The sequence below is a fragment of the Salvelinus namaycush genome, chromosome 2 (genome assembly GCF_016432855.1).
Source record: "Salvelinus namaycush isolate Seneca chromosome 2, SaNama_1.0, whole genome shotgun sequence".
Taxonomy (NCBI): domain Eukaryota; kingdom Metazoa; phylum Chordata; class Actinopteri; order Salmoniformes; family Salmonidae; genus Salvelinus; species Salvelinus namaycush.
In genome coordinates, this window is record NC_052308.1 from 57,680,643 (window position 1) to 57,794,628 (window position 113,986).

At 41.6% G+C, this 113,986-nt stretch overlaps 3 protein-coding genes across 3 annotated transcripts; 1 reads left to right on the plus strand and 2 right to left on the minus strand.

The window, feature by feature from the left end:
- Window positions 1-3,202: 3,202 nt before the first annotated feature.
- On the minus strand, window positions 3,203-36,933 carry cfap58 (cilia and flagella associated protein 58). Its single transcript, XM_038966272.1, has 18 exons — window positions 36,914-36,933; window positions 19,705-20,005; window positions 19,302-19,450; window positions 17,757-17,913; window positions 17,077-17,271; window positions 16,718-16,855; window positions 15,038-15,197; window positions 14,729-14,811; window positions 14,155-14,346; window positions 11,876-12,037; window positions 11,609-11,755; window positions 11,081-11,221; window positions 10,379-10,602; window positions 8,107-8,218; window positions 7,824-7,928; window positions 6,671-6,790; window positions 6,257-6,390; window positions 3,203-3,333 (listed from the first exon to the last, which is right to left on the minus strand). The coding sequence occupies exons 1-18, from the start codon at window positions 36,931-36,933 to the stop codon at window positions 3,213-3,215; spliced, it is 2,661 nt and encodes an 886-aa protein (XP_038822200.1). The 3' UTR covers window positions 3,203-3,212.
- A 334-nt stretch (window positions 36,934-37,267) lies between these two features.
- bdh2 (3-hydroxybutyrate dehydrogenase, type 2) lies at window positions 37,268-63,316 on the minus strand. Its single transcript, XM_039015480.1, has 10 exons — window positions 63,218-63,316; window positions 56,127-56,229; window positions 55,088-55,166; window positions 44,759-44,855; window positions 44,073-44,181; window positions 41,148-41,208; window positions 38,744-38,857; window positions 38,272-38,330; window positions 37,932-38,024; window positions 37,268-37,675 (listed from the first exon to the last, which is right to left on the minus strand). The coding sequence occupies exons 2-10, from the start codon at window positions 56,196-56,198 to the stop codon at window positions 37,622-37,624; spliced, it is 738 nt and encodes a 245-aa protein (XP_038871408.1). The 5' UTR covers window positions 56,199-56,229; window positions 63,218-63,316; the 3' UTR covers window positions 37,268-37,621.
- Window positions 63,317-67,843: 4,527 nt separating this feature from the next.
- LOC120064898 (acylphosphatase-2-like) lies at window positions 67,844-78,619 on the plus strand. Its single transcript, XM_039015490.1, has 4 exons — window positions 67,844-68,100; window positions 68,873-68,889; window positions 69,271-69,380; window positions 78,152-78,619. The coding sequence occupies exons 1-4, from the start codon at window positions 67,968-67,970 to the stop codon at window positions 78,264-78,266; spliced, it is 375 nt and encodes a 124-aa protein (XP_038871418.1). The 5' UTR covers window positions 67,844-67,967; the 3' UTR covers window positions 78,267-78,619.
- Window positions 78,620-113,986: the final 35,367 nt, after the last annotated feature.

The following is a 113,986-nucleotide window of genomic DNA, read 5'->3' on the forward strand; positions in this document are numbered from 1 at the left end:
TTTGTGTCCTTTAGTAGTGGTTTCTTTGCAGCAATTCGACCATGAAGGCCTGATTCACGCAGTCTCCTCTGAACAGTTGATGTTGAGATGTGTCTGTTACTTTAACTCTGTGAAACATTTATTTGGGCTGCAATCTGAGGCTGGTACTGTAACTCTAATGAATTTATCCTCTTAAGCAGATGTCTCTGGGTCTTCCTTTCCTGTGGTGGTCCTCATGAGAGCTAGTTTCATCATAGCGCTTGATGGTTTTTGCAACTGCACTTGAAGAAATGTTCAAAGCTCTTGAAATTCCTTCGGATTGACTGACCTTCATGTCTTAATGATGGACTGTCATTTCTCTTTGCTTATTTGAGCTGTTCTTGCTATAATTTGGAATTGGTCTTTTACCAAATAGGGATATCTTCTGTATACAACCCCTACCTTGTCACAACACAACTGATTGGCTTAAACGCATTAAGAAGGAAAGAAATTCCACAAATGAACTTTTAACAAGGCACACCTTAATTGAAATGCATTCCAGGTGACTACCTCATGAAGCTGGTTGAGAGGATGCCAAGAGTGTGCAAACCTGTCATCAAGGCAAAGGGTGGCTACTTTGAAGAATCTCAAATATAACATATATTTTGATTTGTTTAACACTTTTTGGGTTACTACATGATTCCATGGGTTATTTCATAGTTTTGATGTCTTTCACTATTATTCAACAATGTAGAAAATCATAAAAATAAAGAAAAACCCTTAAATAAGTAGGTGTGTCCAAACTTTTAACTGGTACTGTAGTTCTGTTCAGAACGAAACGATTAGAAAATCATTTTGGTTCCAACCCCTGATGAAGAAGCGTGCTCCAGATGGAATGGATGAATGGATGAAGGATGAAGCAGTATGCAGTGCAGCTTGCACGTGCCTATCAAGTCGAATGGGTGTTATTAACTCAATCACCGTCGCTTGGATCTCAGAATAAACCAAATCAGCCTCCACACGGATTTTGACAAAAATAAAAACTTGGAACACTGTGCTGCTGATAAACACTTGCTGTCGTAAAACAAAACAAACTTAAAACTTGTACAAATAACATTGCTCAAAAGACTGTATAATTCACTTTTCGATCAGGGGTTATCTGGGTTGTGGGATTTTGACTAGATAGTATACAGTTTGTCAGAATTGACCAGAATTGACTCCACATCGCTCTCCATGAGGAGTCTGGATTTGCCTCCCTCCCCTACGATTTCTAGAATGTGAATACATTCTGACCGTTCTAATTGGTCCCAGAAACCGATGGGTTGGGCCAGAGCCAGTTTGTTAGAGACAATCCAAACGCTTATGAATTTGTGTTTGTCAGTTTGAAGTCACACAAAATACTTCTAGGATGGCAGATTCTGAACGAATGTACTGTACGGTATGTAGCGATCGATAGAGCAGCGGAATTAAATTCAGGGCGAGTCGTCAGGCAAGATTAGGAGAATTTACGCAGCAGGTTAGGATAATTAATGTAAAAGGTTAGGAGATTTAGGTTACGATTAGGGAAAAGGGTTCGGGTTAGCTAAAATACAAACATTTCCACAGGCATGACAGTGTTGAGGTAATCTCTACTAGCTTGTAATGGTATCTGGCACTGTTTGTCACGAACCGCTAGAACAGGGGTTCCCAAACTTTTTTGGCACACAACCCCACATTGATATAAGAATTTTATCATGACCCCACCATGTGAAAAAAATAATGTAATCAACAGCCAATATTTCCTTTTTTGTTTGAGGCTATGGCAGTCTATTACAAATCAATCTGACATTATTTTTGACAATATTTCAGTCGGAAGTATGGTTAGAAGTAACTGAAATGCTTCAGAAAGTTATTGGGAAGTTCAGGAAAACATCAAGGAAAATCATCAGACAATAATTGTGTATGATCTTCTGTGTAGAAAATAACATCATCATTGGTTTGAATTATGATATTCTTATAAATTCTATTCTTCAAAAATCAATAGGTACATATCATTAATTTATAAATCCAAAAATGTAGCAACTGCTGATTGCCCCTTGAATCAATCAAATTGGTTTTATATAGCCCTTTTTACATCAGCAATACCCAGCCTAAAACACCAAGGAGCAAGCAATGCAGAAGCAGATACTAAGTGACCACCCTAGAAAGAAGGAACCAAAGAGGAAGCAGGCTCTAAGTGGTGGCTAGTCCTCTTCTGGTTGTACCGGGTAGAGATAAAGAGTACATGTTTCCATTAAGGCCAGATTGTTAATCAGTTTATGGTGTGCATGCTTGGCAGACTGATAACCACAACAGGATGGAGCACACAAAAATACATTCAAACTTTAATAGATGACCAGCAGGATCAGAACCATAATGGCTACAGAGGGTGCAAACACATCCAAATTGCTTTTCATAATTCAGGAAAGCTATGAATTTGAATTTGTGATAAATAAGTTTAGCTACTCACCTTTCTGTACACTTCACATACAGTATCAGCCTAAGAGCCCATGCTTGTAATGAGGGGCATTATTAAAAACTAATTTGTCAGCGATTAGATCACCTTTAACCAATATTTAAAAGTGCAGTATTTGGCTATGTGGGTTGTTGTCCTAAACCTAATCTCTCGTGGACAGACTACGTAACATAAATGGTAATGTCTGTCAAAAGACTGATGCGACGACTAAAGTGCAGTATTTCCTGTGCTTTGGTTTTACATCACTGGTTATTTGGATATATTAAGATTGTGTGATGGTGGTGCTTAAAGTGGGGATGGGGATTTCAAGCAATGATTTCAAACAGAAAGTTTTCAGAAGTGGTTGATGGCTTTGGCTGAGAGTTTCCGTTTAGCAGGGTGGAGACTTTACTAGTCTCGTTAGTATAATTTTCCCATTCACCTTTCTCCAGAACCTAAATGGAGCATCTGACGCAATTACACAAGATTTTAGTTCTGGGTTTCCGAGGTTATCCTAAACACACACATTTCTTTCTGAGAGAACGCTGATTGGACTGGCCATTTTCTAACTTCAAACATACATTTTGAAGAAAGGCCAGACTGATACGTGAAGTAAGCTCTATTTATTGAATAAAATCACAGCCCAACTCTGGTAATATTTATTTTTCCTTTATAAGAGCTCTTAAAAACAGTATCGAAAACGATGAGTGTCCTATGAGGGGTTATAAGAGGCAGTGTGTCAAGACGTTGTAAGGCTGGAGGGAGCTTCTTGTCTCTCCCGCTAGGTGGTGATTTTGCCAGGCTGTTTAAGACTGAAGCCTCCACCGGTGAAGCATGGACCGTCGCTGCACTGGGGCAGGATCACCGACTGTCCCACCTGGGCCAGGCTCCTCTCTTTCTCCCTGCGGACACACAAGAGAGTTCCAGGAAATTTGTCACACAGACACTTGCAGACGCATTCCAAAGTTGCTCCGTCCACACACACGTGGTAAGGTCGCCCCAAGCTCTGGCTAATTGATTCTCTGGTCGTCTTCCCAGCTTTTTTGATTTGAGCAGTTGAGTCTCCTCAGAGGAGGAAGGGGAGGACCATCCTCCTCAGTGAATTTCAGAAAAACAGAAATTGTAAAACATTTAAAAAGTTATATTTTTTCAGATAAAACTATAGTAAATACAGTAGAAGTCGGAAGTTTACATACACTTATGTTGGAGTCATTAAAACTTGTTTTTCAACCCCACAACCCAGAATCGCCCATAAGTTAAAAAAAATGTAGATATGATTTTTAGGCCGTATCACCCAGCCCTATGTACAAGGGTTGCGAAAACGCAGTGAGTGTGTGTGAATGCGTGATCCTAATTGATGATGGCCTTCAATGTGAGGTGGGTGATCAGTGATAGCTTCAGTTTACATACACCTTAGCCAAATACATTTAAACTCAGTTTTTCACAATTCCTGACATTTAATCCCAGTACAAATTCCCTGTCTTAGGTCAGTTAGGATCACCACTTTATTTTAAGAATGTGAAATGTCAGAAAAATAGCAGAGAGAATAATTTATTTCAGCTTTAATTTCTTTCATCACATTCCCAGTGGGTCAGAAGTTTACATACACTCAATTAGTATTTGGTAGCATTGCCTTTAAATTGTTTAACTTGGGTCAAACGTTTCAGGTAGCCTTCCACAAGCTTCCCACAATAAGTTGGGTGGATTTTGGCCCATTCCTCCTGACAGAGCTGGTGTAACTGAGTCAGGTTTGTAGGCCTCCTTGCTCGCACACACTTTTTCAGTTCTGGATGCAAATTTTTCTATGGGATTGAGGTCAGGGCTTTGTGATGGCCTCTCCAATACCTTGACTTTGTTGTCCTTAAGCCATTTTGCCACAACTTTGGAAGTATGCTTGGGATCATTGTCCATTTGGAAGACCCATTTGCGACCAAGCTTTAACTTCCTGACTGATGCCTTGAGATGTTGCTTCAATATATCCACATAATTTTCCTACCTCATGATGCCATCTATTTTGTGAAGTTCACTAGTCCCTCCTGCAGCAAAGCACCCCCACAACATGATACTGCCACCCCCGTGCTTCACGGTTGGGATGGTGTTCATCGGCTTGCAAGCGCCCCCCTTTTTCCTCCAAACATACTGATGGTCATCATGGCCAAACAGTTCTATTGTATTTCATCAGACCAGAGGACATTTCTCTAAAAAGTACGATCTTTGTCCCCATGTGCAGTTGCAAAGCGTAGTCTGGCTTTTTTATTGGACTCATTTTACTGTGGATATAGATACTTTTGTACCTGTTTCCTCTAGCATCTTCACAAGATCCTTTGCTGTTGTTTTGGGATTGATTTGCATTTTTCGCACCAAAGTAAGTTCATCTCTCGGAGACAGAATGCGTCTCCTTCCTGAGTGGTATGATGGCTGCGTGGTCCCATGGTGTTTATACTTGCGTACTATTGTTTGTACAGATGAACGTGGTACCTTCAGGCGTTTGGAAATTGCTCCCAAGGATGAACCAGACTTGTGGAGGTCTACAATTTTTTTTTTCTGAGGTCTTGGCTGATTTCTTCTGATTTTCCCATGATGTCAAGCAAAGAGGCACTGAGTTTGAAGGTAGGTCTTGAAATACATCCACAGGTACACCTCCAATTGACTCAAATGATGTCAATTAGCCTATCAGAAGCTTCTAAAGCCATGACATTATTTTCTGGAATTTTCCAAGCTGTTTTAAAGGCACAGTCAACTTAGTGTATGTAAACTTCTGACCCACTGGAAATGTGACACAGTGAATTATAAGTGAAATAATCTGTCTGTAAACAATTGTTGGAAAAATTACTTGTGTCATGCACAAAGTAGATGTCCTAACCGACTTTCCAAAACTATAGTTTGTTAACAAGAAATTTGTGGAGTGGTTGAAAAACAAGTTTTAATGACTCCAACCTAAGTGTATGTAAATTTCCGACTTCAACTGTATAATTGTGTTTTATGCTTATTGCACATTTATAAAACACAGACTAGCCAGCTAGTATAACAGTATTTGGCTAAAATGCTGCAAGCGGTACCCTAATGCCCTGCGACAAACTGAGCACTCATTTTCGCAAATCAATGTTTATTGATACTCTCATTTTAGTAGTGTCTGCTCTGTGCGCAATTTGAGTAGTTGAAACATAAAAAGGATATTGTTCAAAAAGTTTCTTTTACTATAATAGAGAAGTTATGTCTAAATGTGTTTTGGTGTCCAGATGACCGATTCTGTTGGACCAAACCTCAAATGCAAATAGCGAGTTGAAACCACTTGTCAGAGAAGATGTGATCTCTGAACTTTGTTAGCGTGAGAGGCAGGGGGAGAGGGGCTTGGTGTGTGTGTAAACCATAGAGGAAGAGGCGAAGCGAGAGGTTCCACTCTCGCTAAAATCTGTCCAAAATAAGGCCAATGTGTTTCTATGAGCTTATTTTGCACCTAAGCTAGTCACCTGCCTTCCCGCCTTTGGGACAACGACTCCCATTGTTAGGGCGGAGATGTGCAACTCGTCATTATATACAGATCTCTGGTGTAAATGGGAAGGTGCACACAGCACAGAGGAGTGAAGGAGATGAGACCAAAAATACAACATGAGAACAAGCGGACATCATAAAAACGAAAAATTACAAAACGTTGGTTCTTGCGATACAGGCATTTGGAATATCGCGCAAAAACATACATTCAAATTCATTTGATATATCACCCAGCCCTACTTGAACAGTTCAATCAGTTTAGATCAGAAACCCCAGAATGAGCTCAGGGGTGATTCTCGTGGTTGGTAAGTACTATACCAGGGTAATCTTTACCTGCACTGCTGTTCTTTGCGTTTCTGAGTGAGGTACTTCTTCTTGATGTTCTGCAGCTCATGGGCCAGTCTCTCAATCTCATACTTGTACTCCTGTGTCTGGGACTCATACATGTTCAGCTCTGATGACAAAGCCTGGATGTGGGGGATTAAAAGGACATCTAATATAAATCAACTTCAAGCAGCAGCATAGGACTAAACTGAAAATGACATAGCCAGGTAAAAAGCTACTCTGGGCCTGTGAGCTTGGCTCGCAAGCCTGTGCATGGTCCTGCTGTATCTGAAGTGGCCATTTCTCTGCCAGTGGTCAGAGCTGCTTGGAAGTGGAGAATGAGAGAGAGAGAGAGAGAGAGAGACAGGCAGACAGACATCCAGACGAGGGATGTAGAAAAAGAAGATGAAAGGCACAGAGGACCTTGAGCTGTTTTGTCTTCTGCCTCAGTGTCTGCTGGTAGATTTGAAGCTGCTCGGCTGCCTCCGGTCCAGGCTGCCGGGACAGAATGTGCTTCAGCTCCACGTACAGCTTCTCCTTCTCCTGAGCATTTAAGTGGAAGAGATGGGACATTAGGCAGCCAAACATTCAGTCAGGGATGGGCTCTTTAAAAACGTGCACACATCCCACTGGGCACTTCCTTGCCAGCTCTCGACCGACCCATTATCTACATATTTGGATACTGTATCTACAACGAGTATATAAAAATTAAGAACACCTGCTCTTTCCATGACATAGGTGACATAGGACCAGGTGAATCCAGCTGAAAACTATGATCCCTTATTGATGTCACTTAAATCCACTTCCAAATCCACTTCAATCAGTGTAGATGAAGGAGAGGAGACAGGTTAACATTTTACTGCAGTGGGCTAAATCAGTGTCTCTTGGCAGTCTTAAAGAAATCTACTTTGAAACAAAAAATAAGACACCTGTGTACCATGTCACATATAGAGTTGAAATGTACTTCATTTTTAGTTTGCTTTCCAATATTCCACTTTATATATCAGAGAACTGAAATATATCAAAACTGTTTGACATAGAAACACCAGATTTTCAGCGTAAAAAAATAAATCATGTTATTTATTTAGAAATGATAAAAAATAAAGCCACTAGGTCATTTGACTGCAGGAAAGGGTTTTACAGAAGGATTTTAAAGCCTCGAAACAATTGAGATATGGATTGTGCATGTGTGCCATTCAGAAGGTGAATGGGCAAGACAAAAGGTTTAAGTTCCTTTGAACGGGGTATGGTAGTAGGTGCCAGGCGCACTGGTTTTTGTCAAGAACTGTAACACTGCTGGGTTTCACACTCAACAGTCCATGTCCCGACAAATTGAGGCTGTTCTGAGGGCAAAAAAGGGGGGGGGGTTTGCAACTTGCAACTCATTATTAGGAAGGTGTTCCTAATGTTTGCTATACTCAGTGTATGCAGTCCATGCTAATTTCTGAAAGTTATGAAGTAGTGAAACAATTCTCCCAGGCTTCCATTGATTTCTGCAGTGACCCAACCTACTCCTTGTGGGAGAACCTGGTGTTTGGGTAGCCAACAGGATGAGACAGATTTATCTGGAGTTTACCTGTAATAAAAGCTCTTTCTCCACCACCTCCTCACTCTTGGTTATCAGACGCCTCTGTAAAGAGTGAATCTTCTGGATCAACTCATAGGTGCTTGGGTCGCTGGCCTGAGGAAAGTCAAATAAGAGGCATTAATGTATAACCCTAAATAGGTTCTCTGGCTATGTCTCACAGAAGCTAGGCCGAAGCATTAAGAAGTTAATGTACTGAAACAGGTCTAAAATGTTTTTGAGCCCAAGCACTCATAAAATATACACACACAATCACACACAGTAACACACACACCTCCAGCCTTCTCCAACGATGTACATTCATAGGATTCTCCAGCTCCTCCTCCAAGGCTCTGCACCTTGTCCTCTCTTTGAGAAGCTCCCTCTGCATGTGGAAAACCTCACGTCTGTCACAAAACCCACAAAAGGGCATCAAATGTCATGGCATTTCCTCGTCACATATTTCATGACAACAAATTCAAGTGGGGCATAGATTGAAAACAGACTTCAATTTCACTATTTTCATTAATCATTAAAGATGTAAAAACATTGGCAAGCCTGTATCAATTCAATGTTTTGTTAATGGCAGATGTCCAGCAAATGCCACTATGGTAACCTTTTGTGGGCTGCAGATACTGTATCAACAGGTTCACAATAAAGCAAATTAATGCCGATGAATAAGACAGCAATGTAAACTGAGCAATGCAGAAATAGTCCTGCTGCACAGATCTGTGCACTTTTGTACCACAAAAACAATTTAAATAATGAAATAATGTGAAAAGAAAAGTTTTAAAGAATTTTGCATAATTTACAGACATTGATGCGGAGTTTAGTGTGCTGCGCTCTTCGAACGGTGTTGGGTTCTAATTTGAAATATACTTATTCCTGTCACTATATAATAACTTATTGATTACATAACATGTATGATAACTGTTTATCTTTTTTAGGATAGGGGGCAGCATTTGGAATTTTGGATGAAAAGCTTGCCCAAAGTACACTGCTTGCTACTCAGGCCCAGAAGCTAGGATATGCATATAATTGGTCGATTTGGATAGTAAACACTCTAAAGTTTCTAAAACTGTTAAAATAATGTCTGTGAGTATAACAGAACTTATTTGGCAGGCGAAATCCCGAGGACAAACCATCCAGGTGACAGTGTTTTCAATGGGTTTTCTATGTGGATGTAGATTTCTAAGGCACTTGCTTGCAGTTCCTATCGCTTCCACTGGATGTCAACAGTCTTTAGAAATTGGTTGATGTTTTTCTTTTGAGTAATGAAGAAGTATGGCTGTTCAGAACGAGGGTCGAGTCTAGTGTACTGTTGTGGTTGGGGCGCACGACCTGAAAGCTCGCTCCACTTTGTTTTTGTCCGGTATTGAACACAGTTTATCCCGTCTTAAATTTGATCGATTATTTACGTTAAAAAATATCTAAAGTTGTATTAGGAAAGTTGTTTGAAATGTTTGGATCAAGATTACAGATAACTTATTAGATATTTTGTAGTCATGTTGCACGAGTTGGAACCAGTGTTTTTTTAATCAAACACGCCAAATAAATTGACATTTTGGAGATATAACGATGGAATTTATCGAACAAAAGGACCATTTATGATGTTTATGGGACATATTGGAGTGCCAACAGAAGAAGATCTTCTTCCATGTAAGGCATGAATTATATCGTTATTTCTGAGTTTTGTGTCACGCCTGGCGGGTTGAATTATGATTGTCATGTGTTTGTTTGATGGGGTGCTGTCCTCAGATAATAGCATAGTTAGCTTTCGCCGTAAAGCCTTTTTGAAATCTGACACGGTGGCTAGATTAACAAGAAGTTAAGCTTTAATTTGGTGTATTGCACTTGTGAATGTATAAATATTTCTAATAATTTTTTTTACATTTCGCGCTCTGCCATTTCACCGGATATTGTCGAAACGTTCCGCTAGCGGAACCCCTAGCCGTAAAAGGTTATGTTCTGTGTCAATGAAAGGTGAAGAAGGAACGTGTATGGAAAGTTAATGAGGGAGGCGAAGGGCAACAGTTAGTCTTTGATAAAGCAGGCCAGCTGCGGAACCAGGGAGGAGCGAGGAATTCGGCTCGAGGTCCAAGTCAACAGAAGAAGTGAGAAGAAACCTCTTGGAGGGGGGCCAGAGGGGCCCACCCCAATGCCCCTCCTACTACAGTCCTATCTCACACACATACACTTCCATGCCTACAAAGGTTCTAGCATCAGGCAGGGCCATGACTACACCAGTTGAGAGGAACCAATTAATTTCCTGCCTAGCAACGTAGATGTATTGGCTATGTAGATGTGTAAGGGGTTGACCCCGTCTAGTAGGTTAGAAATATTTGTGCTTGTATCATCATATGGTTGAATAAATCTAGCTTGAGCTTTCTTTGGAGTCCAACTGGAATTTGTCTCGATCTTTCTCTGTTTCCCTATGTCCCCCCTGCTCTCCGTCTATATCAGCGTCTCCCACCCTCTGTCTCGCCCCACCACTTTCTTGCTGTCTTGCACTCTCTCACTATCTACCTCTGTCTTTCTCTTACTCCCTCTTCCTCTTTCAATCTCACCTTAAGTCTTCCACATTAGCCACAGTCTTGGCCAGGATGCCCTTCTCCCGTCTGAGTTTCTTGATCTCCATCTTGAGGAGGCGGATATCCTCCACCCTCTGGTTGTACTGGATCTCTCCCTTGTTCAGCATGGACTGTTGGATCTTGATCTTCTCGTATAGTAGGGCCAGCTCATCGTTTCGCCGCACCAGCTGAGTGCCCAGGATATCTCGCTCGCTGATCACCTACAAGACGGTGATGGCAAAAGAGCAAACAACAAAAACCCCAGGTTACTTTGATCAAAGACTGTAAAAATACATTTAGAAATAAAAAATATTTGTGATATTGGCCCTTTGTGATAACGTGTTTGATTATTTTCCATCTAAATGGATACTGGTAGATGACCTGCTAAATTACCTGCTATTTCCTAAAAAGTCACATTTCTAGAATGTTTTACTTGGTCTCATCCATTCAAAGACAAACCTCATTAGGAAGAAATGAAAAGCTGCACCTCTGTCACATTCTGCAGCCACATCAACACAATGTTTTTTGATCCATGTAATGCGAGACCACAAAGGCATGACAGATCTGCTGGCTGATGACAACATCTCTCTCCATCCCCTTTATTCAAATCAGCACTATTTTATCGCTATGACAGTACTATTTGTCTCTTTGAATGGGCAGTGAGTTCTCAGTGAAAGCAGGCAGCCACCTTTCCCTTACCTGATCCAATTCTTTCTTCTGTCTGAGCCGCTCAGCATCAGCATCGGATATGATCTTAAGCAGCTTTCTCTCCTCGGCCTCCTGGTTGTCGATAAACTGCTTCGTCTCCTGAGCCTGCTGCTTCATCTTCTGGAGCTCGGCCTATGGGAGAAATGGAAAGACGGCCTATACTTAAAATTTGAATTTGAAAATGAGGGGTAAAGAAAAAGAAAACACTTTGGGCCTTGGTCAAAAGTAGTGCACTATAAAGGGAATTAAGTGCCATGTGGAATGCAGCATTTGCTTCAAGAAGGAAGGATGGGTGTCAACCTGGTGGTGAGGGTGTCACCCTAGTGGTGAGGGTGTCACCCTGGTGTGATTGAAAGAGCTAAAGCAGGTTGGTGTTAATATTTTACTAAAACAAAATGCTCAATTACAACCCGCCTTTCTCTCATGACTAGTTACACCAATGGGTTCCCAGACTAAAAAGTAGATTTGCACAGTAGTTACTTTAGCCCCTCACAAAGTGAGCACGGCATAGTAAATTACCTTCAGAGCCTCCTTCTCTTTCTCCACTCGCTGGAACTCCAGGTGCTCCTTGACCAGGGCAGACTCTTTGCTGTTGATCTCCTCCCTTAGCTGGTCAATCTGATGGTTCATGATCTTCAGTTTCCTCTTCATCTCTGTGATCTCATCCTGAAAGAGAGGGCGGAGAGTGAATGGGTGATCGAGTGAGTAAAGGATTGACCGATCGACAGACCGGACAATCACCAGCCTGCCTGTCCACACAACTGACTACTCCTATGTAAATCCAACCTGGGCTTCGATGAGGTTCTTGCTGTAGAGGTTCCGATCAGATCGGACCGCCTCGTAGAGGTTCTGCTGCTGTTTGAGCTTGGTCTCTGCCTCTGCAATCTTCTTCTTGTACTCAAAGATCTGCATCTCCCTCATTTTAATGTCCTCCATGTGTTGGAGCACCTGTGGAAGAAAAGAACAGAGAGAACAGAGAATCATCCCAAGAGGGGGTTTAGTTTGGGACTTAATATAAGACTTGGGCTTACGTAACCAGAAGCTGATAGCTAGGTGTTTATAAAAGACAACCTAGACACAATACCGGCATGTTGTAGTCCTAAATGATAAACTGTAATGTTGAAATTTTCCCCACATGTAAAGATGTTTTGTCTGTTGCAACACATGTCCCATATCACATTATCTCATCTTCTCTGTGTTGAAATCCTAATCGATAAACTGCAAAGTTCAAATGGAGTTCCCTCCCATTTTCTCTGCTTCATCAACATTAATGTTAGTGCTACATTACTGGTACAGTATGTAACTGAGCCTAAATCCCTGGGGCTGTATGTATCCAACGTGGATTTAGGATCAGCTATGCCCTTTAGATCACAATGAATAAGACCTGCCAGCACTCTGGGCGCATCATTGATAAGCGTTGTGTAAATTTCACACTAAATATCTGCGTAACCCATTTCTGAAAACCCATTACTTATAAAAAAACATTTCAGATTCATAAACTAGGCGTACACCATACATACGCATGTTTCTCAGTATAAAATCAGCCCCGTCCTGAAACTGTGTGCATGTGAATGAGCATTATTTATTCGCCTGGAAAAATATCACCTTTTATGGTGATAAATAACACCCTATTTGCTGTATAATTTGGAGGTATATTGAAATTAAGCCATAACAGTTTAACCAAAAACAAGCAATGGCACATTTTGTCAAATGTTTTGGAGGTGTTACCACAATGTTTTAATCTTCTGCAGTGACAGCTGCTGTATTGGGCAAAGGACAGAGACAGTTTCTGGAAGAAATAAACCATGACAAATTGTTGTGGACCTGTGAGCAGAACATTTTAATTCAACAATGTTTTGTATGGACTTTTTCCCGCAACCTAAATATGCTGCACTGCCCTGTAAATTCTGAAACAGCGTCTACTCAAGAAATGTGAAATTACAGTATTCAGACAACAGAACTCGAATGAGATTATATTTATATGAGTCAGACGTACAGTAGTAGCCTACACACTTCAATGGAAAATATGAACTGTCTGTTCTACTGTGTGCTTTTGAAACCCGAGGCGCAACATCGTGAGACTTCCGGGGAACGCTTGTGAAACAGACCAAACAGACCAGGCCGGGGTTTAGGAAGTCAATGAGAGAAGTGAAAGAAAATCTTCCTTAGTTGTTAATTTTCTCGAAATCTAAACACACAACCTAGATTCGAGCTAATGTCTTTAGTTGAACATGTTAGTACTACAACCTCATGAACGTGTCAAACTGACACATTTTCATTTTCGTCAAAAACATCTTTATATTGAAGGAGTACCTTTGATTTGACGGCCTGCACATGCGCAGTTCGGCGCGAGACGACCAGCTAAACCCGATAACATGTCTCTATGCATGAGCTTAACTAGCCAACGTCGTCTTAACTTCGCCTACAAGAGTGATCGGGGATTTCTATTGGAAAAGCAGTTTCTGCCTATCTTCATACTGTACTGTCTTTGTCGTTACTAACCCATAGATGTACGAGATACTATATCCGGTCACAGGGATGGCTAAATCTTGAAACTCCTTTTGTCACCAAAGATTTAAGTAAAACGGCTTTTAATTGCTTGGTCTTGTCATGCAGGGCATCCTTGTAAAAGAGACCTTGGTCTCAATGGAACTCCCCTGCCTAAATAAAAGGTAAAATAATTCCTATTTAGATTGCAAAGATAAACTAAATAGATGTTCGCTCTTCTTAGTAACGGCAAAAAGCTGCATTTGTTTTGTCATTATGTTTTTCTGTTGTTGTTTTATGAAAGGCGTGTCAACCTAACCATTCCTCATTTGCACAAAGTACTTACTTGCCTGCTTGCAATGCAATAATTACTATAAGTAACAAGAAGTTGTGCGTTTGCATGGTCTGAACTTTGCGTGGAGGTAAGCACATTCTCCAGGCAAGTTCAGTTTTTATAAATGCAGTGAAAACTGGTGCACGTTATGTTTTGCACGCAAAATATAATACTTTGTACGTACGCAGCATTTATAAATGAGTCCCCTGGTCTCTCCACCCATCCCTGAGTTATCTTAGTGCACCTTGTGTGTGAGGTCGCTGGCCTCGTTGATATAGCGGTCACGCTCCTTCTCTAGCTGGTAGATGATCTTGCGCTGCTTCTGGGCCTCGTCGCGGTAGTTCATGATCTCCTGGTCCAGGTTCTTCTTGGACTGCTCATGGAGCTTCCCTATATTCAGCTGCTTCTCCGTGGCATTAGCTGCCTTGATCATGTTCTACAATGTACACACACACACACACGTGCATGCAAACACGCACAAAACAAACACACACACACAAACACACAAATGTACATGCACAAACGAACACAGACACACTTTCACAATGGGTTATGAGCAGATGAGAGTGTGCTTGGTGCACATTTGTCACATTAAGATGTGTCTAATGAAACAAATCATGCAAAACAAGACCTGCAAATAACCAAACAACATAGGCTATACACATAATGTCATGTAGTCGTAGGTGCTGGCAATGCCGAGGTTGTCGGTTTGATTTCTGCATTGGGTACATACTGGATGTTTGTCACTGTCAATGTTGACAGTTCTGCAAGTTGCTTCAAATAAAAGTGTCCGCTAAATTATATTATTCTCTACATACCTTGTTCAGGATGTCTCTTTCCCGCACCAGTTCGTCAATGCCTTTCTTGTCAATCTCCATCTGCTTTTTGGAGGACTCCATTTCTGTTCACAGCACATGGTTCATGTTCATGTTTTTGAGTGAGAGAGAATGACAGACATTCTGTATACATAATTGATGTACTTTGCACACAAACCACACCACAATGTAACCACTACATTTAATATTTTCAGAGTTACTAAAAGGTAAGAAAAAATGGCATCTTCCTGTCATCTTCCTCAGGGTGGCGCAGCGGTCTAAGGTGTGTGTATCATGTGTGTGCATCCTTGCCTCTCTCCAGGCCAGCGATCTGGTTTTTCAGCATGTCCCTCTGCTGCTCCACTTCCAACTTCTGATCCTCCGTCTGTCGGAACTTCCGTTGAGTGGCCTCTCTCATCTTTGTTTGTTTGGCAATCTCCTGACGCATCTGATTCACCTCCTCCTCCTTCATCTGAGGTGGGAACAAAAGGAGGAAGAGAAAGAGGAGAAGAGCGAGAGAAAGAGAGAGGGGGGTGGGGGGTCAGAGAGAGAGAGAATAGGTATTTATTGTGTTGCTGACATTAGGGCTCCTGTCCAATTTTCGTTGTCTCTGATAAGGGTTCAGGAAGAGGCCACTCCATTCTCAACAGAATTTGTTTGAGGAAAGACAAGTTTACAGTGGTTTGGGCTAAGATTGTCCCTTCTTTTTTCCCTCCCTTCGCTCTCTCCCTGCCCGAGAAATCACTAGCCTATATCCCAGAAAATGAAAACGATCCTGCAAGCATGAAGGGTGCTATTAGGATGCTTCTCGTGTGTTAACATGACATGCTGTGTTTGGCTGCTATGCTGGTTTATCTAAATCTGTCTGCTCCTCAGTTTGTTCTCTGTGTCAGCATTGATGTCATTATTTTCTCCCTGCCCAGACGCTGTTCCTGTTCTGTTTCATGTCCGTGTTTTATTAAAATGTTCACTCCTTGTACCTGCTTCTCTTCTCCAGCGTCGATCCTTACAGAATGCTGACACCACTATACGAAGCATCGGGGAGGTTTTTTGTTTTGTTGGCGACGTCGGGTCCAGGTGCCGTCACCGATGGAACCAGGCATGCCTCAGCTGGCTCGCCGGGCTTTCACGCCTTAGCTAGCTCGAGAGGTTTCCTTGCCCTGGTTGGGTCGGTAGGCTCCCATTCCACGTTATGCCTCAGCCAGCACGTTGGGCTCCTACGCCTCAGCCGGCTCATCGGACTCTCATCCCACGCCACGCCTCAGCCGGCTCGCCGGGCTCCCATGCTCCAGCCGGCTCGCCGGGCTTCTACGCCCCAGCCAGCTTGTCCAGCGCCCATGCCTCGGCCGGCCCATCAAGCTCGCCCAGGTGGGAAGCCGGGTGACGCCCCTAGAGGGGGGGTACTGTAACGCCTGCTCCCCCTCTCCCCCTCTTTGGCGCTCGAGGCTGCCTTTCATTACGCACACCTGTCACCATCATTATGCAATATTGAACTCACCTGGACTCCATTACTTTGTAGATTGCCCCCTCGATATCTGTCTGCTCCTCAGTTTGTTCCCTGTGTCAGCATTGATGTCATTATTTTTGCCCCTGTCCAGACGCTGTTCCTGTTCTGTTCCATGTCCGTGTTTCATTAAAATGTTCACTCCCTGTACCTGCTTCTCGTCTCCAGCGTCGATCCTTACACTCCACTTTGTGAATATGTGCCCATATGTGCTGCCTTGCAATGGTTTGCGAAAAATAGCCAAAAAACAACCATGGGGTCCCATGATTAATATAAGGTTTTACTGGCATGATGTTTCGATCAACATTAGGCATAACTTTGTGAGGGCTCTCTATTGGTGTCTGTCATCTGTGGAGCTTCTCACACACACACACACACACACACACACACACACACACACACACACACACACACGCACACACACGCACACGCACACACGCACACACGCACACGAGCACACACACACGTTGGGTGTTTGTGAGCTTTACCTTAAGGTCAGATGCCCTTTGTTGTGTGTCGAGAGAGAGCTGCTCCAAACTCAGGGCATTCTGTTCATTCTCCTGCTGGAGTTTGGTGTTTCTCACTTGCAGTTGCTCCAGCTCCTTTGTGGCCCGCTCATTGAGAATCTGCGAGGGGACAAACGGCACAAATCAAATCACACATTAAATCTAAACCCCCTACAGCATACATGTAAAAGTTGTATTCCATGTGTGTACGACTGGCACCATCTCTCAAGTTGGTGTTCCCTCGCCAGCCCATCTGTGAAAAGATTGGAGGATGGAGGGGAAGGGAGAGGACCGCTGGACAGGGAGGGCGGGTGGGACATCACCCCTGCTCACGGCCTCACCTTCTGCTCCCGCAGCTGCTGCTCCAGCCTCTGCTGCTCCTCTTTGCTACGCTGGCTCTGCAGGTTCAGCACTTTGATGTCCGACTGCTTGGTATCCAGGTCTGTGTGCAGCTGCTTCACTTCCTTCTCCAGCTTCTCCTTCCGCCGTGTCTCCCGCGAGCACTCGTTCTGACGGACCTGGATGTCTTGCTGGAGCTATGTTGGACAGAATATAGGATAAAAACAATGTTGTTACTAGCAAGTATTTTGACAGGAAGCAGGCACTGGAGTGGACTTACTATATAATAAGGCCCCAGTTAATTTAGGACTGGATGTGCCAAGACTTGTGGACACTCTGTACAGCAAATAAAGCCTACTGGTTCATTTGCAACCGAATGGGAATGAGGACTGAAATTATAAACAATTACAGAGTCAGGTTCCAGACAACTACCAAGTGTATGGCCATAATACCTACCTAATAACTAATGCCTTACCTGCCAGTTAAGTGAAGGTAAAGCAAATGCACCACATACATTTTTTTTAAATGGTGATGTTTAAGATGTTTAAAAATCTATTGAGTTGTTCTCCGTTCAACCAAGAACACATTTTTGTGGTTTTGTACTTCTTCAATTTGCTGTCATTAAGTTGATTAACAATAAACACCTGTAAATGTAAAAGGTGATGTTGGATTTCTGCATTACCTGGGATATGGTTTCCATTGCATTTTCCTTTTGAACCTCTATCTCTTGTTGACTGGCGGTGGCCTTTGTTAGACTCTTTCGCAGAGTCACCACTTCCGTAAGCAGTTCATCTCTTTCCTTGGTTAGTTCCTCTTTGATTTTCAGCAGATCATTTACACTGAAAAACAAATTAGCTTTCAGTTGAAACTCCTCTAATGTTATCGTTATCTAGAGATGTAGGCAGTGCTTCATTTGTAGGCTGAGGATCCGTATGTTCTGCGCATGGTTTTCTTTACCTCCACTTTACGCACACATTTTTGTGCTCACCCTCCCTTCACGTTTCTCACTGTCAATCGTGAATGATAATTCTTCAAGTTTTACCGGTGAAACGTCCATGCAGCATCTTCAAGCCAACCATTTGATCTCGATCAGATTCATAGGAATATAAATTTAGATCTTCTTAGTTATGCACATTGTTGTTTCAAATGTTGTACAGTGAGCGAACCTGTGTTTTGTTTCAATCAAAGCACATAATATTTTGCCTAGCGCGCTGTTGAGTTGTGGCCGCATAAGAGAAAAATCTCATCAGAAATTAGGTGGTGTTTTATGTCTTACAGTAACTTTATACTATGCTATTATATTTGGCATTATGTGATCTTGCAGATATTAATTCAGCTTTGATTGACCTTTATCAAACGAGCACTATATTCGCCAGAGTAGTCTGTTCTCTACGAGTAGACCAGAGACTATGTGTAAGTAGAGAATCCTGCACATCCATAGAAGCTTCGGGATCTTTAGTCATTGGGAAGAAAGGTCCAGTAAAAGTTGAATCCATTCACCCAATGATGAAGATAGGCTAGTGGATGTGCACTCACCAGTAATGGCCGATGCGCTCGTGCCATTATCTCTCAAGATACTTTGTAAAATAGTGTTGTTCCCCTACAGAGTCATTATAGTGAACTTGAATTTAAATTAGAATACTTATAATAGGGCCTATTTATATTTTTATGATGAAGTGCAATGTTGGAGAGATGGAGAGTTGCAGACACATGTCTATCAGAGCAGAGAGATCACAAAAATAGAATCTCAATGTAGTTCTGTGAGAGATACAGGTGCATGCTTCTCTCTCTCACCACAGCAATGGACAAGGGTTGGTCCCAAAACATAGGCTACAATGTTGTACAAACTTAAACCCGGACCCAGCCCAACCCGAATCAATTCTCAGAATATCAAGTGCAGGCTGAAAATCGAAGTTTTTACATAACGTTTTTTAGGGGGCAGGAGAATTAACGAGGAGGCAACTTGATATAGCCTAACTAGGATATTTTTATTTTTACATTGCAAACAGAGGAAATGATTTGTCATGCCATGAGGTACCGAATCCAGGCAAATAGGTGCCAAAACGAAGCAGTCCAAAACTGCGAGGTGCGGGATATTGTTCCGGCAGGATTCGGCTCAAATTAAGCATTGTATATAGGCCTTCAGGTATGACAATAATCTCTAGTGAATTGGTTAATTCAAAAGAAGTGGACAATTTACAGTGTGAGTGTGCACAACTCAACTCACCCATGTTCTTGACCCACGGACAAGCCAGCACCTTGTTCAACAAGTTTTGTTAGATTTGAAATTTCATGTTTCAATGTTTGAATTGTCTCTTTTGCTCTGAGCTCTTTATCGTGGGCTGCATCAACCATTTTCCAAGCCTTTTCTATTTCCTAAAAGGAAAAAAAAAGTGTTCAATTGTACAGTATGGCCATACTACTATGACAAATCTGGGACATGTTGAAATAAAGCACGACTCTAAAACACTGCTTTATTCTGCTCAAAATGAAGTGTGAATATTTTACTCCATAATAGCCTACAACAGCTTATTGGCAACAACAGTAATAACAACCTTCGTCCTAACCTTAGGCTGTAGGCCTATTACACATCTCTGCAGCTACTCATGTTTTCACCATAAAATGCCTACCTTCTTCAGAGAAGTTATAGTCGTTTGATCTTCCTGGGACAACTTCAGTGCAGTAGCAACTTTTACTGAATTGGACACTATCTCTGCATTCAGCTCCCTGCATTTTGTCATCAGCCTCTTCTCGCTCTCGTGGGACTTCTTCAGGGCATTGGTCAGTTTCTCATATTCAACCCGGAATTTGTCCAGGCTCTTGTCTCCCACCAGCTCATCGAGAACCTCCTGGAACTCCTTCTCCAGTGATTCAAAACTGTTCTCATCTGCTTCTGGCTTTTGACCTTTATCCTGGGAAAGGACACACAAACTGTAATCAAGCACTTGTCAAATCTGAGAGAGTAAGCTAATTGCAAGGCACTGAAATTGACACATTATGTTCTCTGTAGGTTTTACTCCTGCAATAACTACTGTAACTGATCTGTTTTCTATTCATCTTATGTGTATCAGTTGCAGTTGATCTTGTTTTTTGCCCTGACTGTACTACACATTACCTGATTGTGACAATAAAGATATATTGATTCTTACCTGTCACAAGTTACTATAGGCCTACTATAGAAATGCAGTGACATGAATAAAAATTATTATTGGACGAAAAATAAAGTTAGCGAAGAAATCTTGACAGTTCTGTAACGTTAACATACTGCAATCCAGAACCAGTATCTATCTATCTGTGCGTTAGAGACCTATCGCCCAGAAAGCTGATTCAAACTCCCATTCACCAGCTCTGTATGCGTTTTAATGTCAAAATACGTTCGTCGTTGATCACCAAATATGGAGTTTCGCTGAGCAACTATCTTAATTTACTCGTTATGGCCGGTATGTACTGTCATTGGAGGTGCTGAATATGCATTGCTTGTCCATTTTTATGTAGACCTTTTTTTGGATGTGCATACCGGCCTTTAATTAATATAGTTGCTCCACGAAACTTCATATTTGGCGATCAACGAAAGTATTTTGATTTAGGCCGAACGCTTGCAGAGCTGCCGCTGGTGAATGTAGTTTGAATCGGATTGGGAGCTTTCTGCACACACAGTGTAGAGACAGTCACGATACAGTAGGTGATTATTCACTAGTCACCAACTTGACGCAAGAAAACGGACTGAAGTTTTCCAACAAGAAAGGCTTGTGTTTGTTATCCTTTGCTAAACATTTTGCTGCGGTGTTCACTAATGAATACTACCTAGCGGAAGACAAAGTTAGCTAACGTACAGTAATTTAGCACCTGTTGCACTGTTGCTTTTGTTTTGGCAAAACAAAACGTAGCGTTAGCTATCTAGCTAGGTATACAAACCAGCACAACTTACCTCCATGTTTCCTGTGCCGTTAGTCAAAAGCGCTTAGTTGTAATAGACAAGATTGTAATTTCCAAATGTCTGCGACTCATTTGTTAGGAAACTGACAGCTGGCTAGCTCCAGTAGCTAAGCTATCGCTCTGCATGTTGTTCATTCATACACTCCAAGGAAACGCGTCCCGTTACCAGGCAACGACTGCCCGTTCTCTGGGTTCGCGCGGGTGGGGCATGAGGATGATGATTTGAGCCTGCCCTGGGACAAAATTACTTTAATACGTTTCAACTAACTTCACTTTGTATTATCCACATGTTTTGTTATGAACATCAATAAGCACTCATTGTAACTTAGAAATATATACTGTAGCGACCCGCACAGACAGCTGTGTGTTATGTGTTAGGCTAGTAGGTGGTTGTGTTGTACTGACCAGTACCCAGTGTTCGCGGGGTCCGACATGCCAATCAACCTGCTATCTGCCAATCACGGGAATGCCTGGAATGTTCTGATGCCGGGCATCCTGGCGGTTGGCGGAGTGGCGTGGAGGGGGGTTGGGCAGGGGGATGTAGCATTGGAAGTTAAGAACAGGTTTAGCCTTTGTTCTCCCTCTTTACGTCTGGGCTTCACAAGAGAAGGTCACGATTGGCTTGTGGGTTATCTGTCATTTATTTGGCGTGTGCTACGGCCCAAACAGTAGCATGTGTAAAGTTGGTTTAATAAACCGTCAACTCGCAAACTCAAGCCTCTGTCTGCACAATTGTTCATTTATGATCTTGTCAGGTCATTACAATACGTTGTTTTACCGTGGTAAAACGTTTATTTGATATTCAATATTCGCCGGACATTCGAGCCTTCAAAGTCACAGACCTCAGATTAGGCTCTTCATGAAGGAAAAAAAGGTGTACATCATTGCTCAGGTCTTTTCCCAATTCTGAACCGAGTTTAGTAATCACATGGCTACGGTGTACGCATCCTACAGCACAGTCGATGCAACTATACTGAACAAAAATATAAACACAATATGCAACAATTTCAAAGATTTCACTGAGTTACAGTTCATATAAGGAAATCAGTCAGTTGAAATAAATTCATTAGGCCCTAAACTATGGATTTCACGTGACTGGGAATACAGATATCCATCTGTTGGTCACATATACATTAAAAGAAAAAGGAAGCCATGTGGATCAGAAGTAAAAATGGCAGTATCTGGTGTGACCACCATTTGCCTCATGCAGTGCAACACATCTTCTTTGCATAGAGTTGATCAGGATGTGGATTGTGGCGGGAACTGGAACACGTTGTCATACATGTCACCCAGAGCATCCCAGACATGCTCAATGGGTGACATGTCTGGTGAGTATGCAGGCCGTGGAAGAACTGAGACATTTTCAGCTTCCAGGAATTGTGTACAGATCCTTGCGACATTGTGCCGTGCATTATCATACTGAAATATGAGGTGATGGCAGCAGATGAATGGCACGACAATGGGCCTCAGGATCTCGTCACGGTATCTCTGTGCATTTAAATTGCCATCGATAAAATGCAATTGTGTTCGTTGTCCATAGTTTATGCCTGCCCATACCATAACCCCACCGCCACCATGGGGCACTCTGTTCACAATGTTGATATCAGCAAACCGCTCACTCACACAACGCCATACACGTGGTCTTTGATTGTGAGGCCGGTTGGGCATACTGCCAAATTCTCTAAAACAACGTTGGAAGCGGATTATGGTAGAGAAATTAGCATTCAATTCTCTGGCAACAGCTCTTGTGGACATTCCTGCAGTCACGATGTCAAATGGGGCGGCAGGTAGCCTAGTGGTTCGATCTTGAAAGGTTGCAAGATCGAATCCCTGAGCTGACAAGGTAAAAATCTGTCGTTTTGCCCCTGAACAAGGCAGTTAACCCACTGTTCCTAGGCCGTCATTGAAAATAAGAATTTGTTCTTAACTGACTTGCCTAGTTAAATAAAGGTAAAATAAAATTGAATGCTCCCTCAAATTTTGAGACATCTGTGGCATTGTGTTGTGTGACAAATCTGCACATTTTAGAATGGCCTTTTATTGTCCCCAGCACAAGGTGCACCTGTGTAATGATCATGCTGTTTAACCAGCTTCTTGATATTACACACCGCTTTTTGTGCAAATGAAACATTTCTGGGATATTTTATTTCATGAAACATGGGACAGACACTTCACATGTTACGTTTATATCTTTTTTTTCAGTGTAGTTAGGGACCGTCAACAAAGTGCAAGATCACAATATTACATTTCAATAACCCTTTGACCACATCACCCTAGCCATTGACAGGGAAGAGAACATTTAAGCCAAGTGCAGTCAAAAATGTGATTTTCCTGTGTTTTATATATATTTCCACACTATGAGGTTGGAATAATACTGTGAAATTGTGAAAGTGATGATAATCCTATTTTAGTGTAAGAGATGTTTGAAAAGGCTGTGACAACACCAGGCAGTAAATTAGTCAATAGACCAATAAGAAAGAAAATTCCAAACCTCTCTGCCAATGACAGCTAGTTTTCAGTTTTCCGCTTCCCACTCAGACCACTCCCAGACAGTCTTGGCAAAGTTCTTGCTTGAGAAATTGCTCTTTGCTTAGATGCTATTTTAGTTTATTTTTGACCATTTTAATGGAAAACAATCACAGTAAGGTACTTCCTTGTTACCTAGAAATTATTTGATATTGATATAAAAATGGCTGCATTGGACCTTTAAGGTTTAAAGTAAATGTCCTGCTATTCTACACATTTGCCATGTTGCGTAGAGAAAATGTTGTAGTTTTAAAGCAAGTTTTCTGCAAATCTACACATTTTGCCATGGGGATTTTTGCCGTTTTAAAGCTAATTTCCTGAAATTCTACACATTTTGCCATGACTATTGCCATGTTAATATGATATTGCACCTGTACATAGCCCATCTATAATTTATCCCAAACAACTACCTCTCCCCCTACTGTATTTATTTATTTATTTATTTATTTTGCTCCTTTGCACCACATTATTTCTACCTCTACTTTGCACATTCTTCCACTGCAAATCTACCATTCCAGTGTTTTACTTGCTATATTGTATTTACTTCGCCACCATGGCCTTTTTTTTTGTTTTGTTTTTTGCCTTTACCTCCCTTATCTCACCTCATTTGCTCACATTGTATATAGACTTATTTTTCTACTGTATTATTGACTGTATGCTTGTTTTACTCCATGTGTAACTCTGTGTTGTTGTATGTGTCGAACTGCTTTGCTTTATCTTGGCCAGGTCGCAATTGTAAATGAGAACTTGTTCTCAACTTGCCTACCTGGTTAAATAAAGGTGAAATAAATAAATAAATAAAAATATCTGAGTAAGAGTGAGTAGCAAAATCAATGGGGGCCCGCTGGAAGTCAGGGCCGCTGGAAACATACCCTTCATGTCCGGTCGGTAATTCGGCCGTGATTAGATAGCTGGCTAGACTAACTTAACAATTCATCTTTTTTTTAGCAGACATGGGCTAATTAAGTGACTGATGCACAACCACATTTTTAAATTGCACCTTGTGTATTCTATTATTCTAACTCTCAACAGTAAGTTGAGACCTCGACTGAGTTTCGCTTACATCACTTATGTCTATGGCCAGCCCTGACATCGCCTAGAAACTTCAAACCAACTTTAAACTGTTCAGAAGGGAGAGACACATGCTGAACATCCTTTGTTCTTATTTCATAAGAATTTTTATATTCAAAGTTTGGTTTTACATTTTAATTGCCCCACCATGTGACCTAGACACCTCAAACCAAATTTGGACTGTTTACAGGATAGGGACACACATTGCACACAATTTGGTTTTCCCATAAAGCCCTTACACAATTTTATACAAAGATTTGGTTTTCCCATAAAGCCCTTACACAATTATATACAAATTTCAATAGCTCTTTCACCACGTGATTTAGAAACCTCTATTCACCTTTATATTATTTCTTATATAGAGGCATGCTGCACACCATTTAGTTTTGACAATAATATATATTTTTTAATCACTTTTTAATATGCAATAGCTCCTTCACCACATGACCTAGACACATCGAACAACAACCCTAAGCACACAGCTAAGACAACGCAGGAGTGGTTTTGGGACAAGTCTCTGAATGTCCTTGAGTGGCCCAGCCAGAGCCCGGACTTGAACCCGATCGAACATCTCTAGAGAGACCTGAAAATTGCTGTGCACCGACGCTCACCATCCAACATGACAGAGCTTCAGAGGATCTGCAGAAAAGAATGGGAGAAACTGCCCAAATACAGGTGTGCCAAGCTTGTAGCGTCATACAGAAGAAGACTCGAGGTTGTAATCGCTGCCAAATGTGCTTCAACAAAGTACTGAGTAAAGGGTCTGAATGCTTTTGTAAATGTGATATTTTTCTATTTTTTTTTTTATAAATTTGGGGTATTGTGTGTAGATTGATGAGGGGGGAAAACAATTTAATCAATTTTAGAATAAGGCTGTAACGTAACAAAATGTGGAAAAACTCAAGGGGTCTGAATACTTTCCGAATGCACTGTATAAGACAGATATTTAGAATTCAATCTTGTCTTTGTTATTCACATTTGAAGATTTCAAATGGCTGTCCAGGTATAAAATAAACTGGACAAAATCAGCGTTAATGTTGCTTAATGAAGTGGCCAAGAAAGTACAGCAGTAAAAAAAAAATAGGTTTGGAAATTGGTTTGATATTCGGAGTTAGCTCATCAATACCTCTTCGACGGGTGGTTTTAGGATGATTGATCAAATTTTCAATAGCTTCCAGTCCAAATGACATATACAGTCTGAAGTTTACATACACTTAGGTTGGAGTCAATAAAACTAGTTTACTAGTTTACTAACCACTCCACAAATTTATTGTTAACAAACTATAGTTTTGGCAAGTCGGTTGGACATCTACTTTGTGCATGACACAAGTAATTTTTCCAACAATTGTTTACAGACTGATTATTTAACTTATTATTCACTGTATCACAATTCCAGTGGGTCAGAAGTTTACATACACTAGGTTGACTGTGCCGTTAAACAGCTTGGACAATTCCAGAAAATGATGTCATGGCTTTAGAAGCTTCTGATAGGCTAATTGACATAATTTGAGTCAATTGGAGGTGTACCTGTGGATGTATTTCAAGGCCTACCTCCAAACTCAGTGCCTCTTTGCTTGACATCATGTGAAAATCAAAATAAATCAGCCATGACCTCAGAAAAAAATTGTTGACCTCCACAAGTCTGGTTCATCCTTGAGAGCAATTTCCAAACGCCTGAAGGTACCACGTTCATCTGTACAAACAATAGTACACAAGTATAAACACCATGGGACCATGCAGCCGTCATACCGCTCAGAAAGGAGACACGTTCTGTCTCCTAGAGATGAATGTACTTTGGTGCAAAAAATGCAAATCAATCCCAGAACAACAGCAAAGGACCTTGTGAAGATGCTGTAGGAAACAGGTCTCAATTACCATCTCAAATTACTTACAATCATCCAATGTTGAACAAGCTGATGCTGGGCCTAAGTAATGCAATAAACTCTTCTTTTGGTTGGTGATGTGAAAGGTGATAAGTCTCAATTTCCACAGTAAAACAAGTCCTGTATTGACATAACCTGAAAGGCCGCTCAGCAAGGAAGAAGCCACTGCTCCAAAACCGCCATAAAAAAGCCAGACTACGGTTTGCAACTGCACATAGGGACAAAGATCGTACTTTTTGGAGAAATGTCCTCTGGTCTGATGAAACAAAAATATCTGTTTGGCCATAATGACCATCCTTATGTTTGTTTGGAGGAAAAAGGGGGAAGCTTGCAAACTGATGAACATCATCCCAACCGTGAAGCACAGGGGGTGGCAGCATCATGTTGTGGGGGTGCTTTGCTGCAGGAGGGACTCGTGCACTTCACAAAATAGATGGCATCATGAGGGAGGAAAATTATGTGGATATATCATTCAGTCAGGAAGTTAAAGCTTGGTCTCAAATGGGTCTTCCAAATGGACAATGACCCCAAGCATACTTCAAAAGTTGTGGCAAAATTGCTTAAGGACAACAAAGTCAAGGTATTGGAGTGGCCATCACAAAGCCCTGACCTCAATCCCATAGAAAAATGGTGGGCAGAACTGAAAAAGCCTGTGCGAGCAAGGAGGCCTACAAACCTGACTCAGTTACACCATCTCTGTCAGGAGGAATGGGCCAAAATTCACCCAACTTATTGTGGGAAGCTTTTGGAAGGCTACCCGAAACGTTTGACCAAAGTTAAACAATTTAAAGGCAATGCTACCAAATACTGATTGAGTGTATGTAAACTTCTGACCCACTGCGAACGTGATGAAATAAATAAAAGCTGAAATAAATAATTCTCTCTACTATTATTCTGACATTTCACTTTCTTAAAATAAAGTGGTGATCCTAACTGACCTAAGACAGGGAATTTGTACTAGGATTACATGTCAGGAATTGTGAAAAACTGAGTTTAAATGTATTTGGCTAAGGTGTATGTAAACTTCCGACTTCAACTGTACATGTAAAACCACTTGATGTTTGGTCACTGACCTCCCTCCTCCATAGTGCACCCATTAGAAATGCTATTTTTCATTTATCTGATTTCCCATTAATATTTCCTGTGATAGATATAATTTTCAATAGATCACTGTCCATATGAGCTATAGATCTACAATGCGGTGGGTTCTTCGACCTCACTTATAAAGGGTACACCTTTTTTATTTTATTTTATTCCTGACCTGTGGTTATTAATTAATGTACAGATTTAGTTTTCAATAGCTTCCTGTCCAAATGACATGAGTGTGGTCTATGGCATTTCAGATTTAGATATGATAATTTATCAGAAAGTATTTTGGATGTACTGATCTACTTTTTTAAAGTAACTTTAAGAAGTCAACTATTTTTTTCAAGGGTAGCTTAAGTGTATACCTTTTTCCAGTGTGAAGTAATTGGTAGCTTGGTGAACTATGTTTTCACAGTAGCTTCCCCGACATTGTCCTATCTTTTTTCGGAACCACCAACAAAAAAGCCAGAATTTGTACGTTTATTAAGAGCTAGAAAATGAAATAGTGCCATCAACATGTTTTTCCAATTACACAGTGAGGAAGTTTCAAAGGTATAGCACACATTGAATTTACACATTGCATTTAAGCAATAAGGCACGAGAGGGTGTGGTATATGGCCAATATACCATGGCTAAGGCCTGTTCTTAAGCACTCCGTGTTGTGTCGTGCTTGAACACAGCCCTTAGCCGTGGTATATTGGCCATATACCACAAACCCCCGAGATTCCTTGTTGCTATTATAAACTGGTTACCTACGTAATTAGAGGAGTTAAAATAAATGTTTTTTCATACCCGTGGTATACGGTCTGATGTACCACGGCTGTCAGCCAATCAGCATTCAGGGCTCGAACCTCCCAATTTATAATGTCTATTAGGTACTTTAAAGTTTAATAAACATATGCACACTTTGTACTACCTTGTCTCTATTCCTTTTGAATCATTATCCATTGAGTCATCGTTTACTGAATTGTGGGGTGCAACCCCTTGGGGCGGGGAGAGGTAACTTAACTAAATTGTTGCACCTACTCGAGCAAATACAGTAGTTGGAACTATTGCAGTATTTCTTGTCAAAACCACTCAGATCTATAGGGTATAGGGTCTAGGGGTAGATTTGGGGTTAGACCATACACCACTTCCAGGACCATTTGGTGTGTAATACCAAATTTCTAACCATATAGGCTGCCCAGTTCACTTCATGCAGAGGCAAGTCAGCAATTGGGGTGAAGGAATGTAATGTTGCAGAGTGGTCATAGTGACCTTAAACTATGAAATGTTAGTTTTAAAATGTGGAAAGAAGTGGAAGGCGAAAAAACCAAAGCGAGTAATTTAAATGCTTGTTACTTTTCTCTTATTCTTATCCGTACTTTTTGAAACTTCACTGTCGGTTAGGGGCTCGTAAGTAAGCATTTCACTGTAAGGTCTACACCTATTGTATTCGGTGCATGTGACTAATAAAATTTGATTTGATTTGAGTAAAGGTGCAACTATTTTTTGTGTCATAATGGAAAAGGAAAGGCGCAGCGCTCGCTCACCATTAAAAACATTTTTTTATGAAACAAACTTAAGCAAAACGTTTCAGGATTCATCAATGTCCTTCGTCAAAACAATGACACAGACGGAATGGAAATGTACATAGGTCATAGGGATAAGGGAAGACTTTTAGCAAGGAAACAGTTTGGCTGTCAGTACAAGTAGGTCGACAGGGTAAGCGGTACTGTAGTCAATGGCTCCACCTAGTGGCAAAAAAATGTATAGAACACAAATCACAAGAGGGTAAAGATATAAAACCTATGGTAGATTTGGTAGGAAAAAAACCTAGGTAGGAAATATATGATTGAATGATTTTATTATAGTGTCATGCATCTTCATGATGGCCAGCCCACATGGGCTAATAAGACACTGTTGTATTGTTGTATCCAAATAAAAGTATCATACTTTTATTTGCACACATACCTACATACCCAATTGCATTCCTACTGAAATTACAACAATTGAAAAGCAAAACAAAAACATTTCAGTTATACAACTTATCTTGTCACACCTTCCAAGCTTTAGAAATAAATGAGTTCTGTTTTTTGTTGTTGCATTTTTTCAAACAAGGTTTCTCTTAAATCATCATATAAAGTACAGTAAAATACTTGTCGTACGCTTATGGCATAGTTTGTACATCTCAACATACTGTATGTTTATATGCCCCCTTTATGTATCCTATAGTTCTGACTTGTTGTACTGGGAGTACACTGTAAGAACGGCCCATGTTCTGAATTCTGTTGCTGGCCGATGAGCACTGATACGTTTTATTTATAATTTCTCTTCATATGACAAGGATAAAAATAATTTGCCAGTAGATTGTCGACTTGATTCATGATGATGACTGCTAGCTAAGACTTTGAATGTAAGATGTTGACATGATCAGTCCAATCAAATCTACTGTACATATAACGTCATTTGATGTCATTTTATCTGTGGCCAATGACCTTGAGCCTTCTTCAGGGGCGAAAATCTGATATCAACCTTGGAGGGGACAATTACATGGACATTTTCTCAAGAGCAATTCCTGAGGGGGACACCAAAAGTAGTGCTGTAACACATAGCCTACGTTGTAATATGGTAAATGTATATTGAGGAACCATAATTCCTACAACTGAATAATTGATAGGTACAGTAGTTAACTGAAGGGTTTTCCCAACTTGTTCAAATGTTTAAATCATTATAATACTACTACTAATAAAAGTTATAGCAGTGCTCCTTACCAGTCCACTATGTATGCAGGTATTCGTACTTACATCCAGCAATATCAAGAAAGGCCAGTAGGTAGCAATGGTACTGTACACTGTATGGGTGTAGTTTTCATAAATACAATGAACATGGTGTGATCACATCTAAAATAATTTCCATTGAGAACCATCACAAAGTTGGTCTCCGTATTGAATTGACCTTTTAATTTTACTTTTTCTGATACATTTATATAGTCATTAAATGTGCCACTGGCCTGAGTCTACTACAATATCTTTACAAGAACAAAAAGCTTAAAATAAGTACAGTTCTAAAAGCAAAATAACTATTTCAATGAAAAACCCAAATAAATCAAACAAAATATCCTTCAGTCAGTGTCTCAACTCTTCAAACAGCAGCTATGGACAAGTATGTCGCACAAAGTATGCAATTTTAAATAAAATAACATGAAATAAATAATTTGTAAGTGTACTGTCATGTACTAAAAACTACTAAACAAAAGAACAAATATCAATTACACCAGGGGTTCTCAAACAGGGGTCCATGGACTAATTGCAAGGGGTCCGTGAAATAAAAAAGTGTAATGAATGTAGTCAGTACCACAAGGTTTCCAGTAAGTTTACATATAATATAGAGTGGAGGTCCCTGAGGACCTCTCAAAACCTTGCCTGCCTTGCCTCAAAATATGCAGGGGTTCCAGTACCCAAAAAAGTTGAGAACCACTGCTATACACACTACTGAACAAAATAACCAAACATATGTTTGCGGGTTTCAATGGATCCAACAAATTGCTGGCTGATATTTTCCTTCTTGAGACTGTCCAGCCTGTCTTTATGTACATTACAGACAACTACGCCGTTCAGTCTCTCTTGGCCCATGCTAGCCCGTAGCCAAGTCTTTAACCTGCGGAGTGCACTGAAACTCCTCTCAGCCTCACATGAAGACACTGGCACCACAAACAAAATTCTGATCAGCACCTCAACTTGGTCAAACAACCCCCGCACCTCCACTGGAAGCCTCCTGAGGACCTCTGCTGCTGCAGGGGTATTTGTTGTGAAAGAGAGGGATCTGCACTGAAAGAGAATCTATGTTCAGTTCTGGGTACTGATCTAGAGACTCATCCAACTCCCCCGTGAGAAGCGCTCTTTCCAACTTTTGCAGGACGTTTAGACCGTCCTGGTCAAAACGGTCGCCAAACTGAAACTCCACACCATCCAACACTGAAAAGAATTCTGCCCTATAGTGATCCACTGCTTTGCCAGCAAATCGCCTTGAGTGCGTCTCAATGGATTCAATAGAGTCAATCAATGTTGTTGCTTTCTCATACAGTGAGAGCGTAGCTTTCGTCATTTCTCTTGCCCCTAAGAGATGACCGCACACACTCGACTGCAGCCTGCATACCAGAGACAGTCTGAGTTTTCTTCTGCAGTGAAATGTTTAGACATTCAAGCTCTCCAAGAACAGCAGAGGCAAGTGTGAGGCCCAACACAGTCTTGCCTTTTCTGAAGTGCTCGAATAAGCCACTGGCAGTTGAAGCTGTCTTGGATGCAGATTTTGCCATCTCCTCTAGGCTGCTTAGTACCCGCTCATACTGCCCTAGCACAGCTCTTATAGCAGTATTCCGCACAGTCCACCTTGTTGGACATAGGGGTTTCCGGGTGGGCAGATTTGTTTCTTTGGACGTGGCAATTGATTCAAACATGCTCTTAAACTTTCCTGACTGGCCATAGAGGACACCTAACTGATGGACCCAAGAAAGGGAATCCGGGATCAGTGGGGAGGCTGAGCAGCCAGCCTGTGTAATCAGATTTACACAGTGTGCTCCACAATGGACATAGAGGGCTAATGACTGCTGCCTTCTCACAATTGCCTGTGCACCTGTGTATTTTCATGCCATGTTTGAGGCACCATCGTAACTCTGCCCACGTAAGCCAGACATGGGGAAATTGAGCCTCAACAACACTTCAGTTGCCACTTTCGCAATGCCCTCGCCTGTTGTCTCCGACACACTGTATAGCCCAATAAACTCCTCGTGAGGGACAAGGTCATGGTCAACATAACGCAGAAAGACACTCTCCTGTTCAGCCCCAGAGACATCTTGAGTACCATCAACAATTAATGAAAATTGTACAATCGGAAGAGACCTAATCTCAGCTGCAATGCCTCGAATGATTGTATTGGCCATGATGTTCAGAATTTCATTCTGTGCTTTGGGGCCTCTTGAAACGTCAACACTCTGTTGGCAAGAGTTTGCGGTTAAAAAATTGTGGGTGTGGCTGATATGGTTTTGTGCCATCACTGAGGTAACTGGACAATGCTGTGCCACTGTCCCCTATACTGGTGCTGCTGGCAACAAGGGTGACACCTGGTCCTGCCGTGGCTGTGACATTGTTCTCTGAAGTCTCTCTCCCTGGCTCTTTCCCTTTCACCACCCTCACTGACTCAGTATGTCTCCTAGAAAATAAATAAGGTGTTTGCCGTACTCCTAACTACCGGTACCCAAAACTACACAATTAATCACAACAGCAATACCATTGCCATAAACAAATCTTAGTTTAGTCATCAGTTTAAGTTGAGAGCGGGGGTATTGTTAAAGGAATTTAATTCCTATCTGTTTATCAACCGATTCAATTAAAACACTCTGCCCATACATAAGAATTTGTAAGATAATTATCAGCATTAAATGGACAGAAACCAGTCTTAAAATCAATCAATCAATAGCGTTTATTCTCGAGAGTACTGAATCATAGTACAATTTACATCAGGTTATATAATAAAGATGATGTCATAGGTTGTAATGTCCATCCTCCTCTAGAATACAATGGCAGTATAGTTAGAGTTCTCATTACTGTCTGCCACCTGTTAAACTATCTGCAACCAACCCAAGGTTTTTCCCCTCCCTGGGTAGAGACAAAATGTCCTGTAAGGAACACAGCATTCCAGCCTGTCTGAAGATAACTCCATTCTTTCTAATAAGGAACACATAATATTCAGCATTATGATTATAATAAGTTTCATTCATACAGTAACATCTAAGTCAAATGTATACATATTTTAGTCATTAAACACAAAAATCCCATAACAGGTATCCATGGCATTTTCCAATTATGTCCCTATTTTACAAGTCAAAAAAATTGAGAACCTTTCATAATGTTGCCAAACAAAGACTCAACAAACTTACGTGAGACTCCCTGTCTCTGCCAGTCTGTCCCTGCATATCTGTCCCCAGCTCTGCTGTCTGTGTGCCATCTGTTGCCTGCTCTGCCTAATGACATCATTGTGAAACATTTCCATTAGCATTTCACTTCTTTCTTATGAACATTTTATCAACTAGTCTTTGAGATATTAGGCTACTAGAGTTCTTACTTTGCGTTTTGGTGTACTGAAAAATACTCCGATGTCCGTCTTTTTTACCTGACTGGCTGGCTGGCCGGTCTAGCTGCACACACACACATTTACACAACATATGCTGCAACCTTTTCTAATTTTAATATAGTTTGTTTCATATTGGCTGGCTTCCAACAATAGCTGAATTTGTAAAGTTAGCGAGCACCAATTTCGTTTCTGTGGTGTTTGCTATAATCTTTGCTACCTGGTTAAATAAAGGTGAAATAAAATAAATTTAAAAAAGTTTACTAGCGACAATTTAGCTTTTGCAACGAGACCATTAAATATATTTAAGACAATGGTATAAGAGAGTGTAGTTCTGTTCAGTTTGGACTTCAGTTTATCGCTAACCTTATCACAGGGACTTTGAAGCACTACAGCTGCATGCTGATCTTGGAATAAACTGACAATAGCAAAGATTCCATCTTTGACGACGCCACATTAATGGAATAGGTACTAGCTAGCTTGCTAGTTAATGTTTGCTTTAGTTTGAGCGCTAGCTCTGCAAATTCAGCTAGTGTGTGAACCCTGCCAACATAAAAAAATAAAAATAAAAAATAAACATTGCTATGGCGCGATTGACTGGATTAACCTCACGTCAGTTACGTACATTGAGTGCCTTTCGGACAGTAGATACGAACCCTCTATTACCTTGCCAGCTAAAGAACTGGCAGTGGATCAAACCATTGTGAGGCAAAGGGCGGGGTGGTCGCAATCTTTTGAAACTTAAAAACGCGCTATTAAGTGTCTATAATCAGCACAAGTGCTTTCATTGCGTATTATTAATATTATTGAAATTACATAGTTATGTTTACAGTGATAGATTGGGGGGGACAAATCATATTTTTCCCAGGATGGGGGGGTCGTGTCCCCCCCGTCCCCCTGGGATTTTTGCCTATGGCCTTCTTGGAAGGGCACTTGTAATATAACTCTATGGCAGGACACAAAGGGCTGAAATGTTGGATGTCTACCCTTACAAAGGATTTAAACTTGGTGATGAAGTACTGTCCCAATGAGTGACAGAACACCAGACATGCCACCAGGGGACTTTTCTCAGTCCCCAAATTCAGAACAGATTCAAGAAAGCGTACAGTATTATATAGAGCCCGTATTGCATGGAACCTTCTTCCATCTCATATTGCTCAAATAAACAGCAAACCTGGTTTCAAAAAACAGATAAACAGCTCGCGGCACAACGCCTCTCCCCTATTTGACCTAAATAGTTTGTGTGGATGCATTGATATGTAGGATACGTGTGCCTTTTATTTATTTTTTATATAGTTCTGTCCTTGAGCTGTTCTTGTCTATTGATGTTCTGTATTATGCCATTCTGTATTATGTTTCATGTTTTGTGTGGACCCCAGGAAGAGTGCAAAAGCAAATGGGGACCCTAATAAAATACCAAATACTGAGCCAATCACGGTGCAATGCTTCTATTTTCTGCTGGCTCGCCCCACCACCACAAAAGCACTAAGCTATGTTGAAACACCTGCATTTTGGTGCTGCCTTACTGGAGAAAACAAAAAAGAGACCATGTGTGTATGCAGCTTTATTAACTGAATGATTGTTTTTTACATTGTTTGAAAACTGATATGTGATATGTATTAATGCCAAAATAACATGCAAAACAGACAAGCCTCCCCCCAAACAGTTGAGATATTTTAATTTTATTATTATTTTGCTAAAAATGTGGGGCTCAAAACAGGTGGGGCTCTGCCCTAAATAACAGGTCACCACTGTGTACAGTGCATTCAGAAAGTATTCAGACCCCTTCCCTTTTTCAACATTTTATTACACAATACCCCATAATGACAAAGATTTTTTTTTTTTGCAAATGTATAAAATAAAATATTACATTGATATAAGTATTCAGACCCTTTACTCAGTACTTTGTTGAAGCACCTTTGGCAGCCTCAAGTCTTCTGTATAATGCTACTAGCTTGGCACACCTGTATTTAGGGAGTTTCTCCCATTCCTCTCTGCAGATCCTCTCAAGCTCTGTCAGGTTGGATGGGGAGCGTTGCTGCACAGCTATTTTCGGGTCTCTCCAGAGATGTTCGATCGGGTTCAAGTCCGGGCTCTGGCTGGGCCACTCAAGAAGATTTAGAGACTTGTCCCGAAACCACTCCTGCGTTGTCTTATCTGTGTGCTTAGGGTCGTTGTCCTGTTGGAAGGTGAACCTTTGCCACAGTCTGTGGTCATGAGAGATCTGGAGCAGGTTGTCATCAAAGATCTCTCTGTCCTTTGCTCAGTTCATCTTTGCCTCGATCCTGACTAGTCTCCCAGTCCCTGCCGCTGAAAAACATCCCCAAATTTCCAGAAATAAAAAAAACAACCTGTTTTTGCTTTGTCATTATGGGGTATTGTGTGTAGATTGATGAAGGGAAAAAAAACTATTTCATAAATTTTAGAATAAGGCTGTAACCTAACAAAATGTGGATAGAGTCGAGGGGTCTGAATACTTTCCGAAGGCACTGTAGACCTATCACAAGAAATATGCTTATAAAATCAGGGAAGTGGTGAAATGGAATTCTAAGGAATGTAGCATGGATGATGTGTGTGTGTGTGTGGGGGGGGGGGGGGGGGGGGGGGTCAGTGACTTCATATTGTGGTTTTTACATCTCCAATTGATAAGAAGCTTTTGAATAGTATCCTTGTATATGGGTCAAATATAGCACAGTAGTTACAGGTAACCAATAAAAATGTTGGTCCTTTGCAGTGTGTGTAATATTCATATAGGGCTAATCCTCCTGGATGGGAAAGAAATAACATATTTCTTTGCTTACACGCAATCACCGGTAATGCACTTTTACGACGGTCCCTAAAACACCTTTGCCAGAAAAGTTTGTCCAATTGATTTAAGCCTGAAATCTTAAAATTACCCCAGCAATCAGGTCTTTCAAGTTATTGAGTAACAAAAAATAAACAAGACAGACGAGGAAATTTATTTTCCCGTTCACTTTTCCTATATAAACAAGTGAGATAGATCAAGTACATTATGCTGAAGTATTTTGGTCTGTATTGTCTTTCGTTATTTGTCAGACCCCAGTAAGACTAGATGTCGCCATCCTAATAAATCAAATCAACGGTGCATGTGGAGGATGCATAACAAGGTAATGTGGATGGAGAAGTAAATGCGTTGCTTTACAATGACAATCAGGGTGTACCCTTTCCATGCATACTAAATGTTTGCTCTTTTGGTGACTTGACCTACATTGCATACTCGATGACCATTGCGCATGATTTATGACCTTTATGGGGGGGGGGGGGGATTCTTACGACGTCGCCAGCAGTATGAAGTGAGTTTGACTAAAGGACTCCTGGAACAACTGGAGCAGGAGGCCGCTAAGCTGGAGTAACTTTCACACACACAGATCACAGAAAAAAAACGTTAAAGCTATACACAGTGTGACCGCACAGATGGATAGCGGTTGTCACATGATTGGTTTCACTCAGCCAATCAACTGCTTGCAAATACCCAAACACTATTAACTATAGTGATTATGCTTCACAAACTAGCAGTTACAACACATTACAAAATGTTTTAAATGAGTTACAAAAATAACAGTCAAGTATTGCATTTTGTTTATTAGCTATATGTAATCATTGTGTCAATGAGCACAAAATCACATGTACAGGTGTTTGAAACTAGTTGATTACAGTATATTATTGTACACAAGGAAACCAGAAGTCTTTATTCTTAACAATTATTTTTGAAGAGACTATATTAAATGTACACCACATAATCAAACACTTCATGAAAAATCAGTAAAAAATGTCAGCAGCTTCTGTATGATTTCAAAATAAGTCAAGCTTTTGGCATACCATATAAGGCATAGGCCACTGAAATTTATATTACTGTAATTAACAGTAAGACATGATAGTTTTCCAGAGCTTCCTTGTGCTCTGTACTGTAGGTTCTTCAGAGCCTCCATCCTCCATCAATGATATGCTCAGTTCCAGTGACATAGGCAGACTAGAGGGAGGTGGAATAAACAGTTACACTTTACTTGGATGCTACGTCATAAGGGCGACAACGTCATAACTTAGCTTAACAGATGTTTCAAATAAATTGTTGAAGAACGTAACTAAACTAAACCCCGGCTACATCAGCTGTCATTTAGCACCCAGTGGCATGCTAACGCACGGTAACAGAAACAAAACATTAACCCAACATTCAGATACTTTTTGTTGTTGTTGCTGTGAGCTCTGCAGACCATGAATGCGCTCACCTCGTCTGAGGCCAGGTAGACACAGAGGTGTGCCACCTCCTCGGCAGTGCACATTCGTCCCGTCTTCTGTCTCGCCATGAAGTCTTTTAGGGCCTGCAGAGATGAAGCAGGACATATATCATATAAATATATTTACTATTGCCATCTTTCCAATGGAGCGTTTCCCACTGTGGGTTAAAAGGGCCACGTAAAATAGCCATCGAATCTAGTCAGCGTTGGTACTTCGTACATGCAACACTGACAGAAATTTGTTAATGATTATTTATTTATCAATTAATGCACAGGCTGTCCTGTTATACACTAAAACAATATGACAGTAGTTGTGGAAGGTAGAGAGTACCTGTTCTGGATTAGGCTGAGCCTGGATTCTCCCCCTCAGAGACGGGGTGTCCACGGTCCCTGTTTAGCAGAGAAAACACTTACATTTTGTACATAATCACTATTCTTTATACAGTGTATGGTACATCACAATGATTAGTGCGAAATCTCTGTACTGTGAACTTGTCTCGGGCGTGAGCGGCATGTCAAATTCTTGAAAAAAGAACCAGAGCGTAATTTTAAGATGAGCAGCGCGAGCCACTCGCAGAGCCACATGGCTTTATGCCCAGGTTTCATTGAAATAAATGGGAGCGTATCATGATTGACAAAAGTTCCCTGTCCAGTGTAGCATTCCTGTAAGCAGGGCCTGTAAGCAGTGTTTGTGTTATAATCTAACACAGATCATGCCATTCCTGAGTCATGCTAGGGTATGATTAAAAAGGAAAGGCACATTAATCAGATTTTATATAAGGAATATAGGGTGCAGTGCTTACCAGGACATACGCAGTTACAGCGAATGCCTTGCTCGAGAAAATCGGCTGCTATAGATTTGGTGAGCCCAATGACAGCAGCCTTGGAGGTGCTGTACACACATCGATTCACCACACCTATGGAGGGAACACACGCAGCCACAAAGGTTTTGCTTGACTAAATACATAGTCAGAGGATTGGATAGAGTGGACATGGACTGTGACCAAATTTCATTGGATGTTCATGATGAATTACCATACTATACACACACATATATACACAGTATACATATATACTGTGTGTGTGTGTATATACATATATACTTTATATATATACTGTGTGTATGTATGTATGTATATACACATACATACATACACACACACATATAGTATATATACAGTATATATCTATCACACACACACACTCAGGGTTGGGGAGTAACAGATTACATGTAAGGGATTACAAAAAACAGTAACTAACCCGTTACCAGCTAAAATATTGTAATCAGATTACAGATAATTTTGAAAAACTAGACGATTACTTTGAGGATTACTTCTAAATCCAGAAAGGATGTTCGCGGGAAAAAAATCTTTGGCACTTCTGTTTTCTAAATGACATTCAAATCAGCATTGAAAAAAGCCACAAGTTTAAGTTTGTTCCACCTGAGTGAGTCTGACCACAAGTCAGAGACCACTATGATGACACCAAATGAGTTTGATGGATCGCGGGAAAAGAGGCTTTTGTAGGCTACAGTCCAAGCTATGGCTTCCAATGGTGCGACTGCTGTCGGCATCCAATGACTATCCAATTTGAATAAACGCTTGGAATTAAGGATGACAGCAGTGGTGTAGTCTGCGGCGATACGGATATCCCTTATTATTGAGATCTACATAGCGCATTGATATGAATCACACTGCTGCTCTCTCATTTAGCTATTTGCACCTCATGAATTGTGGTTGTTGTGGATAGCTGCTCACAAATCTAAATGTGTATTTGATCCCAATAATGGTTGAATTCAAGAAGTTCAAGCTGCCCATCAATCATTGTTTTTTAAACCAGTGGACAGCCAGTGAAAAATGCGCTCTTGCAACAGCTGCATAGTGCGGATCCCAACCTATGAAATAAAAGTGGGTCTGCAAAAAAAATAAAATCCATAGGCCTAATGGACACATGCTCAAACTCGCACACTTTTGATAGACTTAAAAAGGGGCAATCTGTAGTTGCTACATCCATTTTTGGACTAATATTACTCCAAAAATTGATGTATCATATACACACACACACACATTGATTCTTGAGGAATATAACTTATAAATGCCTCATGAGCTTAGTTCAACTGTCACACTCCATGAAAACCCAAAATATAAGCTAGTTTTTCTCCAATGTTTGTAAACCTTGTAAATGTAAACACACACTGTGTAGCCTCATAACATGGTGAAAACAATCATTTTGATATCATGGATGGTCAGTCCTTGCATCCATAGCGGTCTATTAATCTGAGAGTGGTTACATTTCTCCAGGCCCATCCCTCAGCTTTTTACCAAAACAGAGGCGGGGCGACCGTTTTGTTACTGTTTCATTTGTGGATTTGCCCTTTAAACAACATCATATTATGAAGATATTTTATTGTCACCAAAAAAAAAGTAAACATATGGCATTTCTTTTCCCAGTGTAAATAGCACTTTCAGTAGTGCTCAAAGCATGCCATTCCATGAGCGCAGCATTTATTTTTCAACTTGAATCAATGAGCCCATTCAGTCCTCCATGACAACCAAATCATAAACAGAGTAGTTATGCTCAGGTAAAACAATTTGACTAATCTATACTTCCATATTTCCAAGTCCTATTCTTGAAGATCAAGGGGTATAACATTTATTGGAATTTTGATAGACTTTGGTTATTAATGTAAAGATATAATTTAATCGTATTGTAATATGTAGTAGAAAGCGATGGGTTAGAAGAAGCCTACATAACCAACCCATAAAGTAACATTTTACATCCATATATGGCCAGCTATGTAAACTTTAACATTGGTTTATCCTGCAATAGATACCATTCAATTGGTAACATACATTTTTGTCTTCTTCTAATGCCTCTTAAGGGGAAAGAACTCTAAAAGTAACAGAATGTAATCAGAATACGTTACTGAGTTTGGGTAATCCAAAAGTTACGTTACTGATTACAATTTTGGACAAGTAACAAGCAACTGTAACATATTACATTTAGAAAGTAACCTACCCAACCCTGTACACATTGAACAAAAATATAAACACAACATGTGTTGGTCCCATGTTTCATGAGCTGAAATAAAAGGTCCCAGAAACATTCCATATGCACAAAAATCTTCTCTCAAATGTTGTGCACAAATGTGTTGCATGTTGCATTTATATTTTGGTTCAGTATTACAAAAAAAAATCGCATCCTTACCTTTTATACTGGAGGCCACAGACGCCATGTTAATGATATTCCCAGACTTCTTGGCCAACATCTGAGATGAGAAAAACATTGTTGATCAACAGGACAGTGTTATCCAAGTAAGTGATCTAATATAAAAGACAATGTATCTGTATATATCAAAATGTTTAATTATTAAGTCTACATAGTAGATAACTTACTAAAAAGACACTACGCTATACACATCTTGGGCAGGTTTCCACTACAATATCTGCTGCAGTAACTACAAAGGAACGCCCCTACACGGTCATGCCCAATGCATTCGCTAAGTAGTCAAAACAATTGATAAAGGGTTTGGCTCGTGAGACCGCTTTGAAATAAATCTTACTCACAAAAGCTTTATTAAAAGGTTATGTTTGGCAGCAGAAAAACAGTGAGCAGACATCTCCTTTTTATCTACAGTATGTAGGCTATGACATAATTGTATCCAGAACCTGGCAGGTAGCATAGAGTCGACTAGGTGAAAAATCTGTCTGTGCCCTTGAGCAAGGCACTTAACCCTTAATCGCTCCTGTAAATTGGTCTGGATAAGAGAGTCTGCTAAATTACTAAAATGTTACATTACAAAAATCCCTGGCTATATACCCATCATGGAACGAGAGATAATCCGATTGACTCGTATTTAGAAACATTTAAGTTATTTTCCTGTAACAAACATATTTTCCGTTTCGTTTAATTAAAAAACCCTTGCCCGACTATAACAAAAAAGCTGGTTCAGCAGCAATGTGTGTTTCTTATCCTGGCTATGCACAAATAGCCTATCCATAAATGGTTTTCAATGGTCTCCTTGTGGCGCTTTTGCCGGCATGCTTTTATATTAGTCAAAATTCACAGACAAGGGTAGAACATCGAGAAACATTTATGGATAGGCTGCGTGTGTGTTTAATTTGGCTTGTATCCATCCCCATATCCAAAGAGTGTCTCTTGTTCGATTACCAAAGACACGCTCCTCCAAACATAGGCTATTCATCAATTTCTCTCCCATAACCCCATATCAACGGTAGGCCTAGGCTATATCTTGTTTTTTCAGAACGTGCCTCACACATACATAACAAATACTAAAGCTCCAGTAAATTGCATTTGACTACAAGTACAATGCGTAAAGGCATCGCTGAAGCCCATTACAAAAATGTTGACTGTCAACACTTCAAAAATATTGAGCAAACACTGGATGTAATTGTTTTTTACTCATTACTAGTCTGTGCTATTTAATAAACTGTTGGATTAATTCACAATGGACTAGGATGAGAATAATCCAGAGAATTAACGTAGTAGGTTAGGAGAATGATAATCTCAGTGCTGGCGGTAGGCTATAGGTTGGTATAGGTTCAGGGTGTCAGAAATATTTATTTTCACAACCAGAATTATGGGCGCAGTAGCTGGTGGATGCGTGAAAGGGCTGGGTTTTGATTAATTAATTATTTGGAGGTGTGACGTTACGTTTAATGCTGCGTGCCGTTGTCTCAAGTTCTGTAGGTTATTGGCGGTCTTTGCGTCGTCATCAACTCTAATTCAGCTGGGTGCACAGAATATTCTCATCCTAGTCCATTGTGGATTGATACTAGTTTAAATAGCATAAGCTCCTATAACGAGTATATGTTTGGAGTGTTGACAGTTAACGTCGCAAATGAGCTCATATAAGGCGGTCAAAATTGCGCTGTCTTAAAGCCAGTTGTGCCCATAATGTCAACTTTTTTGTATTATTATTTTTTAAATTTCGTGGTATCCAAATTGGTAGTTAAAGTCTTGTCCCATCGCTGCAACTCCCATACAGACTCGGGAGAGGTGAAGGTCGAAAGCCATGGGGCGACACTTGACCAGGAAGCCAGCCGCACCAATGTGTCGGAGGAAACACCATACACCTGGTGAACATGTCAGCGTGCGTTTTACCCGGCACGCCACAGGAGTTGCTAGAGAACAATGACACAAGAACATCCCTGCCAGCCAAACCCTCCCCTAACCCGTACAACGCTGGGCCAATTGTGCACCGCCCCATGGGTCTGCCGGTCGCGGCTGTTTGCGACAGAGCCTGGACTCGAACCAGGATCTCTAGTGGCACAGCGATGCAGTGCCTTAGACCACTGCACCACTCGGGAGGCCCTAGAGTCACAAACTTGATGCTGTCATTGCGTGCAAGGGATCCACACATCCACCATAAGGACCAACTACAATACTTTAGATTACTTGACATACTATAAGTAAAGTTGCCCAAATACTTGTGATTTCTTCGGGGGGGGAACACACTCTTCATACATCGTGCCTTTATTTCTAAATGGTAAAACGGATAGAAATTACAATACCTTAAAAAAAGTTACATTCTGTACTGTCACCCCATATTCATAAAATCTCAAATTCAAAATGCTGGCATAAAATAAAATAAATGTACAGTGCTTTCAGAAAGTATTCACACCCCTTTACTTTTTCCACATTTTGTTGTGTTATAACCTGAATTTAAAATGTATTAGACTGGGTAACTGATCTACACACAATACCCCATAATGTCAAAGTGGAATTGTTTGTAGATAAAAAAAAAGAAAAGATATTGATAAAGAAAATGAATAGCTGAGACACAGAGACACGTACAAAGCTCTCCCTCGCCCTCCATTTGGTAAATCCGACCACAACTCTATCCTGCTGATTCCTGCTTACAAGCAAAAATTAAAGCAGGAAGCACAAGTGACTCGGTATACAAAAAAGTGGTCAGATGAAGCAGATGCTAAGATACAGGACTGTTTCTGAATTCAGGCTGTAACAACAAAATGTAGAATCAGTCAAGGGGTATGAATACTTTCTGAAGGCACTGTAGCTTCACAGTTGAAATTCATATGGTGAGGACTGTGTGTTCCTTAATTCTGGGGTCAGAGGTCGGTGGAGTAAAGCGGCGGGGTGGTTGCTCACCTTGGGCAGGAAAGCCCTGCTCATGAGGTACATGCTGCGGACGTTGACGTTCATGGTGAAGTCCCAGTCCGCCTCCTTGCAGTCCAGGATGGAGCCGTGATGGACAAACCTGGGAGGGGTGATGGGTAGTGGTCAATCATGGATGAACCAAAATGGCGGTGTTCCCAGTCAGCTTGATAACTAGCATTAGCACAATGCCTGTAAGTCTATGATAACTGCTAGCATGCTAGTAGATACTGTAGACTTCCAGTCATTGGCTCACAAAACTTCCTCCAACTTCCTTCATACTGAATGCAGAGACATTAAAATGGTATCCATGAGTTAATCTGACTATGTAAGCAGAATGGGCTTCATTTCCAAAATCCCAAAGTAACCCTTTAAATTGTATTTGCAGTGGTCTTAAAAAGTGTGAAATGTGACCTGTTGAAATTGTGCAGGTTCCCTACGTGGAGAGGGAAAATGTGAAGACAAATAATTTACCTGGTTTACACAAAATAAAATGTAGACAGTGCCCTAGCTACTTCGGTACAGGGGGCACCTTTTGGAAAATGGTGTGTGATGGTGCAACACATCTGATCTGACTTTTATTAATTCAGTGTGTCATCGATATAATTGAATCAATCCCTCAAAAAAATATATAAATAAGATACAAGTGAAAAAGGAACAGGAGAAAGCATAAAAAATACCCGGCAACATTGAACAGCACATCTATGTGGTCAAACTTCTTGGCCAGCGCTTCCACCTGGTCCTTCTTGGTCACATCCACCACCTTAGTCTTGATACCTAGGAGATATACGTAAGATTAGCCACAAAAAACATAGCTGGATGCGGGCTGGGTCATGTGAAGTGAAGTGTCTAGATTTTAAAAGTTCTACATAGATTTGGAAATGTTAACCGTGTTGGAGCGTTCTCAACAAACACTTTTCAGACCAGGTAGCTATTACTCTTTCCAAAGTCAAGACAGAACTTAATTTATTGATATGATAAAGAGCAGAATTTACCATCCATCGAGTAAGACTCAACCATTACATCCACGGTAATCGTCCCAGCCGTTTACTGGCCAACAAGCTATGCAGTAATGATCAATTAGCTGATATAGCAACTACTGAAACAGGGGAATTACTATCACAACCCAAATGAATCAAAGATTCTCCTTCTATAAATAACTGTAAACCTCTGATTGTATATCCATACCAAGCAATACTAAATATTTTTCTAAAATAATTAAACTCTTCTCTCAACAGAGGAAGCCACCTCTCGAACTCAAAAGAGCATTGGATAGCATGAATGAAGGCAAATCACCTGGATGGGACAGTATTCCTCCTAAGGTCTATTTAAAATGTTGGAATCAATTAGGTCCACTGTTGCTCAAAATTATTAAGACAGCCATTCACAAAGGTTCATTTGGGAGAGATGTGAATACAGAAGTAATTTTACTATAATTTTTTTTTTTTTTTTTTAAAGGATGGCACCCACTGTTCTCACTATCGCCCGTTATCTTTGATAAACACAGATATTAAACTGTTGTCGTCCCGTCTCGAGATTTACTTCCCCAAATTGGTCCACACGGATCAAAGCGGGTTCGATAGAAAGCGTTTATCCTTGGATAACCTCCGACTACTACATATCTTAGATGCTTCATCAGAAACAACAGCTCCTTGGGCGCTATTATCACTTAATGCAGAAAAAGCTTTTGATAGACTAGAATGTTCATATCTCTGGTCTTTCTTGGAACATATGGGAATTGGCTCCAATTAATTAATATGATTAAAATACTACAGTGCCTTCAGAAAGAAGTCATACCCCTTGACTTATTCCACATTTTGTTGTGTTACAGCCCAAATTCAAAATGGATAGATTAGATTTATTTTCCACACACACACACAACCCTATAAATGGATAAAGTAAACATATTTAGACATATTTGCAAATGTATTGAAGATGAAATACAGAAATTTCATTTACATAAGTATTCACACCGCTTTTATATGACACAAAATTGAGCTCAGGTGCTTCCAATTTCCTTTGATCATCCTTGAGATGTCACTACAACTTGATTGGAGTCTACCTGTGGCCAATTCAAATTGTTTGGACAAGAAACACCTGTCTATGTAAGGTCCCACAGTTGACAGTGCATGTCAGAGCAGAAACTATACCATGAAGTACAAGGAACTGTCCGTAGATCTCAGAGATAGAATTGTGATGAGGAATATATCTGTGGAAGGGTATAAAACAATTGAGAGTTTTGAAAGTTTCCAAGAGCACAGTGGTCTCCACCATTGAGAAATATGGAACTACGCAGACTTTGCCTACAGCTGTCCCTCCGACCAAAGTATGCAACCAGGCAAGAAGGACCTTGGTCAGGGTGGTGACAAGGAACCCAATGACCATTCTGACAGAATTACCGAGTTCCTTGGTAGAGATGGGAGAACCTGCCAGAAGGACAACAGTCTACAGCACTTCACCAATCTGGACTTTATGGGAGAGCGGCCAGACGGAAGCTACTCCTGAGAAAAAGGCACAATGGGCCGCCTGGAGTTTGCAAACAGGCACGTGAAAGACAGAGATCATTAAGGCAAAAGATGCTGTGGTCCGATGAGATTTTTTTTTTACTCTTTCGCCTGAATGAAAAGCACCATGTTCGGAAAAAAAACAGGCACAGCTCATCACCCGTCGAACACCATCCCTACCTTGAAGCATGGTGTTGGGCAGCATCATGCTATGGGGATGCTTTTCAGCGGCAGTGACTGGGAGACTGGTAATGGGAACAATGAATGGAGCCAAATACAGGCAAATCCTTGATGAGAACCAGCTTCAGAGTGCAAACGACCTTGGACTGGGGCAAAGACTTACGTTCCAACAGGATAATGAACCCAAGCATACAGCCTCCACTCTTCTAGGAAGGCTTTTGACTAGATGTTGGAACATTGCTGCAGGACTTGCTTCTATTCAACCACAAGAGCATTAGTGAGGTGATGTTGAGCAATTAGGCCTTGCTCGCAGTCGGCGTTCCAATGAATCCCAAAGGTATTCGACGGGGTTGAGGTCAGGGTTCTGTGCAGGCCAGTCAAGTTCTTCCACACCGATCTTGTCAAACCATTTCTGTTTGGACTTCGCTTTCTGCAAGGGGGCATTGTCACGCTGAAAAAGGCAAGGGCCTTCCCCAAACTGTTGCCACAAAGTTGGAAGCACAGGATCGTCTAGAATGTCATTGTATGCTGTAGCGTTAAGATTTCCCTTCAGTGGAACTAAGGGCCTAGCCCAAACCATGAAACACAGCCCCAGACCATTATTCCTACTCCAAACTTTACAGTTGGCACTATGCATTCGGGCAGGTAGCTTTCTCCTAGCATCCGTCAGAACCAGTCCGTTGGACTGCCAGATGGATGCATTTCCTCTGCTCCAGAGTCCAATGGCGGCAAGCTTTACGCCACACCAGCCAACGCATGGCATTGCGCATGGTGATCTTAGGCTAGAGTGCAGCTGCTCGACCATGCAAACCACATTTCATGAAGCTCCCGACGAACAGTTCTTGTCCTGACGTTGCTTCCAGAGGCAGTTTGAAACTCGGTAGTGAGTGTTACAACCAAGGACAGACGATTTTTATGCGCTACATGCTTAAGGACTCATTCTTTTAGCTCGTGTGGCCTACCACTTCTCAGCTGAGCCGTTGTTGATCCTATATCAAATCAATTTGATTTATATAGCCCTTCTTACATCAGCTGATATCTCAAAGTGCTGTACAGAAACCCAGCCTAAAACCCCAAACAGCAAGCAATGCAGGTGTAGAAGCACGGTGGCTAGGAAAACTCCCTAGAAAGGCCAGAAGCTAGGAAGAAACCTAGAGAGAAACCAGGCTATGAGGGGTGGCTAGTCCTCTTCTGGCTGTGCCGGGTGGAGATTATAACAGAACATGGCCAAGATGTTCAAATGTTCATAAATGACCAGCATGGTCAAATAATAATAATCACAGTAGTTGTCGAGGGTGCAGCAAGTCAGCACCTCAGGAGTAAATGTTAGTTGGCTTTTCATAGCCGATCATTACATATACCTACTATACCTTTCCCCTTCACAATAACAGCACTTACAGTTGACTAGGGCAGCTCTAGCAGGGTAGAAATTTGCTGAACTGACTTGTTGGGAAAGGTGGCATCCTATGACGGTGCAACGTTGAAAGTCACTGAGCTCTTTCATAAGGCCCCTTTACTGAACATGTTTGTCTATGGAGATTGCATGGCTGTGTGCTTGATTTTATACACTTTTCAGCAACAGGTGTGGCTGAAATAGCCAAATCCACTAATTTTAAGGGGTGTACTCGTACGCGTGTGATAGATATATACACAGTTGAAGTCGGAAGTTTACATACACCTTAGCCAAATACATTTAAACTCAGTTTCCCAATTCCTGACATTTAATCCTAGTAAAAATTCCCTGTTTTAGGATCACCACTTTATTTTAAGAATGTGAAATGTCAGAATAATAGTAGAGAATGATTTATTTCAGCTTTTATTTCTTTCATCACATTCCCAGTGGGTCAGAAGTTTACATACACTCAATTAGTATTTGGTAGCATTGCCTTTAAATTGTTCAACTTGGGTCAAACGTGTCAGGTAGCCTTCCACAAGCTTCCCACAATAAGTTGGGTGGATTTTGGCCCATTCCTCCTGACAGAGCTGGTGTAACCGAGTCAGGTTTGTAGGCATCCTTGCTCGCACACGCATTTTCAGTTTTCAGTGCCCACAAATTTTCTATAGGTCAAGGCTTTGTGATGGCCACTTCAATACCTTGACTTTGTTGTCCTTAAGCCATTTTACCACAACTTTGGAAGTATGCTTGGGGTCATTGTGCTTGGGGTCATTGTCCATTTGGAAGACCCATTTGCAACCAAGCTTTAACTTCGAGACTGATGTCTTGAGATGTTGCTTCAATATATCCACAATTTTCCTACCTCATGATGCCATCTATTTTGTGAAGTGCACCAGTCCCTCCTGCAGGAAATCACCCCCATAACATGATGCTGCCACCCCCGTGCTTCACGGTTGGGATGGTGTTCTTCGGCCTCCACCTTTTTCCTCCAAATATAAATGGTCATTATGGCCAAACAGTTCTATTTTTGTTTCATCAGACCAGAGGACATTTTTCCAAAAAGTACGATCTTTGTCCCCATGTGCAGTTGTAAACCGTAGTCTGGCTTTTTTATGGCGGTTTTGGAGCAGTGTCTTCTTCCTTGCTGAGCGGCCTTTCAGGTTATGTCGATATAGGACTCGTTTTACTGTGGAAATGGGAGACTTTTGTACCCGTTTCCTCCAGCATCTTCACAAGGTCCTTTGCTGTTGTTCTGGGATTGATTTGCACTTTTCGCACCAAAGTACGTTCACCTCTAGGAGACAGAACGCGTCTCCTTCCTGAGCGGTGTGACGGCTGCGTGGTCTCATGGTGTTTATACTTGCGTACTATTGTTTGTACAGATGAACGTGGTACCTTCAGGCGTTTGGAAATTGCTCCCAAGGATGAAACAGACTTGTGGAGGTCTAAAATTTGTTTCCTGAGGTCTTGGTTGATTTCTTCTTATTTTCCCATGATGTCAAGGAAAGAGGCACTGAGTTTGAAGGTAGGCCTTGAAATACATCCACAGGTACACCTCCAATTGACGCAAAGTATGTCAATTAGCCTATCAGAAGCTTCTAAAGCCATAACATCATTTTCTGGAATTTTTCAAGCTGTTTAAAGGCACAGTCAACTTAGTGTATGTAAACTTCTGACCCACTAGAATTGTGATTAAGTGAAATAATCTGTCTGTAAACAATTATTGGAAAATTACTTGTCGTGCACAAAGTAGATGTCCTAACAGACTTGCCAAAACTATAGTTTGTTAACAAGAAATTTGTGTGGTGGTTGAAAAACGAGTTTTAATGACTCCAACCTAAGTGTATGTAAACGTCCGACTTCAACTGTATATAGTGTATGAAAGTTTTTTTGTAAATAAATCAACTTTAACAGAACATTCTAAATCAACCTCAGTAGAAAGAATAATATCCCAGTTTCTTTAACCGGCATATTATCTATTGTCAAAATGAATATATTGCCACGGCTGAATTTCTGTAGTTTACAGAAGGAAAGAAGTAGGAGGACTAGCCGTACCAAACTTGTATTTCCAGGCACGAGCATTTCACCCCATCCTAAATTGGTTTAGACATGATTTTTCTTAGTATAGAGAAATATGGTGTCTCCTATATAACTTAAACAATGTAAACTACACTTTGGTCCCACTATTGCTTACACAATTTCTATTTGCCGCAAAATTGAAAAACAATTTAACTCGGAAACAAAATGGCATGGCCATGCTCCCAATATTTCACAATAATGCCTTGCGATTTGGAGGGTGGCCTTTTGCATCCCCTCAATGGTCCAAATGTGGAATCCGTACACTTACAGATATCATGGACAGTAATGGTTTGAGAACATTCCAAGATATGAAAGATACATGCACATTACCAGGCAACTCCTTTTTTCTATATTTACAACTTAGGTCAGCTATGCTGGCTTATGGAGTCCCTTGGGAAACCAAACTACCGAACCATCCAATTATGGGTTTTATAAATAAACTTTGGGCTCCCGAAAGAACTGATCTCAAAAATATATAAACTTTTGGAAAGCTCATTATGAGCTAGCCATTAAAAAAAGTATGTCCACAGATCTAATTGAATCGGAACAACCCTTTAACTGGAACAGAATATGGAAAATTATTACCTTGGTATCCCGTAATCCGAACTATTAATTTATAAATGTTACATTTGTTCGCAGACTGTATTTAACACCAAGGAAAATCTTTTACGATGAAATTGGCCCCAACTGTTCAGTGTCCCCTAAATCAGGTAGGCACATTCCTTAATATGATGTGGGAGTGCCCTTTAGTTCAATTCTTCTGGGGCAAAGTTAAAAGTCATTTAGAAGTGCATGAATTTAAATATTCAATGCTTTGCATATATTACATTTCTTGCATTAGCATCGAACAGCCCCCGTGATATGCAACTTTTCAGGGAAGCTAGAAACCAATATACACAGGCAGTTAGAAAAGCCAAGGCTAGCTTTTTCAAGCAGAAATTTGCTTCCTACAACACAAACGCAAAAAAGGTCTGGGACACTGTAAAGTCCATGGAGAATAAGAACATCTCCTCCCAGCTGCCCACTGCACTGAGGATAGGAAACACTGTCACCACTGATAAATCCACTATAATTGAGAATTTCAATAAGCATTTTTCTATGACTGGCCATGCTTTCCACCTAGCTACCTCTACCCCGGTCAACAGCACTGCACCCCCCACAGCAACTCGCCCAACCCTTCCCCATTTCTCCTTCTCCCAAATCCAGTCAGCTGATGTTCTGAAAGAGCTGCAAAATCTGGACCCCTACAAATCCGCCAGGCTAGACAATCTGGACCCTTTCTTTCTAAAATTATCTGACGAAATTGTTGCAACCCCTATTACTAGCATGTTCAACCTCTCTTCCGTGTCGTCTGAGATTCCCAAAGATTGGAAAGCAGCTGCGGTCATCCCGCTCTTCAAAGGGGGGGGACACTCTTGACCCAAACTGCTACAGACCTATATCTATCCTACCCTGCCTTTCTAAGGTCTTCGAAAGCCAAGTCAACAAACAGATTACCGACCATTTCGAATCCCACCATACCTTCTCCGCTATGCAATCTGGTTTCAGAGCTGGTCATGGGTGCACCTCGGCCACGCTCAAGGTCCTAAACGATATCTTAACCGCCATCGATAAGAAACAATACTGTGCAGCCGTATTCATTGACCTGGCCAAGGCTTTCGACTCTGTCAATCACCACATCCTCATCGGCAGACTCGATAGCCTTGGTTCACCAACTACTTCTCTGATAGAGTTCAGTGTGTCAAATCGGAGGGCCTGCTGTCCGGGCCTCTGGCAGTCTATGGGGGTGCCACAGGGTTCAATTCTTGGACTGACTCTCTTCTCTGTATACATCAATGATGTCGCTCTTGCTGCTGGTGAGTCTCTGATCCACCTCTACGCAGACGACACCATTCTGTATACTTCTGGCCCTTCTTTGGACACTTAACAACCCTCCAGACGAGCTTCAATGCCATACAACTCTCCTTCCGTGGCTTCCAATTGCTCTTAAATACAAGTAAAACTAAATGCATGCTCTTCAACCGATCGCTGCCTGCACCTGCCCGCCCGTCCAACATCACTACTCTGGACGGCTCTGACTTAGAATATGTGGACAACTACAAATACCTAGGTGTCTGGTTAGACTGTAAACTCTCCTTCCAGACTCACATCAAACATCTCCAATCCAAAGTTAAATCTAGAATTGGCTTCCTATTTCGCAACAAAGCATCCTTCACTCATGCTGCCAAACATACCCTTGTAAAACTGACCATCCTACCGATCCTCGACTTAGGCGATGTCATTTACAAAATAGCCTCCAATACCCTACTCAATAAATTGGATGCAGTCTATCACAGTGCCATCCATTTTGTCACCAAAGCCCCATATACTACCCACCACTGCGACCTGTACGCTCTCGTTGGCTGGCCCTCGCTTCATACTCGTCGCCAAACCCACTGGCTCCAGGTCATCTACAAGACCCTGCTAGGTAAAGTCCCCCCTTATCTCAGCTCGCTGGTCACCATAGCAGCAGCCACCTGTAGCACGCGCTCCAGCAGGTATATCTCTCTGGTCACCCCCAAAACCAATTCTTCCTTTGGCCGCCTCTCCTTCCAGTTCTCTGCTGCCAATGACTTTAACGAACTACAAAAATCTCTGAAACTGGAAACACTTATCTCCCTCACTAGCTTTAAGCACCAGCTGTCAGAGCAGCTCACAGATTACTGCACCTGTACCCAGCCCATCTATAATTTAGCCCAAACAACTACCTACCCCTCCCCCTACTGTATTTATTTTGCTCCTTTGCACCCCATTATTTCTATCTCTACTTTGCACATTCTTCCACTGCAAATCTACCATTCCAGTGTTTTACTTGCTATATTGGATTTACTTCGCCACCATGGCCTTTTTTTCCCTTTACCTCCCTTAACTCACCTCATTTGCTCACATTGTATATAGACTTATTTTTCTACTGTATTATTGACTGTATGTTTGTTTTACTCCATGTGTAACGCTGTGTTGTTGTATGTGTCGAACTGCTTTGCTTTATCTTGGCCAGGTCGCAATTGTAAATGAGAACTTGTTCTCAACTTGCCTACCTGGTTAAATAAAAGGTGAAATAATTAAAAAAAATAAAATAAATAGAAAGTGAATACAGTTACAATTAGAAATTATAACAGAATTATCGACAGTGAGAATGAATGGTGCTAATCAAGGAACAATTGAGGCCTTGACATATATATACACTTGACTCTAAAGAACAATCTCAACTAAAGCCCCACACATAAATTATATAACTTATTTACTTTTTGCCTTCAGGCCCACGGGGTGGTACGTTTTGGATAAGTATTTAATTATCCAAAATCTGTATCCTATAGGTGTACTATAACTTTAATAGCGGATGCATTCTAACTTACGTTGCATTCCTTTGATCAATTTATTCTCGCTGTTGTCAAAAATATCTAAGCACGTGGGAAACCCAGTGTACCTTCAGAGCGCGGCCACAAAATGGAAGGAAGAAACGTGTAGGGCACAGGCATGAAATGTTGAGATGTAAGTATTGAGTTGCTTTATCCACTAGGACAGGACACCAGATGGTATATAATGCATGTATGAACCATACATAGGCACTTCGTGTCCAAATCGTGAGATTTGAAAAAGATCCCGCTGCATCTCTTTAATACATTAGTAGGTGTGGGAAGTGTGGGGAAGATGAACATGCATGGAAGGAAGCGTTACACTGTCCCTTTTAAGTAACTCACTTTGAGAGGAATATCTACCATAACCAAACAACCATGCCTCAAATATAGGCATGGTTGGGTAATGTACTGTGATCAGTGCACGTGTCATAGAAATGCATTTAAGCATTGGAATGTATTGTAATAAGAGCAGTTCGTAACCCCTAAAAAAATACAACTACCCATTACACCTAAACAGTATGGTTAGAGATTAAACCATGGACATTGTTTTAATGCAGCCTTTGAAAATACCAGGTTTTTGCTGTCCTCAAAAGGTAAGCGTTAATAACTTAAAAGGGGCAATCTGCAAATGGTACATCAATTTTGCACTTCTAAATTCATTTACTTATCCTATCCATGCCGATCCAATGTAATTTCATCTTTGTGGACTGGAACCATCACAGAATCGTTCACTCAATAGCCCCCACTGCAAAGCACAAGTTCAGGCTGCTAATAAGCTATTTGCAACTTCCCGTTTATTTAAAACGTTATGGTTAATTTGCTCATGTAAAAATGTCACCCTATGTTTGCAATATTGAACAATTATTTGGTTTAAAATGTAACTGGGTGTGCAGAGCTATGGCTGAGTGGTAACTCTCCCTGTGCTCATCACATATGCAACTCCCCGCCAGAGACCGGGTTTCTTTCCAGAGTTAACCCTTCCAGGTTTCTCCCCTCTTTTAAATGTATAATATGTCTAAAGAAAAGTTAGAAAATGTGAGACTGCAATTCAAAACAAAGTGGCATTTCCCCAGATGACATGCTTCTTTTGAGCCTAAAATGAAGAAAATTGAAGCAAAATTGTAGGAGATCCCACTACAATTTTGTGGCTCACGGTATAATAGAGATACCCCATCAGAACCCAAAATATAAGCTTATTTAACAATTTTTTTGTAAAGAATATAATTTGTAAACAAACATGGCTTTGATTTCTCCAGCCCCATCTCTCAGCAGTTCACCAAAACAGTGGCAGGGCTCCTACTCTGTAGAACAGGAACATTCATTGGGGTGTACTGGGGGTATTGCATTCAAACTAATGTCTTGGTGGATTTTAAGATTTGATATGAATGAAGGGCATGCCTTAATTCTCAGGATTCCCAGTAAATGATGGTAGTAAACAAAAATAAACTGTACCAGGGTGGCCATCCAGTTCCTTCAGCTTCTCTCTATTGATATCTGTTGCGGTGACTTGAGCTCCTTCTTTGGCAAAGGCCTACAGTTAAAATGACAGAATATTACTTTCATGGTTATTTACTGTTCACTCAATATCAGTAAAATGTTCAAATGAATACATCGTGACTACTTTACATCATTGTACAAGTCTTAGAGTAGGGGTAGGCAACTAGGTTTAGCCGCGTAAATTGACTGCAAGTAAACCCAAATAGATGCAAAATTATCATACCTTGATTGAGACATGATCACATAGATCTCTATTTGTAGGAATAGTTTGGAATGGAATTCTTGGTTAGTCTTCGGGAGGCCTAATAAAAATGCTAATAGCACGAATTTGGCAAGTGGGCTGCTTGTTGCCGACCCCCATCAGAGGGTGTTTCTGAGAGCCTTAACAATCAAATTCACCATATCTACACTGAGTGTACAAAACATTAGGAACACCTGCTCTATCCAAGGCAGACTGACCAGATGAATTCAGGTGAAAACTATGGTCCCTTATTGGTATCACTTGTTTAATCCACTTCAAATCAGTGTAGATGAAGGGGACGAGACCGGTTAAAGAAGTAATTTCAAGCCTTGAGTCATGGATTGTGTGTATGTGCCATTCAGAGGGTGAATGAGCAAGACAAAATATTTAAGACCTTTGAACGGGGTATGGTAGTGGGTGCCAGGCGCACCGGTTTGAGTGTGTCAAGAATTGCAACGCTGCTGGGTTTTCATGCTCAACAGTTTGTGTATCAAGAATGGTCCACCATCCCAAAAACATCCAGCCAACTTGACAACTGTGGGAAACATTGGTGTCAACATGGGCCAACATCCCTGTGGAACGCTTTCAACACCTTGTAGAGTCCATGCCCCGATTAATTGAGGCTCTTCTGATGGCAAAAGGGGGTGCAACCCAATTTAGGAAGGTGTTCCTAATGTATTGTACATTCAGTGTATATTTGTTTAGCAAATGTAGCCTAGCTGTGTGGTGAATGGTAAATTAAGTAAATATTACAATGGCTGCAGCTCTTCCAATGCCCTGGGCTCCTGCTGACAACACAATGACTTTCCCGTCCAGGCGGCCCATGATGATGCTGTATTTAATTCTACAGGCAATTCTGCAGACGAACAAAAACAATGTCATTATTGTTGTTAAGATCACAGTCAAGGTAGTAGAGTTGAAGTTGCCGTGGTGGATTTATTATCCAAAAACAGTGGTGGAAAGTTCTTAAATACACATTTAGGGAACATAATGCTTTATTATTGTGAAATGTTTGATGTTTGTGTGTGAAAGATGTTTATTGGTTGGGTAAAATTGCATTATCAGCTGCAGCAGGTATTCTCACACCACAAAGCCCTATACTACATACTTGGTTCGAGATAGCGAGGTAACTTTGGTCAAATCTGAGTTCAACTCGGGATAACCAGTGCCACGAAAGTGGCTCACTTTTTAGCCAGGTCAAGAAATAACCTACGCTGGCCCATGTTAACTCAGGGCTAACAACATTTTTCGTGAATGACGTGTCTGAGCCACGAGTTGAGGACGAATGAAATCAGATTCCCTTCTACTAAAGATCGTATCATTCCCTTCATTTGAGGAAGACTGATTCAATATTTTATTCATTAAATGTTTGTGTCTTTTTTATGTCAAAATACCTATCGCATTACACATTTAGTAATGACAGAATGCATTTGAAACTTCATGCACAGTAAAAATTGTATGACTTTATAATTATTATATAATACAATTATTTATTCCATAGCAGTGGGGAAAAAGGTGCTAGGGTTGTCCCCAACAATTAAAATCTTGGTCAACCGAAATTCGTCTATTCTTTCGACCAATCGGTTGGTTGAAATTCTTAAAACGTGTATTTTTCCATAAAGTGATAGAACGGCGCCGGAGGAGATGACTGCCGTTTTTTACGGGCGCCTAACCAATTGTGCTATTGTGTGTGTTTTTTTTTAATAATTCGTAACTTATTTTGTACATAATGTTTCTGCCACCGTCTCTTATGACCGAAAAGAGCAACTACTCACCTCGTATTTGACTAAAAAAAATCTTTAACGAGTCGGACGCAAAGGATTTACTTCAGACACCCGACAAGGCCCAAATCCCTGTAATTCGCATGAGAAAGAGACAGAGTTATCGGGGACGTAGGTCGGGGTGCCTTCTAAGGAGCCGACAGCGAGTGGGTAATCTGGCTAATAGGACTGATGGTTGAGGCAATGTAAAATCATTGGACAACAAAATAGATGAGCTACGATCACGAATACCCTACCAACGGGACATTAAAACTGTAATATCTTATGTTTCACCGAGGCATAGCTGAACGACGACATGGATACAATACAGCTGGAGTGGTTTACGCTGCATCGGCAAGATAGAACAGCCGCCTCCAGTAAGACAAGGGGTGGCGGTCTGTGTATATTTGTAAACAACAGCTGGTGCACAAAATCTAATATTAAGGAAGTCTCGAGGTTTTGCACCTGAGGTAGAGAATCTCATGATAAGCTGTAGACCACACTATTAATCGTAGCTGTCTATTTACCGCCGCAAACCGATGCTGGCACTAAGACCGCACTCAATGAGATGTATAAGGCCATAAGCAAACAGGTCATCCAGAGGCAGTGCTCCTAATGGCCTTAAAATCTGTTGTACCTAATTTCTACCAGCATGTTAAACGTGCAACCAGAAAAAAGAAGAAGAAGAAGAAAAAAAAATGAAAAACTCTAGACCACCTTTACTCCACACACAGAGACGTGTACAAAGCTCCCCCTCGCCCTCCATTTGGCTAATCTGACCATAATTATATCCTACTGATTCCTGCTTACAAGCAAAAACTAAAGCAGGATTCACCAGTGACTCAGTCAATAACGAACTGGTCAGATGACGCAGATGCTAAGCTACTGGACTGTTTTGCTAGCACAGACCGGAAGAATCCCAGAACATATTCCAATGGCATTGAGGAGTACATCATATCAGTCATTGGCTTCATCAATAAGTGCATCGATGATGTCGTCCCCACAGTGACCGTGTGTACATACCCCAACCAGAAGCCATGGATTACAGGCAACATCCACACTGAGCTAAAGGGTAGAGCTGCCGCTTTCAAGGAGCGGGACCCTAACCCGGACACTTATAAGAAATTCCGCTATGCCCTCCGACGAACCATCAAACAGGCAAAGCGTCAATATCGGCTCCGACGCTCCTCGGATGTGAAAAGGCTTGCAAACTATTACAGACTACAAAAGGGAAATACAGCCGTGAGCTGTCCAGTGACACGAGCCTACCAGACTAGCTAAATTACTTCTATGCTCACTTCGAGGCAAGCAACAATGAAGCGTGCATGAGAGCATCGGCTGTTCCGGACAACTGTGTGATCACGCTCTCCGTAGCCGATGTGAGTAAGCCTTTTAAACAGGTCAACATTCACAAGGCCGCAGGGCCAGACAATTTACCAGGACGTGTACTCCGAGCATGCGCTGAACTGGCAAGTGTCGTCACTGATATTTTCAACCTGTCCCTGACTGAGTCTGTAATACCAACATGTTTCAAACAGACCACCATAGTCCCTGTGCCCAAGAACACCAAGGTAACCTGCCTAAACGACTAACAAACCATAGCACTCAAATCTGTAGACATGAAGTGCTTTGAAAGGCTGGTCATGGCTCAGTTCAACACCATCATCCTAGAAACCCTAGACCCACTCCAACAGATGACGCAATCTCACTAAGCTAAGGACCCTGGGACTAAGCACCTCCCTCTGAAACTGGATGCTGGACTTCCTGACGGGCTGTCCCAGGCGGTAAGGGTAGGTAACAACACATCTGCCACGCTGATCCTCAAGACGGGGGCCTCTCAGGGGTACGTGCTCAGTCCCCCCCTGTACGTACTGTTCACCAATGACTGCATGGCCAGGCACGACTCCAACACCATCATTAAGTTTGCAGACGAAACAACAGTGGCCTGATCACCGACAACAATGAGAGCCTATAGGGAGGTCAGAGACCTAGCCATGTGGTGCCAGGATAACAACCTCTCCCTCAACGTGATCAAGACAATGGAGACATTTGTGGACTACAGGAAAAAGAGACCAAGCACGCCCCCATTCTCATCGACAGGGCTGTAGTGGAGCAGGTTGAGAGCTTCAAATTCCTTGGTGTCCAAATCACCAACAAACTATCACGGTCCAAACACACCAATACAGTTCTGAAGAGGGCACGACAACACCTATTCCCCCTCAGGAGACTGAAAAGCTTTGGCATGGGTCCTCAGATCCTCAAAAAGTTATACAAATACACCATCAAGGGCATCCTGAATGGTTGCATCACTGCCTGGTACGGCAACTGCTCAGCCTAACACCGCAAGGCACTACAGACGGTAGTGCGTACGGCCCAGTACTGGGGCCAAGCTTCCTGCAGTCCAGGACCTCTATACCAAGCGGTGTCAGAGGAAGGCCCTAAAAATTGTCAGAGACTCCAGCCACCCTAATCATAGACATTTTTCTCTGCTACCGCACGGTAAGTGGTACCGGAGCGCCAAATCTAGGTCCAAAAGGCTTCTTAACAGCTTCTACCCCAAGCCATAAGACTCCTGAACAGCTAATCATATCGCTAAACAGACTATTTGCATTGTTGTTGTCCCCACACCCCCTTTTACAGTGCTGCTACTCTGTTTATTATCTGTGCATAGTCACTTTAACTCTACCTACATGTACATATTACCTCGACTAACCTGTGCCCCTGCACATTGACTCTGTACCGGTACCCCCTGTATATAGCCTCGCTACTGTTATTTTACTGCTGCTCTTTAATTATTTGTTATTTTTTAACTTATCTATTTTTTTGTCAACACTTATTTTTCTTCAAACTGCATTGTTGGTTAAGGGCTGGTAAGTAAGCATTTCACTCTAAGGTCTAAACAGGTTGCATTCGGCGCATGTGACAAATAAAAGTTGATTTGATTTAATAGACACACCCTATGTGTTTATTAACACCCTACACCCTACATTGAGCTTGTCTGATGCTTTAAGGTTTGATGAAATAAGTCAAATTCTTCAAGAGGGCACCAGAGATCTAGATAACCAGAAGACAGAAGAAAAAAAACTTAACCTGAACCAACTATTCTCCTCCCGCTCCTGCTGGCTTTCACAGATTATGCCATTACTCTCCTGAAGTTGCCAGTAATAGGCTACACAAGGAATCGGCAACCTTTCTCATGTTGAATGCCAATTTATCTTACAATTTCTAACGATCTGCATGCCAGTTATGGTGTTCATGTGCAAATTTCGTGAAAAAGTTATTTATTATAACGTCTTCATATCTCAAAATCATTGTCATGTGGTTAAATCAAAATTCTACCCAAATGACACAAACCTAAAAAGTTACTTCTATTGCCAACAACTAAAAACTTGTAGTCTGCATGTAGAAAATATCCTGACAAAAATAAATATATTGTAAATCACATTGTTGAAAACAGGCCATGTGTAGCCAAACTTGAAACATTGTATAAACTATTAACTTGGGTCCAGCCCAAAGCTTGCAATATTGAATAAATATTCTGGGCCCTCAGAGTTTGTGCACCAGTTAGCTCGTGACAGACACAACTGTAGGCTATTTGCGCAAGGGATAAGAAGCAGTGCTTGACTTGGGCAGGAGCTCACCGGAGCTGATTACCGGCACTTCAAATTGTCTACTGCTGTTACTTTTATAGAATATTAGTTCAAAAGTATTGTGGAGCTCCTGCACCTAAATAAACAGTACCAGCACCCAAAATGAGTACAGGGACTTATTTCAGTCCAAGTCAAGCACTAATAAGTAATTCATTTTATGACGTTTCCACTGGATCAGAGCATGACATTTATCAAAAGGGAGAGAGCTGGAAAGATTTTTCAATTACTTTGAGGAACTATTGTAATTCTCAATGGATGTAAAAACAGTCTGTTTGCTTGCTGTTTGAGGTGAAGAAAACATTACTTTGAAAAGCTTCACAGGTGGTGTGTGGTGGTGCGTTAAGCAAATCAGAAATACTATCAGATCCCCAAATGCGCACATTTATATGCCTACATTTGCACTCAGGCCAGGTAGCCTATAGGCCTACTTCTATGCATGCGTGTCCTTACTCAACATTGTCTTTTGTTTGGACCGCTCCTGTCAATGACTAAATTGACAAAACTCGTAAATGGAATGAAATAAACCAAAACTTGTTTCTCACAAGTGTAGCATAGGTTGTGCACTCTGCAAACAATGTGTCCACTCAGACAATGAGAACGGGAAGCCTGGAATAATAATATTGAATGCATTAAAATAAATTACAGTAAGCAAAGTAACAAACATTGTAGATTAGAAATTATAGGGTTTAACGGTAAATGTACTACTGGTGATACGTAATAGGGAATTGATATACACTAACACTCAAATGCAAAAATTCACACAATGAAGTTATGAAACAATGAATGTGCACAAATTGGCGGGAGAGAGCACATTCTGGAGAGAGAAGTGCATTGTGCATCTGAGCGCATGTTCAATCCGACATCTGCATTAGCCATGCAGCATTTAAGGTGATATGGCCTCAGTAGAAGTCAGGGCATTCATGCGTCGCGGAGCAGTGCAGAGCTGTTGTCAAGAAAGTGAGTTTGTGTTCATACAGGATCCAATCATGTCAATGCGGAGCTATACAGAGCCCTCCGCTTTGTTGGAACATTTGGGAAGCGCATAGCGATGCGGTACGGAGCTCGATTTGGCATCTGCATGCCTTTGGAGGCTCAGCAAATGCGTCACACCCTCCATATGGAGCCTCCGACCACATTTTCGGATCAAGCATAAATTGGCTTTTAGTCTAGGCCTCCGCAATGGATTAGGTCAGAGATGTGCGCAAATATACAGTACCAGTCAAAAGTTCAGACACACCTACTCATTCTAGGGATTTTCTATATTTTTACTATTTTCTATTATATATTTGAGATTTCTCAAAGTAGCCACCCTTTGCATAATACTCATTTAAGTTTATACGGGTTAAATGGAATAGTAACTGAAATATGGACACTGACTGTAGGCCTACAACCTCTCACATAGCATAATATTAACTCCAGCAGAATTATGCATTTCTTGCAGTAAAATTATACAAATGTTAATTATCTCAGGAACATGAGTGGAGAAATATGATTTCTTTCTTTCAGCATCTCTAGAGAAAATACAAATCTGGTGTAATGTGTTATCTTTGACACTTATGGAAGCAGACAGTATTTCAACCACAAAATATGCACCCAAAACTAATAGAAGTCTAATCAGAAATGTTTCTTCATTTTCTCAGCTTTTCATTTCCTTAAAACTGGTCAAACTGATGACATTTGGACATTTTGCAAAGGACCCATCTTTCCACTGTTTTGGAGTAATTGCGTTCTCCCCCGGTCCCTAAACAAAACATACAACTTTACCGGTGTCAATTAGATTACTAATGCATTCATTTTATCGATGTAAGACATTCTGGTGAGCACTACTTTAGTCTTCTGGGGCAACAAGTTATGACAGAAGAGAATCTACATGCATCAAACTATAGTTGGAAATTAGATACTGAACAAAAATATAAAACGCAACATGAAACAATTTCAAAGATTTTACTGAGTTACTGTACTTTCTTGTTTAGTTACATAAACTGAAATTAGGTAAACGATTAGATTTTAGCAACCAGGAAATGGCTGAGCGATTTCTGCAGAGGTAAGGACCTTGGACTAAGGAGTAATGTTAGGCTCCTTTAGTACCACATTGGGCTAGATTTGACAAGAATTGAAGGCATGTCAACCTCATCTCTTTTTTAACCATGACATTTCCTCTCAGTTTAAAAAACACTGTCCTATAGTACTTTGTTATTCATTTGCAAGTTAATTCAATAGCTAGAATCATACTCTTTTGTTTGAACTATTCAGCGTGCAAAATTGTTGTTACAAGCAAATACTATTTTGATCTACAGCAAACGTGTGCAACGGAGATACATTACATAACGTTATATTTGCAATTAAATATCTAACTATTCATATGAGTGATACATGCTGTTTCGACCGGGCAAAAATAACTTTGTAGGACAATTTTGAACTTTAAACAACTTACTAACGCTCTGCAACGACAATGAACTTCAGTCAGGAGATACCTCGTGCCCATTTACTAAGTTCCTATTGGCTTCTGTAGAAGGAAGTAGCTCGCGAGCTGATTCTTCTTCTTTAAAATTTGCACTTGTGGATCGTAACCAACTGAAAGGTGCATACACCGCCACCTACCTGAAAGGACAGCACACCACCACTCAACACACCCTGTAACTCTATCACCATATTCTGTAACTTAACCCAGTATTTCTAATAAAATAAAGCATTACAAACCTTACTAATCCCCCACCCAAATCCTATCCCTGGCCAACCTCTCTGACCCTATCAAACAAACTCTCCCATCTAAATCTGTGACGGAGCTGGCAGTCACTCCAAACACATAAGTTCAAAATACAACTACACTCAAAAGTATTTTTTTTTTTTTAATTAATTAATTTAAAACAGATGGGGTGACAAAGAGGATAGAATATGCGAAAAAGTCTATAAAAACAAGTAACACCTGAACCTTAAAGAGATAGCAGGTCTTGCCTCTTACCACAGGGGCTCCCAAGTGGCACAGTGGCCTTAGGCACTGCATCTCAGTGCAAGAAGCATCACTACAGTACCTAGTTCACATCTGGCTGTGATTGGGAGTCCCATGGTGCACAATTGGCCGGGATAGGCCGTCGTTGTAAATAAGAATGTTCTTAACTGACTTGTCTATTGAAATAAATACATTTTTAAGCTCTGTCCCAAACTACTTCTTTGAGGTTTAACAGCAGTTGGCATTCAATAAATGTTGCATTACCGCACCTACTAGACTGGAGTATAAGTCCCTTATACTTTGCTTGAAAAAAACAAAATAAATCAACAAATACACTACACTCACTAAAATCCCACCACCCTACTCCACTATTTAAATCTCTCTAGTCCTTCCTCGGGCCAAAAGCCTGAAAAGAGGGCACACCACCACTCAACACACCCTGTAACTCTTCTCACGTCAAGTCTCATACACCCAAATACCTCTATGCAGCTGCCACCACACCCTCAATTTTCTTCGACTTATGTTCCATTGGTTAATAACCATTGCTATAAAACGCTAAACATCCAATCTTATTGAAGCATATATCACTTGTTGGCATATCCCTCTGTACTGGTACATACTGACACCACTCTCAGGATCCCTCCCCCTTGACCCATCTTCTTTTACTTTCTTCATTGCCTCAGCATGTGACAACTTCTGCACTACTCTAACCCTGGAAACCTCAACCTGCCTCTCTCGCACTGGACATTTCTGATCCCCAGCCCCATGGGCACCCGTACAATTAACACATACCACTACTTTCCCCAATGCCACACATTTCTTTGTCTCATGCCCTTCTGCACACTTCTCACATGTAGGAACCTCCCTCCTACACACTGCTGCCACATGCCCCTAAGCTTGACACCTGTAACAACTTAATGTATTCGGCACCAAAGCTCATACAGAATAACTTATATATCCTAACATCACTTTGTCGGGAAAAGACAACATCAAAACTCAAAAGACAACAGCTCTTCTGTTTCACCACTCACGACACCTGGTCTGCGTTGCACCAAATGACGAGCATCACCAACACCGGGAATCTTCCCCTTCGGTTGGTCAACTTTCACATTTACTACTACCCCAGTAATCACTCCTTTCAATGGCACCCTTTTCTTGAGAGCAGAACAATTCAACTCTCTTGTCCCCATTCGCCTGCTCGCGAATACAGTTCACAATAATCAATCATTCTCAACAGTTTTATCTATCATACACCCATTGCACATTCCAGTGTCATGTTTCAGTATACATTTAAAGAAGAGTTTAATCCTGTATGATCTCATCTTACACAAGACAACTTCCTCCCTTCTGTTACCATTATATGACACTACCTCCAGTACAGATGTTCTTATACTATAGAAATGTCTCCCCTTAATACTCAAATCCCATTGTCTCTGCCAGCAATCCAACCCAGTCTTTTTGAATCAATGTTTTTACCACACCTCTACCCACCTGATCCACTATATTCTTTTTCACTGCACCCTTTGTGATTAGATCTACTCTATCATTTCCCTTTACTCCTGCAGGGTGTTAGGAGAATTAAGTTCTCATGTTCTTTAACCAATTCAATTAAATTACTCAGTCTGCTATATCAGGATTTGTAGGATACTGATAGAAATAAAAACAGACAGAGGCCCAGTCTACAATAGTCAAATGTTTATTTACGGGAACGTTCTGCCTATCATTTCCTGTACATTGGTCTATATACCTCACATTTCATCATAAATGTCCCTCCTCCTCTCAGATACAATGGCAACATAGTTCACAAGTCTTCTCCTACTCACACGTTGTCTGTCACCTGTTAAACAATCTACTACAAGCCCAAGGTCTCTCCCCTCCCAGGGTGGGGACAGAATGTCCTGTAAGGAGCATAGTAATCTTGTCTGACAAAAAGGAACAGAAAGTCCTTGTTCTAATTCTTGACTAAAACTACACACATTAGATTTAGTTTTATGATTCTAATAGGTTTCATACAATCATACAGTGACAGGGTAGTATTCTGTTAGTTATAGCTCTACGTTAAATGTATACATCATTTAGTCATTATTCATAAAGTTCATAACAAGGGGCAGGAATACAAGAAAACTGAACCACAATACCATTCCTTTGCCAACCCCCTTACAACCTGCTTGATCAATAGCATTTATTTGAGCTAGGTGTTGCACAGTTTGAGTAATATTTTAAAAGACCGGTGCAGTCAAAATTCATTTTTTTCATATTGTACAACAGCTGATGAAACTAACACTGTAAAAGTGTGACAGAATTTGATCAGTGTTAGTTGCTGGTTGAAAATAAAATATACACAGAACCTTCTAATCAGCAGGTTTGCATGTGCAGAAGTTTCGGCTTTCCATGGTGAGATCACCAAGCGGTAAATTGGTTAATAGATCAATAACAAAGAGAGTTCCAAACCTCTCTGTCAATAACAGCTAGTTTTCCCCTCCTCACTCAGACCCCTCCCAGACAGTCCTAGCAAAATTATTGCTTAAGAAATAGTTATTTTCTCGTAACTAAGTCTTTTAAAAAATGGTGGTGGGAATAGACTGTTGATCAGATACTTTCTTTTTACTTTCGGAAAATGCACATTACCAAATATTTGTGTCCAGACTCCCACATCAACTGCGCAGGACTAGTTCAGGCCTACCCTCCTGAACAAGTGTCAAAGGGCTTATTTTAAGATTGATAGGCCACATTGCTCATCACGAGTCATATATCCACATTGGTAATCACAGTCAAGATAAATTGACATCATCAGGAGACCTTTCGAGACACCTATAGGACTGTTGCTATTTGCAACATAGTTGTAAGAAGTGGGATGGCACCCGGTTGCGGCCCTCTCGAGGTACGTGGAGCAGTGAAGCACAAAGATGCATTCTCCAGACAACCCATCCTATATTGAAGAAATCTATATCTCTGGCGTAACGGCTATGCTGTTGGGTTGACAGGTTCAAGGTCGTGGGTTCAAGCCCTAGTTGGGATTGACATCTCTGCAATAAAACACTTTTTTTAACACAGGAGGCAAAATATACTGTAAACTTGAAAAATGATATTCGTTATTTGCAGTACTGGTAATACTGATAAGTGAACATATACTGTAGCCTATTTATTTCTTCAACAAACGTTGGAACATGTTCAAAGCTGTTACCTATGAGTTGAGAATGATGTACATGACTGTACAATATCCATTCCAATGCACTGTGTGAAATTACTCACATTTAGTGACCTTATAAATTAAAACATAAATTCATTAAATTAGATTTTGTTTCACTGATCTATAGAACCAACTGCAGCTTCAAAAATTCTAGTAAATACTCTATCCAGAGCAATTTATAGTAGTAAGTGCATTCATTTTCATACTGATCCCCCATGGGAACTGAACCCACAGCCCTGGTATTGCAAGTGCCATGCTCTACCAACTGAGCCAACCAGAACACTAATGTAAAAAGAATGAAGATCTAAATCAAATATTTTCCATCCTTTTATTGAGACTTCATCTGCAGATCATTTTGTACCATACAATATGTATGCTAAATCAATGTTTCTCAACCTTTTTCTACCAGCATCTGGGGGTGCTTCTGCCATGGGGGACTGCTAACATTAAAAGTTGAGTACTTGAGCACAAAATCAGTGTCAGCTAAACATCAGAATAAGGGATGGCAGGTAGCCTTGAGGTTAGAGTGTTGAGCCAGTAACTGTAAAGGTTGCTGTTTGAATACCGGAGCAGACAAAGTAAAAAAATATATATAGTTATTTTGCTGTACCTTTGAGCATGGCCTTTAGCCCTAATTGCCCCAGAGGTCCTTTATAATTGTGGGTGTCTCAGGGGGAGTTGGGATATGCAAAACAATACATTGTCATTACGCACTTGTGTGTAACAGGACAAATATAAGCCCCCCCACAAAAAAACGAATATATTATCACAGGGTTTAACCTCTCGTGGACAGACGGTATGGAGGATCTGACGCAGTTACGCACGATTTTAGATCAGGGTTTCCGAGATTAGGCAGGTTTTAGACCTTCTCTGTCTGGTCCAGTAGGTGGTAGTAATTCACCACTAAAGTTGCTTAAATTAGAAGAAGACGCATAAGCAGAAGAAAAATGGTGGCAGTGAGCAGGGTATAGCTCAGACTTATCGTTGAGCAAAGCAACTAAAGTAGCTACATCTGTTAGCCGGGAGAGGGCCTGGGTTCATTGCATGGGTAGTGTGAAAAGCCTATATAGTTTAGTTTTATCCACAGTGGTTATTTTACTTGCCATGTCTACCAACGTTGATGTTGGAGGTGAAAAGCTTGCCTCTGTAGATTTCGAGATATTCGGGAACGTCCAGGGTAGGTAGGCTTACTAGGCTACCCTGCGCATGTTCAGTTGTCTGCCTTAGGGGTGAGCCTGTGCCTGTATGTAAAATCGTCAACTCACACAATGCCTGAAGTAGATTCACTGAGTAGGCAAGTTTGGTAACAATTTTCACTCTGCAACCGAAACATAGCATGCTGCTATCCATATTTTCAAATGCAATTGTTTCCCCCTATGGCATGGTGCAAGTTAGCCCTTCAAGTTAGCCCATTGAATATTGTTGAGGGGAATTGATCTAGGCATGAAATGCTCTTAATTAAAAACAATTTATCCTTGATTGCGAACTTAATTATCATCCCAAAATAACTTTACAAATACAGAAGATACACAAAAAAAAGACCAGGGGAAGAAGTGTAATAGCTTTGAGACAATGTTATAATTTAGTTTTGCCTTAGATTCCATTAGCTCAGGAAGTGTCATAGTTCAGGTAAAGGAAATTGGAATCTGTGTTAAGACGGTGCACAGTAAGTGTATATTTTGTATTTGAAAAAAATATTTTGGGGTGATATGAAAGTAGAATTTCTGATGTTTCCAATAGTATTACACGCGTCAGGACTGTTGTACACATTGGCTGTGCTGTGGTCAATGGTTTGAATGAGAACCAAAGAGGACTGTGTATGGCCCCTTGGATTGTCTACAGTTTCTAGTCTCTGAAAGGATCAGGTCAATAAAGCAAGATGTAGCTAATCTGGAATATTTGGATATGAATTACCCCTATTTCTTTTCATGTTTGTTTTGTTCTTACAGGTGTTTGCTTCAGAATGGTGAGCAACTTAACTTACATTTTCCTCAACATGTAAAAGGCTATTTAAAAAAAAAAACAATACTAATATAAAATAAAAGTAGAACAAATATATATATTTTAAAACCTATCACATTCCATTTTGATTTGCAACATGTTAGTATTTTCCCCTCTTTCATCTAACTGTACTCCTCTTTTTAAATTCTGTGTTCCATACGTATTGATAAAGTGAAGCGTGTTAGCATTTTCATGTAGCCCACACACAGTGTAGAGAATCATTGGTTCCGTTTCTAAAATACATTGTACAGTGGTATCTTTATAAGAAGATAACCCCAGTTACTGCACTAACATTACACCCCCTGTGCTGTTTTTCCTTCCTTTCTTTTGGTCCTGTGTTTTCCAGTACACAGAAGACCAGGGGAAGAAGCTGGGTGTTAATGGCTGGGTGAAGAACACAAGAGAAGGAACAGTGATTGGCCAGTTACAGGGGCCCCATGACAAGGTCAATGAAATGTAAGTCCACTCTGAGATAGACAATACAATTCATTAGACAGGACACGATTCAATGAATCATTCCATTTGAATGTATAAGCAATGTCTTGGTTTACAAACTACTGCACACCAGAAGAGGCTGGTGGGAGGAGCTATAGGAGGGGCTCATTCAAATGTCTAGAAAGGAATCAATGGAACGGAGTCAAACCAGCCTCCTCTACTGAACACATCTTATTCTGTAAAAGAATCAGCTACCTGAGGGGCAGGTCTACCTGTTATTATTTTGGGGGATTTTTTATATGATTCCGCAATGCTGGTTCAATGGAATTTAGCCCTCAGCATCACAACACTCAATATTTTTATTTTGCATTACCATTTAAAGACAGTTTTTGAGTTGGTTGCCACACAGAGAGATAACATATTATAAGCCTTATTCTAATCATAAAGGCTCATACATGCTTTTAACAACTAATACCACTTCATACTTGCAAGTAAAGTGTTTAATGATCTCTATACTACATGTATCAAATCAAATTGTTTTTTGCACATGCGCCGCATACAACAGGTGTAGACCTTGATGTGAAATGCTTACTTGCGAGCCCTTAGCCAACAATGCAAAGTTTTAATAAAGTAAGAAACATTTGCTAAATAATCTAAAGGAAAAACAGTAACACAATAAAATAACAATTACGAGCCTATATAAAAGGGGTACTGGTACCGAGTCAATGTGCAAGGGTACGGGGTTAGTCGAGGTAATATGTACATGTAGGTAGAGGTGAAGTGACTATAGATAATAAACAGAGTAGCAGCAGTGTATGTGAAGAGTGTGAATTGTTGTGTGTGTGTGGCATCAATGTGTGTGTTAGTGTCAGTGTAGTATGTGTGAGTGTGTGGTTAGAGTCCAGTGAGTGTACATTGAGCATTTGCAAGAGTCAGTGCAAAAAATAGTAATAAAATGTAGGCATACCTCAGAGCAGTTACTTTGGTTGAAACCAGGCAAGAGTATCACTGACACCATGCAGCTACTTTAATATCATCACACTTGTGAGAGCTTAACAGAGGACATACATTTTTACTTCCTTACTGTCTTTACTAGAGATAATACCTTTGTATATTGAGAATGCAAAGTAGTACTTTGCCAGTAGGTGTCATCATATGCCCAGACTATTACCAAATGCCAGGGTTCCCCAACTAACTGGTGAGTTTTTTGGGGGGATTTTTTTATTTTTTAAATTTGTTTTATTGTTGGATATTTAAAAAAATGCTAATCAGCTCTAAGTGATTTCAAAAAATTAAAAAAATCTGCTCCAAAGTATTCCCAGACATAGAGAGATATGTGACCATATACAAATGTAAGCAATGTTTGAAAGGATTATGTTTTAGTCAAATGTTATATCTGTTTGTGCTTCTTGCGGTCAATTTGCAGTCCCAAAAATATTTTTTAGTATGTTCGGGCCCCCTGACCATCCGCTCAAGAAGGAATTGGCACACATCTGAATCTAGTTGATGATCCCTGCCCCATGGAATACTCTAGAATAGAGCTTCCCATGCCTAGTCACAGGCTGTGGCCTGATTCTCTATCCCCAAAGGGTGCGCTCACAAACTCCCCCCCATGGATTTAAATGGAATAGACTGGTGTATGGTAGAAACTCCCTCTTGAAGAAAAGGAGGGTGATATGCACATCCTAAACTTGCAAATACCGGTGCTGGACTAAAGGATATTACTGAGAAAAAGGAATTAGTATTTGGGTGCAGAAATAAAGCACTGGGTAGCAGCAATATTCCGTGTGCCGGCTTCTCATTTGTTTATCTCAGGGAACTCCCTTTTGCCCATGCTTGCACAAAACTGAAGGATGCTAAACTGACTTCAGATCAGTGTTGAGGGGCAACTTCATCTTACTACTTCCCTGACCTGCTTGGTGGGTGTGGCTCAGCCTGTAGTTCCTAAAACTGAGGTACATGGGAAAGTAAGTCAGCCTGGGTCGAGCTGTGGATTACATCACCAGGTTTTCTACGAACTGGGAAATGGGAACAAGATGTACTGGAGAGCTGGAGGAGGGTCCGGCCAGCAGGGGAGTATTTCCTTTCACAAAGCCTGACCTGTGTGTGTGTGTGAGAGAGAGAAAGATTGATTGCAATGGATCGTCAATCCTTTGGCTTGTTTCTAATTTCTATTGTGACTTACATAATGGTAAATGTGCTATGTGATGAAAAATGGTACATTATAAAAACTACCCTAAACTACCTTAACATTAATCTCTGGGAAGCTCCTTCACCCATTGGCTATAGAGTATTTATCTAGCTCTGAAATTTGGGGAGAGGGTTCCTCTTGAAATATGTGTATTTCTTTATGTACACACTGCAGTGTTTGTAGTCATTCAACTGTGCCTGACACTGCCTTTTGAGGGTTGAGCTTTTGCTGCACAAAAAAAGTGTTCCTTTTCATTCCGGCCTGCGAACACGAGATGTGAGAACAGAAATGTTTTTGGTCATTAAATATTGAAACGGACAGAGCAGGCGGGGTTGGAATCTGCTGGAGTCTGCCTGCATTCCCCCCTCTTTTTTCCCTCCCTCATGAACAATAAATATTTCCCTTGTCTTACTTTTCACCTCTCTTTGGCAGGGTTGGAATTGCTAGTCTGCTGACTTAACTCCTTTCGTTCCATGTCTTAGTCCTGATATCCACCACTTCATCTGTATTTTTTGGGGCCTTTTATCTGAATTATCCTTTTCAGTAGTGTGGAGATAAGGCTAGCTTAATTTGAACTAATCCAAGATGTTGTTGGAATGTTAGATCTAGCTATGTCTCAAAGGGCGCTTGTCAAACAGTACACAAAGTAATGGTACCACTTCACGATGAAGGCACTTTACTGACTCATCCACACAATGTGTAGCATTTCAATGCTATCTAGCTTCCCCAAACCAGTGAGAGGGTTGGAGCCTCCCAGTTCTTCCCTTGAAAACAATGAGCAGCAGCCTGCGCTTGAAAACACAGATGGGCTCCACTGTGTACATTGGGTGGGGGGTTATTGACCAGCGGATGTGGTAGAGTGAGAGAGAAGGAGCATGTTTTCAAAGTGCTTACTCACACCTCTATAGAAAACGCAAAGGGGTAAGAAAGGTTATAGACATCCAATAAAGGTCTTCCTCTGCCAACTACTCAGAAATGTGAGATAGGGAAACGTAAACAAGCAAGGGTGGGTGTTCTTAAAGGATTCATTTGGCTAAATACCTCCCTCCCTTGGCAGCTAGCAAGTGCAATTATTTTCCAATTTCCCTGTTTTCTTTTGTTAGGGTTTAGTTTCCTGAAAAACTGGGCAGATCTATGCACTTAATACATTGTGTATAATACTGTAATAGCCTGTGTCCGAATGTAGTACCTATTTAAAATGCTCTGTTTGTATGTGTGTGGTCTGTGATTCAGAAATGTGCTATAGTAGTTTGAACAAAAAATATAAACGCAACATGCAACAATTTCAAAGAGTTACACAGTTCATATAAGGAAATCTGTCACGTCCTGACCATAGAGAGTCCTTATTTTCTATGGTGGAGTAGGTCAGGGCGTGACTGGGGGGTTAGTCTAGTTTATTATTTCTATGTGGGTGTTCTAGTTTTCATGTTTCTATGTTGGTGATTTGTATGATTCCCAATTAGAGGCAGCTGGTAATCATTGTCTCTAACTGGGGATCATATTTAAGTAGTGTTTGTGGGATATTGAATTTTGTGTTTTGAGGTAGTGCACGTAGCATCTCTGTAGTCACGGTTCGTTGTTAGTTTATTGTTTATTTGTTTTTGTCTTTTCTAAGTTTCACTTTATTCATAAAATTATATGGAACTCAACATCCGCTGCACCTTGGTCCATTTCTACAAACGAACGTGACAGAATATCCCACCACAACAGGACCAAGCAGCGTGCCCAGGAGGAGAGTGTATCCTGGACTTGGGAAGAAATCCTGGCAGGACAGGATCGCCTTCGTTGGCCGGAGACGCAAGGAGAGAAGGGAGATCAGCGACGACGCCGGGTTTCGCGGCCACAAGGAAAGCCCAAAAGACAGCCCAATTTTTTGGGGAGGGAGCACACGGGGTGGTCAGTCCGGTACGTCCTGTGCCTGCTCCTCGCACTCGCCCAGATGCACACCTCCACAGCCCAGTATGTCCTGTGCTAGCTCCTCGCACTCGCCATGCCAGGTGTGTCATTGAACCGGTACCATTGATGCAGGCTATACGCACCAGGTCAGCCCAGTACGTCCTGTTCCTTCTCCCCGCTCTCGCCCTGAAGTGCATGTCACCAGTCCGGTACCGCCATTGCCGGCCCCACGCACCAAGCTTCCTGCGACCATCCCCAGTCCAGAGCTTCCGGCGACGGTTCCCAGTCCAGAGCTTCCGGCGACGGTCCACGGCCCGGAACCTCCTGAGACGGTCCACGGCCCGGAACCTCCTGAGACGGTCCACGGCCCGGAGCTTCCAAACACGGCGTCCAGTCTAGCTCCATGGCAGGAGCTCTCCTCTGAGCCGATGCCCAGTCCGAACACGGCGTCCGGTCCAGCTCCATGGCGGGAGCCCTCCTCTGCACCGATGTCCAGGCCGGTGTCCAGTCCCGCTCCAGGGCAGGAGCCTTCCTCTGCATCTTGTTCCGGTCCGGGCACAGTGTTCAGCCTGGGTCCATGGCTGGATCCGCAGGATGAGCGGGTTTTTCGGCCTGCACCGGAGCCTCCCCCGATGCTGGCGGGATGAGCGGGTTCTTCGTCCTGCACCAGAGCCGACACTAGACACACCCCCTAACCCTCCCTTTTGGTTTCAGGTTTTGCGGCCGGAGTCCGCACCATTGGGGGGGGTACTGTCACGTCCTGACCATAGAGAGTCCTTATTTTCTATGGTGGAGTAGAGGCAGCTGGTAATCGATGTCTCTAATTGGGGATCATATTTAAGTAGTGTTTGACCCCACCTGTGTTTGTGGGATATTGAATTTTGTGTTTTGAGTTAGTGCACATAGCATCTCTGTAGTCACGGTTCGTTGTTAGTTTGTTTTTTTGTCTTTTCTAAGTTTCACTTTATTCATTAAATTATGTGGGACTCAACATCTCCTGCGCCATGGTCCGTTTCTACAAACGAACGTGACAAAAATCAGTCAATTTAAATATATTGATTAGGCCCTAATCTATGGATTTCACATGACTGGGCAGGGGCGCAGCCATGGGTGGGCTGGCAATTTTCTTTTTCTCCAAAAAAGGGCTTTATTACAGACATAAATAATCCTCAGTTTCATCAGCTGCGGGTGGCTGGTCTCAGATGATCCCGCAGGTGAAGAAGCCAGATGTAGAGGTCCTGGGCTGGCAAATCCGACCACGACGCCATCTTGCTCCTACCATCTTATAGGCAGAAACTCAAACCGGATGTACCAGTGACTAGAACCATTCAACGCTGGTCTGACCAATCGGAATCCAGGCTTCAAGATTGTTTTGATCACGCGGACTGGGATATGTTCCGGTCAGCCTCAGAGAACAACATCGATCTATACGCTGACTCAGTGAGTGAGTTTATAAGGAAGTGCATTGGAGATAAGGTACCCTCTGTGACTATCAAAACCTACCCTAACCATGGATTGATGGCGGGATTTGCGCAAAACTGAAAGCGCGAATCACCGCATTTAACAATGGAAAGAGGTCTGGGAATATGGCTGAATATTAACCTCTGCAAGGCAATCAAACAAGCAAATTGCCGGTACAGGGACAAGGTGGAGTCGCAATTCAACGGCTCAGACACGAGACGTATGTGGCAGGGTCTACAGGAAGTCGAAGACTACAACAACAACAAAACAGCCACGTCACGGACACCGACGTCACGCTTCCAGACAAACTAAACACCCTTGTCCGCTTTGAGGATAATACAGTGCCATCGTTGCGGCCCGTTAATAAGGACTATGCTCCCCCTTCTCCGTGGCCAACGTGAGTAAAACATTTAAATGGGTTAACCCTCGCAAGGCTGCTGGCCCAGAAGGCATCCCTAGCCGCATCCTCAGAGCATTCGCAGACCAGCTGGCTGATGTGTTTACGGACATATTCAATCGCTCCCTATCCCAGGCTGCTGTCCCCACATGCTTTAAGATGGCCACCATTGTTCCTGTACCCAAGAAGGCAAAGATAACTGAACTAAATGACTACTGCCCCGTAGCACTCACTTCTGTCATCATGTAGTAACTTTAAAAGACTAGTCAAGATTATATCACCTCCACCTTACCGGCTACCCTAGACCCACTTCAGTTTGCATACCGCCCCAACAGGTCCACAGACGATGCAATCACCATCACACTATCCCATCTGGACAAGAGGAATACCTATGTAAGAATGCTGTTCATTGACTACAGCTCAGCATTCAACACCATAGTACCCTCCAAGCTCATCAAGCTGGAGGCCCTGGGTCTCAACCCCGCCCTGTGTATTTGGGTCCTGGACTTTCTGACGGGCCGCCCCCAGGATTTGAAGGTAGGAAACAACTCCACTTCGCTGACCCTCAACACTGGGGCCCCACAAGTGTGTGTGCTCAGCCCCCTCCTGTACTCCCTGTTCACCCACGACTGTGGCCATGCATGCCTCCAACTCAATCATCAAGTTTGCAGACGACACAACAGTAGTGGGCTTGATTACCAACAACAACGAAACAGCCTACAGGGAGGAGGTGAGGGCACTCGTAGTGTGGTGTCAGGAAAACAACCTTTCACTCAACATCAACAAAACGAAGGAGATGATTGTGGACTTCAGGAAACAGCAGAGCACCCCCCCTATCCACATCAAAGGGACATGTGGAAAGTTCTAAGTTCCTCGGCGTACACATCACAGACAAACATAAATGGTCCACCCACTCAGACGTTGTGGTGACGCAAGGCTCTCCAGAGGGTGGTACGGTCTGCACAACGCATCACTGGGGGCAAACTACCTGCCCCTCTATGACACCTACAGCACCCAATGTCACAGGAAGGCCAAAAGGATCATCAAGGACAACAACCAGCCGAGCCGCTGCCTGTTCACACCGCTACCATCCAGAAGGCGAGGTCAGTACAGGTGCATCAAAGCTGGAACCGAGAGACTGAAAAATATCCAATCCGCCAACAGATCTCCAGCGGAGAAAGGCCACGAAGAACAACGGAGAGGTGTAGTCCACGGATGCAAAGTGGATCCGATCCTGGGTAAACTAGCTATTAGGCTACAAAAGCACACTTTTAAATGCAACAAAACAAACGGAAGAGAGAAGCTTCAGAACTGAGGGTTGACCACTTCCTCATTCATGTCTCCATCACAACCCCACCTTTGCGCAGCTGATGCTGGCTATTTAATTGGGAATTAAAGGGGAAGCGCCCTATTGGAAGGAGAAGCACTGAGACGGTTCAGAAAAATTCAGGGCTGTCACAATGTGTTCATCTACAAAGCCCTTTTTGGTATACTCCCTCTGTAGTCTGGTCTCCTTCACCACCAGCAGTTACCATACCCAGTCTGCTAGGTGGTTGCTACTTAAAGTCCCCAGGACATTTACAGTATTAGGCCAGACTGCCTTCTCGTCTTGCCTTCAGACTGCCTTCTTCTTGATATGCCCCACCTGTCAGGTAGAAATCCTCACTAACAAACTTGTGCACAAAATTTGAGAGCAATAAGCTTTTTGTGCGTATGCAACATTTCTGGGACCTTTCAGTTCAGCTCATGAAACATGGGACCAGCACTTTACATGTTGCGTTTATTTTTTTATTTAGTAGATTTGTAATTTTCAGTGTTTTTTCTCTTTTATACACCTTGGTGTGTATCCTATATTTACAATGTCAGTATTGATAACATTTTAGTTATTTATATAGTTTTTGTCAGGGACAATGCACAATAATCAACATATTTGACAGCACTGAGGTATAAAATTGTCAGAGTTAACCAGAGTTAACTGTATTTTCTAGGCTTTTTAAAAATCCTGTATTCCCGAAGCTCAGACACTCTGTGCTCAACTTGATAATGCATAGCCTAGGGAACCACCAGTAGAATTACTTGTATTTCATTGAAAGGCAAAATAGTAGGGGAATATCAATGCACCCTTGTAAGAGAGAATGAGACATCTCTTCCATGGCAACGATACATACATCTCTCTTTTGTTGTTAGTCAATTTCCTCCATCCTAGCCTCCAACGCAAGATGTTTCCCGGCAGTCTCAACACAGACCCACCTTGAAAAAAGCATCCGACTGCCAACCGGTGTGCCTTGCTGCTCGCACTTATCCAATCAGAATGGAGTGATGGGCCCTCAGAGGACCATAATGCATTTAGTGACCTCTTGATTCACTAGAATACAGCATGAGGGATTTAGCGTACAGACTGCGAGGAAAGGGAACATAGGTCCTCTGGTGTTAGCTCATCGCTTGCACCCATGAGATGATTATCACGAACATGAATTGATCCCATTGTGTTTGCGTTATGCTGGGGACTCAAAACATATGGCCTATTACAGCCAAATCTTGGCTGTAGTTGGCAATATTTATTGTTATGTCTGTCAATGCATTGACACCAGACCTGGTTCAAATAGATTGTTTAATACATTGTCTGCCCTTTATTTTGTTTAGTCCAGTACAATGGAATCAATGGAGTAGTCCCAAAAGCCTAATCAAAACACCTGAACTACGTACTATATTATCAGAAGAGATTATTGCCTGAAAATTGAAAATTATTTTACGTGTCTTTTATAGAACTTGTTTTGAATACCAGTGACAGTTTGTAAGGTGTTGTTTTGACTCGGAATTGTGAGCCTTTTCTCTCTCTTTCCGTAGGAAGGTGTGGCTGAGTAAGGTGGGGAGTCCCAGCTCACGCATTGACCACGCCGAGTTCTCTAACGAGAGGGACATCCCCAAACTGGAAATCCATGGCTTTGGCACTCGCTACTGACTGCCAGAGCAGCGAATAAGCACCGCAGCAGCAAGTATCCACCCTGAGGCCTGCCCCAAAGGAATTAGTAGCTTCTCAACTTCTAAGGTGCTTGATTTGACCTGTAATATTCATATCTTCACAGTTTTAAATGTCATTCTGAAGCCTGTTATGCCATTTATTTATTGTTTGAAGAAAAGTAATTTGAATGCTCTGTTATCATGTCACCCACAACAGAAGTTTGACATTATTAGTTTGCTAAATGCAACTTTTAAATTGCACTTAAATGCCACCATATATGTCAATAATAGTCAACCTTTACAATGTTGAGTTCATCCCATCAAAGACAGAAATAAAATAATTTAGTGAAACCACTGTGTGAACATTTTCATTAGTTTTAAATATTAAAAATATTTTGAGGATCTGCAGAGTTGTTTTTCTCAACATGGATGTAACATACACTCACCGGACAATTTATTAGGTACACGCATCTAGTACCAGGTCGGACCCCCCTTTGCCTCTTTAACAGTCTGAATTCTTCAGGGCATTCTACAAGGTGTCAGAAACGTTCCACATGGATGTTGGTCCAAGCTGACGCGACGGCATTACGCAGTTGCTGCAGATTGGACAGCAGTACATTCATGCTGTGAACAGCCCGTTCCATCTCATCCCAAATATGCTCCATTGGGTTGAGGTTTGGGGTCTGCACAGGCCACTCGAGTAAACTGAACTTGCTGTCATGTTCCAGACAATGTTTTTCCACTCCTCAATTTTCCAGTGGAGGTCATCGCATGCCCATTGGAGCCGCTTCTTGTTTTTAGCTGATAGGAGTGGAACCCAGTGTGGTCATCAGCTGCAATAGCCCATCCGTGACAAGGCTCGATGAGTTCTGCGTTCCGAGATGCCGTTCTGCACACCACTGTTGTACTGCACCGTTATGTCTGTTTGTGGCCCGCCTGTTAGCTTGCACGATTCTTACCATTATCCTTTTGACCTCTCATCAATGAGCAGTTTTTTCCCACAGGACTGCCGCTGACTGGATGTGGTTTGTCGCACCATTCACCGTAAACCCTCAACGCTGTCGTGCGTGAAATACCCAGGAGCACGACCGTTTGAGATACTGGATCCGGCGCACCTGCCACTGATGATTATACCACACTCAAAGTCGCTTAGGTCACTCGTTTTGCCCATTCTAACGTTCAATCGAACAGTAACTGGATGCCTGTCTGCCTGCTTTTTATACAGTGCCTTCAGAAAGTATTCACACCTCTTTACTTTTTCCAAATGTTGTTGTATTACAGACTGAATTTGAAATGTATTAAATTGAGATTTTTTTGGGTCACTGGCCTACACACAATTATATAAGGATACAAGGATATAACATTTATAGAAGAGACAGAAATGCTTATGGGGGAGGAGTTGCTGTATATATTCAGAGCCATATCCCTGTAATGCTTAGAGAAGATCTTATGTCAAGTGTTATTGAAGTGTTGTGGTTGCAGGTCCCCTTTGCCACATCTAAAGCCTTTTCTTTTGGGGTGTTGCTATAGGCCATCAAGTGCTAGCAGGATGTATCTAAATAACATGTGTGAAATGCTTGATAGTGTATGTGATGTAAACAGAGGTCTACTTTCTTGGGGACCTGAATATTGACTGGTTTTCATCAAGCTGTCCGCTCAAGAGGAAGCTTCTTACTGTAGCCAGTGCCTGTAATCTGGTTCAGGTTATTAATCAACCTACCAGGGTGTTTACAAACACTACACGAACAAGATCATCCACATGTATCGATCACATTTTTACTAATGCTGTAGAACTTCGTTCTAAAGCTATATCCGTACCCATTGGATGCAGTGATAACAATATAGTGGCTATATCCAGGAAAGCCACATTTCCAACAGCTGGGCCTAAAATAGTGTATAAGAGATCATTCAAAAGATTTTGCTGTGAGTCTTATGTGGGTGATGTTAAAAAGATTTGTTGGTCTGATGTGATTGAGGAGCATCCAGACGCTGCACTTGATGAATTTATGAAATTGCTTCTTCCAATTATTGATAAACATGCACCTGTTCAGAAACTGACAGTTAAGGCTCCATGGATTGATGAGGAATTTAAAAACTGTATGGTTGAAAGAGATGGGGCAAAAGGAGTGGCTAATAAGTCTGGCTGTACATCTGACTGGCTTACTTACTGCAAATTGAGACATTTTGTGACTAAATTCAACAAAAAGAAGAAGAAACTTTTATGAAGCCAAGATCAATGATATAAAGAATGATGGAAAAAAGTTCAGTACTTTAAATGAAATTATGGGCAGAAAGACAAATTCAACTCCATCTTTCATCGAATCAGATGGCTTATTCATCACAAAACCATTTGATGTTGCCAAATATTTTAATGATTATTTCATTTGCAAAGTGGGCAAACTTAGGCAGGAAATGCCCACAACAAAAAGTGAGCAATTATATGTATGTATAAAAAAACAAATACTGAAAGAAAAGCAGTGCAAGTTTGAATTTTGTAAAGTTAGTGTGGGAGAGGTGGGGAAATTATTGTTAACAATCAATAATGACAAACCTCCTGGCATTGACAACTTAGATGGAAAGCTACTGAGGATGGTGGCTGACTCTATAGCCACTCCTATCTGTCGTTTTTAATCTGAGCATAGAGGAAAGTCTTTGTCCTCAGGCCTAGAGGGAAGCCAAAGTAATTCCGCTACCAAAGAGTGGTAAAGCGGCCTTTTGTCACGCCCTGACCTTAGTTCCTTTTTTATGTTTCTATTTTGGTTTGGTCAGGGCGTGAGTTGGGGTGGGTATTCTATGTTTTGTTCTATGTTTTGTATTTCTAGGTGTTTGGCCTGGTGTGGTTCTCAATCAGAGGCAGCTGTCTATCGTTGTCCCTGATTGAGAACCATACTTAGGTAGCCTCATTCCCACCTGTGCTTGGTGGGTAGTTGTTTTCTGTTTTGTGTATTGCACCTTGCAGAACTGTTCATTTGTCGCTTTGTTGTTTTTGTTCAAGTGTTAGTATTTATTAAAAGTATTATGAATACTTACCACGCTGCACCTTGGTCCTCTCCTTCCAACAGCCGTTACAGAACTACCCACCACCAAAGGACCAAGCAGCGTGGAAGAATGGACTCCTGGACATGGGAGGAAATCTTGAACGGCAAGGGACCCTGGGCAAAAACGGGGGAGTATCGCCGCCCGAAATCAGAACTGGAGGCGGCGAGAGCTGAAAAGCAGCGGTATAAGGGAACACGGCTGGCAAGGAAGCCCGAGATGCAGCCCCCCCCCAAAGATTTTTGGGGGCGGTTTGGAGACCTGAGCCCACTCCCCGTGCTTACCGTGGCGAGCATGGGATTGGTCAGGCCCCGTGCTATGGGGTGATGCGCACTGTGTCTCGGCCGAGCATCCACAGGCCGGTGTGTTCGGTGCCAGCGTCCTGCATTTACCGGGTGGAAGCTGGCATCCAGCCAGAACGGGTGGGGCCAGATCTGCGCTCGAGACTGCCAGTGCGCCTCCACGGCCCAGTGTATCCGGTACCTCGGCCAAGGACAAGGCCTCCTGCATGTCTCCCCAGCCTGGTGAGTCATGTGCCTGCGCCGAGAATTAGCCATCCTATATGTCTCCCCAGCCTGGTGAGTCCTGTGCCTTCTCCCAGAGCCAGGCCTCCTGTGTGTCTCTCCACTCCAGTGATGATCCATGGCAAGAAGCCTCCAGTGATGATCCATGGCACGAAGCCTCCAGTGATGATCCATGGCACGAAGCCTCCAGTGATGATCCATGGCACGAAGCCTCCAGTGGTGATCCATGGCACGAAGCCTCCAGTGGTGATCCATGGCACGAAGCCTCCAGTGGTGATCCATGGCACGAAGCCTCCAGTGGTGATCCATGGCAAGAAGCCTCCAGTGGTGAGACATGGCACGAAGCCTCCAGTGGTGAGACATGGCACGAAGCCTCCAGTGGTGAGACATGGCACGAAGCCTCCAGTGGTGAGACATGGCACGAAGCCTCCAGTGGTGAGACATGGCACGAAGCCTCCAGTGGTGAGACATGGCACGAAGCCTCCAGTGGTGAGACATGGCACGAAGCCTCCAGTGGTGAGACATGGCACGAAGCCTCCAGTGGTGAGACATGGCACGAAGCCTCCAGAGTCTCCCTCCTGTCCGGAGCCGCCAGAGTCTCCCTCCTGTCCGGAGCCGCCAGAGTCTCCCTCCTGTCCGGAGCCGCCAGAGTCTCCCTCCTGTCCGGAGCCGCCAGAGTCTCCCTCCTGTCCGGAGCCGCCAGAGTCTCCCTCCTGTCCGGAGCCGCCAGAGTCTCCCTCCTGTCCGGAGCCGCCAGAGTCTCCCTCCTGTCCGGAGCCGCCAGAGTCTCCCTCCTGTCCGGAGCCGCCAGAGTCTCCCTCCTGTCCGGAGCCGCCAGAGTCTCCCTCCTGTCCGGAGCCGCCAGAGTCTCCCTCCTGTCCGGAGCCGCCAGAGTCTCCCTCCTGTCCGGAGCCGCCAGAGTCTCCCTCCTGTCCGGAGCCGCCAGAGTCTCCCTCCTGTCCGGAGCCGCCAGAGTCTCCCTCCTGTCCGGAGCCGCCAGAGTCTCCCTCCTGTCCGGAGCCGCCAGAGTCTCCCTCCTGTCCGGAGCCGCCAGAGTCTCCCTCCTGTCCGGAGCCGCCAGAGTCTCCCTCCTGTCCGGAGCCGCCAGAGTCTCCCTCCTGTCCGGAGCCGCCAGAGTCTCCCTCCTGTCCGGAGCCGCCAGAGTCTCCCTCCTGTCTGGGGCCCGCTGCTAGGGTCCGGGGTCGGTGGCGAGGGTTCCCGCTCTAGAGGCGCCACCTAAGTGGGCCAAGCCAGAGGTGGAGCGGGGTCTACATCCCGCACCAGAGCCGCCACCGTGGTGAAATGCCCACCCAGACCCTCCCCTATAGGTTCAGGTTTTGCGGCCGGAGTCCGCACCTTTGGGGGGGGGGGGGGGTACTGTCACGCCCTGACCTTAGTTCCTTTTTATGTCTCTATTTTGGTTTGGTCAGGGCGTGAGTTGGGGTGGGCATTCTATGTTTTGTTCTATGTTTTGTATTTCTAGGTGTTTGGCCTGGTGTGGTTCTCAATCAGAGGCAGCTGTCTATCGTTGTCTCTGATTGAGAACCATACTTAGGTAGCCTCATACCCACCTGTGCTTGGTGGGTAGTTGTTTTCTGTTTTGTGTATTGCACCTTGCAGAACTGTTCGTTTGTCGCTTTGTTGTTTTTGTTCAAGTGTTCGTATTTATTAAAAGTATTATGAATACTTACCACGCTGCACCTTGGTCCTCTCCTTCCAACAACCGTTACACCTTTACTGGTTCTAACAGCAGACCTATAAGCTTGCTGCCAGCTCTTAGCAAACTGTTGGGAAAAAATGTGTTTAACCAAATACAATGCTATTTCTCTGTGAACAAATTAACAGACTTTCAGCATGCTTAAAGAGACGGGTACTCAACATGTACTGCACTGACACAAATCACGATTGGTTGAAGGAAATTGATAATAAGAACATTGTGGGAGCTGTACTGTTAGATTTCAGTGCAGCCTTTGATATTGTTGAGAACTTAAGTGCTATGGCTTTTCAACCTCTGCCATATCGTGAATTCAGAGCTATCTATCTAATTGAACTCAAAGGGTTTTCTTTTAATGGAAGCATCTCTAATGTCAAACATGTAAAGTGTGGTGTACTGCAGGGAAGCTCTCTAGGCCCTCTAATGCTAGTGGCAGGTCATTGGTAAAAATAGAAAAGAGTAAACAAAGCATGTCCATGTATGCTGATTATTCAACCATAAATGCATCAGCAACCACAGCTAATGAAGTCACTGAAACCCTTAACAAAGAGTTGAAGTCTGTTTTGGAATGGGTGGCCAGTAATAAACTGGTCCTGAACATCTCTAAAACTAAGACTAAGAGCATTGTATTTGGTACAAATCATTCCTTAAGTGCTAGACCTCAGCTGAATCTGCTAATGCATGGTGTGGCTGTTGAACAAGTTGAGGAGCCAAAATTACTTGGCGTTACCTTAGATTGTAAACTCATGGTCAAAACATATAGATTCAATGGTTGGAAAGATGGGGAGAGGTCCAGCCGTAATAAAGAGATGCTCTGCTTTTTTGACACCACACTCCAAAAAGCAAGTTCTGCAGGCTCTAGTTTTGTCTAATCTTGATTATTGTCCAGTCGTGTGGTCCACAGTGCTGCAAGAAAATACCTAGTTAAGCTGCAGCTGGCCCAGAACAGAGTGGCACGTTTTGCTCTTCATTGTAATCAGAGGGCAAATATTAATAATATGCATGCCAGTCTCTCTTGGCTAAGAGTTGAGGAGAGACTGACTGCATCACTTCTTGTTTTTATAAGAAACATTGTTGTCACGCCCTGACCTTAGAGAACTTTTTATGTCTCTATTTTGGTTTGGTCAGGGTGTGATTTGGGTGGGCATTCTATGTTCATTTTTCTATGTTTTGTATTTCTTTGTTTTGGCCGGGTGTGGTTCTCAATCGGGGACAGCTGTCTATCGTTGTCTCTGATTGGGAACCATACTTAGGTAGCATTTTCCCACCTGTGTTTTGTGGGTAGTTGTTTTCTGTTTAGTGTTCTTCACCTGGCAGGACTGTTTCGGTTTCGTTCATTCTCTTTGTTATTTTTGTTATAGTGTTCAGTTTAAATAAACAGCATGAACACTTACCACGCGGCGCTTTGGTCTGATTATTCCTCATCCGACGACGACACCCGTTACAATTGTGTTAAATCCCAAATTGTTTGCAGTCAACTTACACACAGCTCTGACACACACACTTATCCCACCAGACATGCCACCAGGGGTCTTTTCATAGTCCCCAAATCCAGAACAAATTCAAGAAAACGTACAGTATTATATAGAGCCCTTATTGCATGGAACTTCCTTCCGTCTCATATTGCTCAAATAAACAGCAAACCTGATTTCAAAAAACAGATAAAGCAACACCTCGAGGCACAACACCTCTCCCCAATTTGACCTAGTTTGTGTGGATGCATTGATGTAGGCTACGTGTGCCTTTTTAAGAATGTATGTAGTTCTGTCCTTAAGCTGTTCTTGTCTAATGATGTTCTGTATTATGTCATTCTGTATTATGTTTTGTGTGGACCCCAGGAAGAGTAGCTGCTGCTTTTGCAATAGCTAATGGGGATCCTAATAAAATACCAAAATACCAAACAAATAATGTCAAATTAGAATAATGTTTTCAATTTTTTTCAACCCCTTTGTTATGGCAAGCCTAAATACGTTTGAATGACTACCTCCTCTCTGTACCCAACATATACAATTATCTATATGCTCCCTCAGTCAAGCAGTGAATTTCAAACACAGATTCAACCACAAAGACCAGGGAGGTTGCACAATCCAGGTGTGGAAAGCTCTTAGAGAATTACAAAGAAAGACCCACAGCTGTTCTCGCCGCCAAAGGTGCTTAAGTACATATGTAAATTAGACATTTCTGTATTTAATTTTCTATAAATTTGCAAAAACCTCTAAAAACATGTTTTGCCTTTGTCATTATTGGGTATTGTGTGTAGATGGGTGAGAAGAATATATATTTAAACCATTTTGAATTCAGGCTGTAACACAACAAAATGTGGAATAAGTCAAGAGGTACGAATACTTTCTGAAGGCATTGTAGCAAGCCACGGGAAATGGAGCGATCCACTTTCATGAACTGGTGTTACCTAATAAACTGCCCAGTAAGTGTATCATTGAACTTTATCATTATAGAATGCCCTTCATACAAGTTCACTACACTAATGTCCATGATCCAAATAACAACAGTAATGTTATTGTATTGGGATGTAGGTTACAGTAAAGTAAAATCATCACAAGCTGTGAGCCTGTCCAGTCATCACACGCTGAAAGCCTGCCTTGGGGTACCTATACCTGTGTGTTGTAGCTAGCTAGCTAGTTAACATGTCTGTGAGATGTCTCATATTCTACTGCATGCTGCTACAGTAGGAATACAGACAGTAAACAACGATTGCTCATGAATATGTAATAGCGTTTTCTTCTTTCTCTCACAGACGATACCGCTTGGATACAAAGAAATTGATGACTCAAGATGTGAAAGGTCCCATAACAGCAAACTCCCATTGTATCAAAGTGACTCCGATCACCTCACTGCACCACCCAAACACACCATATGCAAGTATTCCCTTTGTAGAACTGTAGTATTTATTTAAAGCGTTAGTATTAGTATTTATTTTACTGTATATACTGTATTCCTGCATACTGCTGTGTAAAATTACCACGGTCCCCAGAACAAATAAACTTTGTCCTGAATACAAGCCATGTCTACTTCTTTCCTACATTGACAGACTAATCTCATTTGAGATTTCCGCCTTCGCCGTCCAGACCGGCCCGCTCTTTGCCCTCGGGTCCGGCGTCGTCCTGCGGCTCGTGCCGCACGTCAGAGGGGGGAGTTCATCACTTCCCTGATTACTCCCCCTTCATCTAGCACTCCGAGGAGGAGCTCCCTGTGTCTCCGTTACAATTTTATATTATACTACAACATCAGTCTAACAGAATATGGATGTTGTGTTGGTTGAATGTTCCAGCCAAGTTCCAGAATGTTCTTCAGCTGGTGAACCTCTCCTTGTTTTGGGTAATGGCAGCTGGTTTAGCAAGCTTTGACGCTGCGGCGATGTTGGCAGGGATGTTAGGTTTGGGGGGGGCTGTGACTCTGGCTCCTTGTAGACAACAGTCTGGTCCTTTCTGCACTCCACAGCCAAGTAGACAAGCCTCTCTTTCTTCACCACCCACTGCTTCGACCTCACGCAGAAGATTTGTTTGTTCTGCAAGTCTCCTGGAAAGACATGAAGACTGACCATGAGGATGTGTAAAACATGAAGACCGATCATGAGGATGTGTAACCATACAATAAAACATGTTAATCTGTAAACAAAAAAGGGTACAGTAGACTGGTATGTGTATAATTACACTCAGTCAATAACGGGGCATTGAGATGGACTGTTAACAAAGGTGTGAAAAGTTTGAGTGGGGCTTGACTTGTAGAGAGTCTAGTTGTGTATTGTTGTGTATGACCACCTACAGTTGTGCTGTTGACTAGACAAGCACTGCCAACAGTAGAGTGAATAAGCTCAACGAGGATACTAACAGCCCCTTTCCCCCATGCCTAAGAACTGACTGCAAGAATGTGAAAAGTTTGAAGAGCACTTGGTGTATTAGTGATTGTGTTTTCTCAAGAGGGTATTGTGCTTTCATAAATACGTTTGGCTGTCGGCTTGTTTCAAAGTCAGATCATGCTGCGCTTGAGTTCATTCCAGGCTGAACACACTCATCCAATGGGTCTACAGGCTCTGTACTACTGAAGCTGGTGTCAACGTCATCATCAGCAGCTGGATTAGTCTGTAGGACACAGTCTGTTATTAGCCAATGTTTTACTATACTGAACAAAAATATAATCGCAACAATTTCAATGATTTTACTGAGTTACAATTCATATAAGGAAATCAGTCAATTTAAATAAATAAATTAGGCCCTAATTTATGGATTTCACATGACTGGGCAGGGGCGCAGCTATGGATGGGCATGGGAGGGCATAGGCCCACCCACTTGGGAGACTAGCCCACCTACTGTGGAGCAAGGCCCAGCCAATCAGAGTGAGGTTTTCCCCACAAAAAAGGGCTTTATTGCAGACAGAAATACTCCTCAGTTCCATCAGATGTTCGTGTGGCTGGTCTCAGATGATCCCGCAGGTGAAAAAGACAGATGTGGAGATCCTGGGCTGGCGTGTTTACACGAGGTCTGCGGATGTGAGGCCGGTTGGACGTACTGCCAAAGTCTCTAAAACAACGTTGGAGGCGGCTTAAGGTAGAAAAATTAACATTAAATTATCTGGCAACAGTCTCTGGTGGACATGTCTACAGTCAGCATGCCAATTTGAGGCTCCCTCAAAAGTTGACACATCTATGGCATTGTGTTGTGTGACAAAACTGCACATTTTAGTGTCCTTTTATTGTCCCCAGCAGATCGGGAGGTAATGGGGATAGATGCCGTAAAGAGGTCAATGGAATGCAGACCGTGGGGGATAGGATGCTGGATTGGCCTACAAATCAGATCTAACAAATGCCCACAATGGGGTTACTAAAATAAGATTTAGATATATTTGGCTGCATAACATTTAGAAGTTGTCCCTTTTTAGATTTAGAAAAAGTGGCTGCTAAATGCTAACTCCCGTTCGTATAAACTGGTAGCATAGATAGTATACAGAAATTGGTGGTGGTAGTCATGTTTAACTGTAATGCAGTTGATTGATGACAATGACATGAACATGTATTGGGGTTGACATCCATACAAGCATTATACTTATTTTTACCTCAACATAGTGTGAAATACACACTAAAAGTAAGCTAATTTTGTTGGCAATGTGGAGATTCGGGATGGAGATGCAGGTGGAAAAACGGTGCAGCCTTTTTACTTCATGCTATCTTGGCTGAGCTCCTATGTCAAACGCTGGGAAACGGACTTCAACATCTCAAAAGAGGTAAGTTCTTTTATTTTAGCCAGCGTCTACTAATTAGCGGGACAGATAGAGATTTTCCCTGAATAACTGTGAATGGTGCGGTGCAGAACAATTTATTGGACACATATGACAGCCCCACAATGCGCAAGAAGTATCAATGCTCTGACTTCTGCAGAGGCCTCATTGCTATAAATGCTGTATGGCCACTGCAGACCACGGCTTGACCATAAATCGGCTTAAAAGGAGCAAGAATGTGTAGAGGGAGCGGTTGGAAAGCAATTGAGTGAGTGAGACAAGGAGGGGAAAGGGAATTTAGGGAGATGCACATGTACAAATGGTACACTAGAATCAAACCAAATTAGAGTTGCTTCAAGACTACATTTTGACCAAATAGTTTTACAGTATTTGTAAAAATGTGATCTCTGGTTAAAGATTGTGTTTTGATGTCTGTTCGAGTACTTGAGTACTCGATTACTCATGCCCATCCCTAGAAACAACATTGGGGAACTACTAATATCCCTATAAGTTGTGTGTAGAGTACAAATTCAACTGTCTAACCAGATCTAGCATGGAGTACAACTTCAACGGTCTAGTTGGATGTCTAACCACACACTGACATGCAGAGCTCTCTGGGTGAGGTTCTGTCGTCAAGTCTCCAGTGGGGGATGAAGTACATTCCATCTATGTAATGTATTTCAGGTTATGGACAGGTGCAATCAGGTGGCAGGAGGGGTGGAGTGCACTCCGTCCTGAATATGACAGAGTTTGCCTCAACCCATGGGTCCAGAAGGCAGAGTTCAATAACTACAGACAGATGTGAGATGCAGGAGGATGGCACTCTTCTCATACCACTCTCTAGGCTACTGCAAAATTCAAAGCTACCTCCAGGAGGAAGCTGATAAACAAAGTGTTTTGATAACTTTCAAGTGTAACAGTTCCATGTAGAATAAACCATACTACACATAATACTGTTAGTAGCAATGTTCTGTTAATATAACAATGTACAAATATTATACCTGTCTTATTTTTTTAATATTATTATTATTTTTATTTTTTATTTTTTTCATAATACAAAAATCAACTTACATTGCTACATCAAACATGTCTAGCAAACCAAACACAGGTATTAACAATGCTCAAACATACAAAAAAGATCAATAAAAAGAAATAGAAAAAATAAACAATTTAAGCGCAATTATATTCACTCTGAAAAGATCTTATTATAATGATTCATGTTATTCTTGTTGTTATTCACTAGGGTTAATGTTTTAATAAGATAATTAAATTCAATCAGAAAAATTGGTAATTTTGGTATAGAATTTTGGAATCTTTGTTTGTGTATAAAGTATTTGGCAGCAAGAATATTTTTTTTTAACAATAATAGTTTTGTTATCATTGCAATAGTAACATATTATATATTTTATGTTAAAAATATAGGCAGTGTTCATAATGGTAAATAAGTACTTTGCAAGGTTTTCCCAAAATTCTGACACAAATTTACATTCAAAGAACAAGTGAGACAGATTCTCACCTTCTTTATCACAAAAAACGCAGATATCATCAATAGCCACAAATTTGGAAATCATAGAATTACATGGATATATCTTATGTAAAATTTTGAAGTGCACTTCCTTAACTTTGTTTGGTATACAGTATTTGTAAGGCCTTAACCATGCATTTTTCCAGACAATGTCAGGAATAAGCATGTTCCAGAAAAACTTTCCTCTCTGTGTAAGTTGGTTTTGTGAATGAAGAATTTGTCATATATTTATTACAAGATCTCTCAAGTAAGCCCACGCCTTCCAATCTGAGTTCTGGATAAACTTTGTGATCATTCCCAAAATTAAGATGACTTTTCATAAGTGTAGTTAGACCACTGGGAACGGCTTTGATCACAGAAATAAACTATCTGAAAGGTATTGGAAACTCTTTCAATGTTATAAATTGTTCATATGTGAGAATATTACCCTTGTTGTCGAAAATATCAAGAACAAAGTCAATATTCCTCTCATGCCAGCTGGGGTAGAACAATGACTTATTCCTTACAGTTATGTCTGAATTATTCCACAAAAGAGCTTTATGAGGGGAAAAATTGTGCAGGAAACATATTTTCCAGGTCATTAAAGCTTGTTGGTGAAACCTAGCCAATTTAGCAGGTAATCTTTTAGGAATATAATTACATTTCAGTAAAAATTGAAGACCTCCCAATTTATTAAACACATTATTTGGAATGAAATACCATATTGAATCAGTATCGATCAAACATTTTTTCAACCAGTTTATCTTGAAAGTGTTATTTATGTCAACAAAATCCAACACTTCTAGACCGCCTTCAGCTCTTTTGTTAGAAAGGACAGATTTTTTTAGTTTGTGAGACTTATTTTTCCAGATGAAGTCAAGAAAGGTCTTATTGATCTCTTTACAAGTAGCTGGATTTACACATAACAATAATGAGGGGTACACAAAACGAGACAGTCCCTCTGCCTTGGACAGAAGTACTCTCCCATGTATAGAAAGATCTCTTTGTAGCCAATTATTAAATATATTTTTAGTTCTCTTAATTTTAGGAGAGAAATTCAAATGTTGTCTGACTAAGTGGTTTTTTGACAGATGTATTCCTAAATATTTAACACAGTCCTTTACAGGAATATTTTCAATTTCTTTATCATCAGAGTCAAATAAACATAAGATTTCACATTTAGAAACATTCAGCATTAATCCTGATGCAATAGAAAATGCATTTATAGCATTAAGGGCATGTGCGACCTGGTCTTTGTCTCTTAAGAAAAGAGTAGTATCATCAGCCAGTTGGGAAATTTTGATTTCTTTGTTAAAAATGGTTAAGCCATACAAATTTGCATTATTCAGAATATCTAGAGATAGAAGTTCCACAACCAAAATGAATAAAAATGGCGAAATTGGGCATCCCTGTCGTACACTTCTGTTGATACTAAATCTTTTGGAAGTATTAAGGTTTAGTAGCACAGAACTATTTATATCTTTGTAAAACATGCGAATTACTTTAATAAAATTTTCACCAAATCCCAAAAGTTTAAGAGAACTAAAGAGAAATTCATGTTCAATTGTGTCAAAGGCTTTACAGAAGTCCAGAAATAGGACAACCGCATCTGAGTCAATTGCATCTGAATAATCTATAAGGTCCAAGACTAAACGAATGTTAGAGCTTATGTGACGGCCCTTCATAAATCCTGTTTGAGTCTCATTTATAATGGTATCTATTCCTTTCTTTAATCTTTTGCCATAAACCAGAGCAATCAATTTGTAATCAACATTTAATAAAGTAATTGGTCTCCAATTGTCAATGAGAGAAGGATCTTTATCAGGCTTCGGAATCAATGAAATAAGGCCTCCTGTCTACCTGTCTTATTTGTATTACCTTTTGTCCCTTCTGACATGCTACATCACATTACACGTTAGCTTGATGTACTTAGCTCGCTAGCATTATCAAATAATGTTGCATAGTAACAGCTATCTACTAACGTACTCACCATCACCAGTAGTTTGACGGTTGACAGGCAGCAGAAGTAACCATGTTGAATGTAACTCAAGGGTGTGCCGCAATTGCGGAGGCTTGCAGAGGCCAAATCAAGCTCCGTACCGTCTCGCCGTGGCCTCCCAAATTTTGTAACAATATAGCTCCGCATTAACATTGGTTGACAGAAGGTGGGGGCGATATGTCCTGTATAAACACAAACTCACTTCATTGACAACTTCCTTCACAACAGCTCTGCTCTGAGAAGCACAAGTATGAATGGCCTGACTTCTGCAGAGGCCGCATCGCAGTAAATGCTGTACGTTCAATGCAGACACCAGAATGACGATAAATTGGCGTTAAGTAATCCATACCCAACCCTCCAGTAGTCGTGATGAACTCACTTACAAAACACAGTTTTACTTTGTCGTCAATTTTGACAATGAAATGAATGTTTCTGACTCATATCGATGTCACATAGAACCAACTTCTCTGGTTTGAAACGGCCTAAGGGGCAGTTGACCATCTAGGCAGGAGTTTTTGCTCTTGCTCCACAACAAAATATACACTGAAATCAGAGTCAGCTCTCCTTGACTCTGCAGGCTTTGATTTAGAAAAAAAGACCAGGCAAAATGCATGGAAACAGATGCACCTGCGCAGGAACTGGAATACACATTTGAAGAAAAATGTTAAGTATTTAAAAGGAAATTGCTTTCCAATCATAATAAAAATGACTTCCCAGCATGGCCGCCTGTAGTAAATCTGCATATACACTGCCAGCCAGGCCAGAATCCTCTTAACTGACAGCGACGAGATTTGATCAGAGGCTTAAGGGTTTATATACAGGCTTACCACCCAGATGAAAAAAAACAATACAAGGTCAATATATGGGGTCTGTGTGTGTGTCTCTGGAAAGCATTGTGTCCTGCAGTCCAAACAGATAGATGCACTTTGCACTGGTTAAACTCTTACCGCTCCAGATTTATTAGTGTAAAGCCATTTTGCATTTGGATCATTAAGCTACCCCATGGATGGAGCAAGGGTTTCTAAATTACATTTTATCCTATCAATTTCGTAATTTAGAAGTCATGTTGAAATAAATGTCATTGTTTGCACTTATTTAACAACATACGTAGATGTGAGTAACTTGGAATGTAATATTCTCAGTTTAGAGCTACAGTCTGCGATTCGAAAAACAATAAATAGGCTGCTCCACCGCTTATTTTGATATACAGCTGAGCTGAGGGATGGGGCTTGGGAAATGTAACCCCTCTCAAATTCATAGACAGCACTCTAGATGCAAGGACTGCCTGTTTATGACATCCAGAGGATAGTTTCAACAATGTTTTCAAGCTATACACTGTTTGTTTACAATGACATTGTTTATAAACAATGGAGTAAAACAAGCTTTTATTTGGTTGTATGTTAGGGTAAGACCATTCCGTTGTACTAAACTCATGAGCTATGCATAAGTTATATTCTTCAAGAATCAATGGCATTAATTTAAAATCCAAAAATGGATGTATCAATTCCAGACTGTATCTTTAAACCCAGTCCATACTAGTAGGACTTGCTATTGTTTGCAGACAAATAACACAATAATAACCATAATGTTATAAGGCTCAAGAATGCAATGTCATAGTAGAGGATTTGAAAGCCTAATTACCTGATTAAGGACCATTAATATATTACCATAAAGCCACCATTTAGTGGTCCGAACACACACACGCACACCCACACACAAGAAGACTGACTCCCTAGGCTCGTGTGCTGTGATTTGATTAGTTAGTTAGTTTCGTTTTATTTAAAATAACTTTCCTGTGAAAATCTCACTTTTAAAAGTTAATATTCTGCTAACTCATACCCAAATAATGTTGTTGACTCATCCTACTGTATACTCGTATCTGTGGCCTAAGCATGAATTGAAGAAAAAAATACTTTAAAAAACCCATCTCAAACTTGTATCTAAACCAGACTGTTTTAAAACTGCTTGCTATTTCCTCATAGTGTATGAGTCAACAAGTGGCCAATCAGTGGTCTATTCGAATTAATATTTGTAACGGCCGGTATACTGACCCCACCATTCTGTTGTTGGCCACACCATTCCAACACCAGTGCTGAGCGATTAACCGAGATGTACTTTTTTGTTGTTGTTATTAATTAAACAACTAATTGACCGACATCACTTCAATTACTTGAATTCCATTTAGTTCTGTTTTTTTGTGAGCCCAATACTATGTTTCTCTAGAGAGGAGTCAAATAATTCACGAGAAAAATCAACTCAAGAATTATGTGGTACTCTGGGCTAAAAGGAGTTGTAGTTTTCATTAAGCAAATATTCGGCCTAGTTCAGCGCAGAAACTTGGTAACTAACTACAATGACCATAATCCACTGCTCCTGTTCTTTCCATCTCGGACAGAGACAGATACACTTTTACGCCTGCTATGCTAGGTTAGATACACACAGACTGCACGAGAAATGAATGTACACAATGACGAGAGGGGTAGAGACAGTTTGTGAAAGTATGCCTTATCTAATTTGAAGAACTAGTCCAATGATTTCATCAGACAGCTCTGGAGCATACAGATGTCGGATCTTAACTTGACCACTCTTTTGTCATGGAGAATTTTCCTGATTCATCAGGATATTCAAATGAGCCTTGTGAGTGGCTGAAAATGAGCAGTTCTCGTTCTCCCGTGCGGGAGTAGTCGATTCATTGGGATCAGGGCTATCAAAATAATGTTCTCTCACTCGCACGAAAGCTAGGCCTACTGCAACATTCAAATCTATAAAAATGTATCTGAAATGCAGCCATACACATCTACAACCGTCGTTTTATTGATCTCCACTAGGGTACCACATACAAGTGTTTAGCATATCCTAAGGTCTGTGGTCGTTTAGTGGTTAGGGCCACTGCCTTCAGAGCGCAGATATAGACCTGTGTCAGCGTGGGTCCAATTCCAGACCACAAATAGAGCTATTGACTTAATGTAGTTACACATTTCAAAAATGAACAGTCCATGGTTATTTTACACCCAATCTAGGTAAGAAATTACCATCCCAAATGCTTTTGTATAACAAATAGGAAATAATAATAAGTCAGTAGGCTATACCAGCATTAGTTTCCGTTCATACAACGTGTTGGCTAAATTGCCACAGTAGAGGAAATACTTTATTTCTATTGTACGAAATGTTTGTCAATAACGTTTCCATCCATAGTTGTGAACAAAGTCATACCTTATAAAAAAATAATAATGGCAGCTGTGATGGAAACAGGAAGTTTTGGTACAATTTTATAAATGTTGACAGATAATTTGTTCGTTCGACATGGTGGGATCTGTTTGTGTATGTAAAATTAATTAGAAACCAGATAATGGGACAGCTAGAAAAGATATCAGGACAGTTGGAAAATATATTGGGACACCTTGCAATCATAATGCAATATGCACCTACACACACAGACCGTATTTTCTACAAAGTTACAGAAAGCTAAACCAACAACCACACAAACTGAAATTGGATACATTGTAAACGCAGGTCCAACCAGGAAAAACGTAGCTAGCTAGTTAACTAGCATTTGTGTTTTTGCAGAAGACCAACTTTTTCAGAGCATCTGATGACAATGTGTAACGGTCTTGAGACAACAGATGGGAAGCAAGTACAGGGTGAGAATTTAATAATAAATAGACATGAAACAAAGCAAAAACAGCATCTGGACAAGAGAAACAAAACCACATCAATGCAGACACGGGGATGAAACTGAGGAAGTGACAGACACCTGGCATCCTACCTGGGCGAACCTGACAGGCCGGCCGAGGCGCAGGAGCCCGACGAGCCAGCCGAGGCATGGGACCATGACAAGCCAGTTGAGACATCCCCGGTTGCTTCGCAAGCGGCACCCGGGTCCGACATCACCAAAAAAAACTCCCTGATGCTTCCAATTGTGGTGTCTGCATTCTGTAATGGTCTTGAGATGACAGACGCTGGGAGACAGGAAGCAAGTACAGGGTGAGAATTTAATAATAAACAGATGAAACAAAGCACAAACAGCATCTGGACAAGAGAAACAAAACAACATCAATGCATACACGGGGATGAAACTGAGGAAGTGACAGATATAGTGGAGGCAATCACTGACGAGATGGAGTCCAGGTGAGTCCGATGTAACGATGGTGACAGGTGTGCGTAATGAGCAGCCTGGCGTCCTCGAGCGCCAGAGAGGAGGAGCGGGAGCAGACGTAACATAACGTGGGGAGTGATGGCCATGAATTTCACAGGTCTCTAATGTTACTGTTCCAGTCATGACAGAAGTGCTGTTAAATCCTCCCACATGTTTCTAGTTTGACCAGCTTTTATCAGTGACTGGTATTTTTGAATTCAGTTGTCATATTGGCAGGTTTGTTAGCAACAAACTATTTAGCTAGCTTCTAGCCTAGTGTTTGATATGCAATGTAATGAACAGTGTCCTGACGAGAAAGCAAACTTTTCTAGCAATGCCAGGCAAAATCTGGCACCATCAGCTCATTATTATGTATGTATCCAAATGAATGTCAAGCAACAAGCTATTTAGCTAGCTTCTAGCCTAGCATTTGATATGCAATGCGATCTCCTCGTAATGTCCTGACGAGAAGGCAAACTTTTCTAGCTGTGCCAGGCAAAATCGGGCATCATCAGCTCATTGTAATGTATCCAAATGAATTTCAATAGAAAACATTGTAAACTAATGCATTTGCAGCAACTTTTCTGTTATTCTGCCTTCAGAGGTCATGACTATGTTAGATTTAACTAGTTGGCTAGCTAGCAAGCAAGGGACAAGAACGTTGCCAGGTTGCATGGCAACAGAACATATAGAATGAACTGGGTCACATCTCTTGCAACCCAAAGATAAGAAAGTATGAATTCTCTTACAAGGAAAATATGAAATATATTTTTTATTTCTACCATTAAATGTGTGTGCTTTATTATTGTTTTCATTACCTTGGAGAAATTAACTCTGCAAAGGGACTCGACTCGGCTTCACCACTGCGTCGTCCATTATTTCCAAGATAATGTACAGAACGCCAGCGTTTATCAATTACATGTCCTCCCTCTATGCATAATAATCTCATCATGTAGACTAGCCTACCCACACTGAATATGCGAGCTGTTGGCTAGAGCCAAGACCAGAGTAGACACATTTGCTATTTATTTGGTACATAAAAACGCAAGCGAAAAAAGAAAATTTTGTGTGCACTACATCATCACACACTGATTTTTATCCACAAAAAGTCAGTTTGTTGGAAACATACCACTGGTGGGAAAATGCACATATTTTCTTTATGCAGATTATTTTATATTCTCATGAAAATCTGTCACCAATTGGATGGAAATCTAGCTAATTTCAAATAGATCAATCGCCCTTAGTCTGTTCAAAAAGGACTCAGTTGTTGTAATGACAATACCCACCAGAGGGCAACATATCTTGAAAGACTTGTTGCAAGCAGGACACCTACATCATCTTTTAGGGAGCGGTAATGATGTGACCTTTGCAATTGAGATCAGCTGTGCAGGTGAATTTAGCCTCTTTGATTGTTTAACGAGAGATCAGAATTGGCATGTTCCAATCCCATGTATCCTTCACCGAAGAGGCTATCCCATCACACCTTGTGGCGCAGCGGGGGGAAAAAATTACATTCCAGAATGAATGGCGTACAGAAGTCCCTGCTTCGGATTACATTTTCTAGAAGAACAAGGAATAACTACGGGAAATGTAAGTATAAAGTTTATTTATTCACCAAGTGGTGAATATTTTCAACAAATTACTTTCATAGTGTCACGTTGGCATGAATGATTCGGGAGACAGGCGCAGGAATACGTAATATGAGTTTTTATTTCACCCAAATTACGGCGTGCCGTGTAAAAGCATGGGGACGAAGACCAAACAAACACATAACAAAACACAGCATTGAAACCCAAACAAAAGAGCGAGGAGTACCTTGAATAAATAACACACACGCACGATGATCGACACACGGGACGAGACCCGTAATCATCTGCGCACTGCACGAAAGCCCAAAACACATAGCACAGGTACTCACACGCACCAACGGACATTGGAACAATAATCGACAGCACCATGGTGAACAAAGGGCACATACATATTTGGTATTTGGTATTTATCAGCCCGGTGCAAAGCTAGCTAGCTAACACCTTGGCCGCTATAGCTAGCTAGCAGGCGATCTTATCCTGTTTATCGGCTGTATAGAGATTAACAACTAAACTAACTAATTGTAGATTCAGCAATGTGTCAATTGTGAAGACCCCCCAAAAATATAATGAATTGGTGAATTTGCTAGTCCACTAAAGACATATAGCAAATCGTTTTTCCCCCATTTGTTTTCAGGGACTAAAGTGGGCACCTAAACGCGTTTCACTCCATTGCATTGGCTTGGCAGGAGAAAACAGTCCTGCTCGACTCATTTGGTGTTAAGACATTTTAACAACATCTGATGAAAAATGGCTTGCTAGCCAGCCAAGTTATTTGTGCATTCTGTTGATGAGTCTGTGTTGCTAGCTAGCTGCATGCAATGTCTGTTTACCTAACTAACTTTCGCTAACTGCCACTTTCCGTTATTATATTGTGTTGCACCATTGGGGTTAGTGTTACTAAGTAATATTAGAGCCAAGCCTTGGCCAATTGCACATTTATTTTTTTTAATTTTTATTTCACCTTTATTTAACCAGGTAGGCAAATTGAGAACACGTTCTCATTTACAATTGCGACCTGGCCAAGATAAAGCAAAGCAGTTCGACACATACAACAACACATAGTTACACATGGAGTAAAACAAACATACATTTACATTTAAGTCATTTAGCAGACGCTCTTATCCAGAGCGACTTACAAATTGGTGCATTCACCTTATGATATCCAGTGGAACAACCACTTTACAATAGTGCATCTAACTATTTTAAGGGGGGGGGGTTAGAAGGATTACTTTATCCTATCCTAGGTATTCCTTAAAGAGGTGGGGTTTCAGGTGTCTCCATACAGTCAATATACAGTCAATAATACAGTGAAAAATAAGTCTATATACAATGTGAGCAAGTGAGGTGAGATAAGGGAGGTGAAGGCAAACAAAATATATATATAAATAAATAAAAATATAAAAAAGGCCAAGGTGGCGAAGTAAATACAATATAGCAAGTTAAAAAAAACACTGGAATGGTTGGTTTGCAGTGGAAGAAAGTGTAAAGTAGAGATAGAAATAATGGGGTGCAAAGGAGCAAAATAAATAAATACAGTAGGTAAAGAGGTAGTTGTTTGGGCTAAATTATAGATGGGCTATGTACAGGTGCAGTAATCTATGAGCTGCTCTGACAGCTGGTGCTTAAAGCTAGTGAGGGAGATAAGTGTTTCCAGTTTCAGAGATTTTTGTAGTTCGTTCCAGTCATTGGCAGCAGAGAACTGGAAGGAGAGGCGGCCAAAGGAAGAATTGGTTTTGGGGGTGACCAGAGAGATATACCTGCTGGAGCGCGTGCTACAGGTAGGTGCTGCTATGGTGACCAGCGAGCTGAGATAAGGGGGGACTTTACCTAGCAGGGTCTTGTAGATGACCTGGAGCCAGTGGGTTTGGCGACGAGTATGAAGCGAGGGCCAGCCAACGAGAGTGTACAGGTCGCAGTGGTGGGTAGTATATGGGGCTTTGGTGACAAAACGGATGGCACTGTGATAGACTGCATCCAATTTATTGAGTAGGGTTTTGGAGGCTATTTTGTAAATGACATCACCGAAGTCGAGGATTGGTAGGATGGTCAGTTTTACAAGGGTATGTTTGGCAGCATGAGTGAAGGATGCTTTGTTGCGGAATAGGAAGCCAATTCTAGATTTAACTTTGGATTGGAGATGTTTGATGTGAGTCTGGAAGGAGAGTTTACAGTCTAACCAGACACCTAGGTATTTGTAGTTGTCCACATATTCTAAGTCAGAGCCGTCCAGAGTAGTGATGTTGGACAGGCGGGCAGGTGCAGGCAGCGATCGGTTGAAGAGCATGCATTTAGTTTTACTTGTATTTAAGAGCAATTGGAGGCCACGGAAGGAGAGTTGTATGGCATTGAAGCTTGCCTGGAGGGTTGTTAACAGTGTCAAAAGAAGGGCCAGAAGTATACAGAATAGTGTCGTCTGCGTAGAGGTGGATCAGAGAATCACCAGCAGCAAGAGCGACATCATTGATGTATACAGAGAAGAGAGTCGGTCCAAGAATTGAACCCTGTGGCACCCCCATAGAGACTGCCAGAGGCCCGGACAACAGACCCTCCGATTTGACACACTGAACTCGATCAGAGAAGTAGTTGGTGAACCAGGCGAGGCAATCATTAGAGAAACCAAGGCTGTCGAGTCTGCCGATGAGGATGTGGTGATTGACAGAGTCAAAAGCCTTGGCCAGGTCAATGAATACGGCTGCACAGTATTGTTTCCTATCGATGGCGGTTAAGATATCGTTTATGACCTTGAGCGTGGCTGAGGTGCACCCATGACCAGCTCTGAAACCAGATTGCATAGCGGAGAAGGTATGGTGGGATTCGAAATGGTCGGTAATCTGTTTGTTGACTTGGCTTTCGAAGACCTTAGAAAGGCAGGGTAGGATAGATATAGGTCTGTAGCTGTTAGGGTCAAGAGTGTCTCCCCCTTTGAAGAGGGGGATAACCGCAGCTGCTTTCCAATCTTTGGGAATCTCAGACGACACGAAAGAGAGGTTGAAAAGGCTAGTAATAGGGGTGGCAACAATTTCAGCAGATAGTTTTAGAAAGAAAGGGTCCAGATTATCTAGCCCGGCTGATTTGTAAGGGTCCAGATTTTGCAGCTCTTTCAGAACATCAGCTGACTGTATTTGGGAGAAAGAGAAATGGGGAAGGCTTGGGCGAGTAGCAGAGGGGAGGGCAGTGCTGTTGACCGGGGTAGGGGTAGCCAGGTGGAAAGCATGGCCAGCCGTAGAAAAATGCTTATTGAAATTCTCAATTATAGTGGATTTGTCGGTGGTGACAGTGTTTCCTATCTTCAGTGCAGTTGGAAGCTGGGAGGAAGTGTTCTTATTCTCCATGGACTTTAGTGTCCCAGAACTTTTTTGAATTTGTGTTGCAGGAAGCAAATTTCTGCTTGAAAAAGCTAGCCTTGGCTTTTCTAACTGCCTGTGTATATTGGTTTCTAGCTTCCCTGAAAAGTTGCATATCACGGGGGCTGTTCGATGCTAATGCAGAACGCCATAGGATGTTTTTCTGTTGGTTAAGGGCAGTCAGGTCAGGAGAGAACCAAGGGCTATATCTGTTCCTGGTTCTAAATTTCTTGAATGGGGCATGCTTATTCAAGATGGTGAGGAAGGCATTTAAAAAAAATATCCAGGCATCCTCTACTGACGGGATGAGATCAATATCCTTCCAGGATACCTCGGCCAGGTCGATTAGAAAGGCCTGCTCGCTGAAGTGTTTCAGGGAGCGTTTGACAGTGATGAGTGGAGGTCGTTTGACCGCTGACCCATTACGGATGCAGGCAATGAGGCAGTGATCGCTGAGATCTTGGTTGAAAACAGCAGAGGTGTATTTGGAGGGCAAGTTGGTTAGGATGATATCTATGAGGGTACCCGTGTTTACGGAATTGGGGTGGTACCTGGTAGGTTCATTGATAATTTGTGTGAGATTGAGGGCATCAAGCTTAGATTGTAGGATGGCTGGGGTGTTAAGCATGTTCCAATTTAGGTCGCCTAGCAGCACGAGCTCTGAAGGTAGATGGGGGGGCAATCAGTTCACATATGGTGTCCAGAGCACAGCTGGGGGCAGAGGGTGGTCTATAGCAGGCGGCAACGGTGAGAGACTTGTTTTTAGAGAGGTGGATTTTTAAAAGTAGAAGTTCAAATTGTTTGGGAACAGACCTGGATAGTAAAACAGAACTCTGCAGGCAATCTTTGCAGTAGATTGCAACACCGCCCCCTTTGGCCGTTCTATCTTGTCTGAAAATCTTGTAGTTGGGGATGAAAATGTCAGAATTTTTGGTGGTCTTCCTAAACCAGGATTCAGACACGGCTAAAACATCTGGGTTGGCAGAGTGTGCTAAAGCAGTGAACAAAACAAACTTAGGGAGGAGGCTTCTAATGTTAACATGCATGAAACCAAGGCTATTACGGTTACAGAAGTCATCAAAAGAGAGCGCCTGGGGAATAGGAGTGGAGCTAGGTACTGCAGGGCCTGGATTCACCTCTACATCACCAGAGGAACAGAGGAGGAGTAGGATAAGGGTACGGCTAAAAGCTATGAGAATTGGTCGTCTAGAACGTCTAGAACAGAGAGTAAAAGGACGTTTCTGGGGGCGATAAAATAGCTTCAAGGAATAATGTACAGACAAAGGTATGGTAGGATGTGAATACAGTGGAGGTAAACCTAGGTATTGAGTGATGATGAGAGAGATATTGTCTCTAGAAACATCATTGAAACCAGGTGATGTCATCGCATATGTGGGTGGTGGAACTGAGAGGTTGGATATGGTATAGTGAGCAGGGCTAGAGGCTCTACAGTGAAATAAGCCAATAAACACTAACCAGAACAGCAATGGACAAGGCATATTTACATTAAGGAGAGGCATGCTTAATCGAGTGATCAATAAGGGTCCAGTGAGTAGAGGTTGGTTGGGGTCACGGCGATCCAGACAGCTGGCCGGGTAGATGGCTATCGGTAGCAAGATAGCATAGGATGGAGGTCTATTTTTAGACACCTCGTGCGTTTCCGTCTGTAGATTAGTGGGGTTCCGTGTGGTAGAGGGGATCAATCCAATTGGCAAAATAGATATAGTGACCCAAGAAAAAATTGTCCGATATACTTATTCAGATAGCAGCCGATAAGACAGCTAACGATTAGCGGGCCCCAGATGAGCGTTCAGGTAACGTCGCGACGGAGGTGCCAGTTGGATAACTCCCTCGGGCAGATAACGTCGGCAGTCAGTCGTGAAGGCCCGGTGGGGCTCCGTGCAAATGTCCAGAGCCTGCGGCTGAAATCCGGGGACACTGAGAGAAAAAAAAGGCCCGGTATGCTCCGGTCCGAGTCGCGTTGCACAAAAGTGCCGGTAGATTATCGAGCTAAAGGAATAGGTGATGACCACAAAACGTGGGCAGCTGAAACACCAACGCTAGCCAGCAAACCGGCTAACTTCTGGGCAGCTTCAGATTAGCTTCTAGCTAGCTTCCGGCTAGCTTCTGGTTAGCTTTCTGGCTAGCTTCTGATTAGCCCCTGGCTAGCTTCCACTGTGGATTTTCAGATTTGAGGTAAATAATACTTTTTTTTTGTAATTGGTGAGGCGGGTTGCAGGAAAGCTTTTGTAGTTGAGTTCTTGGATAATAAAATATATAAAAGATATGTGAAGAAAGGTGTAAATATATATATATACAGGACACGACAATACGAGGACAAAATGACGTCTGAACTGCTAAGCCATCTTGGAACAACGACATTAATAAAGGTAGTTGTGGGTTCAGCAACTTGAACCAGCAGTGACATTTTAGCAGCGAGGTTAATTTCTTCTTCCTTGTCTCTGCTTGTTCCAGGTTGAAGCACATCCCACAATGACACCCTGGAGATGTAAAGAACTTGTTGTGAACCTCCCAGCCACCAGGATAATTACCATATCCCATGGTATTATTCAGGAGCCAACACCACAATTTAGATAGAAATAGATTCACCCATGTTATTGTTTATCATGCAGATTTGTCATGGCATTGTAATTTATGAAGCCCATTCTAAATTACAGACATGATTTATGTCCCGGGGATTACACTGTGTGCAAGTCTTCAATTTAGACCACAATTACTTTAATTAGGTGTTAGTGAAGGGCTGGAAAGAAAACATGTGGCTGTCATGACTAAATTTGCCCTGTACTGAACAAGTTTATGGATGTTGGAGGTTAATCTCCTTGAGATTTCCCTCATTTGGGGAATTACTTATTTTGTACAATGGACTGTTTTAAGGACTCAAAAATCCAAACAATTTTAACATAAAAAATGACAAGTGTTGATGTCTCCACATGTTTCTGGTTTTGAGGCTCGGGCAGCTGGTGACTGCAGTTCATATGTCTAATCCCCTGGTGGGTGAGAGAAAAGCATCAATAATATTACAATGCTGTATTAATTTAATTGAATATATATTCCTGTTTGATATGCATTTATTTAATTATAATATCATCTTTTATTACATTCCAATATTTGTTTTAGCTTACATTAGGATGAAGTAGTTTAGGCCTTCTCATTTAGTTAGATTACATCATATCACCTTTCTACTAGATTAGTTAGCAATTAATTTAAAAGCATGTTATATCTTGAACATTGGGGTCATTTAATAATATGAACGGGTGTGATAGTTGTATGAATTAATCACAATGCAAGCCTACTCAGTAGAAACAAAACCTTATCAGCTCTAATGCAATATTAGCTTCACAGTGAAATACCACTATTCGGACTATTAATTATTATTAATTAAACAGTCAATAAAATAGATGATTTAGCTATCTCAAAAAAAGCATAGGTAAGCTTGCGTGCATGATATCATACAGGCTATGTCCACAACGATGGAGCAGCAGACCAAGCAATATGCGAGAGGAGCACCCTGTACTGTAGGATAATTATTCTAGTCGGTGTCAACGTCATTCATTAACAGGTACTGAGAGATCTACTCTACTTGTTTACTTGTTATTCGTGTCAGATATTTCCATTTTGGGATAGTTGTTCACTGAATTGCTAGCACTTCATTTCATAATGCTTTTGTTGAAAAAGATGATCGAAAACCATTAAATTATGTTTTAATCATCGAACCGATACCGAACCGACCTCAAAAAGCACTTATCGCTCAGCACTATCCAACACAGAAACACTGCTTGGGCTAATACAGTAGGCCTAGGCTAGTACTCAGATGTATCCTACATCGACCTAATGGTTCAGTTGGTTGGCCTACTGTAAAAAATGCATATGTTTTTATTTAACATTTATTTGCACAAGGAGTCCCGTTGAGACCAAGACCTCTTTCGCAAGGGAGCCCTGCATACACAATTTATAGGCAACAAGTTATACGATTTACCACAAATTATTATCCTATATTTCTTATTTGGCAATTGTGGAAAGGTTGTCACTTATGATTTAAGAGTTAACGTTATTTGACATTGGTTTAGCAAAAATAGTTTCAAATCAAATGTATTTATATTTATATAAATCAGACATTGTATTGATTTATACCTAGGTTGCTAACTGTCCAAATATATATACGGTTAGTGTTACATTGACCATTGTTACAACTTGTGTCGCCAGTTGAATGGCCGTTGCGCAATAATTAAGTTGCTTAGCAACCTGGAAATAATGAATTCGCTGCCAAAGTCCACACGACAATTTCTTTTACACACATTTCACTTTATCATGAGTAAAATGTATCAGCGTGCTGAAATTTGCTTGCCAAGAAAGAAGAAAGTCCGCGAGTCTTTCCAGTAAGTACAGTATTTGTGATTGTAAAAGGCCTAGATCGATGTTCAGAAGACTTATGACTAATGATTGAGTAGATATTGATTCAATAAACTTTCTTCATAATCATTGTGTGCAACTTGCAAGTAATCCACGATGTATTTTAATGACTATTTTAATGATTTTAAATTCGTGTTGTCGTTTATAAACGTTTCTATGGCAGGCAATTATTTACAACCCAATGCTATATATGCAGTTACATGTGAATTGTTTCTATTTGTTAGGCTATGTCCTATTGCAACAATGTGATTTGGAGGTAGGCCTATTTGCAGCCGTTTATTTGTTGTTGCAAACTTTAAGTAGATTGACTCTTTCCTTCTGTTTTTAGCTCAAACACATACAGGATATTTGATGAGAAGATACCTGACAGATTGGACCCTGATAAAGTCTATAAAGTCCATTCATATGCTCAGAGAGATCCAAAGGAATATGATCAGCTTAAAATACACAATACCCCACAAATGTACAATGCCAAGTTCATAAGAACCAATGTCAGGTTCATGAATGCACCCATTTCTCACATGGAGACAGAGAGTACAATGGCTGAGCAGGTATGTTCCATGAAATGTTATTCATAATTGCAACCATTCTGCAATGACCAGTTTAGTTACATGCCGGATAAATAAAATAACTGCCAGTTTAGTTACATTTCATTCCATGATAATTCATTTTCTCTCCATGAGACTTATAACAGTGTCACTGGTGGCCCAATACATCGTATCACGATGTGAGCACCCAGGCACCTTACAGAAAGGACAGCACTCAGAGACAAGACTACCAGGCCATTCAACAAACGCACGCCCTGGTCAGACATGGGAGGAACAACAACAGAGTGCCTGCTTCAGGAATCGGTGAGCCGTGTCTGTGTGTGTGTGTTTGCGCAAGCACGTTCATGATTGTTTGTGTTATCCAATTAGGCCTCTATCTTTTACATTCACTTGCATTAGACTCAAATAAAGGCATTGATACTATGTCAGGTTGGCACTTAGGGTTGAAGGAGTGTATGGATTAGAACAAATAGATTTGTGTTGCTTAGTTGCATCTAAAAGGTGATCTGTGCAAGAAAAATTTAACTATTTAACTGCAGTGAGTGACATTTACTTCATGGCTTATGGTTCACAGTTCCCATGCTGAGCTCTATTGGTAGCCCAAAAGTGTTGCTGGAGCAAATGTCTTTCATTCACCAATATGACTCAAGGAAATTACAGGACCAACCATACCAAGGGATGGTAAGATTTATACAATTTCTCAGCAGAGTAATTTTGCTGCTTTCTATCCTCTGCAGCTAACATTTAATAAAGTCTTCTTCAATCGTGTTCCTGGAAACTCATTGGGCAGATTAAGCCTAGTCCTGGCCATTCTCCATGGAGAATCTCCATTGAAAGCAATTTTTTTTGTCCAGGACTAGGATTAATCTGTCTGGGAGATCAGCCCATGGGTTCAGTGTTAAATCATGTGTATTAGTAATGGCCTGGAATGTATAGTATTTTTTCAAAATCAAATGTAATATTGCAACGTTACAAATGTTATACCGTAAAGGTATTTTAATGAATTGAGAATACTCTTAATTACATTCTCAGAACGTTGTGTGAATGTTCCAAGAAATACAACGAAATGGGATTCAAAGCAAATTATTATTAGCCTTCAAACGTTCGCAAAACATTCCTTTGCTCGATTGGGGCATCAACTTTGGACAGCGTTTGAACCATGCGATGAACTCAACTCTCAGCCACAGCTGCATTCCCCCATCTCTTCTTCCCTCCCTTCCCCCTCCCCACCCTCTGCTTCCCCCCAGTTATGCTCATGTCTGTTTCCCCTTTCTCCAGCGACACGGAGCTTTAGTGTGGAGCGAGGCTGGGCCATGGTCTCCTGACGGGGAGAGCACATACCTCAATGCCGAGGGGTCATGTTCACCAGCGGTGCGGGGAGGAAGAGGGCGGAAAGAGGTAACCTCTCCCCAGCAGCAAGTTTTCAATGATGGCAGGATCCACTCCGGGAAGGCGGGCCCCAGAGCTAAAGGCACCAAGGCCATCGCCCGCCACTCACCGACCCATCCCTCCAGCCAACTGTTTCACAGCTTCTACACTCCCATGACACGTAGGGGAGGGGTTGAGGGAGGGTTTGAGGGGATCTCCTCAGTTGACAGGGCTGCGGAGGGTCGGAGACCTATGCATGCAGACGGCGAGGGGACTGTCTTGCAAAGGCAGGGATCCAACAGTCAACAGGTGGCGGTTCAAGCCCCAGCCCAAATTGCAGGCTCAGAGCCTAACAACTGATGGCAGATCTGAGTAGAAATCGGTTGCAATTGTGTTACATTTTTGGTCAGAAGTCATCTAAAGATAAAGATTAAAATAATAAAAGGTTCAACCTGCAAAAGTAACTGCTGTTAAATGGTATTTTCAATTAAAGAAAAATACAGTATACGTTATGTACAACTGTCATACCCAGTTCTAACCACAAATCAGGGCCGGCGCTAACCTTTTGTGGGCCCTAAGCAAGATTTGTTTGCCCCCCCCCACCTTGCAGCAAAACATTTTAGTTGCTCCCCTCTTGATGGCGGAGAGAGAACTTTTTTTAAAGCAAATTTCCTGCAATTCTATACATTTTGCCATAGGGCGTAGATGAAATGTTGCAGTTTTAAAGCAAGTTTTCTTCAATTTTACACATTTTACCATGGGGTGGAGAGACCCTTCTTGCCATTTTACAGCTAATTTCCTGCAATTCTACACATTTTGCCATGACTTATGCCATGGTAATATGATATTTGAGTGAGAATGACTAACAAAATCAATGGGGCCCCACTGGAGATCAGGGCCCTGGGCACGTGCCCTGCGTGCCCGGTCAGTATTCAGCTATGATTACTACAAGTTTAGACAGCTGGCTAGACTAACTACCAATCTCAAAATTGTTTGCTGATATGGCAAATTGAGTGATAATCAGTGACTGATAAGAAGAGAAAAGCTTCCAAAAGATGCACAACCAAATTTCAAAATGGCACCTAGTGTATTCTACTATTCTTACGCTCAATAGTAAATTAAGACCCCGACTGAGTTCCTAAAAAAATTGGAACTAAAAAATGTTGGGTTGAGGGCCCCCTAGTGGCTGGTGGCCCTAAGCGACCGCTGATGTTGCTTATGCCTGGAGCCGGCACTATCCAAAATATAAGCTTGTTTTACTGAAGAATGTTTGGCTGAAAAACTAATTAAAATTGTGACTACTGTGGCTATTGTGGCTATAGATTGTGACTGATGTACTGGAGTGTTAACATGAACAGACTATATTTATAACGTTTAGCAAATTGAATATACTTTGTCAGCACACAATTTCTGAAAAAAAGAGCATGTGAAACCATAGAATAAAGCTTTTGTGAGCTATCTAATCACTTGTCATAGTCCTCATGATGAAGCCCACACCAGTTTTCTGCATTTAGATAGAATGATGGATCTGCGTCAGGTGATGGATCTATATCAGGTTTCAGTACAACTGTGTAGAAGAATAGAATAGAGGAATAAGTATTTTATTGTATATTTGGTTAGATGGGTAATATATACCTTTTTCCCATTACCCCCAGACACACACATGTTGAGAGGCCCAGGGTCAGCTGCATTGCAGCGCCCCTGGATGGATAACAAATTTGGGGTGAAGTGCCTTGCTCAAGGGCACAACGTTAATGGTTTGTACCTGGGATTAGAGATCAGCAGCCCCCCAGCTGCCAGTTCCCATTTTCTATTGATGCTCATCTTTACCCTAAAGTGCAGTGCCTTCAGAAAGTATTCACACCCCTTTACCTTTTCCTCATGTTGTTGTGTTACAGCCTGAATAAAACATTTGATTCAATTGAGATTGTGTCACTGATCTACACACAATACCCCATAATGTCAAAGTGGAATTTATATATTTTATAAATTAATTTTAAAAAATCATACCTGAAATAAGTAGTCAGCCCCTTTGTCATGGCAAGCCTAAATAAGGTCAGTAGTAAAAATGTGCTTAACAAATTGCATAATAAGTTGCATGGACTCATTCCATGTTCATATCTGTACCACACACATACAATTATCTGTAAGGTCCCTCAATTTTCAATGCCTCACAAAGAAAGACACCAATTGGTAGATGTGTAAAAATAGAAAAAGCAGATGCTGAATATCCCTTTGAGCATGGTGAAGTTATGAATTACACTTTGGATGGTGTACAGGCGTGCATCCTAACTCAGTTGCCGGAAAGGAAAGAAACTGCTCAGGGATTTCACCATAAGGCCAATGGTGATATTAAAACAGTTACAGAGTTTAACGGTTGTGATATGAGAAAACTGAGGATGGATCAACAACATTGAAGTTATTCCACAAAACTAATCTAAATGACAGTGTGAAAATAAGGAAGCCTGTAAAGATTAGAAATATTCCAAAACATGCATCTTGTTTGCAACAAGGCACTTAAGTAATACTGCCAAATACTGTATGTGGCAAAGAAATACACTTTTTGGCCTGAATACAAAGCGTTATATTTGGGGCAAATCCATCACAACACATCACTGGTGGTGGCTGCTTCATGTTATGGGTATGCTTGTCATTGGCAAGGACTGTAAGATGACGCTGGAGAAGAAGGCAGACGTTTTCCGTGCCCCCAACCAATTGTGCTTTTTTGTTCGTTTATTTGCGTTGTTTGTAACTTTTTTAAACGTATTTTGTACATAATGTTGCTGCTACCATCTCTTATGACCGAAAATAACTTCTGGACAACAGGACTGCGATTACTCACCATAGACTGGCAGAATCCTTTTTTTCCTTTAATGAGTCTGACGAGTCTGACGCGAACGATATACTGCTTTCTCGGGAACAGGCCCAGATCCCCGGGATTTGCGTGAAGAGGAGGTGAAGAAAAAGGGGTTGGCGGGCGGGCTGCCTTCAGAGAATTCGTAGGCGATCGAATAAACCCCCACTTCCTTCCATTCTGCAATCTTTGGACAATAAAATAGAGGACCTACGCGGAAGATTAAACTACCAGCGGGACATTCAAAACTGTAATATCTTATGCTTCACGGAGACGTGGCTGAACGACGACACTATCAGCATACAGCTGGTTGGTTATACCCTGCACCGGCAGGATAGAACAGCTGCGTATGGTAAGACAATGGGCGGCGGACTATGCATTTTTGTAAATAACAGCTGGTGCATGATATTTAAGGAAGTCTCGAGCTATTGCTCGCTTGAGGTAGAGTATCTCATGATAAACTGTAGACCACACTACCTACCTAGAGAGTGTTCATCTGTATTTTTCGTAGCTGTACATACCACCACAGTCAGAGGCTGGCACGAAGGCAGCATTGAATGAGCTGTATTCCACCATAAGCAAACAATAAAATGCTCATCCAGAGGCTGTGCTCCTAGTAGCCGGGGACTTTAATGCAGTGAAACTTAAAACCGTTTTACCAAATTTCTATCAGCATGTTAAATGTGCAACCAGAGGGAAAAAAACTCTGGACCACCTTTACTCCACACACAGAGACGAAGCTCTCCCTCACCTTCCATTTGGCAAATCTGACCATAATTCTATCCTCCTGATTCCTACTTACAAGCAAAAATTAAAGCAGGAAGCACCAGTGACTAGATCAATAAAAAAGTGGTCAGATGAAGCAGATGCTAAGCTACAGGACTGTTTTGCTAGCACAGACTGGAATATGTTCCGTGATTCCTCCGATGGCATTGAGGAGTACACATCAGTCATTGGCTTCATCAATAAGTGCATTGATGACGTCGTCCCCACAGTAACTGTACGTACATACCCAAACCAGAAGCCATGGATTACAGGCAACATCGGCACTGAGCTAAAGGCTAGAGTTGCCGCATTCAAGGAGCGGGACTCTAACCCGGAAGCTTATAAGAAATTCCGCTATGCCCTCCGACGAACCATCAAACAGGCAAAGTGTCAATACAGGACTAAGATTGAATTGTTCTACACCGGCTCCGAAGCTCGCCGGATGTGACAGGGCCTGCAAACCATTACAGACTACAAAGGGAAGCACAGCCGAGAGCTGCCCAGTGACACGAACCTACCAGACGAGCTAAATAACTTCTATGCTCGCTTCGAGGCAAATAACACTGAAACAGACATGAGAGCACCAGCTGTTCTGGAAGACTGTGTGATCACATTCTCCGCAGCCGATGTGAGTAAGACCTTTAAACAGACCAACATTCACAAGGCCGCAGGGCCAGACGATTTACCAGGATGTGTACTCCAAGCATGTGCTGACCAACTGGCAAATGTCTTCACTGAAATTTTAAACCTCTCCCTGTCCGAGTCTGTAATAACAACATGTTTTAAGCAGACCACCATAGTACCTGTGCCCAAGAACACTAAGGTAACCTGCCTAAACGACTCCCGACCCGTAGCACTCACATCTGTAGCCATGAAGTGCTTCGAAAGGCTGGACATGGCTCACATCAACACCATTATCCCAGAAACCCTAGACCCACTCCAATTTGCATACCGCCCCAACAGATCCTGAGCTGACAAGGAAAAGAATCTGTCATTCTGCCCTTGAACAAGGCAGTTAACCCACTGTTCCTAGGCAGTCATTGTAAATAAGAATTTGTTCTTAACTGACATGCATAGTTAAATAAATATGAATGAAGACACTGGAAGATGAAATCATTGTTCAGCAGGGCAATAACCTAAAACACAGGGCCAAATCTTACCAAGATGACATTGAGTGACATAGTTTTGACTTGAAAATCTATGTCAAGACTTGAAAATGGCTGTCTAGCAATGAACAACAATAAACTTGACAGAGCTTGAAGAATTTTAAATAGAACAATGGGCAAATATTTTACAATCCAGGTGTGCAAAGCTCAGCTGTAATCGCCACCAAATGTAAATCTACAAAGTATTGACTCAGGGGTGTGAATACCTACTGTATATGAGACATTTCTGTATTTAATTTTCCAAAAATGTGCAAACATTTCTTAAAACATGTTTTCACTTTGTGATTATGGGATATTGTGTATAGATGGGTGAGAAAAAAAATCATATTTAATCAATTTTGAATTCAGGCTGTAACACAACAACATGTGGAATAAGTCAAGGGGTATGAATACTTTCTGGAGGCACTGTAGATCAGAGGTCCTTCTGAAGATCCATTATGACGTCCTGTGTATGACTGCAATGCATTATTGATAAGCGTGCACAATGGATGAACAAGATGAGGGCCAGTCAGAATCATGACACACCCTGTCCATCTACAAGCAATGAATGAAAGAGAATATTACAGGTTAACTTTTCACATGTACAATTGTAGTGTAGAAAATGTGTTGTGCTGTAAATATGACTCACAGATGTAATTATCTTCGATAGCCTCAGTGTCTTTAGGGCCTGCAGTCTTACATTAAAACTGGAAATGACACATCTTAAAGCCACACAGTGACACATATTTAGTGTACAGAAGGAACATTTTCTAACTCAAGGACATATATGTTGACTATGCAATATTTAATAATTTTTTTAACATAATCCATATCAAATATAGCATCTTTTTTTAAATGGTGTAGGCTAGTCCTCAGCGATAGGTTTACTTCACTCTCTATAATCCCCGCCCCTTCGAAATTCAGTGCAGCACCACAGTTTTTGGTGGATTTGGGGGCGGCAGTGCGGATTCTCCCAGTCACTCCCAGCTCTTGTTGCCCAGCCTCTCGTTTGCCCGTTGCGGACTCTCAAGGCGGTGAAGTTCGTTCCTTATTATTTGATTGGTAAGTCAAATAAATGTGTTATTTCAAACAGACGAGTTTATCTCATCACATTGCCAGTTGTATTGTAATTTTTGCCGAGGTTAGACAATTTTCGTTACACAGATTGGCTACAAAGCAAATAGGTTACCTAAACTTACTGGGAGATGATGGAAAAATTTGAAATCAAGCAAATATGAAATCGTAAATCACGTATATAGGCATACGATTGAAACTATTTTTTGTCGGTCTTTGTTTTTTTCATAGGCCTGCGCTATTAACACCATTAGACATGTTGATGTTGTAGGCCTACTGTTCATATCAGAAATACCTTTATTTAAAGGCATATTTTACACATTATGCGCAATTTGGATTATATTTATTTGTATAATGTCTGATATCGATTTCCATGGTGTTCTGTGACTTCCATTATGGGTGGAATAACGGTAGAGTAGAATGGATGCAAACAGGCGTGGTCGTGCGGATCTGTGGCGC

Bases quoted from the DNA above. Each gene is read 5' to 3' on its own strand.
- cfap58 (XM_038966272.1), bottom strand. From the start codon at position 36,933: ATGGTCATCGAGTATGCAAT. The intron at 14,347-14,728 runs GTATGTAGAGAA...TGTACATTGTAG, and splicing joins AAAGAGACATCCTGAACAAG to AACATGATCAAGGCAGCTAA. The intron at 10,603-11,080 runs GTAAGGGAAAGG...ACCGTCTTGTAG, and splicing joins AGAAGAAAGAATTGGATCAG to GTGATCAGCGAGCGAGATAT.
- bdh2 (XM_039015480.1), bottom strand. From the start codon at position 56,198: ATGGGCCGCCTGGACGGGAAAGTCATTGTGTTGTCAGCAGGAGCCCAG. The intron at 55,167-56,126 runs GTAATATTTACT...TTTTAACTGTAG, and splicing joins TTGGAAGAGCTGCAGCCATT to GCCTTTGCCAAAGAAGGAGC. The intron at 38,331-38,743 runs GTAAGCACTGCA...TCTGCTAAACAG, and splicing joins CTGTAACTGCGTATGTCCTG to GGACCGTGGACACCCCGTCT.
- LOC120064898 (XM_039015490.1), top strand. From the start codon at position 67,968: ATGGGTAGTGTGAAAAGCCTATATAGTTTAGTTTTATCCACAGTGGTT. The intron at 69,381-78,151 runs GTAAGTCCACTC...CTCTTTCCGTAG, and splicing joins CATGACAAGGTCAATGAAAT to GAAGGTGTGGCTGAGTAAGG.